Here is a 139,178-nt window from a genome sequence, read left to right on the forward strand (position 1 = left end):
TACCAATCTCAAAGCATTGTGTGCAGGTGCGTACCATCCTAGGCTAAGGAAATGCGCATTGCAACTATAGACCGCAGGCCACGCGATGTGCTTTTTTTTCTCCCGAAACTGTGTCATATATATGCCACCTCGTCCCCTTGACCCCTTCTCTTCTTCTCGCCTCGGCCTTCGGGGCATTGTCAATACCTCCAGCTCTGCATCACCTCTCCGCCTGCCACCGGCCATCTCAGCAGTATGCATGTGACTGTCATTGTCTTCGTCTCGCGTAAACCCTCATCTTCTCCCTCGGCTCAGCATCTATCGACGTTGCGTCCAGCCCACCATCATGGATCAATACAAGAAAAAACAATGCAAAGCCAGGTCAGAATATTAATTTTTGGGAGTGTTTATTTCCCAATCGCTTAAGAAATAGTTATTTCTCAGTCAACAATCATAGCCATCCAATGAAGATTTTCTTATCCATTGGACCTACATAATCTTACATGAATCTCAATGAATGAATCAAAAAGTTGTTATCATCGACTTAGGAAATAGTTACTATTTCTTAGTCGCCTAAGAAATAGCAAAACCGTTAATTTTTTGCCATGAACTAATATTCCGCTGGCAGTGGCAGATATGGATCGATTAATTAAATGCAGAAAAGTCAAACTCCGATCGAGTGACCAAATTATATCCATTATACCCACTACTTAATTAACTAGCACTAGACAGTCAACGCAATGGCATATTACCATGCGTGCATGCATGTCTGAAAACAATTCCACACACGTAAGCTAGCCACTGATCCGATCTCGATTTCATGCTTGGCGCACAAGCGCACACATAGCAACACATGCATGCACTACTCGGATCATGTATCATCGATCCATGGCTAGCTAATGCTAGCTAGTGGGTCTAGCTAGATAGTGATTAAACCACTAAATGCAGAACTTGTGGACCGGATTAACGTTTGCTTCCAAATCCAAAACCCCTACTTGTTTGTCTTGCATATACAGTGGACATATATTGCTGGGTGACGAACGCGCATGCAGCTAGAGCAACTGGTGTTCGCTCGCTCCGGCGACGTACGCCATTAATTGGCCGGACGGCCGGCTAGAAGAAGAAGAGGAAGGCCACGTGGCCAGCGGTTGTTTGTCGAGATCGAGTTTTGGCGCGTGTACATGGCCCACGTACTCCCCTCTCTCTGCAGCCGCCGCCGGGAAATTAATGGATGATAGACTTTCATCATTCATGTGTATATGCATGAACCTATCATCTTTTCATGTATTATTTCATTGTTCAATAAATGTGTGTGGTTCGTTCATCGTGTTGAATTGCTTAGCCCGGCCTTTCTATCAGGTCCATTTTCTGGTTGCGTTGCCTGGAGCTTGACACGTCGATCGATTCCAGGTCTAAAGCTTAGTTGGATTGACATGATAGAAGAAATTAAAACCGCCTAGCTAGATATATCACCCACGCGTTTCTCTAGTAACGTGGGTTTGTGAGTGAAAACTGGTTAGGCGTAACGCGAAATTCAACATGAGTCAAGTTTATTTTATTAAGAGCATCTCCAACAGCATATCCATATTCGAAAAGAATACAAAACACTGTCAATATGTGTATTTTGGTCAAAAAACAGCTCCAGCAACATACCCATATTTGTTGGATACCTGAAAACATTGGGTAGCTACCCAAATCCACTAGCGGGAACCAACTGCCATGATTTTTCACGCTTCTCTCTCCTGTCCCTTCTGCTCCCGTCGCCCGCCGACGGAATCCCTCCTCCTCCGACAAGCTGTAGGTCGCCGGCCACCTCCCCACTGCGCCTGGACCGCCGCCGCCACCTCCCGACCACCCGCGCGCTCCCCAAACCCCGTCGGCGGCCGCCGAGCTCGAGCAAGACGCCGGCCGCGGCCGTGCCGTGCGGCGTCGCCGGCCCCGTCGCGGCCTCTTTCCGCCGTCCCGAGGCCTCCCGCACTGCCTCTTGTTCCTCCCCGCCCCTCCGTGCTCCCCTCCCCTCCCCGCGTCGGGCCCTGCAGCGGCGGCTAGGGCTCGCACCCCAGGCGGCCGGCGCCCCGCGCGCCCGTCCTCACCTGCCGCGCCTCCGGCCACTTCACCTCGCTGCCACGCACCTCCCCGCCGCCATCTTCCTCCCTGCACGCCCCCCAGGACGCCCCTCGGTCAGCCCGGCGAGGTGCGGCGGCTCCGGCCCGAGCTCTGCCCGTGGCGTCACTGCTTCCTCGCTGCGACGCGCCGCCACGGCCTCCTCCTCGCCACGATGCACCGCCACTGCCTCCTCCACCTAGCTCCTCCTCGCCGTTGCTCCACGATTGGGTGTCAATTTTGTGCTTGATGTGGGATCCATTTGGGACTGATTTGGGGAAGAAGAAGCTTGGCTCAATGACAGGTGGGACCGTTATGAATTGGTGGATTTGGGTATCTAGTTTTGGGTTTGCCGGAAAAGTTGGAGGAAATTTGAATACCCATATTTTCTCTCTCCTCTGTTCATAATGATTTTGGATATCTAAAATATGGGTATGCTGTTGGAGATGTTCTAACAAGTTGTCTATACATAAGTACAGAATGTGTGTCAACAACAACGTGCATCGTGGCGCCTTTTTGACTTAGGCAGACCATCATGTATTGTTCTTGGTAAATTAATTAAGATTGTAACCTCTCACACACTCTCTCTATCTCAGTTGAGCTGCTTCTTAGTGGCATGTTTTTGGATTCATCCATGCACTACACTACCAAATTATCGACATTAAACTACAGTAGGCAGGCCACACCCAAATTCCTTGGACCAGTCGAAGATGGTGCCTATGCATGCTTGCTTAGCTGGGAGCTTCGGCTATAAATACTGGCCCTTGTTGCATTGCACCACACAGCTAGCAAGTGCATGCTCAGTGCTCACTCACTCACTTCTCTTCTTCTTCTTCTACCTGTCATTAGCGAGCAGACGATCCATGGGCGCCGTCAAGGACCTTGTGAGGCTCTTGATCCTCGTGGAGGTGGCCATCGCCGTGGCAGGGCCGGCCACCACCGTGGCGGCGCTGAGCGTAGACTACTACGCCATGGGGTGCCCGTTCGCGGAGTACATGGTCCGGGACGTGGTGAACAAGGCCGTCATGGCTGACCCTACCCTCGCCGCCGGCCTCCTCCGCCTCCACTTCCATGACTGCTTCGTCCAGGTATGCATATATATGCATGCATGTTTTTTCCCTCGAAATTCAAAAAGGTCAGGATATCCTGTTTTTCTTATGGCTTCAATATAACATATAATCCATGGAATCGGTCGATTTCAGGGATGCGACGCGTCGGTGCTGCTGGACTCGACGCCGAAGAACACGGCGGAGAAGGACGCGCCGGCCAACAAGAGCCTGCGCGGGTTCGAGGTCATCGACAAGATCAAGCAGATCCTCGAGTCCCAATGCCCCGGCGTCGTCTCCTGCGCCGACATCCTCGCATTGGCGGCCCGTGACGCCGTGCTCGCCGCGGGTGGGCCATACTACATGGTGCCCGTGGGCCGGCGCGACGGTTCCCGCTCCGTCTTCACCGACACCTTCACGGCGCTCCCTTCCCCGTTCCTCAACGCCTCCGCCCTGACCGCCCTCTTCGCCACCCACGGCTTCGACGTCCAGGACATGGTGGCGCTCTCCGGCGGGCACACGCTCGGGGTGGCCCACTGCGCGTCGTTCAAGAACCGGATCGCCGCCGAGACGTCCACGCTGGAGAGCGGCCTGGCGGCGTCGCTGGCCGGCACCTGCGCCAAGGGGGACTCGGCGACGGCGGCGTTCGACCGGACCAGCACCGCCTTCGACGGGGTCTACTTCAAGGAGCTGCAGCAGAGGAGGGGCCTCCTGACCTCCGACCAGACGCTGTTCGAGTCGCCGGAGACGCAGATGCTCGTCAATACGTTCGCCATGAACCAGGCCTACTTCTTCTACGCGTTCCAGCAAGGGATGTACAAGATGGGGCAGATTGATCTCAAGGAGGGGACTCAGGGCGAGGTCAGGAAATCATGCAGGGTCGTCAACTCATACTAGCTAGCTAGCTGCTTATAAGCAGATCATAAGTCTTGTCGGAAATGCTCAGTGCATGTTTGTCTACTAGTCTGCTGTCATACGTGTGTGTAAGTTCTTCATGTAACACCATAATATATAGGTGTGTGGTGTTGGGAAACTAGATACAGTAATAAAAATGTGTGTGCAGGGCTTGTAAAACATGGCGCTAGTAACATGTAAAGTGATGGAATAAGTTGGTACTGGTACACACAATGATGCTTTGTTAATTAGTGTAAGTGGCAATAAGCATTTTTCTCCTGATCTGATGATCTCAACTCAGCCATCACTAATCATATTTGCCGTTATGCATGGTTTTTTTTTCTAGAGGAGAAGCGCGGTAGCAAAGCCTTCCAAATTGTGGGCTGTATAGGCCGCAGCCCGATTTGATATTTGCACGGGAGCAGGCCTACTTACGATAAATACCACCATACCAAGGCCCAAAGTACTTACCTTGTGTGTGTTTTTTCCTTTAGAGAGGGAGCGAAACAGTAACATGACAATATAAGCATAACCATCACCACCCAAATTCCTTCTATTTTTTCTCCTTTTCCTCGAATCTCAGCAACGACAATAACTACATCATAGCATACGATCGATCAATTAAGTAATCATGCATGCGCCACATTGTGCCTGCCGATCGATCCATGAAATGGACTTGCACTGATTTCTCCCAACGGCAAAGCTGTACGCTCCCCCGTGCACTGAAACTAATTTACATCTAATGCCGTCCATCAAAGGTCGCAGAACCTGATTCCATAATCCCCTTTCTTTTTTCTTCAGTCACGTGTGTAGAATCGAGAGAGAAATGTGATGCAATAAATAATATATTTGTTCCTTCTAAGACCCTGTTCAGTTGCACCAAACACTGCAGGGACTGAGAGAGATTTTAGGAAAATTGAACTAAAATTCCATGTTGATCCCCACGGATGGGTAGAACCGAACCAAGCCTAAAAGGATAATTGATAATCCCTCCGTTTCTAATTAATTGACGCAGGCTTTTTTGAAAAAAACCCCTGTAAATTTCCGAAATAAACCTGCAGTTCACGTTATATTTGAATTCTTGTGAAAACCCCCCTTAAATTTTCAAAATTAACGTGCAGTCCACGTTTAATTGAAGATGTGGACTGTAGGTTTATTTCAGAAATTTACAGAGGTCTTTGCAAAAAGACCAGCGTCAATTAATTAGGGAGAGAGGGAGCATGTGTTATTTCCATGTACCGATGGATTGTTTAGATAGCAATCAGCAGTGCGTATATCATGGCTAGGCTAATTAATATTGAATTGGTTGGGGAGGCTCGATCATTCATCTGATCTGAAGTTAGTAATGGTAACCCGCCCAACAGCAAAGGAGATATGTTGTTTCGATCAGTTTGGTGCAAACCACACCAAACCCTTTGAACCTTGAAACATCGACCAGAGAAACAAAGATTACAATGGCTAAAATTTGAATATATGAAGATCAATCAAGCCGTTAATTCAAAAATAGCATTATAAAACTACACAAGAATACACAGCAATTTTTGGATCGAGAAAAATAGAAAGTAAAATAACATGTTTTAAGTATAAGTTCATCATGAATTTCTTAAACACGTTAATTAATTATGAAATTAGACAAACCTGATGGTGACTGGCAAGCGGACGAAGCTTAAGTTAAATATTTTTTGTCGGCGATATATAGGAAAAGAAAGAAATAATTGAGCTCCTTACCAAGTATAGGAATATGTCAAATAAAGAGAAATAAGCAAGTTCTCATTAAGCAAATAAACAGTCAAACCAGTAGACTCTGGACCCAAAAAAAGTGTAGAATAGGCACATTGAATTAGAATAAAACAAAAATAAGCCACGCATTTCAAGCCTGATGCCAACTGCCAATCAGAATCAATACAACCTTGTGCATCAAAAAAATAAAACTCTAGATAAGAAAATTCTCTCTTTGTTCCTAAAATCTTCTTGTTATTTTAGTTCAAATTTGTACTAAAACAAAGAAACTTAGAAACTGAAGACAAAAGAGAAAATTTCATTCGGAACACACCATCCATATGATTTCAAAGTCCGATCGATCTTGGATAAATTTCCGGCCAAGGATCGACACAGAGAACCTCAATTGTTCTTACACACCAAAGAGACAAGCAACTAAACAACCACCATCAATCATATGCCTCTGCTTTTATTAAGCGCCCACGAGGTATCTCAGGTCTCAGCACACACACACAAACTAAAACTTTTAATAACAAAACGCATTGATAAAGTTTAAACTCCCTAAAAACGCAGCTAATTGCATTCCTCTCCTAAATTGAAGTTCCCCTCAATGGCGCGACGCGACGAAGACCGGCTCCAGTCAGCTTCTAGTTGCTGCCCTTGCTGATGAGCTCCAGGGCGGCGGCGGTGGTGGGCAGCGCCGGGATGGCTCCCTTCTGGGTGGTGCAGATGGCTCCGCAGGCGTTCGAGAACTGCAGCACCTCCCTCAGCTTCGCCTCATTCTGAAACATCAACCAAAAAAGATCAACATTTTAAGTAACACAAGATCAAACTTAACAACAACGGTGATCGATCACCGGAGAAGAGAAGGAATCGATGAGCCTTACGTGGAAGATGGAGTCATCCTTGGCGACATTGAGCAGGAGAGACCCAACAAAGGCATCACCAGCACCAGTAGTATCAACAGTCTTAACAGAGTAGCCAGGAACAGAGCCCTTAAAATCCTTGGTAAAATACCTGCAGCCCTTCTCCCCATCGGTAACAATGAGCAGCTTGAGGCCCTCAAACCACAGCGACAACACATTCTTCTCATCATTGGCATCGCCCTGGGTCAAGAAGGCCACCTCGTCATCACTCACCTTGATGAAGTCGGCCTCCTTCCAGATGCTCTTGATCCCCTCACGGGCGGCCTCGGGGGACGGCCAGAGCGGGAGGCGGACGTTGGGGTCGTAGGAGCAGAGGATGCCGGCGGCCTTGGCGGCGCGCATGGCGGCCACGTGCGCCGAGCGGCAGGGCTCCGTGATGAGCGAGATGGAGCCGTAGTGGAAGATGCGCGCGCGGCGGATCAGGTCCAGGTTGAGCTCGTCGGCGGTCAGCAGCATGTCGGCGGAAGGGTTGCGGTAGAACATGAACTCCCGCTCGCCGTTGGACTTGAGGGTGACGAAGGCGAGAGCCGTGCGCGCGTGCTGGTCGTAGAGGCAGCCCTCCGAGTTGACCCCGTTCTGCTTCAGGATGTCCACCAGCATGTGCCCGAACTCGTCGTCGCCGAACTGCGATGCATACCAGGGGGGAATAAAAATTCAGTCTTTTGGTTACAAAGAAACAATTACCAAATGGATGATGATATGTGGTGGTAAAGTAAATTATTGATGATCGATGATGATGCATTGCTGGTTGATTAACTTAGTTGTACTCCGAGGAGAGAAAAAATATCGATCTTTTTTTAAGTAGTGCAGAAGAAAGTTTCATTCTTGGTGTCAGGAAGAATCAGCAGTGTTAGATTTGGTGGTGATGGATCCAGAAGCTAATAAATCTCAAATGACGGCAGCTGCAGGTAATATTAAACTAATGATAGCCGTGGGATCCGAGTCAGCTGGGACCCACAGAAGAAAGCTGTGGGCGGGTGCAAGTATCTACATGTGATCCGAAAGGCCAACACACGATGATGTCTAGTACAGCTCCCTGACACCGACAGAGCCAGACCGTCAGACTATTATTTTAAAAAAATCAATGTTTAACTCCAGAATTATCGATCGGCACGGGCTAAGACCAATATAATAAGAGATAAAATAACAGCTATTGCAAGGGGAAAGAAACCAAAATTAGGCGATACAACCAAGTACTAGGGGTCAATTTCTTTTTTTTCTTCAGAAATAAAGGGGTGAATTAAACAAAGCGCTCGTTTGTCTGGCGCCACCCACTCTCACTACCCGCTACCGGCTGGCAATGATTATTACTCCTAGTCACCTTTTGCGACTCTGCTGAAGCAAGCAAGCTCTGCATCCGCGGCGAGATTTCCCTACCCAGAAATAGAACACATCCTAGACAGATTTTCATTTTCCGATATTCCTGTAGGTGCATTACATTTTGCATATAAATATAAAACCAGGAGGCCCCACATGTCATCGTGAAGTACAGTCTAGCATCTCTACTTAAAAAAAGAAAAGAAAATCATGGCATATGCATTCAGAAAAAGAAAAAACTAATGGCACCCATGTAAATTACATTTCCGGAAAGAGTCGAGTGATCGACACGATACCGATCGATAAGCTACAACGGTATAACAAGGTCAACGCCGGATCTCCGCCGTACGCCGACGATCGGACGGCCGAGAGAGCACCGTCCTCCCGTCCGTCCATGATGAGATCCGGCCACGAGCGCGCCAGATCCGAGCCTACCTACCGACGCCGCCGGCTCTAACGACGGCATCCATCGGCAAAGACAAACCAAACCAGATCTACCAAGAGCAAACAACCGAAGAAGAAGAACAGGTACTAGTTTGAATGATCCATGTTGCTACCTTGCCGACGAAGGCGGAGGAGCCGCCGAGCTTGGAGACGGCGCAGGCGACGTTGGCGGGGGCGCCGCCGGGTGCCTTGACGAAGCCGCCCGACTCCGCCAGCGACACGCCGGCCACGTCGGGGACGAAATCGATCAGCATCTCCCCGAACGACACCACCAGACCCCCCGCCGGAGCGACCGCCGCCGCCGCCGCAGGAGCGTCACCAAGAGGCGCCATGGAATCGATTCGAATCGAGCTAACCACGAACGAAACGAAGGAAGAATCGAATCGAATCGAGCACGAGAGGATTGGAAGAAAGTTGGATGCGGAGGAGAAGAGGGGGGGCGGGCTTTATAAAGGCCGCCCGTGGCGGTTTATGCCTTGCTCCAGGGGGTAATTATCTTCTAATCTAATCCGGTTATTATTATTCCTAATAATCTTATCCTACTCCAGTAATCCTCCTCCTTTTACGGTTCGGGTTTGGATAATACTCCAGTCGGCCTTTGCTTCTAATCAGCCACCGACATGTGGGCCATGGGACATCCGAGCCCACCTGTCAGTGAGCCGATTCGAGCAACAGGATTGTACTTTAGTCCTGAAAATTTCGGTTTGTCTTTGGATGACGCCCGGTAAATCCTGGGGTTGGATTGGATCAGGTTGGTGGTCAGAGGTTAGAGGGCCCACATGTCGGTGGGGGGCGTGCTTGTCGGGCAGTTTTACTTTTTAACCGGGTCGTGCGCGCGTGATCTGTCTCTCTCTACGTATCCAAATCCATCCGCTAAGATAGATAGATAGCTACAGTTAACGGTAATTGCAATTTGGCTCTTATCTGTCCAACACGTACTGCGATTTATCCTACCCTATATCTCGAATTCTACCGTTTTGTAGTCCGGATTATATGCATGATTCTCTGTAATTCGGTTTGACCCGGCGTGTGATGAAGACATGACTAAAGTTGGTTAACGGATCGACCGATGCTGAGTAGCTCCTTCAGTTTTGGAGCCACCTGAAACGTATTAATTTGGATTCCAGCTATGTTTTTGTTTTTCTCACTGTATGTATACGTAAGTGCGTGCTTAGCTGGTCTCAGAAGAAACTTGTAGTTATACACGACGAATGTGACGTGCCTGGCTATATATACGGACGGCTTGGGAGGCAGCAACGATTGTACACGCGTACGTACGTAACTCCAGGCGTACGTGATTTTTTGGCCGTCCACCGCCCGGGTCAAAGCTGCAATTCGGCGGCTTTAAATGTTGTTGACTTTATTTGGAACTGTATATACGCTCACTGCTCTACTTGGTAAGGACTCACAAAACTAGTGGGGAAGGGACGGTACATGGGTACTCCCTTCTGAATATATAGGGCCAAACAAGGAATTTTGTGTCAATTTTTTTTTTGAGAAACAATTTTCTTTTTGTCAATTTTTGACTGACTATTTAACAAGCAGTATAAGATTGTTGGATGCTACTGGTATAACTTGTATATTTGACGGGAAAGAGTATGCTACTCATGCTTGTGCATGCATGTAACACATGCATGGAGAGATCTGGGATGTAGTGGAGGGGGTTGGGGTGTGGGGATTGTGTCTTTTTGTTTGATTTTGCAAGCAAAGTGCCACGGTACTTTAATTAACTATAGTTTGATCGATGTTGTGGGGTTTCAAAGCTTTGGTGGTTTGCACCAAACTGATCGAAATCATAAGTAGTACAGTATCTCTTTTTCTGTTTTTTTTTCATGCACATGGTGCAATTATTAACTTGAAATCAGATCAGATCAGATGAATGATAGAGCCTCCCCAACTAATTCTACATTAACCTAGCCTCGAATTATATACGCACGGCTGGTGCATGGTTATCTAAACAATATTGGAGATGCCTTTTGAAGGAACTAATATAATATGGTGTCACAAATTTTCTTGACATTCTCCACACGGAACAGCAGAAGAAGAACAAAGTATTCTTGAATCAGGTTCTCTAAATTCTAATCTTCGATGGACGGATCTATGCAAATTAGTGCACGGGGAACACCTTTCCCTTGGAAAAATCGGTGCAGGTCGGTTTCACATCGATCGGCAGGCACAATGTGGCTCGTGCATGATTAGTTGATGACTATGTATTGCATCGATCCAATAATCTGGATGCTTAGATTCGCTGGAAAAGGAAAGGATTTAGGTTGTCATGGTTATTGCTTATGCAGTTTTCGCGTGTATGTCATGTCACCCCCGTTTACTTGGAAACCTGCGAACAATAGAGAAGAAAAGCGTTCCTTGATTGTTTTAGCGGAATTCACTACGAAAATCGTTCGATTTTTGTTCTATCTTTCTCCTTTTTTTTCCTGGAGTGGAAGCAAATATTTCTTTTGTTGGGGGCAGGAAAGTACTATGGGCCTAGCGAGGCCCAGCCTAATTGTATCACAGCTCGGCTGGCCTCCTCCCGCGCAAGAGCTGCTGCGGCCTCCACAGCCCACATCTGGAAAGCTGCTCATGAGATTGTCAATTTGTCATATAACGAACTCATCTTGCAAATGAGATTTCTGGCTTCTCTCAAAAGAAAAGGAAAAACAATATTAACGACTCCGTATATTCATGGTCATGGGAAACACGGGGAAGTTCGTCCCACAAGTACAACTGTCCTAGCATAGAGCAGAACATGAAGATTGGTAGAACTAACCTGCCTACGAAACGTCACTTCTTAAGCAGCAGATTTCTGAACTCATCATTTGATTTCAACTCTTCTGGAGCAACATCGGGTTTCTCATCGTCCTTCTTGTTCCATCCGCGTGGTTTCATCACAGCTCGTGGGGCGAACAGCATGTTCTTTGCTTTGGTTTTCGTGTCACCTTTGGGCATTTCCTTGTCTGAACTACCAGCAGCAACTGGCGGTTTTTCACCGTGTTCACCTTCAGAAGGCAACTTATCTGGAGAAAAGAATTCAGAAAATTCGCATTGATCAGAATCTGAAGCATAGTTACGAAAATAAAGGTGAATACAAAGGTCATTTCATTCTTATGCTCAGACAAGACAATCTCTTGTGAGTAAACAGGCATAGTTTGACGTCATATTTCCTCGAGGAAAAAGGGGAAATAGAATCGACAAAGGAATAATGATGTAAGATTATTAAATTAACCACCTACACATCGGTGTAAACATGCACAAGAGAATCCTAATACAGAAATTGTGAGGCGTACAGGTGTTTAAGTACATGCTCAATGCCAACAGGTATCAGAAGTTCAGAACTCTTTTAACTGTAAGAACTTGGTGTTCAGCCAAAAAATAACTGAGTGTTGCATTTACATGTGAGTTGACCACGTTTTTAAGTGTGACAGACATATAGGTAACTTGGTGTTCAGCCAAAAAATAACCGAGCATTGCATTTACATCTGAGTTGACCACGTTTGTAAGTGTGACAGACATATAGGTATTTACTGAACTGCAAGTACTGGCTTTGCTATCAAAATCAAAGTCACCACTATTTGTCTTGCTACGATTATGTTCAATGTCTGACAGTATCTCGTTAGCCCCCCTTGACTAAGGATTGAAAAATTGATGGTGGAATGACGTCTGCCAGTTCTGAAGTTCCTATTCCTTGTAGTATATGCATAGTCGTTATACGCTTTAGGTTTATATGAATGAAAACACAACGATTCTATATTAACCATAGAACAAAAGTGTGGTAACAGCCACAGAACATACCCTGGCCTTTGGAGGAAGTGCCTGCTTCACGGTTCTTCTTACTCTTGCTTGGATCTGAGTGGGCAATACTTACTTTCTTACTGAGCAACTTCTGCTTGTTCTTTTTAATGGCTGCCTCAAGATGCTCTTTGTCTAAAAAGTCTACATACGCCAAACCCTGCAAAAACATCCATGGAAAAACAAATCAACATAAGAGATTAAATGTCCTGAGAATGCTCTCCATAAACTTTAAGACCAAGAATTTACTCCATTTAAAAAATTACAAGAGATGAGCATAATGTGAAAAGCAGTGGGATAACAGAACCCAGCTTTTTATGCCAAGTACGACTGCACGAGAACCATTTGAGGGAAACATGCCTTAATAACAGATATCAGAATGGCGAAATATACAAACTTCCTATAGTCAGCTGAACATAGTGGGTTAACTGAAGACAACCTGGAAGGGCGATTGGACGATACAATACACCAATTTGATGAGTTTATTTGACACAAAAGAGCTTGAGAACAGTAACTTTCTGGAAAACATATGCACCTATTTAGCCAACTCGCATGTACCAAGGAACTACTGGAACATCTGGTCTGTTTCCAAGGGAGATATAGTTTAAATATGTACCGCCCAGAATACATGTGCATCTCCAACATAATATGTAAGAGTCTACCTCAGCCTCAGGGATAGAAACTACCAACATTTAGTAAATATGTCAGGAAGCCAGGAAAATCTACTTGTGCGTTGTTTCAGAGTGAAGAAATGCTTTGGAGCAAAGATTTTTGAAAGAAAAATGAAAGTCAAATGGGGAGAAGCTCCTTGGCATATTTAAAGAATAAGGTGAGGATTCAGACCCAGGTGGGCTAGCCCACTATCTATGGTGCCAGCTTGTTGCCCTGGGAGATGCCTCACTTTTGTGCAGAAATTGATCAATGAGTAGTAATGATTATTACATCAAGGGATGCTACAGGCAAAATAACTCAGGAAGCTGAGCATGTACCCTTGATTTTTTGGTGAATCTGTCCCTCAGTAACCGTATGTCTGCCACGCCACCAATGTCAGAAAAGAAACGGCGGATATGCATCTCAGTTGCCTATTGAGAAAGTAAGAAGTTAGTTAATTTATTGAAATTCAGAAGCTAAGTGTACATGAGTAAAAAAAAAGTGGCGTACTGTCAAGTCTATATTTGACATATAAGCAGTGCATTTGTCACTGTAGAGGTAAGGCTTCGGTTGATTTGAACTTTTATTTCCTCCTTGGCTGCTCTCCATTGATGCCTCAGCCTTCTCCCTGCTGGCTTTTCCAGCTTCTTGAACACTATTGTTTGTGCTTGGTTCCTTTAATCCATGGTCATCGGATGACACAGTGTTTTTAGGTGGATTATCTTTCCTTTTCTTAGCAGGAGGCTGCACTTTGCTGGTCATTTTACTTGGCTTTCTTTTCTGTGAGGAATCATTTGCATAAGAAGTTTCTTTGGGGACAGAATAAGGATCAGATTTAGCATCCTGCTGAGCCTTGAACATCATAAGCTCCTTTAAACGAGGGGTGACCTGGTCAAATAGCAATATAACTTTAGCAAGTATAGTTTACACAATAACCTAATGTACACCAAATTAAGTCACAGAGTTAAATTATAAAACACGTTTACATGTGGATATGGTAACCCCTTTCAAAATTAAATATTCAATGCCATGGATTTAGCGTATCTTGATGTACAGGGGATTAGCCTGTATGATATCAAAATTTGAAGCATGTAATCAAACTTTATGCAAATGGGACTAGGAACATTCAGAAACTTGTGGCATTATCATACTATGGAGAATAATCAAGCAGAATAATATACCTTATGAGTTGCGACAGAGTGCATTGAAACAAGTGTTTCATGCAATTATCACCAACCCAAGGAGCATTCGCTAACATCATAGTGTTGGATGTTCAAGAAAAAATATTGTAGTGTTGGAGGGATATGAAAGGTGCATCAAATCAATTGAACATTTACTCACCAGACACATCCAGTTTAATGGAACAAAAAAAAATGCTGCACTTGTCAAATGTTAAAACCACCATTATCCGTTTATCCTCCCACTGCCCCCAAATGCTAAAATTTGCAAACAAAACCAGATTCTTGACCAATAATAGATTGGCACGCAGAGCCCAACCTGATAACTCCACATTTGAAAGAAAAGCGTTAACCGGTTAAGGAAACTAGCATGACATATCCCCAGTCCCCACCACTATAACTGACCTGGCTTGAATCTAATCGAAGGAAATTGATAAGACTAAAAAGAAACAGAACATGTAAAACAAATGAGAATATATCCAAAAAGTTGAGCAGCGTACCTTTTTTACAGCAAGGTCATAATCATCTAAGGTGCCATACTCCCTTTCAAATCTAATCCACGAATAACATATGACCTAGTAAGTTGCAATCATCATTATTCATGCCTTTGTTAAGATTCGAGAAAAACATAAATGATGATGCAAAATAGAATTAACTATGGCCATTAAGGTATGCAATTCATTTGCAGTAAATACAAGTCAGGATTCCTATTGGCAATACAAATTTCACTAAATATAAAGAAAATTTAAAGGTGATATATTCAAATATTCAACTACTATTCAGTGAGCATGAGATTCAACAAGCAAAGGAAAACCATCAATTCAAGCACCATGCCATGGTGCTCATATTTGCTGCACAGTTTAAGTCCACCAGAATGGCTCCATTCGTAAGCTGGAAAAGAACCTTAACAACAACACAAGAGTTCTCATGTCATACCATGTCTCGATAGCTACTATACTTCCTAAATTTGACACAAATACTAGTCTTCCATGTTCTCTTTACAATATGACTGCTGCTGTTGCACTAATTAGGGTATGTTTGGTTCATGAATAGCCTTGCCACGACTAACCTTAGGTGACTGGCTGCCATGAAAAGTGTGGTGGACAAAATGGCCTCCACAAAGTCTGGCAAGAAAATGACCCCATGACATGTGGACCATATGGCTAAGAACGTGTGGCATGAACCAAACACATACCTAAGATGTGGCATGACTACTGTTAGGTGTGGCGACCTTAGCCTATGAACCAAACAAGCCCTTAGTTTATCTACTTGAAAATAGACCAAATTAAATAGGTGGGCTATTCATTCAGCTCTAATACTTATTTTTCCCGTTACTACAAATAGGCATGATATGCTTTTGGATAAATAACATATTCTTTCATAACATTCCATCATTGTAGAGCCCCACAGATCAAGCAGTGCAGTGCACATGAAATTTCACTGGCAGATAGGTTTACAGAACAAACAAGCAGTAAAGAAAAAGCTTACCTCTGATCCAGACCCTGCAAATTTTTTGCTGTAGCAACGCTTGTAAAGTGATCTTGCCTCTTGAGTATGTCCCATTTCTATCTCCATCGAAATATAGTGCTGCCAGACTTCCAAACATGACCCACTGGAGGAATAATAGATTCAACAGTGCTGCACATAAGGAAATTGCACAAAATTGAGCAAAATAATACTAATAACCTTTTCTTGAGAGCATTTTCCCAAACTCCACGGCCTGCAGCTAGATCTTTGCCAATATTACACTCTAATCTGGCCCAGTATGCATTGAAGGGTAGTAACTCCTCAATTCCTAGATGTGGTGAGAGAAACTCAGCAGCATCCTGATATTATATAACCATAGTTAATTCCAGAAAAAAAAAGTGTGTGTACACAGCGAGTTCACACAGATCGTACCACGAATGTCTGCCTAATCAGTTGGAAATCCAAGCCAGCTGGCATCCGTCTTCTTAAACTATCAACTCGGGTAAGATAAATATCGAGATACTGCAAAAATGAAAGGTAAATAAGGTCATGCTACATCAGTTAACAGGAAATTACGGGCAATTGGACAGGAATTCTCAAAAGGAATTACAGCTGTTGTTGGGCTCATCAAAACAAGCAGATCTACCAGAATTTACATTTCTTATGCTGATAAGAAAAGTGACTTCCAAGATACAATGAAATGTGGCGAGTGTATGCACGCGCAAGTGTGCGTGGTTGTGGGTGAGATAGAGAGGTCAGGGCTGCAGATATATCACCTCTTTCATTGGAAAAGAACAACGAATGGCCTGCTCAAAGACCTGGAAAAAAGATGCAAGGACATATACATCAGTGTTCCAAATATACATATAGAAGAAAATAATGCAAGAAAAAAATTGATCTTCCACAATTGAGGAAATGAAAGAACTATACTGAACACATTAGACATTTCATGACATGCAGTGTTCTCAGGAAGTACCTGTTGCTTTAGTTATTATTATCTAGTTAGTAGGTGGTAACAAAGTTGCACAAGCATGCTAACAAATACTACATTCAAACTGAACTTTCCTCCAACTTCATATGGAGTTCTCAGTATATAGTGGTAGCAGATAGGCACATCAGACCTCTAGTTCTCTACCTAAATACCCAATCATTTAATAGGTATTGCTTCATACTGGCAACGTATGCTTCCATGAAGGGGACTGAACTGCCAAGAGAGGTGAACAAAATTTGGCAAACGGTAGTTAAACTCAACAGCAATAAAATCTTACATGTAGCCCAGTTTGGGTCCTTTTTTTAAACCTGTGTGCTATTAACAACTAATTTTGTTTTTCCAATGAACAACAACAACAACAACAACAACAAAGCCTTTAGTCCCAAACAAGTTGGGGTAGGCTAGAGGTGCCAATGAACATGTAATAAAATAAACTGAACCACTGAAGATTATGCCACATTTCCTTTGCATATATATAAATACAATTTTGAGTTTGTAATGATAAAAACCCAAACAGCATACCAACAGAGAGACCCAAGGAACTCACATGTCGCAGTTCATCTTCAGAGGCATGAATACGCTCCAAAGACAGCAAGTAACGGATCCATAAATCACTAACCCACGTACAGTTTCTTGTGGCTCTGTGGTAAACACTTTTGAGTACAGCAGGTACCTGCAAAAGAAATCAGAAATTAAGAAAATTATTGACATTTAGAAGAAAACATAATCATCGTGAGATCAACAGATCTAGATGTACTGTAAGAGCGGTTTCGGAAATGACCTTCAGGGTTCTGTCCAGGTAACTCATGTATCCCATCCACAGATCATTTGAAACAGGAAACTCAGAAACAGCCCGCTCATACAGAACTTGAACACGAGCAGGGTCACCACAAGACTCCTCAAATTTGATGTATTTCTTTTCATCCCCAAAAAAATAACCAGCGGTGAGTTTACCCAGAATGCATGATTTGATAAAGAAAAGCTGTTGGAACCACATCACATGTAACCTGGGTGGGAAGTGGTTCGGTGGTTCCTATCATAATGGATGACCACTTGAACTGGAAGATTCACAGCAAATACTAGTTTGTTTATTATCGCTGCAACAATGGCCTAGCACACTCCTTCACATCCATGAGGTAATCCATGCAGTTATTGATATTTGATAGACAGAAAAATCATGGTATGCCTTTTTATGTACTCGCTACAGCATTGTCACACTAGTACAGTAGAAGGTAAGCTAGAAGGAAAACGCTAACTGACTTTTAGTTTTGTTGATTTTATGAAAATTAAAATGTACAGCATCTTTTTCACTCAGGACTTGTTATTATAGATGGGGAGTCTCATGCCGGTATATAGAAGAGATATTCATGTTTGGCTCTGATAGATGGGAAAGAACCAATGTAACAAGTCTAAAGTTATCCGTTAACAGGTAATAATAAAGTAAATTTGATGTACCAGAAAAGCCTGCAGTTTGTCAGCATCGGATGCAGATACATTGTTCAGTTGATCCTCATACTGCTTCCGTGCATTGTATATTTCATTAGCCTTTCTGTAAGCAGATACTACGTTAGGTGGCACACCATCAAATTCAGATTCTGGATCATTCGCATTGCCTTCCTCAGCTTCCCAGCTCTTATAAGCAGCAAGGATAGAATCTAAATGAGCCAGAGGCACGGATAACTGACGATGGAAGAGCACGCGTACGCGTTGACTTTGCTTTTGCTTCTCCTCGTCATTGCCATCAATTATGGTCAGAATTGCCATCTCGTATTCCCTGTAAGCTTCCCATAGTTTGCTTCCTTCAGTTACATGCAGCCCCCCTGCAGTGATGGCACGCTCGTGCAAATCCCTCATTTTTGAGAGGCCCGATGGCGAACATTGGGAAACCGACTGATCATTCTCCTCAACATAGTCCAGGTAATCACGCCATAACTTAATACTCTGAAATGCCATGTTCACCAAACTAAGTTAGCACTACATGCGTTCAACAATGTAAACTCAATACCACAATAACCGCTCGACATTACCAGATATTCTTGCACCCCATGTTCATACAACTTTTCGATATCACTGAAAGATTCGGGACTGTAACAACAGACAGTAGAGAGGTTTAAGTGCAGATAACATTAATACTTCAGGGAAGCATTTAAGAGAAAAGAATCACAAACCCAGAGCTCAATGAGATTTCATCCTTTGCCCAATCCTGCCACATCTTTGGTGTGAGAGGGAAGTACTTATTCATCTCCTCCCTTGCAGCACGAAGCTTCTCGATATTCCCAGATTTCCTCAAGCAGTGTATCAACTGCAAAAAGCAACATGAAGCAGCAAAAGACACATCAACATTAAGGTAGTCATACAAGATTTCTTATCAATCAACGATATTCGCTTCACCTAAGCACCCAAAGCATCCCAATTACTGAAATAAAAACAGCAACATAGTACTATCTTAAACAAGGACCTCAGCCGTGCCAAAATCATCAAACTAATGGCCAGACTAGTACTACCTCCGTTCCGGTATATGGGGCCCAAACGCATCCCTAGGTTAAAGATTTAACATGATTTTTATATTACAAAAACTATACCATTAGAAAATTAGAACATTTGAAGTTTCTAATGATATAATTTTTGTGATATAAAATTCATGTTAGATTAGTTAAATCTTCAACCTAGGTATGCGTGGGGGCCCCATAAACCGGAACGGAGGGAGTATAGCAAAGGTCCAAATGCATAAGAGAGCACCCTGAATTGAAAACCTAGTAAAAACATGGATGCCACCACAAAGCTCAACCAATCCGTGTATCAAAAAACCTACTCTTACACATATGCATGGTGCATCTAATCCACGAGCACCTGCTCAATATTTCAGCTCTTGATATTTCCTAATGATCTCAATCAGTATATGTACAGGAAAAACCCAGGCAAAACAGGAAAACATCCATCAACATCAATCTAATAGCCAAACTAATATATCTCTTAACCAAGAGCTCAGACATGTAAAAACCAGAAACCTAACAGCACTACTAGTGTAGCAGATGTCCAAATGCATAAGAGTGTGCCCTGACTTGAAAACCTAGCATGTAGATGTCACCGCAAAGATCTACCCAATCCGCGAGTCACGAAACCTATTCTTACTCTCTTACACACATGTACGAAATGCATTCTGCTAGCAATATTCCCTGATTGCTGGCCCTCAAGCATTATATATGTACAGCAAAAACCAAGGCAGAACAGCAAAATAATCCACCAACATCAAGACGATTTCATCAATATCCATCTTCGGCAGCGGCAGTTCAGCTACTGACATAAGCAAGCCTCTCGATTAACACTGCAGGACTGACGGATCGACATGGAAATGAAGAGCATGTTTCCAACTAAATGAGCTCCGCCGGACCAATACCACCACCCTAGTGACAAACTGACAGGATCGGCGTCAGTAAAGGTCCAAACGCGCAAGAGCACGCCCTGAATCGAAAACCTAGCGTGCGCGCAGCAGGCAGACAACATCGCGGGTCTCGCTTTCGCCTGGACCAGCGGGCGTCACAAAGCCCGCCGAAAGCCCTAGCTAATCAGCGAGGCGAAGGCGAAGGGCACAGCGAGAGAGAGAAAGGGATGGGGGGGTGATACCTGCACGTAGGACTCGTAGAGGGGATGCTCCTGGAGGGCGCGCTCCAGGGCCTGGATCCGGAGCTCCTCGCCGCCATCGCCGCCTGCGTCGTCGTCGTCGGAGTCCGACGAGTCCGAGTCAGAGTCCGCGGGCAAACCCTCTGCGGGCTTCTCCCCTTCACCAGCATCTTCGGCGACGCCCGCGGCCGCCGCCGCCTCCGGCAGGTCCTCTTCCATGGGCGCCGTCGCCATGTTGTGACTGTGGTCTGGTCTGGGAGCCTCGTCTCTTCCAAACTGGGCTTGGGCTCTCTGGCCCAATACGAGCGGGCCAAAGTGCTCTTTCTCTTCTCTCCGATTTTCCAGAAAGCACCCTGGAACCTGGGAAATTGTACTGGATGGCCCGTCACTTGCTTAAACCCCATTAGTACAAGTTTAGAACGGTGGGTGAGAGAAATTAATAATATTATCTCCTCTTTCATTCCAAAACAAAATCAATCGTATTGGCAACACGTAAAGCGACTTTTTGTGTGAGTGATTTACCTCCCATAGTTTCATGGAACATTTAATTGCCCAAGATAGTAACAATAAATTTCAGAATAACCAATAATCCTGCTGTTATCTTTTCCAAAAAATAAATAACCAATTAATGACCGCTCCGTCTTTCGTTTCACGTCGGAACGTGTGAAAAAGATCTTACTGCCTCATGTCATTCTGCATCCCTATAACATTTTTCAAGCGTATGATTCGCCGATTAGTGATTGTAAATTTGTGACCGTGTGTTCGGAGTAATCAGTAAATTTCCTTCCATTTATTCAAATACACGTCAGTTAATTTTGAACGGAAGAAGTATAAAAAAACAATCATCATTTCAATTTTTTTTTACAGCCAACAATCACTTCATCTTTCTTTCTGCTGAAATGAAACCTAGGACAGTTAAATGCTCTCTGCTGCGAATCGTGGACAATTCGATAATTAACACCAGCCCACTATTTGGCACACACATTTATTGCCCAGGAAATATATCCATTTAATTGACTTAATTTATTTTACTGTATTTGGGTTCGTTTTCGGTCGCCGGATGGTCAAAGCGTAAACGGAAAAACGCCCCCCAAATTTCCTCGGTTTCATTCTGGAATCGCCAGGAATTCGAAAGGGGAAGCAAAGCCTGAAGCCTCCAGGCGCACGCCACGATTTCCCCGGAGCAAATTTCGCCCTCCGAGTCCCGGCGCTGCCACCCCCATCCACCGACCTAGCCCCCGCCGGGAGCGAAGCGGGAGGATGTCTCCTGCGGCGGCGGCGGAGGCGTCGTCGAAGCGGCAGGCGGAGCTGCTCAAGCAGGAGGGCAACGGCTTCTTCAAGAGGGACCGCATCAGCGCCGCCATCGACGCATACACCGGGGTAAAGCAACTAAGCAGGGCCTGGGTTGGTTTACTCGCTGTCGCGGCTAGCTTTGTTCATCCCCCTTGCGGCTTCGCGTGCCGGAGATTTTTTTTGTTGGTCGTCGTTGGATTGGAGCCTGTATGCGGCCATTTGTTTCGGTCGGATTCGAAATGGTGATCTAGAACTAGAAGGCGCGCGTGTGTGATGGTTGGTTCTGGTTTGGGCCGTCGATGTGATGAATCTAACTGAATTTCTCTTGCGAAATTCTCCCAATGGCTTCCCGAGTACTGAGTACTGACCGTAGCTTGCTAGATTATGTAGCGTGGAAGGTTCTGGCATTCTCTTGCGAAATTACCTGTTGGTGTGTGCTTTACTCGTGGGCATCTGGTTGGTGTGAATGTGTGATTGCACATTCCTGGCTTTTAGCTTAGCTCAGAATGGTTACTTGGCACAATGCTGTTCTAGTATGTGTTAGCAAGGATGTAATGCAGGATGCAGAACATTTTATCATCCAGCATAGCCTTTTTTTTTCTTTCAGAAATGGATTAGAAATACCCCTCCAGTCCTCCTATAGCCTCTGCATCCGATGATAAAATTATCACAGCCATTATGTTGTTCACCCCAGTAGGCGAGAAGCTACATCATGAATATATATGTGATCTGTACCATGGATTCTTTTATTGCTTAGTTGCTGGTTCTGTTTAGATTTCCTGCCTTATTTATGTCTTACTTGCTAACTCAGTGCATTATGGTTGACAGGCCATAGCTCTCTGCCAAAATGTTGCAGTATATTGGACTAATCGGGCACTATGCTTCAAGAAGCGAAAGTGTGTACAATGGATACATATTTACATTCATTTGTTGTGTGTTATCTAATAATTTAATGCATGATCCATGTTTTTTACGTCGCTTTGTGTTGCTATGGAGTCTGGCAGTGAATGGGATAGGGTTGAGGAAGATTGTAGAAGGGCTATCCAGCTTGACAGCCACTCCGTTAAGGTGAGTCCGTGTCTTGAGCTGTATATAATGATGAACCTCTGTAAATTGCTTTGTTTATTTGTTGCAAGCTGAGGCTACACATCATACTAAATTGTGGATAAATCAGAAATGAAATCTGCTTTACTGCTTTTCAAGGACATCTTCTCCTGTAGCGAAAGTAATTCCATTTTCCATAACAATTTTGTCTTGAACAAAGATTTAATTGATGGAACTGTTTACCCTGTTTTGGGAAACACACTGTAGCATGTATCCACACCCTAGTGGAGTTGAACTTCATTTGGTATTTCAGTGACTTTTATCCTTATTCTGCAATAGGATGTCATATGGACAAATCTGAGCTTGCATGGTGTTGGCCTCTCAGTTGGGTGACGGGCTTGAGATCAGGATGCGCTATGTAGTTGCACTCATTATTAACCTTGCATTTGTTTGGTTTATTTGGTTGGAATTGAATTTTACAGAGACCTGCTTTGCCAAATCATTTATGAGTTCCTACATCATTTGACTATGATTGTATGCTGAAGTGCTTGTTCTTACTATAGCGAAATGACCTTGAATTCATTGTTGCATTCATCAGGTCTTGAAGTCAAAATACGAGTTGTCTTATTAATCTGTTAGCAAACCTATAATGACGTTGCGTTAAGTAATGTATACGGTTTTAGTACTCTGGAAAAAGGTGAATAAAAGTACATGTACCATTTCAAGATAATCGAGCGTCCTTCTCAAAGAGAGAAAGTAAGAGATGGTTGGCAATGCTAATATGTTTAGTGTCTTGTCTGTAGCGACAGTAATTTATTTGTTCTGTTGACAGGCACATTACATGCTTGGGCTTGCACTTCTGAACAAGCAAGAATTGGCTGAAGGAATAAAAGAACTAGAGAAGGTTTCTCTCTTTCACACACCCACACACAGACAGTCTCTGGGGACATTACTATATTATCTTGTTCTATTTTAGTCCAGATATCATTAGTGACTTTCTGAATAGTTCTTGAAAATATTAAGCTGGCCTCCCCCATTATCACAAGTACCCACTTTGAACCTAATACAATAATGATCTATTTGTTTGGTGATAGTTTGAAACTTTGAATGTGCCTTAAATGGGCATACATTGTTGCCTTTTCCTGTTAAATATGATCTAAGTTTTTTCACGTACTAACATCGATCTGCCCTGTCCCTGTCCTCTCATTTTGGTAAATTATACAATTGTGATCTTAATCTGAGTAGTTGAATAGTTCATAATACATATAGTACCAACATAAATAGGAAAGTACAGTACCAAATGCCACAACTGATGTAGCTTGTTCTTCTTCTGATGTTTTTTTAGTTCCAAATTAAATTATGTTTATGCTATTTTCACTGATGAACCGAACTACTCAAAATTAGGCTTTGGAGCTTGGAAGGGGTGCACATCCTACAGGCTACATGGTTGAAGATATCTGGCAAGAGCTTTCTAAAGCAAAATACATTGAATGGGAAAGCCGTTCAAAAGAGCGGTCCTCCCAATTGCATAGGCTGAAGTACGTAATTTTCTCTGTGTTACTTAATTTAGCGTCACTGGTGGGATATCATAGTTCGCGCCTAATATATAATTTATGATTTTTCAGGGCAGCATGTGAATCAGCTCTTAGGAACTATAACAGTGTTGACAATCCAACTGCAGATGTGTGTCAAGAGCATCTAGTAGAGCTAGACGAAGTTTTCAGGAAAGCTGCGAAGACTGATACTCCAACAGAAGTATGAAACTGCCTTACACAGTGTTTACTTAAATTGGCTCGACTGGTTTAACCAAACAATGTATTTATCCTATGCAGATTCCTGACCATCTCTGCTGCAAGATTACACTTGATGTCTTCAGAGATCCAGTGATCACTCCAAGTGGAATCACCTATGAGAGGTCTGTGCTTCTTGACCATCTAAACAAGGTAACTGACCCGACCATAAATTATCTCCTGTGACCTACTTAACTCCATGTGTTTTGAGCACCAAACTTAGTAGCTTCACGAAATCCGCAGGTGGGGAGATTCGACCCTGTGACCCGCGAAGCGCTTGAGCCACACCAGCTGATCCCAAACCTCGCCATGAAGGAGGCTGTAGATGTATTTTTGGGCGAGCATGGTTGGGCTTACAGGGCGAGGTGATTGATCTGAACAGTTTGGGTTTTGTTAGGGTACATCTGGGCTGGAACAGGTGAGATTGACAACACATAGAGTTTTGATTGATAGTTCGTCGATGGCGTCAAAGGAAAGATGTACATATATATTTTGTATGTACTGCTTTTAAATTGGATCTGGAACCATACATACATGGAACATCTGATGACTTCCTGTGTAAAACAAACTGTGGAGGAGCTGTGGAACTGTTATTAACTCTTTTTTTTTGTCTATCTGTCTTTTCTGAACGTTTAGGATCTGAGTCTTAATAAAAACAGGGGAGTAACTTGAGGTTTCTGAGAGTTCAGAAGTTGAGAACGATTACCACCAAAATCCTCTGCCGGTTTCATTTCTGATTTTCAAGCTGTATAAGTATTACCGTAGCAAACTGGCAGTCATTTTGTGGGGATTAATTAAGAAGGCCAACCAGAAAACTATCACTACACATTTTTTTAGCAAGGGCAGCACGTGATGTTCGTACTTGTGATGTTCATGTAGTATAGAGAAGAAGCTCGCGGGTCCTGGTAAAAAAAAGAGAGAGAGAAGAAGTTCCCGGGCCTTGCCAATCTTTTTCTTCTCGCGAGAACCGGGCCCTTGCCAAATAGAAGACCCGTTGAGGAAGAGGAGGCCCACTAGTTGTGATGGAGCAGTTATGACCCAGCGGCAGAGCACAGTTGAGGCTTTTGCTCAAAAGAAAAATGGAAAGAGAGAAGACAGTTGAAGCGAGCGGTGGAGTAGGAGCCCAATCATTTCTTGCCCGGCCGACCATGCCACTAAGATATAGACACGCAGAGAGCGAGATGAGCTCGCGCTAAGCATATGTGGGATGGGCTTCTTCTTCTTCGAGTACCTTTTGCCTCCAATTTTTTTTCTTCAAAATTTACAAAAAAAAATCCTCGATAAAACCATTCTATCTGGGTTATTATGCCCTTTCCAATCTACTTTCATAACAGCGTGTGCTACACAACAAAGCCGCATTCAGGAGAGGGTATTTTTTTTTTGGGTTGAGAGAATTTCGATGTCTAACTCTAATTTGACTTACATAAAAGCGGTACGTGGAAGGGGGTATTTTTTTGGGTGGGAGGAATTTCGTTATCCAGATCGAAGTTGACTTAAGGACTACTAAAAATGTTTCAACAAACGTCGTCAGTCCTCTAAGTAGCACCTACTAATTATATTTCTGCAAAGGGCAAAGGCTGGACAATTTTTTTTCTTCCCGATATATCTATAGCTACACCTGTTTCGTGTCCACCGTTTCTTCTCCTCTCGCCTTCGACTGGGAAACCCTCCTTGTTCGATATATAATTTAACCAAAAAGTTCAAACTCTCGAAATATATTGTTGATGATCATTATCTTTTTTTCCGATAAAGGAACCTTTTATTTAACTTAAAAGTCGCGTCAAGAAAATACATCAAGCAAGTTCGCACCTAGCCTCTGCATAGCAAGATGCACACAACCCAACAAACCGTAAGAAAACGAAAAGTAGTTCACCCGACAAGAAAGGCACTAAGGAGCTTGAAGCCGCAGTTTACACTGCCACCCATTGCGAATAAAAACCTCCTTGAGAGCTCGCTCCACTTGAGTACAGGCAGCCATAACCAAAGGCATGTCCAGTTCCCGCTGCAGTAACGCACAGGAATGGAGCCAATGGGTACACTGGAAGATAACCTGCATAAGAGATGTAGATTGTCAGTTATTGTTAAAAATAGTTGATCATTATCTAAATGAGATATAATTAAACGGGATCCTGTTTGCATCTCTATATCGATTACATTGACAATGTTTGTCTCTCGTTCTTGGGCTGTTGAATCTAGCTTGCACACAAGGTTAACCCTGGGTACCTAAATCAAGGTTGAATTAAGATGATCACGCGGGCCTGCGCGTGCAGCTAGCGGTCAAACCCGGCCGGAAAAAGTTTAATTTGTTTGTTTGTTCAATCTACGGCCGGGCTGGCACAAGGCACATGCATGCAAGTGCACACAGAGAGGTCGGTGCATACTCCAGAATCAAGAAGATCTGCAGAAAACAGAGAGAGGTTAATTAATACTCCAATGAAGACGCATGGCGGCGCGTGCACCAACTGGACCGCCAAAATGCATGCATGCCATATGTATTAGTACACACTTAGACGCCAATATTCCAAGCATGCATATGGCACTATGCGCTTTCTTATACTCCATCCGTCCAACAAAAAATGTCTTAAATTTGACTAAATTTGAATGCATTTATATACTAAATCATGTCTAGATACATCCAAACAAACTTGAGACATCTTTTGTTGAACGGAGAAAGTAGCATTGAAATTTCAAGATTTTGGTATACCAAAACTGAGGAAGAATACATAATGCCTTATATTTCTCATTCATGCACTTATGCACATGCATGTACGACGTACACTTATTACGGATGGAAGGATATTAAAACGCCCGCAAATGCAAATTAATTAATTACTGATCGAATTAGCCGGGCGATGGAGTGATCGGCCGAGTTAAGCACACCAGCTGCCAGCTGCCGGCGGTGAAGTCGATCAGTCGGCGAGCAGCCGCCCAAGCTAGATCTTAGTGCATGTATATAGCTAGAAGATGATCCAATGAATGGTCGACTAGCGTTCCGGGCCGGGGGACCAACAGGAGACGGTACGTCTACCTGATCGCTAGGGCACTCCTCACCTCCATCCATGCGGTGCCGCATTAACTAATTCGATTCTTCTTCCTTCTCCTTTCCATGGATCCTCTTTTGGCTGGACCATATGCAGGTCACCGAACTCACTAAATACACTCCCTCGCTCACTGACCTAGATAGCTAGCTGATGCAATGCATACATCATATATATGTGCATGCTTTCTTTCATTTCATGCTAGCTAGGCATGCAAAGCCAGTATATGTTTTGGTCTTGCATAATGCATTCCGATGCACTTTCTTACATATATAAGGCTATTTTATTTTTTTAGTTTCTAATCATGTCCTAAGAAATTACTAATATTCAATGTATAACTGCAGCAATGTTTTCCTTGCACAATGAATCTCTGTCCCCCGTGGTAGCTGGCTTAATTTCTCTTGCACGAGTATAATACAAATGCCGAACAACGGTAAATTTTAGAATATACATGTAGTTGCCTTTTCTCACTCGATCTCTGTTAGTGAGATTATTATATATCGTCCGTGGCTAATTGTCTACCTCTACACATCGACATGTATTTGAGATGCAGCGGAAAAGAATTAGATACATTATCTGTTCGGCACCGCCAAAAAATGATATATATACTAGTCATCCATATATGATTCACATACTTACTCCGTCCACAAATAAGTGACTTCTATGATTTGTCCTAATTCAAATATTCTTAGATTTAACCGATTTTGTTGAAAAGAGTAGCAACACATATGTCATAAAAATCGGCATATTTATGAATCCCATTTCAAAACGGATCGATCTAATGATACTAATTTTAATTTGTGTCGTAAATGTTGCTATGTTTTCCAATAAAGTCGGTCAAACTGTAATATTTCTGACTTAGGACAAAAGCTAGAACTACACTTATTTGTGGATAGAGGGACTGGGAGTATGCACTTGTGTTCTCAGCAAATTAAATTGCCTAGCTAGCTAGTTTGTCAGAATTACACTTAACACATGTTCAAAAGCGGTTTACTGTCGACTAGTCTCGATCATCGGTACACTAAGATCAGCCACGCATCTTATTCAAATCAATCAAAATATTAATGCCATTGTCGCTGAACTTTATTATGTTTGGCATCCACTTAATTATTGCAATTTCCATTGGATACACAAAAATTCATGGTGCTCGCTAATAAACCGCCGCCACTCGTATATTTTGTCGCATAGGTGTCCTGGCATTATCATAACCGAGTGGCGACTATTCTTGCCCTATGGTATACGCTTGAAGGATTCAATTTGAAAGGTGCATCATGTGGAAGAAGCAACCAGAATTTTATCCTCCATTAATGCCTTCGACCTAGCTAGCGACTCGTATGCAAGTTGCTCGATGACCAAACATATCTTGACGTTCTTTTATTTTGCACGGTGTACTAATATTTTTCTTATTATGCATTTTTACCCTTGCATATGAGTTGTGAAAATGTTATTAATTACCTCAAAACTTAAATTTCAGTTTGAAAAAAAAATTAAGTAGTGAAGTTTTTTGTACTTTCATACTCATTTTTGTATTCAATCAATGAGAATGGTGACTTACTGAAGTAAGTGTAGCTTTAATGTATGCACACAAAATTACTTCTGATATAGGTTGAATTGTGAACGAGAAATGCACACTAAACACGTGCGATATCAAAATGTAAGATTTGTAACATAGAGCATCCAAAAGATGCATGCACAACCCTATAGAGAGTTAGAGAGACAAGTGTGACAAAACCAATTTGGTATTGAGTACAACATGTAAATCCCCTATCAGAATACAGTCGTTGAGATCTAGTGAGGTTAGGCCAAATTCCTTTGACTTATCTTCTACCCAACGTCTAGAAGAGCTAGCCATAAAAGTCATGCCATATTTTGTTCCCAAATTTTTTTATCGCAAAAATAAAATTCTCTCAGTAATACTTTATTTTGCAAAATCAAGAATAACACTTTAATCCACAGAAATGATGAATCAAACTAAAATCACATCCTAAAAAAATCATTGTGTTTCACACGGGTTGAATTTAGTTTGTTCTCATTTGTATCGATTGAACTTCAGTAAATAGTGGAGCTTATGTGCTGTTATACATTAACATTGCTCTAGTTACCGGACATGGCAATGAGGCTTTGATTCAGCTGGTATGTGTGTGCTACCTCGATCTAGCTAGGTCAAACGCATGTCTAGATTGAGGCCCTGTTTGGTTGGGTTTAAAACTGCTTTCTGACTTTTGGCTTATAAGCCACAAAAACACCAAATTAGGTGCTTTCGGCTTTGGCTTTTGACATTTGACTTGATATTGTTAGATGATGGTATAAGCAAAAAGCCAAAGTCAAAAGCAACTATTTATGTGCTTTTGTGGCTTATAAACCAAAAGTCAAAAAGCAGTTTTAAGCCCAACCAAATAGGGCCTGAAGAAACTAGCTTCACCAAGATACAAAAGAACATGGTCTTGCTGAAAATACTACACAAGTTTTTCAGGAACTCTTATCAGTTAGTTTCAGTGATGCCCACAAAATGTTCTAGCTAGAAATATCTTGATCCGGTTACTCTCTAATTCCAATCAAACCACACGGTCACTAATTCAGTTTTCCACAGCATGCATGTTTTAGTTTTGCAATTGGGCCACTGTCAAGAGCGTCAAATCCATGTGTATATATATGTTGATAGCTCAACAGATCATGTACCGGACAGGATATACACTTCTTCTCTAGCTTATGTGTAGCCACAGCTTTAGTTCTAGATATCAGCATGATCAGCGCAGTACTCACATATATAGAGCTATTCTGTTTGATGATATATAACTTACATGGTATGTGCATGAGTTTGACAATGTCTTCTGCACTTTAGAGTTTGAGGTGTGTGCATATTGATATGACAAATGAGAAAAAGGAAAAGTGGCAGCAGAAAAGAAGGAAGATTCATCCATAGTGAGAGAGCACTGTTCATCAGGGGGTCATATACATATGCATGATAAGCTTTGGAAGATAGCTAGCAAGCTAGGTACCAATCTCTATGATTCCCTTATGCCACATCAGTGGGTGACACATGATACTTTAGCTAGCCATGGGATGGAACTTAGAGTAGCTAGTATAGTCTATATGTCTAGCTTACAAGTGTAAGGTCATGCATGCACGAATGCATGCATTGCACCAAACTTGTTAGACAGTACGTATGTGTCATGCATGATAATCTTGCTAGTTAGCCGATCAATCGATCAGACAAGACGCTGTACTTTTCTTTGTGTTTGGAGCAACACAAACCGTACGTATACTCCATAATGCATGTATGCTGACATGCAAATTATCTTACATGAGCTTTTTCCTTAATTTATACTCCCTCCGTTCCTAAATACATGCAAATTTGCACTAAAACCACGACAAGTATTTAAAAACGTTCTAAATACATGCAAATTTGCACTAAAATCATGACAAGTATTTAGAAACGAATCGAAGGAGAGAGTATATTCATGCATATCTGTATGTATAAAGTACGTGTACGTGACACCGTTTTCCTGGGTCCCGCACACTGATTGCAGTTAGTTAGAGAGATCCCATGAGAGAGAGAGAATCTGAAGTCATGGGCATCCCTGTCCTGGGTCATGAAATTAAGCTAGTTGTACGCATATCAAATGAAGAGCTACTATCTTTAATTTATTTCAAACTATAAGATGCATGTTTTCGTAGGTCAGTATATATAAAGAGGTCTTAACCTACAAAGCCACAAAGATCGAACATTTTGCGATCGACAACGTACGCACTGGTGAAATTAGATGTTTTAACCTACAAAACACGGTGGTGCTGGTGCCAATTATAATTAAACTATACATACAGGGGGAATGCTAGCAAACAACGGCACGTGCCGTAAATTTATACGTACCCGCTGCTTGGGAATGTCGATCGATCGATCGAATTCCCCCGGAGGACAGCCTGCACATATATACACACACGTACAGTATACATGTACCTGTGAACACACGTCTGGAGGGTACAAGTATTAAATGACCGATTGTTGATATCACCATGAAAAAATTGGGCCAAATAATTAAGTTGTCATGAAAAACTCTTTAAAAATTAACAAACTTTTTTCCGCAAAAAAATATTAACAAACTTTAATGCAATAGAATTAGGATCGAAAATCAGGTTCTCATTTTGACACAAAGAGGTAGGGACAATTAAGGTTTTGACTAACGAATGAAAAAAAATTACAGGGAGCATCGGTATTTGTAGCTGCCGAAATATACCGCTAGTTTTTTCAAGCGAAATTTTGAATTTAACTTTTATGTAAAAGATAGTTTTATTTTGAATTCGTTGTACGACATAAAAACATTACCATAAAGCAACTCATTCCTTTATGTTCCCTAGTGAAGCTAGGTAATTTATCTGTGTAGTAAACACTTACATTCAAGATTTTCAAACTTTAGTTGTTTTTGCTTGATAAGTTCATTAATCTTGGGGGACAGGTAATTAAACAGGGTCACCAGGCGGTAACCAAAATAATATATTAATGTAAGTATGTTAGATCTTTTTTTTTCGAGATTGATAAGTATGTTAGATCTAATCTAGTGTTTGCATTTCTCTTAAATTATGGAGTAGATCCGAAAAGGATCGTGTGAATACTGCCTCTCGTGCAATCGAGAAAAACGTTTTATCTTGAGCACTTGCATGGAGTTCAATCTCTTAGGCACGTAGTAAGAGAAATCTCTCTCACCCTTTCTTTATTCAGGGTCGGTAATTATCCTCCATAAAAAAAAACTACATTTTGGATATGTTACTCCAGTTATTAGTAAGACAGGAGCCTGCAGAGAAGGCCAGTACACAGTGCATTGATGTCTTTTTTTTTTACCAGGGGCACAGGCCCTTGCAGTGCAAAACAGATACATCAACTGAAGGTATCAAAAGCTGTGATCGATGGCTAGCTAGCTGATATCTCCCAATTCCCAACTTGTCTACAAGTATCTACACACCGCTACATATTAACACCGGGCGGCATGCATGTACACATCAACGAGTCCTCTTCTAGGCTTCTAGCTAGCCTGCTGCTGTCATGTTTTTAACTCCACTTTTTTGGAACCCAAAAGGTTTTTTTAACCTCTCTGCAGTCTCTATCTCTGGATCATGGATCAGTATACACACACCACTTGCCCCAGTATAATCAGTCCCACTCTCCGCAAATTAAATTTGGCGTGTACGTAGTGTTCCTAGAGCCAGTACTGGTCTACTCTGTTAGTGATCTGTACAGCCAGTAGCTAGTACTAGTAGCAACGACTAACAACATGGACTACTTCTTCGATTCGATCTCCTCCTCTCCTTCTAGGTAGCTGAAGGCTTCCTTCCTTGCTTGTGCTTATAAAGGCGTACGTCCGGCAGAGGCAAGACAAGGGAATTAAGGCGCGCGATACCATGACTCGATCAAGGGCGGCGCCGGCACCGGGGACGACGACGACCATGGCAGCTGCCGGAGCTGGAGGATCATCACCAGAAGGGCAGCAGCAGCACGGGGATCTGCAGGCAGGCGAGGATCATCAAGACCAGCCGCAGCAGGAGACGGTGATGCCGGGGTTCCGGTTCCATCCTACGGAGGAGGAGCTGATCGAGTTCTACCTCCGGCGCAAGGTCGACGGCAAGCGCTTCAACATCGACCTCATCTCCTTCCTCGACCTCTACCGCTACGACCCCTGGGATCTCCCCGGTATATTACACACCTAATTATAATCACATGATATTTCATGCATGTGACTCTCCACCTCCCCTTTTAACTAACTCTAACTATAGCCCCGTTCATTCATTTCATGTGATATCCATCCATCAACCTTTTTGCTTTCTCTTGCTTGTGATGGATCTGCATAAATAAATGGACTGACGATGGTCGACATATCTTTACATAGGTCTGGCGTCGATTGGGGACAAGGAGTGGTTCTTCTACGTGCCGAGGGACCGCAAGTACCGGAACGGCGACCGGCCGAACCGGGTGACGCCGTCGGGGTACTGGAAGGCGACGGGGGCGGACAGGATGGTGAGGGTGGTGGCCGGAGAAGCAGGGGTCAGCCGCTCCATCGGGCTCAAGAAGACGCTCGTGTTCTACGTGGGGAAGGCGCCCAAGGGCCTCCGCAGCAGCTGGATCATGAACGAGTACCGCCTCCCACACGCCGATGCACAACGATACCAAAAGGTACCTACTATATATGTGCTGCCTAATTCATTCGTTAATTCACTCATCCAATCCTTGCTTAATTTCTTGCAACCTGTTCCATTTTCGGTGGGTACGTGGATAATTTGTGGACTATACTGTTAATTAATTTGGTGCTAATTCTTCCTTGAGGTTTAATTTCTTGAGAGAGTGGATTTAATTTGACGTTTTAATTCTGCCTGATTTCCTGATTAATTGTTAATTTGGATGGTTGGTTGGACAAAAATAGAGTGGAATCTTGTGTAGTGTTCGAGTTGTGGGAGTTTGCGAGTGAGCTAGATCTTGTTACAAAGCATGCTAAAGTGCTAAGCTAGCTCGATCCGGCCGGCATAAGAGCTAGCTAGCTGATCTGAGCCTCTCTGATGCGTCTACGTCTCAGAAAATAATTGTTCCTTTCATTTTTGGAGATATTGCGCGCGTTGGTATGATAATTAGCTGGATCGATCTCCTATTCTAGCTACTCCACGGCTTCTGACGACATACACACACACTAACATTAGCTCTTAATTTAACTGATCGATGTACAAAAAAAGGATACGTACCCAAGCTAGAGTTAACTGCCTCTATTCCTTTAGTAATTCATGCACAAATTAAAAGTTTCCTAGACAAAATTAATAAAGGTAGTCTCTCTTCTTTTCGAGCGAAGAAATCTACGGTTTTTTATGGATAAAGGTTTTCTTGCCGTTGCGTCTGATCGAGTTTCATAGTGATTCATAAACAAACTTTCAATAAAGCAAGTTAATTATTTTTGGTGAAAACTTTTCCACCTTTTCAGAGACAACTTTTTCTCAACAACTCATTGCCTTCTCTTTTTGGAAGTATATAAAGCGCCCAACCCTGTGAGAGATAACTAACCCAAAAAAGTGTACTGATCGTTTCCTTTGTCTAACACTGATTCCGACTTGCATGCTTAGCTAACACATCTGCAATCCTGTTTTGAATACGACTATTACAAAATTGCTACTCTCTCCGATCCTAAATTGTTGTCGCTGTTTTAGTACAAATTTAAAATAAAACTTCGACAAGAATTTAGAATCGGTGAGAGTATTTTTTTTTCTGAGCCTACTATAAGATTAAGCATCCTAATTCCGTGTGTGCATGCCTTGTGTCAGGAAATTTCCCTCTGCCGAGTGTATAAGCGGCCAGGGATCGAAGACAACTTCCATCTCACCGGCACCACAACAAGATCGTCCGCCGGCTCAAAGGCAGCAGGAACGAAGCACCACACGGCCGGGGCAGCACACCGGACGACGGCGACAGCAAATCGCCAACAACATGCGCCAATGTTCGTCAGCGGCCACCACCCTTCTCCATCCTCCCTCAAGCCATACAACCAAGCTTCAGCAGCAGGGGTGCCGGCGATGTTCCGGTCAACAGCCTCCGTCGCCTCGCTGAGTTCCACCACGTCGACGGAGGAGGACGGCACATCGCTCTACCACCTCAAGGGACCCAACAGTAACCCAGCTGCAGCAGCAATGCAGCCTTCAATGCAGGCCTCCTTGCTCAACATGAGCTCCTCGGCAGCGGCGATGGCGGCGATCCCGATCGACGAGCTGAGTCGGGCGATCGGGTCTTACAGCACCCAAGCAGGTGCAAACCCTAATAATAACCAGCAGCATCCTACGCCGCCATCGCAGATTAGCCCATTGCTCAACTTCCCGAGCTTGGAGAAGATCTGGGATTGGAACCCCCTCCTGGAATCTCCCAAAGTTTGCACAAGCTTCAAGTAATTGATGATCACTTCTCATTAGTTGCAATGCATGCACTGATCGGTGCACACTTATCATACGTATGAGTCCTTAATGATATGTATAAGTATATGTAGACACTTATCCGGCGCGCGAGGACAAGGCTAGTATATATGTAATGGTGAATAGGTAATTGTTTAAGGTGGTTCTAAGTCCATGCAATTAATTAACTGTGTATGTCAATTCAAACTGGTGTAACATTGTCTATCGTTCCAATTTGATCTGGAATAAATATTAATCAAAATTATAGGTATGTGTTCCAATCATGTTTGTTTCATACGATAGGTCTATTGGAAGGCACGTCCATACCAAATATATAGCAATATATACAGAGTTACATGATATATACCAGGACACGTATTTGGATTGATTTTTTGCTTTGGGCGAAGTGATATATACCAGGACACGCATAACACCGACTGATCCCATATGTCCTGAAAAATAAATTTTAGAACATGTTTTCTAGATCAATAAGGAAGCTAGCCGCCAGATGCCAATAAGTTATTGTTACAGATTTGAGAGGTCAAATTAAATCCCATTGCACATGCATACATGTATATCAAAACCAAGTAACATATAGAGGCAAGAGACATTGTGACTTGCAAAATGACATTATTTGGACGATTTTGACCAATCGTGCGATTGATCATCCATATCGTCCATTCACCGCTTGTTCCGCAGTTATTTGAAAATGTAAAATGCAGATTGTTCCTGATAATCAGTCATCCGCGGAAAATGTCCTTAACTCAAAGGATGAGACAGATCGGAGAGTGCGCATGAATGGCTGTTTTTTTTCTTTCTTTTTTCTTTTTTGAGAATCGGGTGTGGGTGATGTTGGTGAAGTAGTTATAACCGGTGGGCTGGTGGGGCACAGCAACCGTCAAGCCTTTTTACACGGATGCATCCTGGGCCGGCTTCTATTAGGCCATTCGCTGCTGCACATGGGCCTAAGTAAGGATCTGATGGCCGATCCTCTTCAGTTAGTAAGGATCTAATGAGGCCAAACTCAGCCGGCCCACAAAATTTACATGGCCCGAAACTCGGGCCCGCGAAACCTCATGGAGTCAGTTTCCTCGTCGTCTCCGTCTCGCCGGAAGGAAACCACCGCCGTACTAGCTCCGATGGGGGTTGCTGGTCGAGCAGGAGGAGTGGCGGCGCCTAACAGCTTACCTGACCTCGGAAAGAAGATGATGGAAATACCTGAAACATATTCTGCCAAAAAAATAAATTCCAGTTGTTCTGGTTCGTTGCCCTGTGCATTCTCTAACTATCTGAATATGACACCAAGTTCAGTTTCCTAACTCTGGTTGTATAAACATTGTTGTTGTTCCACGAACCTTTTCACACAGTAATAGAGATTGCATACTTTCCTACTTATACAGTATTCCTTTGATTCTTCCACCTGATGGCATATTTACTTCCGTGCTACTGTATTCATTTAAGGTCATGTGCCATCTGTGCACAGAACAGGGCTCAGAACTGTGTGCTGGAATTTACTCCGTCTTTCTTATCGGCTGAATTGAAATGGTAGATTTTCTTTTGCATCTGGATGGATGACCCTGTTCTGCTTTGCCATTCCGGATCGATCTCAGGGTGCCGTCCATTGCTTAAAACGAATTCAAGAAATGGGGAGAGGAAGAAGGAAAAACTAAGAGACAGATAAAATCATCTACGGAGTATAAAATTAGTCCGGGCAAAATTAACCCTCTCCATGAATTTAGTCTTAGCATCTCAACAAGGAACAACCCCCGCATTCCTTGCTACGCTTACGCTAGCTCAGCTAATTAATTACAGGTACACTGCTACACGGCGGCAGCGGCGGCCGGCGACGAAGACGACGATGACATTTTAATTTACAAGTTGTAGGAGGAGGAGCGCGCGAGGGCGGCGAGGCCTCTGGAGTCGGAGGGCACGGTGTTGCAGAGGAGCAGGAGCAGCAGCAGCACGGCGAGGATGGCGACGGGGAGGAGCAGGAGCAGCGGCGGCGGCGGCGGGAGCGGGGGGAGAAGCAGCGGCAGCACCAGCAGCGTCGCCGCCGCCGCCGCCAGCACCGCGCCCAGGTACCCGGATCTATCCCCACCCCCGCCGCCGCTCTTCTTCTTCTTCCCCGCCGCCGGCGAAAGCGCGCGCCGCCGTTGCTGCTGCGGGAAGTGGCGCGCGCCGAAGCTGGAAGCGGAGGATCCCCCGGGGCCGGCGGCCATGGCGGCGTCGCACCGGAGCATGGCGGCGCCTCGCATCGATCTAAGTGGATCGAGATGAGATCCCTGACGGGGCGGGCTGGCTTGGAGATGGGGCGGCTGCTGGCGTTTATAAATAGCGGTGCTCCGTGGAGCTCCATTGGCGGCCACGGCCAGGGGGGGAGAACCGAAGAAAGCAGAAAGGACGCTGGGCCATGTGGCACACTTGGAATTTTTCTTTTTGCCCCTGGCCATGTGGAGCCAGCCATGGGGACTGCGAGGCCCACTTGTCGCTGCCAAGCGGATCCCACCGGCTCCAAAGCTGATCTCAATATCTTACCGACTTTTGTCTTCTTTCTCTGATTCTTTTGTCTGTGCCAATTTTCATTTGCCTTTGGAGTATTATTGAAAGTATAGGTGGCCAACATTTCTTCGAAAATGAGGTTGTTTTCCTGGCCTTGCATCGACCGATGAACACAGCCGCATAACATCAAATTGAAATGTAGCGCCATTTTAGCGTTTGGTGCGAACACGGGTCTACTTTCTTTCCTCCCCTATCGCCTCCCTAGCATGTATCACTGCCCACAACCCTCGACTTGCCTCGCATACCTTGTCCGCCATCCTCACAAGACCACCCCGTGCTCTTCCCACCATCTCTTCTCCTGCTTCGGCTCCGACACCCGCTTATGTATGCCACTGTCAACACCACACACCGATCATGTCATCCTACCCTAGTAGAAGGTGAGGCCTATTTTCGGTGGTTTGATCGTCCTTAGGCTTTTTTTTTTGCGGGGATCGTCCCATTGGGGTTGGCCGGTTAACTAACTAATACAAGGTATACAGTTAATGGTTATAATCAAACTTTCTAACGTTCACCAAGCTTACATCGAAAAATATTAGCCCATCCATTTATATGAGCTGTTTTATGGAAGACAGTAGAACGGGAGAAGTGTTTAACCGTGGCCGGCAGCTAGCATGCCCTGGGCTACCCTGAATTGAAGAACTGGGATCCTGAATTCGTGCCGTCCTTTGCCATTCCCGATCGATCTCAGGCAGATGCAGTGTGGCCGTCCATTGCTTAAAACGAATTCAAGAACTGGACCGTGCATGCACCCATGGCCCCGTGTAGAATGCATTCGTGTGGTGCACACATTGCCACGGCGACGACGAAGAAGCAAACCCTGTACTACGTTGTAACAAAAACCAGGGGCCGCATTCCGACCGTGGTTTGGCGAGGTGCATGCACCGGATCGACCGGCCGGAAAGAGAAAGACCCACTGCAACTGCTGCTCAATAAATGGGCTCATTCCACGCATCTGCATCTGCTACTAATATATCGGCCGATCGGTATCAGTAATTCAGAATAGCTTTGGGCGAGTACAACCGACCACTGTTCCAATTACGGCACAACTGCACTGCACGGCACACATGCATGCTCTACAGACCCATGAATTGCTACTTCCTCCGTCCACAAAAAAATGTCTCAAGTATGTCAAAATTTAGATGCATCTAAACATGACATAATATATAAATGCAGTCAAATTTGGTCAAAGATAGAGGGAATACTAGTATTTCTTCCTATTGACTTCACCAGAATCTTATGGCTAGGAAAGAATGCAAAATCCTCAAAAAATCACGAGCGACTGATCAACTTTGGGAGGAGGAACAAATATAAATATGGACACCACCGTCCAGATTCATCCATCTCGCTCCTGCATGCATGTCTACGCACGTGTTGACTTTGACCACGATCGTTCATCTCGATCCCTACGTCATCAAATTAATTTGTTGCGCTGTACCAGACAAGAAAACGATCGATTGCACCAAATTCTGGCACGTAGGCTGCCTTCGAGCCACATATATACGCAAAAGGCAAATTAAGCTGGAAGCCTGAAACGAACTACAGTATATCAACAGCACAGTGAAGTTGTTAGCGCGTCTCGAACTCTTTCAATGATCCGATCGCTACCTCCTTATTGCGTGTTGTCGAAGGAAAAAAAACAGAAATATTTGCTATTCTAGTAGAAATTCATGTGAAAATTATTCTGCTTAATTTCGCTGGAAATGAACCGATTTCTAGTGCGAACAGAACAGACCGAGGGAAAAAAAAAGAACACAAGTGGCAGCTTCTGGGAACACACGGCCGGAGATGGGCAAGATGACCCGGAAGATATTCTTCTTTGCTTGTTAACGGATCGAGAAGATGAATACATTCGGTGATCTGCGTATCTGATTTGCGAGCACTTAACAAATGCTGACAGTATCTACATGGGGGTTAGAGAACGTAACAGATAACGATTCTTCGTTCCCAAGTCGCAAGAGCTAGCCGACCAACACAATCCCAAATAGAAGAAAAAAAAACAAAGGTAAACAATGTACATGTGTCAGTTAATTACTGCTTACAAGTGATACTGTCCTATTACGATTCACTATCACAGAATCAGGGACAATATCCTGCAGGCTGCAGCATCAGGTGCCCAGGCAGGCAAAACTGAGCTGCAGTGGTCTTTACAGCTTACTTACAAGGGTTACATACATGTTTTGGAACAAAAACTCCGGCATCATGTAATTATCACAGCATAGTACAGTGAATTGAACAAGTATGTGGTATACAAGTTATAGTGAAGCGAACAAGGATTTTGCAAAATGAAGGATTTTATGTGTCCTGTGGTTTTTTCTTGAGATTGTGATTATGAATTTTAGGTGCAGAAAATGGAAGGATTAGAGAAGCTAGCACCGTCTTACAAAGCACTTTAGACATGTTTATAATTATATCTTAATTCTCCCTAACTAAAACAGCATGTAGGCAAGAAAATAGAGTGCAAAAAGAAAAGAAAAAAGGTAGGCTAACATCTCAAGACACCATGCAGACCAGTCAAGTTCACAGCGGTTTCAAAACGCGAAAATGGTGTCAAATTCTCTCCCTTTGTAATATTGGCTCGTAGTAACTATTCTTCTATTCTGACCAACAATTTAAAGGGAACCATTCACTTCAGGGAGTCTTCCCTGCTACTTCCTCTGATCTATACCGAAAAAATAACGAAAATGGAAGACAGTGAAACAGGAATTGCAGATGACTGATTCAGTATAAAGCAGAATTTACCAGTTGAATCCATAGTTGACATCGATGGTATAAATTCTACCGTAAATTTAACATTCCAGGCAAACATCAGAAAAAAGTCAAAAACCCAACACTGTTTGATAGCAATATGTATCTAACTGAGACCATACCAGGTGATATATACTTCAGTACTGAACATATCAACTACCAAATGATGCTCAGTATAGCAGAATAAGATATTCTGAAGGAACATAACTCGAAGCATGTTCATAATAAGAGCACATGCAAGAAGAAATCCAGCAGCAAAGTTTAAGCCCGTTAAGTGTTCAAAACTAGAAGGCTGCATATGCATACATCCTGAGTTACAAGCAACCTTTTGCGCAATCATATGTAGATTAATCAGCGGTTCGAAATCCAAGTTCGAGGCCAGAAATGTGCTAGAGAGAAATTGACTAACATTGACCTTGAACAAGAGTATGTAGACGATGACGACGACGGCATGCGTGCGGCCTCTCAATCATTTCCACAAACACCTAGCTTGCGCCGGCGGAGATGTGGGATCGCCGGCACTAAACTTACTTCTTCTCTCCCTCCTCCTCCTCCTCCTCCTCCTTGTCCCCGGCCCCGCCGAATAGGGCGCCGAAGTCCAGCTCGTACCCCTCCAACTCCTCGTCCGCCTCCTCTGCGGCGCCCTCCTCGGCGGGCGGCTCCATGTCCTCGTGGCCGTCTCCGTACCCGCCGTCCGCCTCGCCGTCGGAGGTCGAGTACCCGTCAGGCCTCGCGGGCGGGATCCGCCGCGCCATGCGCCGGACGACGTAGCCCCGGGCGCCGAGGACCGATGCTGCCGGCGAAGGGCAGAGGCGGCGGGGCTCCGGGTGGCGCCGGAACGCGGGAGTGGACGGCTGACGGAGGAGCCTGCAGGCACTTAGCAAGGAGCTCGCGCTGCGGCGGAGCATTTCTTCGTCTGTTCTTGGCTCAGTTGGCTGGCGGCGCGCTCGGCTACGGCGGCGGCGTCCCGGCGGCGTCTGGGTCTTTGGGATGCTTGGGGTTTCTCTCTTTTCTTTTGGGACAAGGGGAGCAAATTCAATCCTCACCACTCGTAAGCCTGAACGGTCCAGATTAGACGGCGTCAGGTGCTGGGAGAGGCAAAAGATGATCTCCAATGAGTGTCTTCTGGGTGTTGCTTCCAAAAAACAAATTAAAGATTTTATTGCACAGCAAATGGAGCCTTTATTAGATTGGAACAATGTTCCCACCATCCTGAACGAAGAGATCTGGTCTTTAGAATTTACAAAGGTATGCTCCAGAACAAGAACTATTGGAAAAAATTATGCAGCTTGCAAGTCTACAACAAGTAAACGTAGCTGCCGTCGACCGGCAATGTATGTCTAACTGATGATCAAAATTTAACCTTGAAATACGTTCACATCCCCTTCCAGAGTAGTAAAACTTTTTACAAAGGTATGTTCCAGGACAAGAACTATTGGAGTATCATTGAATCATCGCAGTTTGTATGTGGGGAAAAAGGGGAGCTTCTTTACAAGTCTGCAGTTACATTTTGTGTTAGCCGCCATCGACTGAAAAATGTTTGTGCAACAGAAAATACCATAGTTACTACTTTCTGTCTGTCGTGTGCTGCACCAGCAAACCAGATACTGCACAAAAGAGTCAATGTTGGTGCTCCGAAGCCAAGGTGAAAAATCGCTACAGAATTAACGGGACACCGCCTTGAAGCTGGTTGTGTGGAGCCAAGGATCCATCCTACAAGCTGCGTGCGTTGTGACGCCCGTGTTTTCGCCACCTCCTTAGCAGCACATGGATGCATCCCCCAGCTGCTAAAAGGCCACACACTGCAAGGCCTAGAATGGTCGAATTCGCAAAGTTCTGACGGTAGGCGCCCTGAAGAGAGCGAAAATTAAATAAGGAATGCTGTGTCGCTCAACCATTAATGTGTAAACACGCAGGGAAATTAACATTTTTACGGCCCGGAGAGCCTTCAGATAGCTAGTACCTGTAGTAGGAAAATGAAGATAGGAGCATTTGCCAGTGCCAAGGAAAAGCTCATCATGCCCCCACGTAGCTCATTTGGCAGGTACCTTCAGCAGTGTCAGACATGTAAAAAGAGAAAACTCTAACAGGAGACTTGTTCCACTTGAATTTCTGTTCATGCCATTCAACTTACATTGTTCTCAATCTTGCTAGTGAAGGCAAAATGAAGCCCACGCATGCATGGAAGATGCAGAACAGTATCACCAATGTTCCAATCTCCTGTTCAAAGAACAACAAGATTGATTAGGCTCGTGAAACAATTCTGCTGTATGACAGATACATACACATATGGTATACCTGGTAATCATAAGCCACAATTGACAAAGCAAGTCCAGCAGCAGCGTATGCTATTGTTAGGCTATCATCATTCTGGAAAGGAGCCGTAGCTCCATAAAACCATGGAAAACCAGCACTTCCAAGCATCCTCGACACCAGGAAACAGGGGTAGATTAGTGACAGCTGAGCATCCCTCCCATCAGCCTGTGACAATCAACATATCTATGAGTGTATAAGCGATTAAGTGTGACTTCAGACTTCAATTTAAACCCTAGGCAAACAAAACAACATAAAGAAAACTAGCAGAAAAAACTTCCGGACAAACTCATACCACTATTGTTGGTGCCCAGAGAAACCAAAAGGCTGATAGGGAGAACTGAACACTGGCTTGAGCTAAGACCAGAATCAGCACTCTTTTATCTGAAACAAGCACCAAATTCTTGTGAGAGATAAAAATGAAATGTGCAGGCACAAAGAGCTTGACCATATGGTAGAGATGTTAATGGAACGAACGGACAATTTAATAGTTCAGAATTGGCTATAGACTTAGAAGGAATACATCATAGGTTTCATTATTCACATCACACCAACTTTCTTATCTAAGTATCAAACTCCTAATTCCAGCATAATTTGAGAAACCCAAAAGGTATAAAATTGTTAAAAACAAGAATACAGAAATCCAAAAATCTCAAATGCAAAGCCAGAAACAGTGACATACCATTTTATATCTCCAACAGTTTCATCCTTAAGATAATCATGCACATTATTTTGTAAATGGTACGGAGTATTAAAGATTCATCAACTGAAATGATACAGAAAGCACGGCAAAATAGACAAGATGGTATACTCACCACTCACCTCTGAGGACATGAGCAAAAAATGATTTTTGGTAGCTCCCAATGACAGATGCATGCTGAGTAGTACTGCTACTTGGTGCTTTCCTGATATACAGTATTCCTATTATTGACACTAAGGCTGCAAAAGTATAGGGAAGCAAGATTCCTTTGTCATCATTATCAAGCAATAAGTTCGTGATTCCTTGACTTCCAACTAGGGATACGGATTCAAAGAACGTCATCAGCCAAAAGGTATCAAACAGCAAATCTTGCTTCTGCGCTTGCTAAAAGTTCAGGATAAAAGAGTTAAAACTTGGACAACGATGAGGAAGGCAGTAATAGCAACAGACAATGCTTAAGAAAACACAAACCTTCTCATGCTCCACCACAATCCATGTCTCAAAACAGAAGGAAAACATTGAAGATGCAAGAGCCAAAATGAAATTGTTAATCCATGTACAACGTAGCCCACGGAAACTCTTCAAGGCACCAACTCCAAACTGAAGCATCCAGTAAAATATGCAAGCCCGCTGTGGTCCTCTATAAACATTAGTAAATGAAATGTTATATTTCATTAGAATGATAATACCAACTGACAGCAAGAAGGATCAAGTGCAACTGATGGACCTGAAATCTATAGAGATGCACACAATAAAAAAAAACGTGACATTATCAAACGATACGGATCAACTGATGGAACACAGATGAAAATAGATACACACTATACAAACTGTTAAGTATACCAAGTTTATATATTGTCCTTGGTAGTATGATCCATGCTACTATATATTAACAAAGCTCATCCTGATTCTTTCCTATGATTTTTTCAAATTTGCATACCATTCTACAAACCATATTTGCTTGAAGGGGAATGGATGAGCAAAAACTTAGTGCTAAAAAGGTGCGCATCTATTTATATGTCATTTATAGAGTTAACAAATACCTCATTCCAAAGCTTGTGTAAGGTGGGCACAACATAAACGAAGAAATTTGAGTTCAGTATGGACCATAGACCAATTGATAATATGGAATTAGTCAGTCTAATCTACAAAACCGTGTAAAATTCTGTAGAAGTCTCACACTTTAACTAGCATTTCAGTCGGGCGTATGCAAACAGAGTTCCTTAAACACGCACGCACTGAACAAGATGAAACTGGCAGTCAGCATTTAGACATTGAAATATTATCGAGTTTGTTTTGAAGTGTAATGCTGCATCGCCCAAACATACAGAATGTGGACAATTCACACAAACTGTTCCAACATCCAATTTTAAACTCATGATCTAAACGAAGAACTCACAGAACTTTTCTTTGGAGAACTCACAGTTTGTCGGAGACAATGCCAGAAGCGCCGCCAAGGAAGAGCACGGCGGCCGTGGCCGCAGCGAGGCGCGCGGCCATCTGCTCCCTGCCGAACCCGCACCGCGCGAACTCATCCTCCCCGAACACTGACTGGATCCCCTCCGCCACTACACAATATTAAAACCACAACCATCACTAGGTTTTCCCCTAGCTTGACTCTCCAAAGATGGGCGCATTCTGGAAGATGCTTACCGGATGCGAGGGAGAAGAGGAGGAGGAAGGCGCGGCGGAAGCGGAGGAAGGGGGCGGTGCCGGCGTCGAAGGGTGAGGGAGACACGGCGGCGGATACGTGCGGACGGGAGAAGTATGGGAGGAGGACGACGGCGGCGAGCGCGGCGGCGGCGAGGAGCGGGTAGGCGACGGGGTGGAGCGCCCACTCCTCCCTCTCGATCACCACCCCCATAGGGATGCCAAAGGTCCGCGGATGGATGAGATCCGGATGGCGGTTGCGCGCCGGCACTGCTTGCCGGAGCGGCGCGGGTGGTCTTATTGCGAGGTGACTTCTCCGGCTAGACGGAGGAGGAAGAATGGTTCTTTTTTCTTGAAGCAGACTAGCAATTGGGCTATTTGGCCCGAGATCCCGTGGGCTTTTCTTGTGCTAATAATATTTCGTTGGGCAAAAAAAATTCTCTTTTGGATCCTGTTATTGCTCGTGAAATCATGGTACTCCGAAAATAAGTGACTCGAGAGAGAATCGGATAAATCTTATCTATAAATTTTATGAAGTTGAAGCCCACTGAATACAGTTAATTTAACAAGCTCAACATGCAGACTGTCCACATCAGCGTTCACGTCATCCAAACTCCGTTCCGTTCACGTTTGCCCCGAGTCGCACATCCGTCCGTTGCACTCCCCGCGCTATGGGTCGCTCTCGCAATATGGGCTGACTTCGCCAGCGTTATGAGCATCAGTTGTCTTTTCTTCTTCTCGAGCGCTTGCCTTTTCTTCTGCCTCTTCATCTGAACGATCTGCTCCGCCGCCTGGCCGATGCTCTCCTGACCACAGAGGCACAAATGCAAGGACACTGGGAGCAAATCTTTAGGGAGTCAACCGACCGCCGTCGCACAAATGCAAAGACATCGGGAGCAGATCTATAGGGAGCAAACCGACCGCCGTCGCACCGCCGGACTTCCTCCACGAGCTTTCGTCAATCTCCGACTGGCCACACGTGGTGGCTCTTTGTCCATGCCAGGAAACGCCTCCCCCGCGGCCGTCCCATGGATAGGTCGCCACCGCGGCGCCGCCGCCCGACGATCTTCTTCCACGAGATTCCGCCCGCCTCCACCTGGCCACAAGTGCTCTGCCAAGCCATGAAACGCCTCTTCCCGTGGCCCGTGGCTAGGTCGCAGACTCGACGTCTCCCACTAATTGCTGATCTCCCCGTCTTAGTGATTTCTCCGGCCTCTAGCCCCCTACGGTAATCCCAACCCCCAGCTTCAATCACGCCCTCAATTCGTTATACTGTTTGATGTTATCCTCCTCAATTCCCACTGGAATTTCAGTGCAAATAATACGAAGAGGCACGAATGTGTAATGAGTATATTCCCAGTTATCCGTCTCAATTCCCACTGAAATTTCAGTGCAAATAAAACGAATGTGTGATGAGTTGATTCCTAGTATATGCGCAAATTAGTTGGGCGAATCATTTCTGTAGTTTGGACCATTGAATATTGACGAGCTTGAGTTGTCGTGGTATGAAATTTGGAACATGCGAGTGCATATATGCAATTCGGATGCAGCAAGAAATTTACCACTAATAAATCTACTTTCAAACATGGGTAAGTTGGTGTGGTGATGTTATATTTTGTCAGGGTACTGCGGCTATTGGATGTTTATACCATCTCCATTCATGTTCATTATCCATTGTTTTTTCGTTTTCCCATTTGTCCCTGCAGATGCTTTCACGGTTTGATTCTTTGTACATGGCCGATGCAACTGGAAGTCTTTTTCCTTTGCAGATGTGTTCTACGGCAACAAACAAAAAATAGCACGGTAGTAGCATGAGGTAATTCTCTGGAATATGGGATAACTGCTACAAGTTTTAGAAATGGCAAGAAATCATAGCACTTCATTCCATGATCCATCCTACCTTTGATTTGTGCTTACGATTGCATATTTTCTGCCAACTGTAGCCTGTTATATTCAGATAATGTTATCGGCCACCGCCCTCACGTCGCCCTTCTCCTCTTGCTTCTGCCACCGATGAGCACGGTCCGTGCCACCCCTCTGTCGTCCTTGGTGGTGAGAACCCTCTGTTGTTTGTTTCTATATAGATGTGCTTCAACTTTATCTCCATTCCCTCACCGTCTATCTCTTTCAGTTCTTGACTAGCGTTTTGATTATTGTCAAGGGCTCCAAGATCATCAAAATGTTCCAACAATCTAGCCGTCGGCTTCATGGGTGATCTTTTGCATTCACGGTTTGTTTTATCCATAGTCACCCTAATTCACGCACCCTCCAGGTCTGATTTCTTTCCATGTAAATTTTCAGGTTCTAACTATGGTTTGAAGCAGCTTAGACGCAGGCGGCCAGTACCTTCTTACCGTGCAAATCAAACTGGTGCACTGCCCGATTGATGTTAGTGCCCCTCATTTTTCACGTTATCTCCACTTATTTGTTCGCGGCAAGCAAAGTATACAACACTATTCTGACCATTCAGACCCAAGCAACTGAAAACCATCATGTTTCAGAGATAGCCTACTGCTTTCCCATTATCTAATCTTTGCCATTGAGAATAGCCGATGCCGTGTTAATTTTCACATGTGAATTCATCGTCTCTATTTATTTGCTTATGTAAATGTTTTCTACTGTATCCAGTCTTCTCTAGGTGTCTCCAGTCATGGATGCTTAGACCACATATCAAAACAAGCATAGGAGAGATGATTTCCATCAGGTGATTGTACGCACAGTAATTGATACTTGAGTTTTCTTTGTTCATGTATAATCTGGTTTTCTATGTACTAAATATTCCACCATTTGGTATAAAGGTTGTTTTTATTTATGTAGGTTCAGTCGCTGGCATCTAGAGAAGTAGTATCACGGGTGAGAATTGGATGGTAGATACCATACAGGAAAAAAATGTGGTGGCTTATTACATATATAGATTTAATATCTTATTACCTTGCTATTTGTATGTGCTAACATGTGTCGGGGTTTGTTACTATTATCCTTAGCAAACAATTTGGATCATGTTAAAATTGAAAGGAAAGTATGAAGAGCTGAAAGTCTACATAATTCATGCTAAGGATAATAGTAACAAACTAATATTTGTATGTGCTAACCATGTTTGTTACTATTTATCCTTTCAGCTCACACTGAGCTGAAATGATAGTATGAAGAGAATTATTTACCAGGTCTACAACATGGTTTGTTAGCATAATTGAGTAGACATATTTTATTGACACTTTTATAAAATGTTGCCTAACTTCTTTTAAACCACTAATATTCCCAAAAATCATCGATCATATAAGGTACGTATTTTGTAAGCTTCCAGTGTTCTTTTTCCCTTGACTGCATGTTTCTTCAGAGCAACTCATATTAAACAATCATTCCGCGGCAACGCGCGGGGTATCATCTAGTAATTCTATAAAGTTGAAGCCGACTAAATGCAATAAATTTAGCAAGCTGCACATGCAACCTATCCACGTCATCGTCCACGCCAGCATTTTCCCCATCTCCTATTCATCCTTCTATTCACCGCTCCGTTCCCCGCGTTACGTTCCCGTGTTGTGCCGCCAGCGAACCGTGCGCCGGTCGTGTCGCGTTCTACCCACAGGCCACAACAGGCACCTAGGCCATGTTCCCAGCCCATTAGCAGTCTCCAGGGACCTGTGCAGCCGGAGAAAAAAAATCGATCGATGACTCCATGTGCCCCGTGCTTCCCTTTGCCTTGATCTGCCCCGAGCTTGGCCCTGATATGGAAGAACAAACTTTCTGTCCGCTCCCCTTCATCTTCCACTTCCACTACCCGCTACCATTCAATACAAATCGTCAGCCTCCTCCGCTTCCTCCTCTTCCTCCTCCTATATCTCCAGCAATTTTAGTAGTTGCTAGCCCAAGTGCCCATCTCGGCTCATCTTCTTCTTTCTTGGTCGTTGCCCAACTATTCGAGCTTTAGGGCATGGTTACCGATGCAGATCGGCATTCAGATTTTCTGGTTTCTGTCTAGAATTCGCCGTACGATTCGCGACCAGGCTACGAACCAATAGGCACCGCTGTCGTCGACCATGAAGAGAAGGAGCGCATGGAGGTCTTCGCCGCGGATGGGTGGAGTGCAGCCTGCGCGCCGCCATGCTAGGAGCGGCCGGTGTGCGGTGCCAGCAGAGGGCGAAGAAATGGAGCCCCCTGCCCAAGTATCCCATACTTTGCTTGAGAACCATAACTGTGCCGCCGGCTGGCATCCCAAATCCTCCATCACACATCAGGGAATGGAAGATTATTGATGAAGTACCTAATTTATTATCTTGATGATCAAAAGGAAGAGGAATGAATGAAGGTACGGGAATTCTTTCTTAATCTATGAAGCTGATGCCTACCAATTGTTCGTCGAAAAGACAAACAAGAAGTTTAATCAGTGTACCTTTATCACTTAGCCTGAATTTCGGGCGGTAGGCATAGTTTGTTTACTTTACCAATTAAGCTTTTCCACTATAATATCAGTCTGTTGGTATGATGCTTCTGCAATGTAATCATTGATACCCCATTACATTGATCTAATTTTTTTACTGCGCCCTTTCTACATCTATTAGTATGCAATTTGCTTCCAGATATATACAAGCTTTATCTTTCTCATAGATATATTAGAGCTGAAATTTCAAAGCCATTGACAGTCTTCCTTTGCCGAGCGTATGATATATACAAATGCAACTTTTTCTCTGTTGATAGTTTGATAGGTTATTGTTAATTGTCTGAATAACTGATCTTGATTTTGTATTTAAAACCAACTTTTGTTGCCTGCTGTATGTTGCCCATTTGGAGATGCCGAGAAGCTGGTATGATAATGAAGTTATCGTCATCACCATTTGCGATGCGATTTTTCATCTATATAATTTTTTTTATTTGTTTGCTTTAGGAATTGGAATAGTGCCATGTTCTTTCTTCTCTACCTTCTCTTACACACATTTGTGAGTTCAGCGCTTTGAAGGGAGGCCAATACTTTCGATAATAAGTTCTTGCTTGCAAGTATGTCGGTTTAATGTTCTCATCTTATAATTTCTCCACACACCATCAGTTTCCTATACAGTGAACACTTGGTAGTGAGTCCACACGCAATTAAAATTTATAGTCGCTGATTGTGATCATGTTTGTGGTGGCAAAGGTAACCTATCATCTTTTGTTTGGAGATGCTTCTCCAAAATATAGTTGTTCAGTGCAGTTTGATGTTGTAAGAGCTTTCATGCTTCATAGCCAAAACATGTTTCAGTTAGCTCCGTTATAATACATAGGTTACTATTATTATTAACGTTATTCCATTCTACTGTAATATGCAGTTCCAATGTTAACAAGGTTATTTATTGTTAGTGCAATTCCAAAATCTGGTGACTATTTGGTATTGATTGTGATTTTCACGGGAGCTGTCTTTTTAGAGATAATAACAAAGCCTACAAAGGACTTCCATGGCTGAACTAAGTCTAATTGTAACCTTGATGCATATTTAAGTTTCCTAATCCAGTTTTTTAATTTGATGTAGTATTACTTTAATTGTACTGAAACTCCTCATACCTAAGACTATTTTTTGTGTGCCTATATCAATCCATTAGACACTTAGCAGAATGTTCTCTTTTTAGCTAATCACAGTTTTACTTTGTTTGTTTTATTCTTAGTTTATAAAGATATGTCTTAACAATTCCGCAGCAACGCGCGGGGTATTACCTAGTTACAAAAGCAAATGAACCACTCATGTCATCACAGATCAACAAACCACCGGCCGAAACACTCAGTACGACTATGAATCTTACGACTACAACTAGTTTCCTCTAACATCGCGAACTGAACCTAAGCCCTCTCCCCACGGATGCGGCGGGCGAGCTGGATATGCTTGGGCACGATGGTGACGCGCTTGGCATGGATGGCACAGAGGTTGGTGTCCTCAAAGAAACCGACGAGGTACGCCTCAGCGGCCTCCTGTAGCCCGAAGATGGCAGAGCTCTGGAAGCGCATGTCGGTCTTGAAGTCCCGCGCGATCTCCCGCACCAGGCGCTGGAACGGCAGCTTGCGGATCAGCAACTCGGTGCTCTTCTGGTAATTGCGGATCTCCCGAAGGGCAGCTATGCCGGGGCGGAAGCGGTGGGCCTTCTTCACTTCACCGCAGATCGGGGCCGACTTGCGTGCCGCCTTCGTCACCAACCACTTCCTTGGGGCCTTGAAGCCAAACGACTTCCTTGTCGTCTGCTTTGTGCGCGCCATTAGAGAACGGGGTGGAGGGCTTCTTCGGAGATTTGGGAAATAGATGAGACAGGAAAGGGGAGACCGGGTGTTTACGTAGGGGAGAGCTGGGCGGAAAATTGGGAAATTTTTGCGGCAGCAGGGTTCGGTGGAGGGAAGATGAGTTTTGACGTCGGATTGGTGGCAGGTGGATGGTTAGATCGGGTTCTAGGGGGAGCACGCGGATGGGAGGGCGGGTTCTGGCTTCTAATTGGTTGCTCTTGCGAGGTTGGTCTCATGCATATCGTGGTTAGTTCTCTTGCCGACGAGAAGGTCCCAAACTCTCAAACACGGGAGTGGGCTGATAAAGACCAATGAGTGGGCTCTTTGGGCCAAAGGTTCCTCTGGGCTTTCCTTCGTGGCTCCTGACCTTTTTGGGTCTTATTATCTGCGGCACAAGCATTGTGGAGTAGTATTATAATGAGATCCAAAATTGAATTTACCTCCCATAATAAATAAATAAACTTGACTTATAGTCGAACCGCAGCAGTGAAAATAAATTCTAGACGAATAAACCTATCCGTGTATCTAAACAAGTTAGAACAACAACCGATACTACTGCGTACTACTCCATGTGTATTTGTTTATTTCCCTGGAAAAAAATATCACCAACTACAAAATACTACTACACCGTGTGTATTTGTTTATTTTCCTTCTTTTTGTTCCTGATGAAAAGGTTTTTTGTTTTGAGATTTGTTTTCAGGGGTTATTAAATTAAACAGATAGTGGGGATTTAATCTGTGATATGGATTGAATGTATCCATCCAACATTACAACTTGATTTTGCCCATGACTCAATCGTGAGCGTCTGCGGTTGTATTGTGTTTCTAAAAAACCGTACGGAGCAGTTAAAGATAGTATTCCAACGTGGAGGTACGGTCGATCCGCCCTCAACTCAGCTATCAGGAAAGAACGAAACGGAACGGAACGGAATCCACCCAAATTTAAATATTTCGGCCATAACATTTGACACGCATCTTGTTTTACCATATAAGACCGACTACTACCACCATATAAGATACGCAGCTGATGCACTACTCTGGCCGGTAGCCGGTTGGCCCCGATATATATTCAATGGCGCCGGCGAAGGCTGCAGCCACGGAGGAGGAGAAGGAGGAGCTAACGATGATGGCGGTGGCCCGGCGAGAGGCGGCGGCGTCGGTGGCCGTGGAGGCGTGCCTGGTGGCGGCGGCGGCGGGCGGCGCGATGCTTCTGGCGTGGTGGGCCCTGGCGTTCCACCCGTCCAACAGCCACCTGTGGATGGTGCCCGTCGGCCTCGTGCTCGCGTGTACCCCCACCGTCGTCTTCCTCGCGCTCACCTTCTCCGGCGCCGGCGCCCAGGCTGCGGCGGCCCCATTGTCAGCTGTGGTCGTCGTCGAGGAGTAGTATTGTTAGTTAGTGTTCATGCATGTAATATTCTTCTTGTTTAGTTTCCTCTGGCTGATCATTATTACAGTATTTGTTGGATCCTCTGGCCAGTGGGCATCTCATTTTGGCATTTATACGTGCGCAAGTTATAGATTTTATCCATAGAACTTTTGTATGTGCATGTATGTTTGCCAGATCATGCCGACTGGAATTGGTGTTTTTTTTTAGAGAAAAAAAGCACGTTCCCGATTCCATTAATGGAAGCAACATGGTTCAGGTTACGAGAGGTTCAGCAGGAAAATAAAAGCTGAGCAATACCACCGATTGCCAGCCAAACTTCTAAACATATATTACAGCAAGCACCAGGTTTGCAAGCAAAATAAACTGAACTAAAAGACCGTCAACACTTGGATCGCCGCCAGACGCTTCAGAACACCCCAACCATGCGATTTACCCAGCACATTTGTCATCATGGCGCGTAGAAGCACAACAGCCATCTGCATCCTCCTCCGCGCCACAGGTTTCTGCAAAGCCGCCCAATTATCCAACCAATAACAGACAGAAAATACCAACTTAGATGGGTCTCCAAGATTCTTATTCTGGAAGCAAAGTAAATTCCTAGCTTTCCAAATGGACCAACAAACCGCAGATAAACCAATAGCAATAATGTTATGAAAACCGAAAGAGAAACCAGTAACCCAGCTATACATATTATGCATATTGTCAGGCACCTTGCTGATACCCAGTGTACAGCAAACCACTCCACACAAACTTAGCTACGGGGCAAGTTAAGAAAAAGTGATCAATAGATTCATCAGAACCACAAAAAACACATTCTTTAGGCCCCTTCCAACCCCTATGAAGTAAGTTATCTCTAGTAAGAATGCTATTCTTCGAAATTAACCACATGAAGACTTTTATTTTGAGAGGAACCTTCAGCTTCCAGTAATGTTTGAAGGGAAAGTGAACTCGCTGAGTAATCAAAATGTTATAAAAAGACTTAACCGAGAATATACCATTTTCCTCTAACAACCATCTGCTACCATCAAAACCAGTAGTAAGTACAATATGAGAACAGCTAGCTTTAAGTTCCTGCCAAGAGTTGAAGGTTTCTCACTGAAATTCATTCTAAATGACATCGACTGAAAGTTATTATCAATTGCTTCAAAAACAGTAATATCCTGTTGTAAGGATATATTAAACAGCCTACTGTACCTATCTTTCAAGGCTATACCATTTAACCAAATATCATGCCAAAACCAAGTTTGTTAACCACTTTTAACAACTTTAACACAGAATTTACTGTACAAGTCCTTAACCTGCATTAATCCATTCCAAAAATGGGATTGACCAACTTTTCTCTTACATTGTCCTAATGTTTTCTTACCCAAATATTTAGCTCTCAACAACTTCTGCCATAAACCATCCTCATTCTCAAGTTTCCACAACCATTTACCAAGGAAACACAGATTCTTAATTACCAAATCAACCACCCCCCAGACCACCTTGTTCTTTGGGTTGGCAAATCACAAGCCAACTCACAAGATGGTATTTCTTAACATTTTGATCTTCATGCCAAAGCAACCTAGCTCTAAAAAAATCTATCCTTTTCTTAGCCTCTTTAGGTAAAACATACAAGGACATCATATAAGAAGGAACATGAGACAAGCAAGCATTGAGAAGGGTTAGTCTCCCTCCTAAAGAGAGAAATCTACCCTTCCAACAGCCTAGCTTCCTCTCTACTTTATCCTCAGTCTCTTTCCAATCGCATTACCAAGCTTCCTATAATGAACAGGAACCCCTAAATATTTCATAGGCAGAGTTCCTATCTTGCAAGGCTGTTGGTGTTAACTTGTCCGTTTGGAAGTAGTTTTTTTTAGAGAGAGAGAGAGGAGTTTGGAAGCAGTAATAATCTGTGGGTAGATATGTCTGCACAATTGCAGTTTTTTTTTTTGAGGGAATGCACAAATTGCAGTTAAACTTAAACCTGACAAATTGAGGCTGGGCCAGGCCGCTGATTCTGGACAGGAGGGACTCTCGAACTGTCGCCTAGTCCCCAATGGGCCATGGCCACCCTCCAGAATCTCTTGTCTCCAGGCCCATGTTATGGCCTGAATTTACGATGTATGTGGCCTCAATCTTTCGGCCCACAACCCCGTGGATGGCATTAGATTTCTTTCCTTCCTCAGCCACGTACAATATCCTGATCCAGAGCAAATTTATGTTTTTTTGTGGCCGCGGTGCTCCCCGCCCCCACAGCCGGCCGGTGAAGTGAACTACGACAACGTACTGGTGGTCCATGGCAACCGGTGATCGACCGCGTGTCATCCCGGCAGCCTCGCATCGATAGTACCGCGCGCGGCGCGTGCCCACAACAAGCTCCAAGGTCGAGCTCCAGCCCCTCCCTGCCACAAGACCACTGCCGCGGTCGGAGGACCGAAGCTACCAATGGCGTCGCCGACATTGATGCCCGTCGACCTCCGCTTCAGCTTCGCCTCTCCAGCATCTGCGGCGCCGAGGACAGCGAGACGGCCTAAGAAGCTCGGCAGCAGGGCGGCGGCGGTGCGTTGCGCGGCGACACCGGCATCGTCTTCGTCTTCCCCGGCGCCGATGGGGGAGAAAACGGTTTACAAAGACGGGCCCCTGGAGCGCGCATTCATGGGGCTCTTCGCCCGGAAGATGTCCAAGTTCGCCACCAAGACCCCAAACCCGAATCCAAACATCTCGCGGGCGGTGTGGGAGTGGGACTACGAGAGCTTCGTGGACGTGTCGCGGCGGGTGATGGTGTCCTGCGGGACGCGGGAGCGGCAGCAGGCCGCCGTCCGGGAGGTGCTGCTGTCGATGCTCCCCGCGGGCGCGCCGGCGCAGTTCCGGAAGCTGTTCCCGCCGACCCGGTGGGCGTGCGAGTTCAACGCGGCGCTCACCGTGCCCTTCTTCCACTGGCTCGTCGGCCCCTCCGAGGTCGTCGAGGTCGAGGTCGCCGGCGTCAAGCAGCGCAGCGGCGTCCTCATCAAGAAATGCAGGCATATATACATACATCATTCTTAATCCTTCCTTCCCAATTGATATTGAGATCTCATTGACATTTCAGATTTTCAGACAAAAATTCTTAGAAATCTAGTACTGTATGTCTGTTGATCATGAAGGTATTTGGAGAACAGCGGGTGCGTGGGGATGTGCGTCAACATGTGCAAGATCCCCACGCAGAGCTTCTTCACCGACGAGTTCGGCCTACCGCTCACCATGAACCCAAGTCAGTATCTATCTCTTCTGTAACTTGCATTTCATTCAGAGGCTCCCGTCAATTTACAAGCTTGCAATGACACACGGCCTTCAGATTTCGAGGACATGAGCTGCGAGATGATCTACGGCCAAGTGCCGCCGCCGCTGGAGGAAGACCCGGCGTCCAAGCAACCCTGCTACGCCAGCCTCTGTGAGTCACCGGTTTCAGCTACTAGATCATGTAATGTATAATGTATGTGCCAGTTACTCTGGCACTGACGAGATTCCATTAATTTAATCTGTTCCCAATTTCTTTTCTTCAGGTTCCATCGCTAAGCCTGCTGCCCCGATCTGTCCCAAACTTCAGAACTAGCAAATTCAGAAGAAAGCAACGGCGGTCAGAAAGATTTTGATGGTACTGGATGAATTGTGCATGGTTTCAGTCAGATAGGCAAGAAGGAATATATACCCACAGCAATTCTAGGTAGCGAGTCTGAAAGTTCAATACACACGCTGGATGCACGAATATGTCTGAGTGTACATATTAATTGTAGCTTGTATTTTTAAGGAGAAAGAAAAATGTAAAGATACATGATCTGATATAAGTTTTGTCACTGCTGCACATTCGTTTTTGTTGCATAACTGTGTATTTATTTTGCTTTTTATCAGGCCTGCTGTTGTGACTGTGTAAATGTTCACAGAACTTTCAAAATATAAGATGTTCTAGTTTTGTTGGAAGTTTTCAAAAAAATTAATAATCAAGATTGCCGAAAAATATACTAGTATCTACAATATTGAATAAGTAACAACGAAGATGCGATTTTATAAAACTAATTTAGAGTAACTGTAGACAGATTGTTAAATAAACTTGGACAAATTTTTAAAAGTTTTCTGAAAATGGAAGCTTTTATTGATCTCGACGGCATATCGATCGATACACATAGAGTATCACACCCCTGGCCTCTGTGCCGAAAACGCACACAGCCAACCAAGTACGAGACAAAAGTAAATTATTACATCGAAAGAAAAGTAACATCTCTATTCAGACTCAATCCGCAGGCTAAATCGCCACCCATCGTGGGTAAAAAAGTCTGTGGTTACTTGCTCCAATTTGTTGCATGCCATTAAAGCCAGCTAACGATCCTCTGGTTTGAGGAGGATAGACAAGTACGGAGCCAAAGAGTGCAAAAATACAAGACCTGCAAAGGAGAAGTTAAGTACTTTTTATTAAACACAATATCCTGAATAACTTTGGCATCAATATATTTAAAAGTTTAACTTATTACAAAACGGAAGCATCTTATATTTTGAAAACGAAGAGAGCATGTTCACCCAAGTTCTTCAAGCAGATAAAGATTCATGTGCAAAAAAAATATAAACACATTAGTTGATGACTTGATGCATCGAACCTCTCCTTTTATTAGTGCAAAGGCACACTTTTCAGTAGTGGCAGAGTACGGACTAAAATTTTGGTGTGGCGGAGTATACTGCTTAGTTCAAAGGATCATTATGCACAAAAAAAAATGCGACCAATAAACTTCATATATAATGCAGAGCAAAATTTATACTTAATAAAAGGTCATGTTTTGACAATTGTGACAGTTGTATCGAGTGAACAGCGAGTGGTTCTCTCTGCCTGAGTGGCGTGCTCATCTACGCGTAAAATGAATTACCCTAAAAGTACGAAGTCATAATAAAACAAATTATGTAATTTACATGTAGAGAATTAAGCTTTCAAGTAATCATCATTTCAGCTAGTTCAAATAGTATGCCTAACATTTAAGAAGCAATGGAAGTTTAACGAGTCCCTGCCGCATGTAGGCATCGGAGAAGGAAAACATATAAGGTATTAAATGATCAGGACTAGCAGAAGATTAGATTAAGGTATGGCATTAGCCCTAGCTTGCCATACTGGGTCCTCCGCCCCTGCTTTTCAGTATCATAAACGATCAAATTAACATGTTTTGTTTTTGGGCAAGGACATCGGCTGCCGCAACCTGCAAGAGGTATTTGTTCTTTGGGGCTGTAGATCGACTGGTGGGCAGGGCAAGATAAATGCTGAGATCCGAGACAAGGTGGAAAAGAATATCACAAGTGCGTGCAAGAACAGCATATTCTCTTGGGAGCAAGACGTGGAACAACACCGGCGGTCCAATTTAGACCCAAATCAACGGTCCATGCAACAGCCCGTCCTATACAGTACTACTCCGTACGAGCTAAAGGATATTTCCCCAACGATTAATTTGCAACAACTTCTGTCTAGCTAGCTTTTTTTTCTCCAAAAAATAAAATAAACTAAGCTAGCTGGACTTTGATTTCCATTTTTTTCCTTTTCGCTTTGCTCCAAGAAGAATTACCCGGCCGCAAAAAAAATACCCTGGCGGGTGAATTTCTCTTTTTTTCCTAATTGTTTCAAAGTGCTTATGCACTTTCTACTCTCGTCGCGCGCGCACCCTGCAAAACTGTCCGATGCGGCACGAGAGAAGCCGACCGAGCGATTGATCTCTTGCCGCAACACCACCCTTCGGACAGGATCAGACGCACCTCTCCCCCATCTTCTCTCCCACCCCGTTTTCCCCTCTGTCTCCTCCGCGCAGGCGGCTTTCTAGGAGCTCGACGATTTCGCTCGGCGGGGCGTGGGGCGCCGCTGCGTCTGTCTAGGAGCTGGACGCGAGAGGTGCGCGTCGCAGGATCCACCGAGCTGCGGCGGCAGCGGCTTCCTCTTTCTCCGTGGAGACGAAGGCGAGTGCACCGGTGAGTTCTACAGGGGTTGGGGGGCCGCGTGGGGAGGAAGGGGGGGGGGGGGGGGCGCTTATTGAGATTGGCGAAGGGGGAGTTGAGCATTGCATCGTACCTAACTAGACGCATCGAGTAGCTTGAGCTTCTTGTTCTTTCGAGCATGTTTTTACCGTTAATTAAGCAATTTTCTTAACGATTCCCCCGTCTAAATCCCCTCGCAGCGTCAATGGTGTGTGTGTGCAGCTTAGATTTTCGATCCCATCAGGATTGCCCCCATTTTGTTGCTCGAGGATGGCGCAGCGGGTTTTTTGGTGGGCAAATTCACATCCTATCTCGTCCCTATCTCATTGTGTAGAACATGGGGTGGTGGTGGGGGAGAGGCCCTCTATGTTTTCTCTGGGGTTTGTCCGGGTTTTGCAAGGTGCAAATCATGTGCCAATTTGTTGTCAATTTGTTTGGAATGTGTGTCGCCTAGTCCTGGGTGTTGGGTTTTCATGTGGCTTCTCTTCATATTTTCGCCTTCCCCCAACATGTGCAAGTTTCAGGCAAGTTTTTTTTAGTCCAACACGAGCTAACTCAGTTCATATTTTGTAGATTTGTTAGGGTTTACAGGGGGTTGTAGGTGGTACAGAGTCTACACATGGGTGTAGATGTTATAGAGCTTATGTCAGGCGTCTAGATTTGCTAGGGTCTGCATTTTTCAAATGTTGCCCAAACCTAGTTATTGTTTCCTAGTTCAGATTTTTTGCATCCTAAAAACAATTCAATGATGAGCTAACACAGTTCATATTGGAGATGATACAGTCAATCTAATGTGTGTGTTAGCAGGGTGTTTTGTTTCTGCATTTTTGTAAGTTTTGCTTTATGGGATATGGTCTATAAGGGCTCTTTTTTTTGTTGTTTGGTCATGTGTGTGTGTTCTCCGCAGCTGACATCGTGCCCTGCAGCTTATATCATGCATTCAAACGAGGACAAAGTAGACAAATCTGCAGTTTTAATTCCTCGATGAAGTAGACGAAAATCACTTGGGTGGCAAGGTCTGCCAGCTGAAAATGCAGGAGCAGCTATCCAAGGGGCTAAGAATGTGTTTTCTATGCCTTTTTTTACAAGTGCCCGGGAACACCACGGTGCAGTGTAGGCGCCCCAGGGGCACAGGGCAAGAGGTGACCAAGCACACACACCCCTCCTCCTTATTTTCAGTATACTTGATCATTCTACATCATTTATATGCCCCATAAAGGGGGCTTTATAGGTGGCTCGCTTTTAGAACTTTTTTTTCATTGGCGCGGTGGGCATCTATATGTCTAGATTAGGTTATTCTTTTACTTTTTTCTTCCACAGTACACATGCCGACCACTGCTTTTTTTCTGGTTTATAAACAACCTTATCATAATGCAGTTACTTTATTTCATAATTTGGAATTATAGCCAGCCACACACCACCTTATAATGGCCTTTGGCTCTTCCGTTAATGCAACCGCTGACACGTCCCCCTCCCCTATATAGTTGCTTTTTACTTACTCGCTCGCCCTCCACCCTATAAGTTGCCTTTTCTTTTACAATCATTTAGTTGCCTTTGCAAATTCATCTAAGTGTGTGTAACTTTAGGTTTTTCAGAAACTGGACATATTGTAGTTGCTTTTTATCCAGGCTTTTTATTTACTTAGTCGCGCACACACTACCTTATATAGTCACTCCTGCTATTCTTTTGCCTAAGATTTGGCGCCTACACCTAACCAGTCGCTTTTTAATGATCAATTAGTTGCTTCCCTCAGTTGGTTCCCACACGCGTGTGTGCAACTTTATGGGTTTCAGATACCCCCCCCCCCCCCCACACACACACACAAGGTAGTTGCTTTTTATTTACTCAAGTCGCTCACACAACGCCTTATAAGTTCCTTCTGCCTTTTCTTTTTTGCCTGAGCATGGGGTGCCTATACGCAATCCGTTGCTTTTTATTGATCACATAGTTGCTTCACAATGGGGTTTTTCATATATTTATCTGTGCAACTTTTCTCACCAATTAGTTGATGTCCTATATTGTTTGGATTTTTAGGTTATTGCTTTCCTGTGCAACTTTCCTCACCAATTAGTTGATGTCCTATATTGTTCGGATTTTTAGGTTATTGCTTTCCTCGCCAACATAATTGCTGACACACCACTTCCCTTGTATAGTTGCCTTTTCTTTTTCAAACCGAAGTAATGCAGTTGCTTTTTAAAAAAAACTGAAGTCGCTCACACAGCACCTTATAGGCTTATAAGTCGCTTCTGCCTTTTCTTTTTGCCTGAGCATGCGGGTGTCTATATAAGAACCAGTTTTTGCATGAACATTGGGGTGTCTTATAAGAATTCCCCTCCTGATTAGTTGCTTACCTAAATGTTCAGATATTTTCTAGGTTCTCGCTCTCTTTGCCAATATAACTGCTTAGACATGTATATCTTGGTTTCTTGCCTAAACATGCAAGATCTTTGATGTGTGGTTTTACTTTGTCGCCTTTTGTTTTTTATTATTTGCTTCTGAATTATTGCTGACAACTTGTCATGCAGTTTGCTTTGTAAGCTATTTCTCTATTCCCATGTGAGCAAGTTCTAGCCAATGTGCTAGCTCCACGTGAGCAAGTTCCAGCAAAGGCGTCCGCTCCATGCGAGCAAGTCCTGCCAAAGGCGGCAGGCCCATGCGAACAAGTTCAAGCCAAGGCACCAGCTCCTCTTCAGCACGTTCTAGCAAAGGCGCCAGCTGCGTGCGAGCAGTTAAAGCCAAGGCACCAGCTCCCTGTGAACAAGTTCGAGCAAAGGTGCAACCTGCGTGCGAGCAAGTTTTAGCCAAGGAGTAAGTTGCATGCGAGCAAGTTCGGGCAAAGATGCGAAGGTGCCAAATTCAGCAGGCAACAAAATCCTGTGTCAAATGTGTGCTGGCAACGGATGAAACTACTGCTTGTTTAGTTCATAGTTTGCTTTCAATGGGTTGCTGAAAACTAAAAAATCTAGCAGTAGTGCACAATTTTTTGGGGATTCAGCATGTGTATGCTCGCAGCTATTTTTTCTGGACGAAACTACATTACTTCTTGTATGCATCAGAACTACTGCTTGTTTAGTTTTCGTAGTTGACAGGTTCAGAGTTTGCTTTTCAATTTGTTGCGGGGGACCAAAAGCCTAAAAATGATCTGTACATGTGCTCTTACCTTTGTGAAGTTATATCTTACATAATAGGTTCGGAGTTGCTTTTTGGTACGAGTTGTTGCATACTTGTATGTGTTCTTTTGCTGAAAATAAAGGGTTTTGTATGCATGCCAAGTTTGTTGATTGAATGATAGGTTCAGAGTTTGATTTTGTTGATTACATTTGTGCGCTAGCTGGAAACAAATTGCCAAATACTGGATGCTGAGGCCAGCCAAACTTCACCTTTTTTCTTCGGCTGGATTAGAGCATGTTAATGGCGCATGTCCCATGGAGATAGAAGGATGGGAAAAGGTGGTGGAGAAAGAGTTGCGAGCTAGGGAAGGAGGGAGGCAGAATCTGTTTTCAGCAGAAGTTCGCGTGGATTGGTCCGGGGGATCGCAAACGTGGTGAGGACCGGAGGTTTTCAATTTTAGGAAAGGGAACAGGGAACTTTCCATATGTAGTGTGCACTATGGGGATCTAATAGTGCACGAGCACCCCCTAACTTCGGATGGCTATGGGTACCCGATACCCGCATACCCGACGGGTATTTACCCGTTTAAGATGCGGGTTTGGTAAGAAAAAATACCCGCGGGTATGTTGTAAAATTATATACCCGACGGGTTGGCGGATACGGGTATGGTATTGAAGTACCCGAACCCGTGTACCCGCGTACCCGCACCTAGTTGTAAGCCCAGTAGACAAGCCCATTAAATCTCCTTGCCTAAGGCCCAGCCCAATTCCCCACCCACCCACGAGCTAACCCTAAGTCCCATCCCTCGACCCTTCCCCACGCCGCCAAGCATCCAGCCTCCTCCTGTTCGTTGCCCCGCCTGAGCCGCCTCCTCCCCTCGACGACTCCGCCAGTCCGACACCGGCAGCCCACCACTCGCCCTCCGCCCCTGCCACGTGAGCCTCCGTCGAGCGCGAGCGCCGCAGCCCGTGTCGCGCGTGCGGGCCTCCTCCGAGCGCGCGGCCGCCGCCGATGCAGCCCCAAGCTCCGCCGCCGCCTCGTACACATGCGTCGCCGAGGCTTTTCCGTTCCAACGGGTCGGGTAAAAATACCAGCGGGTTACCCGTACCCATGGCGGGTGGCGGGTATGGTAAAATTCCATACCCGACCACGGGTACGGGTACGGGTAGCGGTTGAGAGTTGGGTCGTCGGGTACGGATATGGTTGAGCCGTACCCGTACCCGAACCCGTCGGGTGCCGTCCGTACCCCTAACACCGTCCATTTTCTTTTGCCACGACTTCTTTCTTGAAGAATCATGACAACTCACTTAGTCACTTCGGGAAAAAAAAAGACGAAATTTTAAGTTCAGAGAGCCACTGACCGGCGGGGCCAGCGGACAGGAGCAGCAAGCAAGAAGAAGAAAAAGAAGAAAAAAAGACAGGCCAAAGTGCCAAACGGCAAGCGAACGGACTCCTCCTATAAGAGAGGAGGAAGAACTGAAGGGCGGCCAAGCGCCACCACAGATTCCTTCATCCGGTCGATCGAAGCAGCCAGTCCCTGATCTGCTCGATTCCAAGAAGGAGGAACCCCGATCGATCCCTAGTCTTCTTCGATCGATCTCCATCCCACTGTCATGGCTGCGGCTCCCAACGGCGGCGCCGTCAGGTACTACTGCCGCCCGCCGCCCATCTCTTGGTCCTGCCCTGCTCTCCGCCGTAGCAGATATAGTCGTTGTTGGTCGGATGGATCGCGGGTCGATGCTGCTTCTTGCTTTAGTTAACCGAAAAGGGCGCCGATTTTTAGCTTCCTCCCTGAATTAATTCCTCCGCCGCGGTCGCGGTTGGTGGGGGATCTTGGGGTCGTCGGGTCATTCGGCGAGTCGCTTGCGTGTTGCGAGTGAATCATCTGTCTTACGTTTTAGCTGTACTGTAAGTAGGATTTATGCATGGTTCTAACTGCAAGTTAGGCATGGGGGAAAGAATTCCAGACTTTGTTTCATTGTTCGTTACAAAATCAGAATTTTGTTACCTACGAGACTGAAACCTGCAGCCTAAAAAAGAATGTGCTTTCAGTTCAGGCTGTGCAGTGTCTAGCTGTAGGTGCTCGTGCAAATATTACTGAACACCACTCCGTATTATGCTAGTAATTTGCATTTGAAGATTTGGTTATTCAGAGCTTTGCAAGCTTGTGAGTGCTGAATTAACTGTGACTTGTTCACAGTTCTCTACCGGCGACGGTTCCAGTGGAGGCGGTGCTGTTTGACATCGACGGGACCCTGTGTGATTCGGACCCTCTTCATCATGTGGCTTTCCAAGAATTGCTTCTCGCGGTATATATGGATTTTTCTGAACTGTAGCGTAGCAGCCCCTTCCTTCCTTCTCCACTGCTTTTATTGAAAAAGCTGACTAGTCAGCTAATATGAGCATTGACAGATCGGGTACAACAATGGTGTGCCGATCGACGATGAGTTCTTCATAAAGAACATTGCTGGAAGGAGCGATGTTGAAGCTGCTCAAAACCTGTTCCCGGACTGGCCGCTTGAAAAGGGGCTCAAATTCCTCGAGGACAAGGAAGTCAAATACAGAAGGTACTTATAAGCTGAGCCCTATAAGCTGGAGGAAGCTAGTTGGTTATGTTATCTCTTATGAGCATTGCCTGGTACTTATTGTGGGAGATTGTCGAGGTTTCAGTTATCTCTTATGCTAATGATTTCTTCCCATTCTCAAATTTCTTCTGAGAACCGCTAGTTGGTGTTAGTATGACCTCTGAAGCTGAATAATTATTAATAGATGCTTGTTTGTTGCAGTTTGGCGATGGAACGCTTGGAGCCTGTAAAAGGCCTTGGCAAAGTGGTTCAGTGGGTGAAAGATCATGGCTACAAGCGTGCTGCGGTAACCAATGCCCCCAGGATCAATGCAGAGCTGATGATCAAACTTCTTGGCCTATCAGACTTCTTCCAGGCCGTGATCGTCGGAGGCGAATGCGAGAAGCCGAAACCTGCCCCCTTCCCTTACCTGAAAGCCCTCAAGGAGCTAGATGTATCTGCAGCACACACATTTATCTTTGAGGTATGCCTATATGTACCTTTTAAACTCGCCATATAAATCTGATTGGATTCTCTTGCAGACACATTGTGCTAATATGTGGTTACAATGCAGGATTCGGCTTCAGGGACAAGTGCAGGCGTCGCCGCAGGAATGCCTGTCGTCGCCGTGCTGACAAGGAACCCAGAGAAGTCGCTGTTGGATGCCGGAGCTTCATTGATTATCAAGGACTACGAAGACCCCAAGCTCTGGACTGTGCTTGAAGAGATCGATAGAGAGGAAGCCAAGCTGAAGAATAGTGGAGCGTGAAATGATCCTAATGGTGATAAACAAGTCGATTAGATTCATTGCCAAGTTACCACTCTTACGATTAGTAGAGCTCATCTTGAGCTTTTATATTGATATGTTTTCTCTTTTCTCGATTAATACGCAATGAAATAAACAAAAACTCCAGTCTCCCATGACTTAGGTTGTGTGCGGATGGGACTTGCGAAAATTCTGATTCTGTTGGGCTCTGGATTATGACCCTTGTACACTTCAGATCACTCCAAACTGATTGGATTTCTTTTTATTTATCTGGAAGAAATATACCAGATGAGAGATGATACGATGGATGTTGCAATGAGAACTGCGATGAATAAAACGGTTCACTTCAGAAATAAGAGGATCAGAACGCGCAGGAGTAAAGAGAAAGAACAAATCAAGTTTTGATTAATTCTTTCAGAAACCAGTTTTTGCTTTCACTAAAGAGGGAAAAGAACAGCATTGTATCTTATTTATGAGCAAAATTAGCTATCGTTTTACCTTTCTCTTTCTGTTGTCTGCTGGTCACAGGTGCTTAGCTTTTTTCCAGAGAAAAGCAAAAGCAGCAGCCTGCCATCAGTCCATCACCATTCATTGTACCAAAAGTAGGTATTAGCGCCGGAGCTTTACTTCAACTTTGTCTTTATTTTTGTGGGTTGTACAGAAAAATGAAGTTTGCATCTCTAATGATAGCTACTGCACCTTGTTCTACCAAAGCTGTTTCTTTGACCCTACGAGATCTGGCTACCGAACAAAACACCCGGTTTCGTTTAGTTTTTAAAGGTATTGTCCAGGCAAAAAAATGGATCAATTCTTTGAACTATTAGTCGCTGTATTGGCGTTGAGAAATCATGTTCTCCAGAAAGGCCCTTCAGTTATCTGATAGGCTCCAATTGACACACAAGTTACTCAAATTTAGTGCACAGATGATATCACTACTCGCGCAAAGGTTTTCAAGTCACAAGCACCGCATCTGCTGGATGATACATAGGTTACTCAATTGGATGGTGCATCGGTACTAGTCCCAGGCTACTGCAAGTCTTAGGCTGCAACAAGACCACAACCTCATAAACTCATCCCATCAATTCAACAAATCCATCATTTTGCACATGGAACGATAACACAAGGCAAGAAAATAAACTAGTAGGGGCGATAACGGCGGCCATGGCTCCCTTCACCACTTCGGCCACCACCATCCCGTCGGTCACCACGCCGAGGAGGTGGTGGAGGGGGCATTCCACCAGGTTGTTGCCTATAAACATATCAGGAACACACTGTTAGGAACTAGAGATCTGGGGGATGAGGCATATATTGACACTAGTAAGCAGGATAAGGGTCTTACAGGACATAGCCAAGGCGACCATCGGGGAGCACCATCGGTACCATTCTCATCCCAGCTGGTGCTGGTCCTCTACCGTAGATCATAGGCTGCAGAAAACAATATCCATAAAGCCAAAGCAAACATAGTACATATGGGAGTCTACGAGTAGTTAGTTTACCTGGTTGAATCCAGGACCACCACCACCATAGGCACCATACGGATCTCCCATGTAGCCACCATATGGAGGAAGAGGATAATTAGGAGGTCCTCCAGGCCTCACTGAATGGTCAGGTTTCTTATCACTCAAAGGTTTGGCCATGGAAACTTCCAGCACTTGCCCTGTATTTCAGTCAGCCAAAGATTAACCCTAGCACGGCTGAAAGAATTTTTTTCGGATGTAGCAGTTCATTTACTAGTTGGCTATTCCAGTGACTAATAATCTACCTTCACTACAGAAGGTATTCAGTGCATTTGAAACCAGCAAGTAATAATTTCTCAGGACATGTAATTTGACAAAAACCTAGCGGTGCTGACAGAAAGCTCTGACATAATCATTACTACATAATATTATATAAACCAATCCTGTCGAAAGACAATCACGACACTACAAAATTAAATTTTAATCGATACATATAACAACATGGAGGAAAGTATTACCATCAATTTCATACTTTTCACTTCCTTTAACAGCCTTCAGTGCACTTGATCTTTCAGCAAAGTGAACAAACCCAAAATCCCTCTTATGCCCAGCCTTAGCAGGCGGTAGAACAATTTTCGTGACCTCTCCATGTACTTCAAAGAGATCCTTAACCTTCTCTTTAGAAACATTCTCTGGTAGGTTTTTCACATATATAGTCTTCACCTGTGAATAGAACAGAAGCGTCACAAATGCTCACCGGACTGAAAAATACGGTATAAAGATTTGGATGTAAACAAAGAGTACAAAAACAAATAGGATAATAGAACCTTCAATAGATAAAATGATGAGTCAACGACAAAATGGAGTTCATGTAGCTGGCTCATGCAGATGAGTAAGTAAATTTACTTCAAAGACAGACCAACAGATCGTGATTGTTTTAGTACACAAGAAGAAGTTCTTGCTGAAGATAAGCAAGTATGAAGTTTGCGACTACAACCATTTTGTAGAGCATATTACATTGACAAAAAGTGCAATCAAATTCAATCAACAATCCTTGAATGGCTATTTTAATTCAGCCATGGTGCCTAATCATATAATGTTATAAGTTGGAAGATGCATGGAGTCTATGCCATGTTTAGTTACTATCTGTTGGGGGCAAAAGGATCAACAAATTTTAACACCAATGAGAAATGACAAATAAGCAAGTCTAAACTATGCAGCAGAAGCCATACTTCTTTATTTCAGTTGGGAGTGGCTGTTGCTTGTTTCTAGCTGATTCTCGCATACAAAAGCAAGCACGTTGCTAATTCTACCTAACCTAGCCAATGTAACTTTCAACATAAACATATATGGGTTCCTTAAAAAAAGCAAGTCTGGATAAGACTCAGCTGCAAATCATAGTGGTACACTATATTAAAGTACAATGATCTTCCATGCAGTGTCTACCTGAGCAGCAGAAGAAGAAGAATCTGATGATGATGATGATGATCCCTTAGGTTCAGCCCAGCTGACAGTCAATTGGCTTCCATCAACCTTAAAGTCTGGTGATGACAATTTCTGCCTGGAATAGTCAGCGCAAGCATGGTTATAGTACTCAACAAAGAGGAACCCACGGTTACGGCTTGGGTCATGCAAATCCTGCAGGGCAAAATCTCTGTTAGCAAATTTGGAACCTCCCTGGCACAAAAACAAGGGCGAATTACAACCACACCTTAAACATCTCAATGTTCACAACTCCTGGCCCCTTCCCTTTGATTATGCTAGTCAGCTCGTCCTCACTCAGCCCCTTGGGCACATTCCCAACGAATAGCCTGTGCTTTGCCTGGGACAATGAGCAACGCAGTGTCCTCCCCTGCATCAAACAAGTCAATGTAATTCATCATGTAAGATACGCCTGTGGTGTCAATCAAATTACATAGCCCACGAAAACTCGCACTACCTTGTGGTCTTTATCATGCAATTCCTCAATGGCACGCTGTGCCACGTCCTTAGCAGTGAATGTGACAAAGGCGAAACCTTTGTTCTCCTTTGTATCCTTATCCTTCATCAACCTCACCTATTATCATATCCATCACACAGCATCACATCACATTCCATTCTACAAAGCAGACATAACCAATACAAGCAAGGCCATGAGCTCTACGCACCTCATGGATTTCGCCGAGAGGCTCACATAGCTCCCGGAGGTCCTCCTCGGTAGTGTCACGAGGGAGGCCACCGATGAACACCTCACAGCCCTGCTGGGGCAGTGCCAGCAGCTCATCCCACTTCCTCTTCTCATCGTCGTCCTTGGGCCCATCAGTGCCATCCTTGTCCATCTCGTCGCCCGCGGCAGCCTCCTCTTTCGCAACCTCCATCCCGGCGTCATCTCCTGGTCCGTCCTCTCCCGGGCCGTCCCCATCGCCATCGGCCTCAACGGGCTCCTCCTCCTCCGGCTCATCCGAATCCTCGCCCCCACCGCGGTGGCGGCGCCGGCGGTACCCTTCCTCGTCATCCATAACGTCATCGTCTCCCTCCAGGTCCACCTGCTCCTCCGGCTCCTCCGACGGCTGCCGGTCCGACATCCCAAAACCCTAACCCTAGAAAAAAACAAAACATCCACAAACGGCGAAGGAAGCCACCATCAAAAATCCCCTCCGGAGATCCCAGCAAAAAAAACCGCACGAATTCACGGCACAAACAACACGGATCGCGCACGCGTGCAACGGATCTGACGGCGGGGGATCGGAAATCGGCAGTACCTTTGACCCCGGAAAAAAATCGAAAATCGCGGCATGATGCGAGATTTGAGAGAGAAACAGTATAAGATTAGCAGTAGTATAGTGGGGGGGTTGAGAGGATTCGATGTGCGAGTATGTAGTAGTATCGAGCAGCAGATTACTGGATGGAGGAGGAAGAAGCTTACTGGAGAGTGGAGGAGTGTTGTTGGGTTGGGGAATTTGGCTTTGCTTTGCTGCTGCTGCTGCTGCCTCGCGCGGGGGACACAGGGAGAAGAATTGGGGGATTTTGCGGGGGGCCTATTTATAGCTAGGGCTTCGAGAGAGATCGTGGGCCGAAAGGCTAATATCTTCCAAGGAAATTCTAAAGTAGGCCCGTATGCGAATTTGGCCCAGGTTTAATAAGAAATGGCAGCTGGCCTGTAGCATAATAGATTTCACGCTCAAATCTGGCCCGAGAAAACCAAGGATGCCATCTGATTGTCATAAGCCCAATAACCATGCATACTTAGTGTTATTCAATTTCTTCTTCCTTTCAAAAAAAAAAATCTTCTTGCTTTCATGATTTAAGCGTGAAGAAATTTGAGCAAACGGAACTGAGTCTAAACGTGAAGCATAGTCCCGGTTAAGAATATTAGGACATATTAGGACATGGGTTTTGTTGAACATACATACTTGGTTGACAATTGGCAACGGTGATGCCAGGTAGTTCCAGAAATTAATTGACAATTGGCGCGTGAATACTGTTGTCATGAACCAAGTCATCACTTCTTAGCTTCCATGTTAAAAGCCATGAAGGCATCCTCCGGCGCTCTGCAGCGAAGTTCATATCTTCAGTTCTTCACGATCTCCTCTGCTGCTGTTAACATTCTTGTGTGGATTAAAGTAAGGCTGAGCCTGAGTGCATGAAGTATTTTCAGAACGAAAAATGATTTTCCAATAAGAAATTGTCAATGATTGACACCAGCCTTTTATATCTCTCTCCAGAATCTATTTAAATCCTCGACCAAATCACGGTTAATATTAGATTTCCAACACTAGATCATGATATACGTGAGCACGACAGACGGCACGTCGCTCTCGATCGAGTCATGACCACCATTAGAATTGTAAAACCTTTTGACTAGACCATAAATACATGCATGCATCGCCCCTATATCTGTCCTAAAGTCTAACCTTTAGCGCTTAGCATGCAACACATGCCGTTCAATCGCTTCCAACCCAGATAAAAATATTGAAACGAATTGAATAGGCTGACAGCAATTCCAACCAGGAAAGTAGCAAAAATGCTCCGATCCGTTTCATAATTCTTGTCTCAAATTTGTCTAAAATTGGATGTATCTATTCCTAAAATGCGTCTAGATACATGTAATATTTCGACAAGAATTACAAAACGGAGGAAGTATATATATTCTGAAACACAGATAAAGATCCATAGATAAATTCTGTCTGCAGAAATAGGTAAATAGAACAAATCAATGATCAAAAAACCACAATCACTCAAACATTTTTTTCATAAACTTAATTTGCAATCTAAACACAGGCAGGAACATATGAAATGCAGTGTTGCTTCGTCTTCAAACACACCCGGTCAATAAGTTATGTACTTGCTTAATAATTTACAGCTCGTCCCTGAGGTCGGTGGTGGCGGCAGGGCGGGTCGAGCATACCCTCGACTTTTGGTACACCAAGCCTGGCCTGCAGAAGTATCCCTTCTCCGGCGCACAGTGCGAGTCATCGGAGCAAACACATAGCCCTTCGATAGCACAACCCTTCCCAACGACGTTGGGGCTCCCTTTGATGCCGAGAACCTGGTCACTCCATTCGCTAGAGAAGATCCCATCAGGGTCATACCGATCCTTCACCTTCAAGAACTCGCCGGCCTTGGGGTACTTGGTGATGGCACCGGTGAACGCGAAGTTGCGGTTCTTGCCCCAGTGCGGGACGGCGCCGTACTTTCCGAATGCTAGCTGCTCAAGCTCGTCGATCACGTCGGAGTGTGCCCGCGTCTCACCCTCGGTGTAGCTTCGATAGTAGGTGACGTCGAAATCAAGAGAGTCCTCCGATTTGCCGAGGTATGCCGATGACGCCTTGACGTAGCGTAGGAGGATTCCTAGCTTCGCGTCAAGTCCACAGAAGGCACGTGGGTTCAGGTCACGGAGCTTCTGCATGTCAGCGATGAACGCCGGTGTCTTGGAGAGCGCGACACTAAATCCAGATTGATAGAAGAAGGGGCTCCGGATGCGCGGGTCCCACGTGCAGGAGGATAGCAGTCCATCCTCTCGGCTCCCAATGCAGGTCCCGGATGCCTGGATCCGGTTCTGGAACCCAACCACGGGGTACCCTGTGAAAAAGGATCCATCGTTGGTGAAACCGTATGCTTGGAGCTCGAACAACGCCCCCGGCACCCGTGCCGACAGGCATCGGGCGATGTCATCACCATCTTTCTCTAGGTGCTCCTCCGTGGCCCTGGCGGTGATGAGCGCGAGAGTCGGGTTGGCGCGAAAGCCGATATAGTCGTTGAGACCGTTCCCCGGTGTCGAGACGGGGATGCGGTCGTCCTTGCGGTAGATCACCTTGCCCTGCCGCGGCAGCCACGCCATGTCGCCGAACTCGTGCAGACCGCCCCACACGGCCGATTGTGCCGCGAAATCCGTGTCATCACGCTTCTCGAACGTCACTGACCGCTTGAACATCGGCTGCAACGCTAGAGTGACCTACATGCACACATTTATAAACCGGAAGTTAGACACAAAATTATTTGTAAATACATACTAACTGAATTCGCACCAAGAGGATATGTTAAGTATGTATACCTGGGAGACGACGCCGAGGACGCCGAGGGAGACCTTAACGGCGTCGAGGTCAGGATGATCAACCCCAAGCTCCCTAACCACGGCCCACCCCTCGCTCGCCGGCGCGGGGGTCACGATCCTCATCCCAACAACATACTCATGCACAGCACTCCCCTTCCCCCAAAGCCCACTCCCATGAGCCCCCGTCGCCAACAACCCCCCAATGGTGATCCCATACCAGTACGGCGAGTGCGGCAACGCGAGCCCCGCTGCCGCGGCAGCCTTGATCAAGTCCCGGAGCACCATGCCGGACTCCACCGTCATGAGCCCCTTGGCAGCGTCCACGCTCACCGTCCGGTTGAGCCGCTCCGTGCTAATGATCGTGCCGGAACGGCCCCCCGGGCAGGCCAGCTTGGGGAAGCTGTGGGAGTGCTTGGTGGCCACTTTGACTTTGCGTTTGGAGGCCGCGGCTGAGGCCACGGCGGCGACGAGCTCGGCTTCGGTGGTTGGGAACGTGGCGTTGGCGGCGCGGCAGATCGTGCGGTCCGGGAAGGAGCCGTAGGTGTTGGTCACCGTGCAATCGGTGTTGCCGCGGCCCGTGCAAGCCACCGGCTCCGGCGGTGGGCTGCCGCTGGCGAGCCCCGCCATGATGATGAGGAGGAGAAGCGGTTTATGCATGCCGATGAGTTCCATTGGCCTTGCTTGCTGGTCTAAGCAAGAGATGAATGCGAGAGCGAATGGGTACGGGAGATTGTGGTGATGGCAAGGCATTAAGTAGGCAATTAAGCTAGCTAGCTACTTGGTGGTGTGGTGTGGTGTGGTGCAACAACTGGTCAGCATTATGCCAGTGCAAAGTCAAATAATGGACTGAATGCATGCATGTGTTCATCGCGACGGGTAGTTTATGGGATTAGATCGATGGAACCAGTCCACGTTTTCTTGCTCCCGGGTTTTATAATCAACAAATGGATTTGTTATTCAATTGGCCAACCGTCGTTTTGTCTCTTTCTCGGTTGTTCCTTCTTCTTCTTGTGATCAACGGAGCCAGAAATGAGAGAAGGGAGGCGCCTAAAAATAATACAATCTGGATAAACTCTCCGAAGAATGTCTTGCACCTTCGTTCTCGTTGACTGATCCTCTGCTAGGTTCGTTTGGGGTAAATTAAGTGTCCTCGTGGGCTAGCTGATTAATCTTCCTCACATTTTAATTGCCCGAGGAATTGGTGCTGCAGACGATGATGTCAAGCAAATAGTGGCTTGATAGAGCAGTTGCTTCCAAGGACTATACTATTTTTTTGCGACAAAAAAGAGTTGTTTCCAGCCACAATTTACACACACTTTTTTTCCACCAGGGAATTGCACCAAACCAACCAGCAGTATGTTGTCTCGACCAAGTATAACCTGATAAATCATGACTAACACCATTCTGCGATCTATGAATCTGGAAAAAGAGAAATGATTTACACCATTGATCTGCGATCCCATTCCAATTTTGGAGTATGTGTCACAAGTTTGATTGAGTGGGATAAATTTGTAGAAATTCCGTTAAATGAGGTAGATTTTGTCACGAAAGTGAAAGCACGAGGTAGAAAATGGGATTCACTCCAAATTTTTCTTTACCGAACAAATTAAATCAAATACATAATGCCAGCTTGTTGTTATTTAAATTTGTCGTTTGTGATTAAGGTCCACTGTTGGTGACGCCACATGCATGATCAGTTAATTTATCCGTTAATTGATTCAATCTATATACATTGCGTCTTCAAGCAAGTTAAAAGCAGAAATGGCAGCTAGCTGCTTGAGGAGTAGATATGAAAAACTAAGATTTAGGTACGTGCATGTGAGCCTACGTACATTTAAAAGGAAAACAAGGCTTGTTCGTTGTTTGACTTCCCTCAACAACAACAAAAGAAAACACCGCTTGTTGGCCGCATTGGTTAACCTAATTATGAAACAATAGGAGAATTAAGCTGGCATTTGGTAGGAAGCCTAGCTAGATAGGTACCTATAGTTCTGCCGGGCTCTTAATGTGAGCAAGTTACCCTAGCAAGCATATATACATGTAACAAGTTAATTAACAAGGCTCCCGCTGACATGACTAAGGCACTGTTTGTTTGGATTTCTGCTTTAGCTTTTGGTACTTCTAACAATCTCAAAAGCAATTCTTCCGTTTACACATGAAGCTGAAAACACCTCCGAACATGCTTCTCAGTTAGAAGCACCAAAAGCACGTCCGGAGTTGCTTTTCAGTTTCATGTGTAAACAGAAAAAATGTTTTTGAAATTGTTAAAAGCAACAAAAACTGAATCTGAATTCCAAACAAACAGTGCCTAACCTTGCTAGCGTTCTGGTCGAGGCAAGATGAATAGTAGTATATGCGAGAGCGAATGGGTATGGCTTGTGGCCATGTCAGGCATTAAGTAGGCAATTAAGCTAGCTTAGCTGCTTGGTGGTTTGGTGCAACAGGCCATACATGCAAAGTCATTGAACTAGCGCATGTGTTCGTGGATGACGAGCGTGTTTGGGATTAGATCGATGGAACCAGTCCACTTTTTTCTCCTTCCGGATGGCGGTGGTACCAATTGCCCAAGAAATGAGGCATGACGTGACATACCATTAATAAGAGGAGTCGAATTATACGACTTGCATGTATACGTAGGCAAAATGTACATTTTCTGTAAAATGGCGATGACTACTATATAATCATATCAATACCGTTAACGATTTTGCTATATCAAGATTGACTGATTCTTAGTTATAGCTAGCGATATGTGGATTGCTCAGCCGTTTGATTTGATTTGTCCTTTGAGATTCCAACGAACGATTGACAGATTTAGTTTGGATCGCGTCTAAATCGGCCTAATACAATAACTCTAGTAAGTCGACTGAAATTTAAGTTTTTTTATTACTTACTCGGTCCAATAAAGGATGTCTTAACTTTGATCAAATTTGAATACATGTATACACTAAGTTATGTCCAGATACATCTAAATTTTGATAAATTTAAACATCTTTTGTTGGACGAAGGAAGTAAAAAACAAGCGCAGATAAGCCACGCCCTGCATTTTTTTTATGGTTTCACGGCACATCGAAATAACTAAAAATAGGGATCGCGGAGAGGCGATACATACAACAACGATCGACAACTAGCTAGGAGCATAACCAGTACATGCAGCGAGGCGGTGCCTGGACGCCAGATTTTTTTTAAAAAAAATTGTAACACAAGCGTTTTACACGAGTGAAAGCTAATCATAATCCAAAATCACCGGCCAGTTTAGTGTCGTTCTAGGTCCGCCCCTACGCCGTCGGTCGAGAGGGCTATGACGATGATACAGATATATACAGTAGAAGAGTGTTGATGAACAGACAAAATTAAAGGCGCCGACAAGTCGTGTCGACCAAGTGAAAAACGAGAGCAACGTGTGTGACGCATCAGAAGTTAATTCGATCTGGCATAACACGGGACAAGAAAAGTTTCCTTTATCGACCAAAATCGAATATTAGACGATGACGGCCGGCGTCTTCTTATTTTGTCGTTGTGGATTTAAGGTCCACGTACGGTAGGTGAACCCGGCCACGTGTGTATGCATGATCAATGCCTTGGTTCACTCGTTTTCAAAAAGAACCGACAGCTAATTGAGGAGTAGATATGAAAGACTATAGGCTTTAATTAGCTGGGATTTGGGAGCTAGTACGTGAGGAATTACCGAAAACAGACGCATGCCTGTTCGTTAAATCAATACCAATCTAAAAAATACGGATCCTTCTCTTCACCGTCGTCTATCAAACTTTCCAAAAAATTTATGGACCCCTCAAGATTGCATGTATATTAGACCTACTAAGCAGGCTGGCCCGTTACCTGCACCGAATTGGACTGGAACCCACTCATCGGCATCCACGGAAGAATACATAAAGTTCACGGCATCCACGGAAGAATACATAAGCTTCGCGGCATCCACGGAAGAATACATAAGTTTCAGATAACAATATGAACTGCCAAATATAAATATCCACCCATCTATCGATCTATAAAAAAATTTAGAGCTTGCGATCGAGTACCTGCTGCCGAGTACATACTGCTGGCCAGCCCCCGTATCGTCAACAGCCGGAAACTTCGTCCGCCCGAGCCGCATATCACTGCGTCAGGTCGTGGACGCCGTCGCCAGCTGCCGGTCTGAGGCTAGGGCAGAGGCCGCCGCTGAGGAGTCCGTCCTCATGCGGATGCCGCAGGCACGCGCACGTCTGCACCGATGATGGAGGTGATCAGTTATGCACGAGTTTACAAATGCCAATTTCATCTCTCTTGAAAATAGCTTTTTTTTAGAGCTCCTGAAAATAGCTTTTGAACTTTGTGTTTTTTTATGTATCCAAGAATTGAGTTAATTGTGTTGAAATTAATAAACCTCAATTGAACATGTTGTACCGGTCCAGATCAAGTGATACTCATGCGGGTAGGACCGAGAGGCTGAGAGACAGTGCAGGTTGATTACTTTTCGTATTGCTTGAATTAGGAATATATAATGTACACAAATCTGAATGCAATTGATGTTTGAACCTTCGCAGAAATTTGTTTGCAACATTGTATTTGTACCGCACGAGACAAGTCGAGGGAGGTGGTGTGACGAGAGGAAGAAAAGGAAAAAAAATGTGTCATTGACATGTGGGATCTATCAGAAAATACAGGGAAATCCTAAATCTGTTGGTGTTTGATGCTCGTCAAAAAAGACCAAAGAGAAAAAGTTTTAATGCATATTTTCAAGTGTACAATTTATTTTGTTGTGCCATTGCAACGCACGGACATTTTGGCTAGTTAACTAAAAAAAGATCGGAGAAGTGCGCTGGGATATATTGGTTAAGCTAAACAAGAGGAAAAGCTGGTATGATTGGTGGGAATCCTGGCAAGACAAAGGTATGTAAGGGATTTAATTTATGCAAACTAACCCACATGTATAACACACGGATAGGATCAGAAGCTGGCATCCATTGGCATCCACCGGCAGGAATTGAAGATTAAGCAAGTACCCCCTCTCATATTAATATAAATATTATATGTATTTAACATATTTTGAATATAGATATATACATCCATATTTATACAAATTTAAATCGGTTAATATGAGACGGAGGGAGTAGTAAATAATTTTACGCACTTTATTAACGCGCATGTAACATACATGACGACACGTATATATTTCCGACCGATTACTACTAGCTAGCTAGATGGCTAGTTTCAACAAATTTTGGAACTATATATGTTACGGCCGGCGCTTGCCAATCGAAACTTCAGCGATCTTTCCTTTGCCTAACTAGAGAACGTGTGGTTAATTTTAATTCATTCATGTTTCGTTCTTATCTTCAGACCAATCACCCATTAATTAATCTTGAGAAAGCACTGCGAATATTACTGAACTAAATGAAGTCCTCGCGGATTGCAAGTTAACTTTCTATGCAAATTTCAACGTAACGTGGAGCAAGATCTATGCTCAATTAATCATACGTCCTTGTCACTACCTATACGTTGATTAATTGGAGGTCGATCCCACGTTACTACAAAACGGTTTATATCTCATGGCACATCAGTAACGGGTCCGGCGCGACCGTGACTGATGAACAACATCAGTGTCGGTCACGGCCGCGACCGTTACTGATGAACAGAGCGGGATTTGCCTGTCCCCGCCCAGCCATACATCAGTGACGGTTGCGCGAGGCGACCGCCACTGATGTACCATCACTCCTCGCGAGAGACATCAGTGACGGTCGATTAAGAGACGACCGTTACTGATGAGTAATACATCAGTAACGGTCACCCTAACGTGACCGCCACTGATGTGTGGTACATCAGTAACGGGCCGAATTAAAGCGACCGTTACTGATGTATCTTCTATTATCAGTAACGGTCGCCCATGTCCCGACCGCCACTGATGATTGTCGCGGTTTAAATACACTGGGCAAATTGCGGCCCCTTCTTCTCCGGCAACGGCGAAGCGCTGCCCAAATCGGCCGCCATGGTCGCCGGCGAGCCCAGGTAGCCCCTTCTCCTCCCTCTCCCTTCCTCCTCTCTGCCCCGGCCGGCGGCACCCATCTCCATGGCAGGCGGCGCCCCCCCATCTCCGGCGAGCTCCATTTTTGGAGCTCGCCGGCGGTGAGCTCCATTTTTTGAGCCCGAAGCTTCCCTCTCGCTTGCGAGCTCTCTCTCCCTCCTGATCTTTCTCGCGGGCCTCCAAGTTCTCTCCGAAGTTCCCCAATTTCAAATTTTTGAGCTCCGGCCGCCGGCCAAAATGCGGCCTCCTCCTCGTCGCCCGGAGCTTCCCTCTCCCTTGCGAGCTCTCTCTCCCTCCTGATCTTTCTCGCCGGCCTCCAATTTCTCTCCGAATGTTCCTAATTTCAAAATTTTAGTTAGCCCCTTAACCCCGGTTAATTAACACCTTAAACCCCTTGTTAATTATTAGGCTAACTATTTTGCTTTGTGTGTTCTTGTGTATTGTGTTGTAGATCGAAGGACCGTTCTTGGATGTACGCCACGGAAAGAATCAATGCTCGATGGATAACTGAATGGACGGTCTTTTTTGGAATCGCGAAAGGTGATATGGAACGAAAAGGATTTGTGATGATGTGTTGTCCATGTCGCAAATGTGGAAACACATGCATGATGAAGCCTGAATATGTTCAAATGCACATGCTGGCATCGGGTTTGGTGGAAGTTTATTCACGCTGGACTTGTCACGGGGAGGATGCGGTTGATGTCGGTACTGGTAGCGAAGATGATCATGTCATGCGGTATGATCTGGCGAATGATTCCGAGGAAGAAATAAGGGTCGATGAGGAGACTAATGTGAAAGGTGAAGGAGCTCCACGTGGCAGGATTGCCGAAATGCTAGATGACTCGTTCCTACGGGACCAGCTGGAGGACCCCGAAGATGAGGCACGGTCCGCTCAGTTCAAAAATTGTTGGAGGACGCAAACACATCCTTGTATGATGGAGCTGGCGAAGAAAACAACGTGCTCGAAGTAAAACTCGAACTTTTGAGACTGAAGGCAGCATCATGCTGGTCAGACAAGGGCTTCACGGACTTGTTGAGTTACCTTGCTTCGGTTTTTCCACAGCCAAACAAGTTGACCAAGAGCACATACGAGACGAAAAAGATTACATGCCCGCTTGGATTAGATTGCGTGAAACATCATTCATGTCCAAACGACTGCATGGTATACATTGGAGAGTATTAGAACCATGAGAGCTGCCACATATGCGGTGCATCGAGATACGAGAAGAAAAACGCCAGAGCTGGCGAAGACGATGGGGAAGAAGTGATGAAGGGCAGGCCGGCAAAGACTGTCTGGTATCTTACGGCAGGTGGCCGAGTTGAGCGTTGGATGCAGAACGTTAAGGACACGAGGTATCTCGTCTATCACGATCCGGAGCAGGCTGTATTCGATCCTGACGGGCACTACCGTGTGGAGGAAGCTGGGTTCCTAAGACACCCTGCCTATTGGACTCAGTGGAGGAATTTCGACACGGCATTTCCAGGTTTCGGGGCAGAGCCCAAAAACCTGAGGCTCGGTCACAGCACTGACGGGATAAATCCTTTCGGAAACATGAATAACAAGCACAGCACATGGCCAGTGATTTTGTTTGTATACAACCTTCCTCCATGGTTAATCATGAAGAGAAAATTCATCCACATGTGCATGCTCATACAGGGTCCAAAGCAGCCGGGAGCTGATCTAAATGTGTATCTGAAGCTAGTGAAGGATGAGCTGAAGCAGCTTTGGAACCCTGGCAGAGTGGTTTGGGATGCAAACAGCAGGTAGTACTTCACGATGAGAGCGGCGCTTCTGACCTGCGTGCATGACTACCCCACGAATGGAAATACTTTATGCCAGGTGACACCGGAGAAGTTGCACGCTTCATCCAAAATTGTTTACATAGGCCACCGAAAGTGGTTAGATGCTAAAGACCCTTGGAGAGATGACAAGGAAAGGTTCAATGGGAAGACGGAGCACGGGACAGCGCCGAAGGAGAAGTCTGGTATTCAAATCCTCAAAATTGTGAACGATCTTGAAGTTGTTCCCGGAAAGATTGCTGCGAAGAAATATAAGGAACCTGAAGGCGTCGTGTGGAAAAGGAGGTCCGTATTCTAGGATCTGGAGTACTAGCACATTTGGAATGCCGCCATAGCATAGATGTCATGCACGTGGAGAAAAATGTATGCGACATCATGCTGGGGTTGCTGATGAACATTCTAGAGAAGACGAAAGATGGACCCAATGCACGAGAGGACCTGGAACTCATGTCTATCAGAAAAGAGTTGTGGGGCAAAGATCAAGTGTCAGCAGCCGACAAGAATGGTTTCGTGACGGTGACCACGCGGTGTCGTCTTGCAGGTTACAACCTGTACAAAGACGAGTTGCATAGCATGTGCCAGTGCCTGCAGGGCATTAAAGTCCCATCGAACTACTCGTCGAGCATCAAGCATCTAGTTGACATGAAGAGTCACAAGCTATCTGGCATGAAGTTTCACGACAACCATGTCATACTCACTCAGTTACTTCCAGTCGCAATCAGAGGTATCATGGAGCTGCACGTAAGGGAGACAATCTCGCAGAAGTCAATCACCGTTAGACGATGCCAGATACTGTAGGATAGTATGATACAGATTCGGTGCGAACTCAAAATGTTCTTCCCTCCATCATTCTTCGATATCATGGTCCATCTAATGATCCACATATGCGATGAGATCTTGTCCCTAGGGCCCTCGTTCCTGCTTAACATGTATGGCTCTGAACGATACAACGGGGTTCTGAAGCGCTACGTTCGTAACAGATCGCGTCCGGAAGGTAGCATTGTGGAAGGCTTTAGGGCAGAAGAAGTTGGCCGATCAGAAATCAATAGGTGTTCCCGAATCATGGCACAAGGGCAAGCTCGAAGGTGAAAGTGGCCTTGGACATACATTCCTTAATGTCTATGGAAGAGGAAGGGAAGCTGACTTTGAAAGAGCACATTTGGTTGTGTTGCAAACTGCCGATTGCTGCCGGCCTTATCAGGAAATGCACATGGAACAACTGCGAAATGAAACCCTAAAAGAGGAGAAGTCTGGATCCACTGGGAGCACAATAAAACATTCGCAACGTGGCTGAAGAATTATTGGTACGGCAGGGAGACGACCAATGAATCTGAAGAGACGGTTGCATATTTGTCACGAGAACCTGCTTACCACGTCTCTACTTGGCAATCATATGCGATCAATGGCTATAACTTCTACACTGCGTCTCAGGACCGTAAAAGCACGTATCAAAATAGTGGTGTAGTCTTGACTTCTGAGACCGCGACCGACGACAACAGCAAAACCAAAGCGTTCTTCGGCGTTATCGAGAAAATCTGGGAATTGGAGTACTCGATCACAAAGATCCCAATGTTCCGTGTAAGATGGACCAAAGGTGACAAAGAAGAAAGTCACAGGTTCACGACGATGGTGGTACCTCCTGAGATCCCTCGTGAACAAGTTGACGTGAGAAAAATCCCGGCAAGAGAGGAACCATGGGTCTTTGCTAAACAATGCAGGCAGATATTCTACATAGACGACCCGGCAAATAAAGGCTCCGTCGTAGTAAGAAGAGGGAAAAGAAGCATTGTTGGAGTGGACGGAGTTACTTCACAAAAACACTACGAAGGTTTCCATGATCCGACGACCGCCGCAGATGACGAAGAAGCGGAACGCACGATATTAACGAGGAAAAGGAGAGGGAAAAGAAAAACTGATGGGAGCAAGAGCGAGAAAATACCACAAAAATCCTACCTCAGAAGCACTACTGCGAGAAGTCAAGTTATGACTTACCGAAGGAAGGAGAAGGCCTAGTAGTCACATTGTAATGTACTTGGGCTGAATTTGAATGCAAACTTTGTACTAAGTGAAATTATGTGTGATCGATGTACTTTTGTGTATGCATGTGATGAATGTTTTGAATATAATTTAGCACAAATACTAGACAAACGCATGAATTTATTCCTCAAACATAATTTAAAAGGGACAGGTTTTCTAAATTTAAATTGGTTCAAATGACTAACAAGCATAGTAGCACATCAGTAACGATCAACTACTCTGTGACTGTTACTGATCTATAAGGGCTCATCAGTAGCGGTCGGTCGCTCTGTCGCCCGTTAATGATGTGCGCACATCAGCAACGGTCACTTAGTGGCTCGCCCGTTACTGATGTATAGGGACTCATCAGTGGCGATCGATCCACTAGCCGCCCGTTACTGATGTGCTTCGACATATAAAAAGACACCCCAAACCTAATCAGTTATTCTTCTCGCCTCTTCTCGCCCGCGCGTCGCTTCACAGCCGACTAGCAGTGGGCGCTCTGACCCTCGCGCGGGTGAAGCCTTGCCGGATTTTCGCGCCGCCGTCGCTGTCGTCCCCGAGCCCGCGCGGTCATCTCCCTCCTCCCGCCGCCGTCCCCGAGCCCGCTCCATCATCTCCCTCCTCCCGCCCCCGTCCCCGAGCCCGCGCCGTCTTCCTCCGACGAGCCCGCGCCGTCGCCTCCCTCCTCCAGCCGCCGTCCCCGAGCCCGCGCCGTCATCCCCGAGCCCGACCCCGAGCCCGACGCCGCCCGAGCCTGACGCCGCCGCCCGACCCCGCGTCGTCTTCCTCCGCGACGACCCAACCCCGCGCCGTCTTCCTCCGACCCCAGGTGCACACGCTCCCCTCTGCCTCCGCTGTTAGGGTTAGGGTTACTTGCTGTCAAAAATAGGCATTCTAGACCCCGTGGTGTTCAACTACGGTGACATCAGTCTGGAGCCAGAAAAGGATCACTCAAGAACCCTGATGTCTAAATACTTGGTGGCATGTCTGGAGAAATACGCGGACCACGACTTTATCCTCTTCTTCATTAATTTGGAGTAAGTTGAATTTTATATATGGAACCGTTTGTTTTTTCTAATTCAGTATTTCTTATACATCCATAGTTACTAAAGTTTGTTTCTTTTGAAAACAGAGACCATTGGGTGACACTACTCATTTGTTTGCCTTGGTCCGTGGTGTACTATTTCGATTCACTACTTTCGAAGAAAGGTGTTCGAGGTCGCTACTGAAAACCCATCAGATCACTCATTAACACTGCCTGGAAAGTTGCGAGTAAGGGAAAACTAGCTGGTAAATGGCTATAAAGACGAGCCTCACCACAACCACAGGTTCCTTTGCCAGCAACAGCCGGCCGGCAGTGTGTACTGTGACTACTACTGCTGTCACATTCTTATGGAGAAGGCCATCATGTTCAAACCTGAGTGGAAGGGGTCAATCGCAGCTGTGGAAGAGTACTGACAGCCCCGAATGACAATGGCACACCGATCTAAATGGATCGTGTATAACATTCAAAGGGAGTTCGCCCATCTCATCAACAATGAGGTCATCAAGGCTAGTGAGAACTTCTACGAACACGTGGAACAAGTGGTTACTAGGGTTCACCCACAACAATAGCCTTAAACTTGATTTTGCTACGAAATTTTGACACTTTGTAATCAATGTCGTGAAGTGTGATACATTTGTATTCTTTATATGCTTTAAATGATGTGGCTTTATATACATTTGTATGCTTTAAATGATGTGGATGTGATTTTAATTCGAAATACATGTGATGTGATGTGTATTCCAAATATATATGTGTTGTGTATTTTCTGTGGTTTTAATTAATTTTTTAATTACTGAAAATGTGTCAGTGTCGTTCGCTCGCCCAACACTGATGTGGCAAAGTAACCGTTATTGATGTGCCAGTCATCAGTTGCGTGCGCGGAAACGTGACCGTCACTGACGACTGTTACTGATGATACCCATCGTTACTGGCAAGAAATTAGTAACGACGGCTCCGACCGTTACTGATGCACTTTTTTTACCGTTATTGATAAACCTTTCTGTGGTAGTGCCACTGTCTCACTCTAGCTTTCCTAAAACATCGATCTTAACTTCTTAAGTGTATGTATTGACAATGGATTTGTAATTAATTTCTACACAGTCGTGTACGTAGATTTGATGGCGCCAAGACACATGCATGCATGCATTGTCAAAGTCGATTAGTTTGGCACGTCTGTTCAGTACGTATATACACACTTTCAAAAAAGAAGTCCACATGTATGCAGTGCAGGGGTACATTATAGTAGTGATCTGGATGGCGTTGGGCATCCATTGCCGAATACCCAGTGGATAACCGTGCAACCCCAAATGGAAGGGAGCGGGTATGGGGAATTACCCGCTGAACGCCTCTGGTAAACGGGTAAAGCCAATTTCCCCACGGCCACGGGAGCTCTTCGACAGGCTCTCCCAGCGTCGCTAGGGCTTCGGGCTTCGGGCTTCTTCTTCGCTCGGGCTGGGGCCCATCTAGCCGCCGCCGTGCTCCTCCGCATTCGGCCGCAACAAGCCTACCTCCACACGCTCTTCCTGCCCCGGAGCACGCCCGTGCTCGAGTCCGCAGCGAGCATCGACCTTGTCTTGTTCCTCAAGCTCGATCTCCGCTCCGATCCGCCACAGGCTCGCTCCTGAAGTAGTGCTCCTAATCTCCTCCATATATATTCTAAAAAAAAATCTCCTCCATATATACTGATCAACGATAATCTCCAGCAAATTAAACTACCGGCCGTGCACGGCAAGTGCATGCACGCAGACTTGTATAGCTAGTCCACGCACGTAACTAATCAATGCAAACGTGTGCATGCACGCTGCACAGACGTACAGAAAATCGATTGCACTTACATGCATGCATGCGTGGCGTGGTGGGTCCCGCATGGAAGTGAGAAATTAGAGGTCTACGTGGACGTCCTTGTCAATTAGTAACACGAGGATTAATTGCAGCAGCAGCAGCAGCTCGAGGATCACGAAAGAGAGATCTGGCTCGAAGAAAGAAAACATTTGTGATTTGGCGCCGGTCGCTATGCCAAATGGATTTTATTAAAGTGACACTAGATCGATACTGGATCGCACGTCCCTGTCAGAGGTTAACCACAAGTTAATTCGAGGTAGGTAGCTACTACTGCTAGTCTTTGGATCGATCAACCAAAGCCGATTAACTTGCTGTCGAGTTATATAAGCTGGCTGGTGGCATATTTCTGTCGGTCACGTTTAACTTTTTTTTTTACCAGAGTCGGTCACGTTTAACTTGCTGCATTGTTTGCTTTGCACAAGTTAGGAGGCTGAACCGCTCAAGGACGCAAAGTTAAAAGCAATCTCAACAATGCAGCCTGGTAAGGGTTGGGCTGGGCTGGGCTGCGACGACACGACTCTTCAAGTCGGGCCTGGTATTTGATTCGCAGATACAACCCATCGAAGAAAATCCAGGCTCATGAGATTTGTTTAAAGCTTTCGCTCAAAAAAAAAATGAGATTTGTTCAAAGCTAATCAATCTCCTTCACCTCTCAAAAAAAAATCAATCTCCTTCATAACAGTTTTCTCCCCTCTGAGCTTGTTAGTTAAAACAGTAAACTAAATTTCCCCAGAAAAAATTTAAGAGAAAATATCACATCCATCATTTTACAACAGAAAATCAGATTGTCACTAAAATATGTATCATAAAAAATTAAAGAAATTTCAGCATTCACATCTCAGCAGAAGCTGAGCTAATTAAAGATAGCAAGAAGCACAATGGAGCGAGTATACATATCACTATCAGGACTAGGATTAAAAAACGGGGGTTTCAAATTTTTATCAACAGCAAGTACACAACTACACATGCATGTTCATGGTACTCCCAGGTCCTACCTAGCTATACTGTACTACAGTGCTGCTTCCTCTCATAATTCTTATCGAATATTTTAAAATAGATACATCTATTTTTAAACAAATTTGATGCACGCAAGAATGGTCTCCTCGGTGATCCCTCGCCGCTAGAACGGGACCACCGCTAGAATGATTGATCCACTGCTGTCTACTCAGCCTGTGCTGCATCCAACCCTAAGCATGTTACTCACATCACATGACACTAGTACTTGTAGCCCACCCGATGAGGTACTGCCTACTACGCGTCCGGCCACTAAGCTAGCAACGACGGCGCGCGAATTTAAACAGCTAGCGCAACGGTACCGCCGAACCAAATCAAACGGAATGCTCCAGCTCTCGTATTCCGAGCTGCTTTCTCACCTGGAATTTTCCTTAATTACGCCGTTTTGCTCTTACGAGACAAATTAACCTGTTGGTCTCCATCGAGGTTGTACGTACCAGCCATCCGATTCGGTACGAACGGTCGAGATTTAGCTCACCCTTCACAGCTCGCTTTTCTCCGAGAAGAAATGATTTATCATGTTGAATGAACATTGGCCATACTGGTTCGCAAAGTCATGGCTTCGTCATCGTCTCGGTTCAGTGATTTGACAGCCGTCCGATGTGCATGCCTGGTGACTTGTTCCATGTTCTGGAGTGGAGATAGACACCGGCACGTACACATCGGCGCCCCACTCGTTGCTGTCGGTTGCTACGTCGATCAGTCGATGAGCCAGATCTCCATACTGAAGGAATCGTTGTTACAGCAATGGAGCTAGCATTCGAATAGCTACTCTCTCCGATGGTAAATTGTTATTGAAATATTATATGTATTTAGACGTTTTTTAAAATTAGATACATCTATATTTGGACAAATTTGAGTTAAGAATTTAGAATCCTTAGAGAGACTACGTGTTAGGAATTACTACCTCCATTTTGGTATATGCGGCCCCAACACATTTCTAGGTTAAAAACTTAACTAATTTAACATGATTTTTATATCACAAAACGTATACCTAAAAAATAGAACATTTTAGTTTCTAATGATATAATTCTTGCGATATAAAACTTATGATAGATTAGTTAAACATGCCTGGGGGCCCATAATAAACCGGAACGGAGGGAGGAGGAGTTAAGAGCAGTTCGTTTTTGTTTTGGTCCCTTCTGATTGACATCGATCCAGTGGCCGATTAAGCAAAGCAAGGACAGTGGTCAGAACTCAGGACGGCATGTGGAATCTGGATAGCGTCGAGACAAGCCAATCATATCCAAGCTCCCGAGCTAGCAACAAAGGACAAGCGCCACAGAAATGCACATGCATGCACGCGCGCACAGCCCCAGTCCTTGTCCCTGCATCGCCTGCACCGCAACAAATATATTGCCCGTACGTCCTAAGTAGACCGGTCGTGCAACCACTAGCAAAACAGAGCACCCAACCGTTGGATAGTGCCCGCACCTGAAAACGTCTTCCGTTTGTTTCTCTGATTTTACGTATAAAGGAACGAGCAAGTTAAGAAACTGTTGAATACAGGAGGAAAAAAAAAGAAGAAGACTAGTTGAACAAAACAAGACTTGAACATCCAATCTTGTTTAGAAAAAACTTCGGCAAAACTCGATCTGCTCACTAACCTTCTTGTCAGCAGATTAAGAAACAGTTAAATACAACAGTACAAACAAGAATAGTACTCACTTTCAACTTTGACTAAATTTGAATGCATTTATACACTAAGTCATGTCGATACATTCAAATTTTGACAACAAAATTTAAGATATCTTTTGTTGAACGGAAGAAGTAGTTGAACAAAACAAGGAACAAGGCTTCAGGATGCAATTTTTCTCAAAACTTCAGCCAAGCTCGACGATCTGCTCGTTGATTCAAATTTCAGCACAAATTTCCTAACCTTCTTGTCAGCACTAGCACTAGGCGCCATTGCCCTCCACTAGTATCTCTGCTCGAAACACGAAGCTGAAAGGCGGGAAAAGCGAAAGGCGCCTCCTACGCTGCCCGACGCACCTAAAAGCTGCTTTGCCGACCTTTTCCGCTTTTCCACACTCCAACGCGACCCGACTAACGAACTACTCTTTCCAGCTTGCAACCCGCACTGAATGCCTGACGCCTCGGCCCCATACGCACACGCGAAAAAGGAATCGTCAACGAATAGATTTTTTTGGCCTACGGGAGGGGGGGGGGGGGGGGGGGGGGGGAACAAGCTGAGCAGAGTACAAGACGTGGTGGAAGGCATTGCGACGAACACCTTGCCGGCGGCTGCGGCGAGGGCAGGTCAGCGGAGCCAGCGGCGGAGGTCGGTGGTGGAGGACGGCGAGACCGGCTCCCCGCCGAGGCTCTCCGCGCACGAGAGGGAAGACACGGTGGACCGCTGCTCGGAGCTGAACCGCCCCGCCGCGCTCTTGAAGCTCGGGCTCCGCAGGCTCTGCGCGTACCCTCCTCCTCCGCCGCTGTACGTGTCCGCCGCCGCCGGGAACGACAGCCGCTTCTTCGCGCTCGATGCGGCGGCGGAGGAGACGCTGAACGCGCCGCCGCCGGCGTGCTGCACCTGCTGCAGGTACCGGTCGGCGCCGCCGCGCTCCGGGGTGGCCGGCCGCTGCCTTGGCGCGCTGTGGGAGCGGACGCGCGCCTTGGCCGACTCCGTCGCCGCCATGTAGTTGGGCACCGCCGCCGACGACGCGTGCTGCAGCCGCTGGGAGTGGAGGCTCGGCGTGTAGCTTCCTCCGTTGGCGCGCGGGCTGGCGGAGCGCACCTGGACCGGCGGCCGCGCTTTCCCCGGCGACGGCGTGGCCCGGTGGTGCATCGGCGAGCCGCTCCCGTGGGCCGGAGCCTGCTGCTGCTGCTGCTGCTGCCGCCTCGGCGTGGAGTAGGAGAAGGGCCGCGACGTGTCCATCTCCAGCGTCTTCACATGCTGCTGGTGGGCACGGTGGTCCGTCGACGCGCGGCCTGGCGCCGCCGCCGCCGCCGCCGTCCTGCTGCTTCGGTTGGTGTCGAACGAGGCCCGAGACGCCATCCACCGGTCCGCCCAGCGCGGCTGCTCCCCGTCCATCTCCTCCTCCACCGACGGCGCCGGGTTCCTCCAGATCTTCGAAAACACCACACAGGAATAAGATCGAACACTTGGAATGCAACCAATCAATGTCCCGAACAGAACAAAACAGAGTGTGATCAATGTCTTACTTGGTGGGAGAAGGCGTAGGAGAGCGCCCTCTCACGCTTGAGAGCAGCGTCCTTCCTCGTCTGCAGCATCGCCTGGATCTCCTCGATGGTCCGCGGCCGGTCGTCCCAGTCCTCGGCGGCCGCGAAGCTGCTCCCGTCCCTCGACCGCTCCTGCAATACCCAAATCCATCAACCCCAATCCAAGCAAAGCAACCTCAGGTGGATCAATTAGCCAGAGAACAATGCCGGCGAGGGATAACTACCATGGAGCGGCGGTCGGCGTAGTCGTGGGTGTACTTGGAGTCCCAGAAGGCGGAGGTGTCGACGCTGTAGGAGGACTTGCTGCTGCCATTGCCGTTGGCCCCATGGCCGGCGCCGGAGAAGGAGAGGGAGTCCTGGGAGAGGCGCATCCGCTGGTCCCGGACGCGCGCCTGGACGCGCACCAGCGCCTGCATGCAGCGGAGCGTCATGTTGGCCTGCTTCCGCACGTTGTGGCCACGCACCAGCGCCTGCAGCTTCACCAGCCCCTTCAGCGCCCGCAGCGCGCGCCGCGCCTGCACACATTTCGTCGAACACCTTTAGAGCCCGCCCCCTGTTTTTGGAAGAAGAACGAGATCGGGCGGCGGAAATGGCGAGGTCTAGAACGTACCAGGTAGCCGCGGAAGGCGGTCTGGATGAGGATGGCGGCGTAGTGCTCGCGGACGTAGCAGCTGTTGTTGCCGTTCGAGGTGGCTGCCGGGCGGGTGAGGCGGACAACCTCGGCGGCCGCATGCGCCGTGGCTACGGCGGCCTCGGCGGTGGCTGCGGTGGCGACGGCGAGCGCGATGGCGTGGCGCTGCTCGTCCGACACGGCCGGGGCAGGCGCCGCCGACCTCGGCTGTCGCTGCTGGTGAGACTGCTCCGGCGGCGGCGCGGGAGGTGCCGGAGATGGGGAAGGGGACGAGGACCGGCGGAACAACCATCTCCGCCTCTCGCTCCGCTTGCTCTGCTCCCCACCCAAAAACGCCATTAAACCAAGCAGCAAAGGAATCGAGCACCGAGCAAGGAGAACGGAGGAAGGGGAGGAAGTGAACCTTGTCGTCTTCGGAGTTGGGGCCGCGGTCGTCGTCGCGGAGGCGCGCGGACTTGCTGGCGGGGCTGTCCTCCTTGGACGACGGCGACCGGAAGGCTCGCTTCACGGCGGTCAGCCACGACGTCGAGGACGACGAAGACCCGCTGCCCTTCTTGTTATTCCCCATCGCCGCCGCCTACAGCACCACCGGCAGCCTCGCGCGGCGATGGCCGGGCATCGACGGCCGCCGTGTCGTGCAGCTCACTCACTCACTCACTCACTCACTCACTCACTCAGACTGGGTTCCTATCTCTCGTAGCTTGAAGAAAGGCAGCTATGGCTGGTCCTACAAGTAGTGCCGCTTCTGCGGCATGGCAGGAGGCGGCGGGACGAGCCAGTATTATTATTGGCACGGCTGGGCAAAGGGCAGTTGTTGTCGAGTCACGCGCTGCCCCTGCACCCGAGCCTTTTATGTGGAGCCATTTTTTTAGCAGCAGAGGCTCAGTGCTCACTGCTCAGGAGCGTCTGCAGCTGAGTGGAGTGGAGTGGAGTGGACTGTACTGTAATTGGTTTATCACTGGCGAGGTGGGCTCCACGGTTGGTTCACTGCAGGTGGGCCCGGATGGTCGCTTTGGTTTTTCTGCCGTTTGGGTTAATCTAAGCCGAATCTTAGATCCTATTTGTTTGTGCTTGGACTTCAACTCTTGGTGTTTCTAACAATTTCAAAAACATTTCTTCGGTTCACGCATGAAACTGAGAAACACCTTCAGACGTACTTTGGTGCTTCTAGCTAAGATTTCTAGAAACACCGAAAACTGAAGCAGAAGTCCAAACAAACAAGTCATAATCCGTTCGGGTCCGTGCGATGGAGGACGAGTAATGATGAGTGTACGTGTGCGTGGCGTGCAGTGCAGGTACGAAATGATTTCGCCGAGCTCGATCGATCGCTAACGACATTTTATTGGTAGAGTACAACTTTTAACTTTTTGAGCATCGTAGCAATTCCATGGTGGTTACGACTTGAGGCAGAAGAGAGTTTTTAATGGGAGCAACGTGGATGGCAGAAGATTGATCGAGTTCTGCATGCTCGTTCATGCATGCATACGGCCATGTATCGATCAATCGCCTGCATGCATTCCAAGCATGGCATGCAACGATTGACGGGTGGTTGCTAGGCAGGGGCGAATGAGGCTAAGGTTTCGGTCAAGTCATCTCATGTCATGTCATGTTCCGCGACGTACGTACGTACAAAACAAGACCTGTCTCCCTTAATTGGTACAGACTGAATCATCAAAAATGACACGAACTCGAAAGTAATTTAATTGCGCTAGTCGGTTCCTACCTTCTGATCTAATACCACAAAGAGTTTCGTGCATGCAGCGACAACGCAACTAAAAAGAACGACATGATAGAAATGGGCTAGTCAAGCCACTCGGATGGAGCATGCGAGACTACGTATACGTACTACAGGCCGGCGCCGGGGCGACATAGGCGCGTGTTGTGCGTGCATTCATGCATTGTCCGAGGAACTGTCTCGAACAAACTTGGCGCCAGAAACACGCAACAGCATACAATACTCTGTACAAAGCAAACTGAGCCGGAAAACTATATGGTCCGCGCGCCCTATGCGGCAACATATGCACGCAACACGCTGTAAACAGTCTGCTTGGGGGTCAGCGATTTGTTGGGTTTTACACTACTAGCTCGTCGACACCACCGTTTGCTGCATGCATATATGGGATTCCCGATCGATTCCGTTTCTGGGGGACGCCAAAACAAACCATTCTTTTCCCCTGCCCGTTTCCCGCTCCCCCATGCATGCATGCATCCACGCAGCACGGGCAGTCAGGCATTCTGCCTGTTTTATAAGTAATCCCTGCTGCTGGCCGGTCAAATCCCCGGTCAAACCAAACCTACACCGTAAGCTACCCAACCTTTTGCTTCCCTCGGTCTCCACAACAGCTCACCTGCTCTCTGCACCTAGCACCATACTATAGAAAACACAAAAGAAAAGGGACCCCACTCCGTTTCATCTGAATTCTAGCGAGTGTGGTTTCTTCTAGACGGGAGTGAGCTGATTGGCGGGCAACCTGTGTCGTCGACTCGCTTTGGCAGTTCTGTCGAAGCTAGGCCCTGGTCTGGATCAACAGGTTCGTTGCGCTGTGTGACGTGACGGTGCCACTGCTTGCTAGCTGCACTGGAAATATTCACGGGAAATTGTTGTGTTGGGCATCTGCATGCATGTCAGCGTGTGCATGCATGCACTCTCGCCACCCGGGCAATTAGCGTACTCTCCATAAGCACGGATTTGAATGGAACGGAGGGAGCACACGACCTAATTTTATTTCTTCGGGTTCCCATGTACAGACAGTACAGTACACTGAGATTTCTGTTCTCTGCTCTTCACTTGAAGCCACTGGCTACACCTCTTTTTTTTTTTGAGTAATCTAGAGTTTGTAATTTCAGTGGCGAGATGTTACATTCTGTTTGCGATTCCTTGGGAGGATTGCCGAAAGCCCACGAAAGTTCGTCTGTAGGCTAGTTTTTTTTTTTGTTGAGCGAACGTAGTACTAGTATCAGTAGCGAGACCTTCCAGGACACTTCCAAGATGGGCTTTACAGGCCCAGTCTTTGATGGCCTGGCAGGCCCTGCTGGCCCGCCCCTCTGTAATCAATCGTAATCAGAAATTTGAGTATACATGCAAGATCGTGACGCGATCTGATATGGAAATCAATCGCCTGCTAATCATCTTTTGGCGAATATGGGACTCTAGAAATGCAAATTCCGAAATCAGTTGTTATAGCCCTACATGTATATAGTCGTTTTTTAGGTATAGATACATTTCTATTTGGACAAATTTGAGTCACTTGATATTGGACTATTGGACAGAAGAAGCAGTAATCATCTTTTGGCGAATATGGGACTCTAGATATGGCAATTAATAGTAACCCATTTCAATGAATGCATCTCTAGCTAGTAATCACACAGTAGACGGCCAGCTGCGATCAGCAAGGACGAGGTGAAAGATAGGGCATGTGTGGCCAGTTGCAGCACCCAGTCACCCAGCAAGCACAGCTCAATCGCCTACTTAGTGCCTCGCTACAAGCAGCTCCCAAACCCATTTCGCTCGCTCTCGCATCCATGCCGGCAAGCAAGCAATAAGGCCGCCCAATGGAGCTCATCGCCATGCTTACCACGCTTCATCTCCTCATGGCGGGGCTCGCCGGTGGCCTGCGCCGGCCGCGGCAACACCCACTGCACCGTGACCAACGTCTACGGCTCCTTCCCTGACCGCACGATCTGCCGCGCCGCCAACGCCACGTTCCCATCCACCGAAGCCGAGCTCGTCGCTGCCGTGGCCTCTGCCGCGGCATCCAAACGCAAAGTAAAAGTGGCCACCAAGTACTCCCACAGCTTCCCGAAACTCGCCTGCCCGGGTGGCCGCTCCGGCTCGATCATCAGCACGGAGCGGCTCAACGGGACGGTGAGCGTGGATGCAGCCAAGGGGCTCATGACGGTGGAGTCCGGCATGGTGCTCCGGGACCTGATCAATGCGGCCGCGGTGGCGGGGCTTGCGCTGCCGCACTCACCGTACTGGTATGGGGTCACCATTGGGGGGTTGTTGGCGACCGGGGCACATGGGAGTGGGCTTTGGGGGAAGGGAGTGCTGTGCATGACTATGTTGTTGGAATGAGGATCGTGACCCCGGCGTCAATGTTCAAGCGGTCAATGACATTCGAGAAGCACGATGACACAGATTTTGCGGCGCAGGCGGCCCTGTGGGGTGGCATGCATGAGTTCGGCAACATGGCGTGGCTTCGATGGCAGGGTAAAGTGATCTACCGTAAGGATGACCGCGTCGCGGTCACGACGCTGGGGAACGGCCTCAATGACTACCTCGGCTTCCGTGCTTACCCGACGCTTGCACTCATCACCGCCAGAGCCGTCGAGGAGCACCTAGAGAAAGACGGCGACGGCATCACTCGATGCTTGTTGGCACGGTTACCGGTGGCGTTGTTTGAGCTCCAAGCCTACGGTTTCACCAATGATGACAGGTCCTTCTTCACAGGGTACCCGTGGTTGGGTTCCAGAACAGGATCCAGGCATCCGGGACCTGCATCGAGAACGAAGAGGACAATCTCCTCTCCTCTTGCATGTGGGCCCCACGCATGCGGAGCCCCTTCTTCTACAACTCCGGCTTCAGCGTTGAGCTCTCCAAGGCACCGGTTTTTATCACCGATATGCAAAAGCTCCGTGACCTTAACCCACGTGCCTTCTGCGGGCTGGACGCCAAGCTCGGCGTGCTCCTTCGCTACATCAAGGGATCATCAGCTTACCTCGGCAAGTCAGAGGACGCTGTTGATTTTGATGTCACCTACTACCAGAGCTACACCGAGGGCGAGACGCGTTTGCACTCTGACGTGATGTACGAGCTCGAGCAACTGGCGCTGGGGAAGCACGGCGCCATCCCACATTGGGGCAAGAACCGAAACTTCGCCTTCGCCGACGCCATCGCCAAGTACCCCAAGGCCGCCGAGTTCTTGAAGGTGAATGATAGGTGTGACCCAGATGGGATATATTCTCTAGCGAGTGGAGCGCCCAGGTGCTCGGCATCAACGGAAGCCCCAACGTCGTTGAGAAGGGTTGTGCTATCGAAGGCCTCTGTGTTTGCTCGGACGACTCACACTGCGCGCCAGAGAAGGGATACTTCTGCAGGTCGGGCCTGATGTACGTGGAGTCGAGGGTATGCTCGACCCGCCCGGCCACTGCCAGCGGCCACAGGGATGAATTGTAACACTAGACCTTTTGACGGATCAGAAGAAGCATCGGACGCAGAGCAATTTCGAATCACGAAACATGTACTCCCTCCGACCGGTATTACTTGTCTCAAAATTTCTCAAATACGGATGTATCCATTTGGAAATGGTCTGTGGACCTACCCTCGATCTCCACCGCAGCCCACCTGCTTTCTGCAGCTAGCACTCCACTCCAATTCATCTCAATTTGCGAGCGAGCTGATTGGCGGGCAAACCTGTAACGTCGACTGTGCTACGTAGTTGTGGCTTTGTCTGAAGGTCTGCACCATTAACAGTAACAGGTTTTGTTGCGCTGCGTGATGTGACGGTGCCACTGCTTGCTGCACTGAAAATATTCACGGGAAATTGTTGGGCTTGCCTGCATCTGCATGTCAGCCCGTACACGCCTAATTTTCTTTGTCGGTGTACTATATACGTACAGCGTACCCCGTAGTACAGTACACTGAGATTCTGTTCTGCTCTTCACTCGAAGCCGCTAGGTACAATTCTTTTATTTTTGAGTAACCTAGAGTTGTTTTTTTCTTTTTGAAAACCTAGAGTTGGTATTTTAATGGCAATGTTACATTCTTCTTTTTTTTTGAGGGAGAGGAGGCAATGTTACATTCTGCTGCAGTCCACTATAGTTCGACTGTTGGAGTAGCGAGACACCTTGTAGGACTCTTCCGCGATGGGCTTCACAAAGGCCCAGTCTTGCCTAGCCCCGCGTCCCCTCCTTATCACAAGCTATCGCGGCCCATCGGGGCCTTGAATGATCTTCATTAGTTACCGCCTTAAATTATTGCCTCGATTAGTACACATGCAAGATCGTGCCAAATATACTGGTAGTAGTGGCCAACAAATGACAACCCAATGCCAACACATTACGGCTAGCTACTCCCAACTGAATCTTTTGTTGTTTCTCAGAAGAAACAAAACTGAAATTTAATCTGTTCGTCACAACTTTGTATCCTACTCCTATCTCACACGGTGGTTTCCAATCTAAATTATATAAATCCTTGGATAGTTGGATCGATCATAAATGACCAGCCATCAACAAAGAAGAAAATCCCCAAATCTTACATGATGAGTCTGCGATTACTGAAGATTTATTACCACAAATCAGCCCATCCAACAAAATGCTGCAACGTTACATTAATTTGATCACAAAAAACTAACTACCAATGGATTCTAGCTAGGCTAGGCTAGAACTAGCTGATCGATCGACATGCAGAAACTTCAGAACTGTCCCTTGCCTTCGAAGCTCTGTCCAACAGCCCAGTTCCCCGGCGCCACACCTTCAAGCTCAAGCATCCTCCCATCCCCAGCAACAACCCTAAACGACAGCCCTTGCCCAACAAGCCGATGAACGTCGCCACCATCCCAAACAGCGCCCCAATTCCTCTTCATCTCCCTCCAAACCCCATCTCTCCCCCCTTTCACGGCCAACCCTTTCACTTCTCCGGCACCGGCGACGTTGAAGACGACGACGCCGACCCAATACCGGCTGTCCCCGGTCATCTGGAACCGGACCCCGCCGCGCTTGTTGCCGCACTTCACGCGGCGGTACTTGACGGGGATGATGCCGACGTGGAAGTCGGTGACGAGGCGGAGGAAGGCCGGTTTCGAGAGGTCGAAGTGGTGCAATGGCGGGTTGCACCAGTTCTCGTTGGGCTTGGAGTAGTTGGCCGGGCAGAGGTTCGTGGCCGTGATTGTTATTGGGCCGCCCTTGGGCCTGCAGTATGTGCTTGACGCGCAGTGGAGCTCGTAGCAGCCGCCGCAGGATGCGCCGGCGTTGAAGAGGGCCACGCTTAGCGCCGCCGTGTCCAGCCCGTATCCTTGCTGGAACAGGTCACCGTATCCGCACGCGCCCTCTGCGTAAGAAATGTTAGAGATAGTATATATAAATATTGATTGACACGTGCCGATTATGTTATAAAGGTGAGTAAATTAATTTAGGGGATGCTAGCTATCTCGGTTGATTTGAACTAGAACCACGACAATGTGCAATCGATCGAGCTTACGCATGGTTTCGGCCCCGGTCTCGTCGCCGTAGAACGTGGCGTGCGCGTCGATCCATCCGCTGCGGCGGCGGCCGGCTGCTACCGGCGCCGGAGAAGACAAGGCCGCCAGCACGAGGAGCGCCGCCGCGGCCGCCATGGCTAGTCCTCGGCTCTTCTCCGTTACTTTTACTAGTATACGAATTTATCTGTTGTGTCGTCTGTCAGACGAGAATGGGATCGATATGACTGCTGCTCTTTGCCATTACACCTATATATATACAACTAAGCAGCCGCTGGTTTTGGGGGCATTCTTACGTATTAATTCTTCGTGCGTATACGCGTAAGTGGTTTCGGCAGTATTCGACGCCAAATGGCTTCGCTGAAATTTCGCCACGAATACGGCTGGAAATTGATCGTACCCACGCGGCTGCATTAAATGGAAATTCTCTTTCCCTAGCTTTTCTTTGGAAACAAATTATACGGGATTGTTTTTTTCTGTATTAAAAATTGAATGCTGGAGAGGTTTCCAGCACAGCAGCTGCGCAGATCGAGTGACGTGAGACCTGACGGTCGTGTCACGAAGAATAAAAATATAGTGATACATATATTTATTCATTTTGAGGGAAATATAGTGATACATATTTTATTTTATTTTCAGGGAAATATAGTGATACATATATGGGCTGCCACTGCGAGACATCGATCTCAAGGCCCACGCTGCGGATGATGACATCTTTCCCGTAGTCGGGTCCCATTTGTTTTTAGAGGAAGTTGGGTCCATTTCTTGAAGTCAAAGAATTGATGGGCCTAGTTTTGAAACAATCCCATGTTCATCTGGCCCTGGACCTTGGGTTCTCTCTGGGCTTGTACTGGACTATTCTCCTCAAAACATAAATCCTATGTGCATGAGCCTGGGCCAACAACTGACTGAGAGTCGCTGGAGATTCTCAAAAAAAAAAAAAAAAAAGACTGAGAGTCACTGGAGTATTCGCCTAAAAAAAGAGTCACTGGTATTAAAAAAACAAACAGAGTCACTGCAGCTTGCTGTTCCCATTTTTTAGGGAGAGCCTTGTTGTTCCTTCAAAAAGAAGAAGTAAATAGTCTTTATCCGAAAGAAAAGGAAAGGAAAAGATAGGATACCTATTTCTTTTGAAACCCCTATATATACAAGTTAACCAATATTCAGATTGACGTACTCGACTAGCTCTTCAGACACAATTGTTATTTTTTTTGCGGGTAATCTTCCGACACATTTGAATTTGGCAATTGCATGAATGGTGTTTGCCTCCCTCTTAGTCTTGACAATTTGAGATCTTGGAGACACTCATAACTCCCAGAGCCTTCCTCAAATAACAATGGGTGGGCCTGTCCATCCAAGGCATGCATGGAAAGAAGAAGATGCAGAAAAATACAACCCAATGTTAATTAATCGGATGATATATACAAATTCAAATCCATCGAAGGCCCCGCAAGCATGCACAGAAATTCAGCCTCTCCTCCACAGTCACGATGACAAAACCTCCCAAACTTACAAAACAATGCTTCTCCATGAGTGTCACGAGCCACACCACCCACACTTCTAGAGTATATGTCAGCGTCAAAACCCGCATCAACATTAACCTTTAATTTCCCATCCCAAAGGAAAGGGGCATCCACTCTTACCATTGCCACCGAATTGAACCACCTCCCATATGAACAGTAGATGTAGATTTGTTGGAAAGCACTCCTAAACTTTACCATTACCAATGCCCTCGCTTAGACATACCGAAGATCCCTAGAAATCATATCATTTATGAGATCTGTACCTATAATTACAAAGTAGTCGTGGGCTTGCGACTGCATGAATCAACTGGTGCAGAGACCGGAGTTTCTCCCTTTTTGATTTTTTGTACAATGCAGTTTCTTAGTTATACTCCTCGGTTGAGTTTGTGAAACGTGCACGGCCTCGTGGATTACGTCACGGTTCGAGTGAATCATGCAAGCAGCTACATCATGCTTGCATGGGTTATCTAGAAAGGGTGCGTGTGTATATGCTACACATTGTCTTAATTTGCACAGAAAATAGATCATCTTGTACTGTACATTGTACAGTAGTTTAAAGTTTCCACACCAGCACATATTCGTCTTGGGGAAGCCAAATTAACCCCACTATTATATTCAACCATTCCACACATGTTAATATACATAGGTTCCAGCTCACACCATATACAATGTGCCACATTAATTCCACACTGTTTGGGGGTGCTAATCATCAACAGTGACGATATATAGCTGCCGGTGGTACTACCTATAGGTACTAATTAAGCTGAGACTTGACCCCTTCTAAAACGGAGTTACAGGTTCTGAACCCAACCCAAAGAGATGCCAATTTGCAGTCTCTGATTTGACCCTCATCAATTATAGCTGTGACTAGCTAGCTTGCTGCTGAATTGAGTTACTGTTGGAACTAATCACCAAAATCATGCATGCGGTTAGTGTACCTAGCTACCATTTGCAAAGGGGAGATCTAGAGAGACTGATACCTAGAGATTAGCAATATAATATAGCAAGCACGGCAGAGGGGACCCTTGGTTCGATAGTGTTTTTAGCTCCCAAGTCAATGCAGAAAAGGGATTGTGATGGGAGAGGTCAGGTGCATGGACAAATAGAAGCACGGCCGGCGGTTAGGGCCGACACGAGCCCTAGTGGCCGGGGGTGTTTGTTTATCTGGCTTTTCCACTAGCCACGCCTCTAGCTAGCCTTTGTGTTAGCTCCCGTGGGGCCGCCACGCTCTTCGGTTTGCTGTTGTCAGATCTGGTGTGCCATGATCCTGTCACCAAGCTAGGTTTTCAGTTTTTGACAATCAAAGACTAGTTAGAACGACCGTGATTTTAGAGCAATTAGCATATGGTATATCATTTTATTTTCACAGGTCGATCTGTATATTCAGATCACATTGTGGTTTCGTGGAAAACATAGTACGAAATGAACTTGTGAAACCGTTTAAAAAGAATGAACTTGTGAAAATCAGCTTGTCTTGTTGATGGACTGTTTATCTGCTAAAAGGAATCAAAATTGTTTTTATGAGTTGTGTGGTCCTTGTACTAGGGGTTAAGAAAACATCACATGCATGCAGATCGACGACTGTGTCAATTATTGGTGCTGTTAGCTCAGTGGTTATTGATTAGATCACAAAATATAGCTAGGCAATTCATTAGTGTCCTCTCATACCTGAGGAGATGCCCCTTCTATAGCGCACTGATTGGGTTTAATTAGTCAGATCAACCCAGCTAACTAGCCTAGTACAATGATCCCGTTAAATAACCAACATATGTACTGTTCACTATATACCTGCAAATTCCTATTCGATTTCAATAACGTTACTTTGTACAATCGATATGTCGATTCCACATATAGATGCTCATTATATTAGTGGTCAAAATTTTAAAATTTTTTATACTGCGGTGTAATTTAGGAAAAGCTTTTGTCCGATCGAGAACAATTATATGATGGATCCATCTATATATCTCTTCACGGAAATGATCGACGGGCAACCGATCTTGTGCTGAGCGTTGGGCTGACAACAAAGGACGCACAACTCTTGAGCTGTACTGCATGCTCTAGCTCTAGCTATGTAGTAGCATGTGCGTTGCTATTTTCCCATGAAGTTCTTCATGTGTTTTAGGTGGAATGATAAAGTGAGAACGAAATGAACTGCATTCCTTGTCATTCCAGGCCATTTTACCCGACCGGGATGGGTAGAACTGAACATGGCCGTATACATTTGTAAAGCGAAAATTTCAAACGAAATGGCCGGCAATATTTTCTGAAGGAACGTCTGAATTGAAGTTTGTATATGTATGTATTTTGGAATATCATTGAGTGATAAGCATCATTTGGCAACTTTTTTTTAACAAAACCTTGTAAATGGAGTAAATCTCAGTGACCATTATTCACCTGCCGTGGCGACAAACCATCAGACAAAAACATACATACATGATAGCCAGCTTCACATCGATCGATGATGCATACATCGGAGCTTGTTTGATCGATGCTTAATCTATCATTAAATCAAATCCATCATTAGCAACAACCGAGCTATCTTAGTGTCATGGGTTTTGGACGTATCCTCTCGATGCATATAATCAGTGAGATCAGCATCGTTTTGTCTATCTTGTGTAGAGAGATGGGCGAAAGGGGAAAGGAACAAAAAGGTTGGCGCCTGCTTTTGGGAGGGAAAGGGAAACAAAGTGAAAAGAAAGAACAAACCGGTCAAGGTGATTCATGATGCCTAAGTTTACTAAATAATGAACCTTCTCTGATCTCTGAATTCTCATAAGCTGTTCAATCAGCGTTTGATTGTTTACTCAGTAAAGTTGTAAAGCAAAGTGAAAATTTACAAGTAAGTAAGAGTAATTAATAAGCAAAGGGAAAAGAGAGACAAGAGTTAAACGAAAAGAAGCACCCGTACAACATAAAACATCACAAAGTTCAAATTAGTCAGAAATATCGCTCATGAGCATCGTCTTAGTCAATAGCAGAGGCAGCGTAGCTACTGTTTCAAAATAAAATAAAATAAGGGAATGACTACGGCTAAGTTGACGGAGATTCACAATTTCTCAGTCGATCCTATCTCTACTAACCACATTGCCCTCTATTCTTGTTCTAGTACTACACATGTACGTTCGGTAATGATTTTTTTAACAAATGATTTTTTATAGCTGCAACGAGGTGGCCTGGGCTTGTTCCGGCCATGGCTACATCACGATGCTGGCCGTGCCAGAACAAAAAAACAGGCGCTATTTACAAAAGAACAAAAAAATTACGTGCTAACGCTTGTTGATGCATTGAGAAAGAAAATGTCGGAAAACATATATGTACATAAAGAAATAAATCCCAAAAGAATTGAAGAAACATGCAAGGGGATAACGAATTTGTTACGGAATAACCACTTGAGAAATTCACGTGCAATTTTAATTGCACATAAAACTTCACTTGCAATTTTTAAAATGCACCTAAACTTTCACTTGCAATTCTAAATATTGCACATAAATTTGACGTGCAATTTTTATATCGCACCTAAACTTTTGCTTGCAATTTTTAAAATTGCACTTTCAATAAAAACAAAAAGGATGAAGTGAAAAAAGAAAAAGGAAAAAAACTTACGTAAAATCGCCCTGTTGAAGAATCGAACACCTGATCTCCCTTTCAAAAAGGCTATACATGACCACTAGACCAGCATGATGATACGTACTATTTGTGGATGCTAATTTATTTATTTTTTTAAATTATCCATTGTCTTCTTACTGCACAAATCTTGATGTCTGATCCAACGTCCTACATGCGTCGACTGAGAACAACTTGTTCTCAGGGCGACTGCTCCCTACCAGATCCGATAAAATAAAAACTATCAAAGATACGTATAATCGCCCTTTAATTTGTCGCAATTAGCTCATGTTGGTCACATTTAATTATACCCTATATTAGAAGCAAATTAACACGACCGGAAACGCCATATTTGTTGAGTTTATTTTGTCGGACATTCAGCAAAATTCACAGAACAGAAGCGACAGAATGCATGCATGCATTTGATCGAAGTGCTTTTGACTGCAGCGTGGGCCATGCATACGTAGTGCCCTCGAGGAAAACATGCATGCGTGTCGGCCACTTTATTTATCATCGTCGCTAGTATACAGTATATAGCTACATCAGGTAATTTAATTTAAATTAACCCCGCTCGAAAGCTTATGTAGATATCGAAATGCAATGTTCTTCTCTGCCAGAAAAGTATGCAACTTCTTATGTCTCATCCTTCTGATTGGAAGCCATAAAGTGTTAGTTAGAGACAGAGCTAGCTAGAGAGATAAATGAATTGTGGTAATTAGTTTCTTGTGGTAGATATCAGGTTAGCAGCCGGTCGTCATCATGCAGGGTTTAGTTTTAGATATCCGGTGAAAAGACGTGGGAGTACGTACGTTTGCATATATAAATGCTGCTACACATGGAGGACTAAACACCTGACCTAACGCCCACTGTACACGCATCTAGCTACCTGTAGCTAAGTCAGTGGCTCTTTCTTACATGTGTGTAAAACCACAAAAATATCTCACTTTGTAACACCAATTTTACAAGTTTGTTTATCGTTTTTAATAATTAAGCTCAACTGTGTGCATTGATGGATGTAAAGGCCGGAAGATCAAGAGAGGTAAGTTCTCCTTTTCGAAATAAAAATGTATTTGCATGCTAGGTTGCTATTTTGAAAGTTCTTTGACCAAATGTGCTAAATGAATTTGAATGTATTTGAGCCAGTTTTGGACTCGGACACATCAAGAAAGAAACTTACATTGAATATGCCCTATGATAGTGTGCAAACTAATTAAAATTCAAAGTGTTCCCAAAGTTTTTAATATAAAATGGCGAAAAAAGCTTAAGGTAGCAGTGCTCAGGAGCCTTCAGTTATTAGGGCATCTTCAACAATGGGTAATACACGGATACCAAGAAAGTAATGACCAATGTAGAAGAGAGATGTGCATCACAAATAAGTAGTGGTTACTTGCACAAGTAAGGGCATCTTCAACAATGGGTACTACACGGGTATTATGAAGGAGGGATGAGTATCACAAGTAAATAGTGATTACTGGTACAAGTAACCACTACTACATGGGTAACAAAAAAATAAAGAATATGACACGTGGATCCATCAAAGAAGAGAAAGATATAAGACAATAAAAATGTATTAAAAAAAGAAGAGAACAAAATTAGAACCAACCACCATTGGAGATGCCCTAACCACTACTACACGGGTACCAAGAAAGAAGAGAAGATGACATGTGGGTCCATTAAGAAAGAGAAATGAATAAGAAAATAAAAAACATATAAAAGAAAGAAGAAAAGAAAATTAGAATCAACCATCATTGGAGATACCCTTATATATCTTGTCTAGACAACCGTACACCCATCGTACAAAGGCCACGTAGGATCTGTTACCATGCGTTGATCACCCTTTGGGACCACGCGCAGCTATCAATACGTGTAAGTATTAATTTAATTTTCTCCATGTCAAATATACATCTGAGATATAAATTCCACTTGGAAAAAGAAAGCATGAGAGAGGAGTTTGGTGAGGTAGCGAGAGAGAAGCTACCGTGACAAGATATCTCTACGCCCTCTTCCTCTCTTTAATTATTTTTACTAGCTCCATCATCATCTGATGGAGAGTGATTTTTTTCTTTAACTTTTACCCTTTTCCTGCATATGATTCTCGTGACGAGATGTTCCAACGGCCTTGATTCGATCGCCGCCACCTACCGAAGGTTCTGATTCGGTCGATCTTTGATCGTGCGGTAAAAAGTTAAAATGGTTAAGTAATAATAATAATAAAGGACAGGAGAAGAGGTAGGGGATGCAGTGGTCTAATCCACCACAATTGGGCCTTGGAGTCCTATGGGCCGACAAGATGGATGGGCTATTGGGCTTTTTCCTAAGCCGACTCATGTATGGTTGTTGGATTCTTCCTAGCAGTTGACTTATTTTGTACTCATTTTGTCTAATGCTTAAATTTGTGCATCCTAAACCAAGGTCAAAGCTAGGAATAAAGGAAAATAAAGCATGCATCTAGCCAAATTAACCCATCAAAATTCCTCAAAAAAAAATACCCATCAGAATGTGGCCTGGTTGGAAATTTGTGGGCACGTACTAATAATTCATGGATTTCCTGGCGAGAGAAAGAGATGTAGAGAGACAAAACTGCTTCAGTAGTACACTAATTCCTGAGCATGCAACTCATGTTCCCAGAGACAGCCAATTATATGCTTTAGAATTAATATATAAATGTGTCAATAGTGTCCTACCTAGGTTTTTGTCACAGCGATGATTCCATGCATGCATAAATATATACTATATCCTTTTGTATTCTGTCTAGACCCGATGACATTCTCCTTGTTTGGTCCTTAGCTAAACTAGCTACTGCTACGCCTCTTGCATTTTTCTCCGGGACTCCGGGAGCAGATTTCGCCCGAGTGCATGATCGGACGGTCGCGAACACCGGGAGCCTGAGAGAGGGCTGAAAGGAGGCTTAGTTGTACCGTCAGAAATAAGATAGGTTAATTTTACTCACTCCGTTTCAAAATAAGTGACTTGGATTTCGTATAAGAATCTATAAAAATCCAAATCACTTATTTTAGGACGGAAGTAGTACTTCCTAATACATGCTACAAAATTACTTAGACGATGATGCTCGATCACTTTGATCTTGTCGATCGTCCATGTTGCGCAGATTAATTGGTCTTGTACCATATATATGCATGCCTTGGTGCATCAACAATCCATTTTGATCGATGTCGAGTCATCAGGAAAATCGAGGCGCACTTATATATGCATGGCCATTACCTATTACCTTTTTGCAAAGCAAAATAGGACAAGGATCCAAGTTTAAAACCAACCAGGCTACTATGACTAGGACAAGGATATTTTCCTTTTTGACATTTAACCAAACGATAAGATTTTGATTGCCAACGTGACTAGTTGTGAAACGTTTCACTAGGCATAGACATGCAAACCTATGTAGCTCGTAGAAAGCTAAAATTATATATAGCGATGTCATACCATATATCGAGCCAGCTACAAACGATAAAAGTATATAGCTAGCTATTTATGGATAATAATTATAATCGCGGGAAGTCGATATTTTCTCATCGTAATGATGAGAAGGTGAAGTTGGAAATTTAATATGTCGAGACATATATGGCATGCATATAGCTAGCACAAGGCATCGCATATACGTATTTAGTACTCCACTCTGTGCACGTGTCAGTATACATGTCGTTTTGCTTTTGTCATCCGCGTACGTATCATCAGACATTTTTAGAGTTTAGAAGAGAAAACAAAATGACGGAGAAATCACAAGTTCATAAATCCACTTAATATGAGTATTTTAATATACTGTATTATTTTACCATCTGTGTACATTCATAAATAATCACCAAAATACAAGTGTCTGACTCAAAACCTTCGGTCCAATGAAACGAAAAAAAATCTCTGAATTAACCCTCACAACAATTGGACTGATTATAAGCATCCTGAGCATTTTAATTCTTTGTTTGCCCAGTTTGAATTTGAAAAGTTCTAGGTTCCGCCACTAGTTGCTTATACAACACTTCATTTAATAAAGAGACATATAATTCCTTTCTTGTAATATCTCCCGTTGAAATTTCAAGATTACCATTCTCTCTCTTGCGAATTTTCAAGTAGCACGATCACTTATATAAGTTGAAATCTAGAGAGTACGTACTTGCGATCCTTTCGATGTATATACCTAGTTGGTACCTTGCATGACAGAAGCCAATGAGATCATCCCTGATGCTGATGGCTCCCCAACCCATGGGATCTTGAGACCCTCAATTTCCTTGACAAAAGCTCCACTAATTAAATCAATGTGTACTGTTGTGACCTCTAAAAAAATGTGAATTGTTGTTGCACACCAAACATTTTGGGTTCACATCCATCATGCATGTTGTGCACAGATGCATGTTCACAACATTGTGTTCCTCTCTAGATCTTGAAACCGAGCGTTTATGAAATCTTGACGATTGAGAGTATTTTAAATATGAATCCAAATGTGTGAATTTGTATCACATAATTCATATATTATTGGACTAACTGTTAATCAAAGCTCAACTTGATTGTGTTAGATAATTCCACACAAAGAGTACCTTTGTATTCCCTCCGATCCATACAAAGTGTCGCCCACTTAGTACAAAATTTGTACTAACTTAGTACAAAATGGGTGACACTTTTTATAGATCGGAGTGAGTATTTTGTAATTTATGATCTGAATAATGGTTACCAAGCATTATCGTGAACCAAAACCAACCCGATCAGGTTTAATTCAAACCACAGTTTCAAACCATTAATGATTATAAGTTCAGTAATTAAGAACCACATTTTATTATTTAAGTGAGTCCTGTACGCAAGTTACTAGAGTATGTACATTTTTATTTTTATTTTTTTGAGGAAAACGGCAGGAGCTCTGCCGTTCAATTAAGAAGAGAAAGAGTACAACTAGCTTTGGGAAAAGGGGTCAAAGCTAGAAAGAAACAACCCCCCCCCCCCCAGTACAACGGACTACACACTCAAATCCGGTGCGCCTACAACTGATGGCCTAGAGGCCATCTTGAACACCCGATACTCCTCATAACAAGAAAAAGCGACCGCATCCTCATCCTTGTCTTGGTGCTGAAAAATCTGGCGATTCCTCTCCTTCCAGACACTCCAAAAAATATAGATGATAAGACCGTCGAAGTCCCGCTTTCTGTCACCAATGAGCCTAGCTCTGTCCAATTCCCACCAATCATCAACGGAGGCGGCGGTACAGATCATAGAGTGGGGTGCGCCAAACCAGAGCCTCACCAAATCTCACACCTTCCTCGTGAAAGGACAAGCTCTGCAAAGATGGTCAATGGTTTCGGGGACCTGGTTGCAGAGCACACATAACTCCTCATGGTCCCATCCTCTCGCCGCAAAGATTATCAGCCGTGAGAATTTTTCCATGAAGCATAGACCATGTGAAGAATTTGGACTTTGGCTCCGCACGGGCCTTCCAGATTTTGGAGGCATCGAAACCAGGATAAGAACCCGCGAACTGTGCCTGGTATGCCGAAGCCGCCGTGTATGTACAATTTTATCGGAAGAGAAAACAAACCCAGCATGTAGACAAACAGGCGTATCCATTCCTCTTCCATTGAATAGCCCATGCATGCTCCATGAGCTACATTTTCTGTCACGACACAATATAATACATGTAGGTAGCATGTAGTATTATATTCTTGATAGATCTTGTTTAGTTAGTTAATCATGGTAGGAGACGTCCAAGGAGAATGGCACATATACATGAGACGGCATATATCACACATCAAAAGAAAGTTACAAGCTTCAAATAAAATAAAACAGTCAATTAATTAGTGCATGCGTTGCATTGCCCCACAACCTGTAGCATCACAATTAATTAGAGAGGGACACTGCACACAAAGTAATCAAAAAAGTAATTAGCTTTTGGCTTAATTATTTATGTGAGGCTGGGCTGGCCAGCGATGTGGCTCCTCTTTTTCTTTTCGAGTTAGTTATTGCAGCTGCAGGTGGCCCCGATGAACATACGTTTTATGTTACGTTTCTATGTCGGGTTCAGTGTTCATGGGGCCACTGAAAGCTATGCGCCTCCGACCCCATCAATCATATTTCGCCTCTCTTAATTATTTTCCATGAATTAATTTAGTTTTCTTAGAAATTCCTATTATCAATATATATGTTGGGGATCCTAACAACGTATTTTACCTCCTTGATCGATGTACTATACATGTGTTTGCGCGCGCGCGCCCAGAAAGAAACTCCAAAGTAAAGCTATCTCTAGAGCTAGCTAGCAGTACTCTCTCTGGTGACATCTAACTGAATGAAGCTAGCTAGCTAGATGGAGTAGCTAGATTGATCATATAGAGTTTGGAGTATATATGTCCTTTCTTCCATTTTGATCTCAAGTAGTCCGGAGGCTAAAGTTTGTCCTTTTTTCACAAACTTCCTTGCCATTACACCTTCACAAATTTAGGGTCAAGATCTCACTGTAACAGCAACAACATATCAATTTTAGCTTCTTCAGCTAGCATACTAGCTAAGCCAAGTCTCGCTTGCCCTCATACATATGGTTAGTTGTCATCTCTTGCATTCATGGTCATATCAATCTTTCTTTCTCTCCATCACATCGATCTCGACTATATTTATCTACATTGCTGAAAATATTATCATCAGCATCGACCCTTGGCCAGTACATTTTGTACTGTGCTTCATTTTGAGCAATCTGTAAGTTACTTAATTATTCTTGGATGCCTGCATATGCATGCAGGGGTGCGGCCGGTCACATGATCCACGCTTGATCTAAGGCTAGATGCAGCATGTTTCCATGTATGAATTCCATCACTTCATGAAACGTACATACGTATGTACAATACATGTATACCTACGGATAGTCCTAGGCCATGTGGATGCATGTATGCGACAAAAATCAACAACCCTGACAAATATAAGATACTCAATGTTCAGACAAGATAGGTGTATATGTAGCTGAAATTAATCGATCGATCTTGTTGCTGCCAAATCGATCAGTTTTAACCGGGCTGTATCGATAAGGATAAAGGATGTCACATGCATGCAAGCAAGCAAGGGGCGACACGGCCACTTTAGAACGTTCCATTCATGGTAGGCGCAGAGGAAGATCAAGGCAGATATATCAGATGGGATATGTAAAGTAGTGACAATTTTTCTCCATGTTTCTTGATTCCGTTTGGCATATGACTTCTGTGCGTTTCCTTCTGGATGTGCAGTGCAATGTAGGTCAGGATTGAGTCACCAAAGTTGTACTCCCTCCGTTTCGTATTAAATGACTTAAATTCGTCAAAATATGAATGTATCTATGTTTAAAAAACGTTTAGATACATGTAATAAAAAGTCACTTAATACGGAAATACGGGACGGGGTGAGTATATATGTTTCCCTTAAATTCTCAGTCTTTTTGTTTTTTGGCCGTGTCCCATCAGAGTAGAGAAATAATATATTTTTCCGCCTCCTATATTCCCTTAAATTCTCAGTCTTTTTGATACGCGAGATATTCCCATTGTGTACCGCACGTTTTTTCTTAATTCCAGTGTTGGCCTACTTTGTCACGCTCACGTGGTCGATGACGTGTCATGGCCTTTTTATGACATTGCATTAGTGGTGTGCGAGAGGCTTACCCCGGCCCGGTGCGTCGAGTCAGTCGGTCCAGTCCCCATTTCACTTAGGGCCATCAAGGTTTTAGGGACTACGGCAATGGCATAATCCATGGATGATTTTATAGATCCGTAGAATTTCAAAAACAATATGTTTGGACAGGAATAGAAATTGCTTGCTCACACCAAGCAAGAAACACCAAATAAAGTAGTTAGCTAGCTAGTAGTACTCTCAATATGACATCTAACTGAAAGAAGCCAGTTATATGGAGTACTAGATCAGTAGTAGCTAGGTTGGAGTACATATGCCTTTCCCCCACTTTTGATCTCAAGCAGTCCGGAGCCAAAATTATGTCCCCTTTTCACAGACTTCCTTGCAATACTACACCCTCACAAATTTAGGGTCAAGATCTCACTGTAGCAGCAACAACATATTCCAGATTCTTCAGGACTTCTACTATACAACTCTCTCATTTGTCATCTTTTGCATTCCTGATCGATCTTGCTCTCAAATCACATCGACTGGACACATGCCTTGCAGAAATCAATATACATATATATTATCCTTGGTCACGGTACATTTTACACTGTACCCCATTAATTTGAGCAATCAAAACAAATTAAGTTACTTGCGCCCTGCATGCATGCAGGTTGGTCACCTGATCCACGCATGACCTAAGCTACACGGCAGGAGCCGGCAGATCAAACATGTGCATGCATGCGACAGAAATCAACAAACCCTGAACAATGCATGTGTGCTACAAAAATCAAGACGAAACTAGAAGGGAATATGCTAGAGCTGTCAACATAATTAACAGATATATAGCCGGATCAATGGATCGATCTTGTTGCTGTCAAATCAGTTAAACCGGGCATGCATGAAATGGATAAGAATGTTGTCACATGCCTGTTTTCAAGGGGCGACACGTTCGTACGGCCACTAATTTAGAAACGTCCAAATGCATACATGGTAGGCGCGGAGGAAGATCAAAGGCTAATGCATCGATCGATCAGATGGTCTAAACACGATTGTGTCCAGAGTTAACGATACCGGCCGGTTGATAGACGGGGAAGATGTAGGAACACATGCATCTGATCGATGTATGTGTTTCTAAATTATGAAGAGAAAAAAAAAATCAGGCGCATTGCACATGTTTTCCACCTTTCTTTCAAGAATTAATTGGCATTTGCTATAACATGTAGGAAAATTAGACAACAAAACCAGAGGGTTATAGCCCACGATGATCAAAACAGTAATTTTTTCTGCATCGGTCTGAACTGTCGGAAATCATTTACCGGGGTAAGGATATTAGAAAATCGGCAGAAAGGCAAAAACATGGACTATAGTCCACCAAAACGGCAAAAAATTGTGATTTTTCTGCACTAGAAATTGGTTGGAAACCAAACAAAACATGCACCCAAAATGGTGATTTTTCGGGATAGACTGAAAACGCCCAAAGGCTGTGTACCAGATGTCAGTGGGACGAAAACACCAAAATATGTTGGCTATATAGCCCACAAAAACATTCAAAACGATGATTGTTTAACATTTTTTGGTGTTTTCGGCTGATTTTCTACACCGGCCCAAAGCTGTGTAATGGGGGTCAAGATAATGGAAAATCAGCCGACAAGCCAAAAAAAAAGGGCCATAGCCCACAAAGCCGGTCAAAACGGTGATTTTTCAGCACTGACCCAAAATGGCTTGAAGCTGTGTACCTGGGTTCACATTATAAAAATCGGCCAAAAACTCGAAAATTTAGACTATAGCCCCCAAAACAACGGTGATTTTTCTACACCGGCCCAAAGCCGTGTAATGGGGGTCAAGATAATGGAAAATCAGCCGACAAGCCAAAAAAAAAGGGCCATAGCCCACAAAGCCGGTCAAAACGGTGATTTTTCAGCACTGACCCAAAATGGCTTGAAGCTGTGTACCTGGGTTCACATTATAAAAATCGGCCAAAAACTCGAAAATTTAGACTATAGCCCCCAAAACAACGGTGATTTTTTCTGCACTGGCCAAAAACTGCTCGAAATCGTGTAATCGGAAAGTCGTCCGAAAACCCAAAAGATGTGTTCTATATATTTGAATTGTCCGAAAATGTCCAAATCAATGTTTCTTTTGACATGCCCAAAACTACCCGAAGCTATGTACCGGGGGTCACAATATCAGGAAATCAGACGAAACCAAATTGTTGTAATATAATAAAATCCTTACTTGGGCCGGGCCGTAATTCTACGTGACGGTGACCAAGTCAACAAACCCCAAAGACCGGTCAATTTGCCAACAAGGCGTAGCCATGCCAACTAGGCGCCGGTCAAAAGAGTTAACGAGTCAAGCCTCTCATGCCATGGTCAAAGGAGAATGGAGCTTGAGTAGGGGCCAAGAAAGGTGTAGCGATGAGTTTACCACTTTACCCTCACTTTCTCTCTCCCTCAAGGATAACCATGGTCTTTTGTCATGAACCCCTAGGTTATAAATACCCCCATGGGGGCATGTATCATACACACTTCATTAGAATAAGATCAAAGGGGAGAGGGCTAGAGCAATCTAAGGAGCCCGCTCTCGAGTGCTGGGGTCGAGTCTAGTCTCGACTCGACCTCGGGGACGCGACTTAAGAAGCCTAGTTTTGAGGTTCCGGGCCGTCTAGTACGACCTCGACTCGAAGTAGAGGGATCGGGTTAGAGTTTCGAGGGTATCCCAACCTCGCTACTTGGAAAGACAAGTACGGACCAAGACCAAGGCGGTCCCTAGAGATCTCTCGTCATAGGTGATTTGGGAAGACGAGTTCGGCCCAAACACCCGGCTAACGATCCCCTCAAAACCTCTCCTAACATAGGACTAAGTCGTACCCGCAGGGTCGACCGAACCTATTCAAAAAATATCGACATGTCAACTTGTCCAAGTGTACGGCGACCTTCGCTATAAGACCAGCGTACACCCCCTACATATTATTCTCGCACTTGTGTCATCGAGCATTGGCACCGCTTAATCCTGTTGTTTTGTAGAACAACAACACAAATAAACATGGGCTATAATTCACGGAAAGGGCCGAAGCCGTGACTTTGCTCCACCAGTCCAAAACAGAACGAAACCGTGGACAAATGATCGGGATATTGGTAAACCGACCAAGAACCTAAAGCGCTGTAGCCCAAGAACACGAACAAAACGATGAATACGAGAAGAGAAAAACACATTTCTATGTCGGAAAGTCGCTGGTGGAGAGGACTGGGCAACCTGCACAGGCAAGTTGCTCTATTACACTGTGCAGCACCAAACGTTCTAGACCAAAGAACAGTGTGTGCAGCCTACTGGCTTCTTACACACACCAGAAAAGAATGAGTAAATCTCCCCGATGCAAGTAACCAAATCAGTCCATAAAATTCGATGGTCGTCGTCGATCTGTAGCAGACAGCCATCACATAAAAAGAAGAAGATTGGAGATCGGGCCAAGTCATCCGTGGTGATATTATCGATCGATCTCCTGTTGTTGCTGCATATGTATGGTAGTAGTGACTAGCAGGTGTGGTGGCTTGATCGATCAATCAGTCCGTGGAAAGAATATGAAAAGAAGAATGAAATAAATAGTTAAGTTAGTACGACGTACACAAAGAAATTAATTTCTAGTAGTTGTGTGATATGCATCGGTGATGAGTGACAGACAGATAGATAGATTTTCAGTGCGGAAGAGTCAAAGATATCGTTCTTTTCTTTACTATCTACCGTCCTTCTATTGTTTTATAGTTATTCACTGGAGCAATTATATATTGAAGTCAATCCTAGGCAAGTGTTCGGATCTATTATGACATAAGGATTAGGTGCCTAACGGACATTATTTCCCGATGTAAGAAAAAAATCTTTTTAAAATTTAATAAACTGGTGTATTTTTTTTTTGAGAGTATAAGCTCCTATCTACATCTACTTTCCTTGAGCGTAATATAGAGAGATTGTGGCCCTCTTTTGGTCGAAAAGATTCATAAATAAATAAATACTACCTCCGTCCAAAAATAAGGGGCGTATTAGTTTTTTTTTGACTAATGCTTTGACCACAAATTACTCCATTAATATATTATTATATGACATAGATTCATATCCATTATATTTCTACTCAAGGATATTTGCTTATGGTTATGATTTGATCACATTAGTCACATATTCATTAAGTAATTTGTGGTCAAACACTTGGTCAACCGAACCCTAATATGACTCCTATTGTTAGACGGAGGGAGTATGAAAATTTGTCGGAGACCGGGATTTGAGGTAACCACCGAACCACGGTAAAATGGAATATAAAATGGCAGTAGCTAGTGACTAGTGACTAGATTGATTGATTCTCTGTAAATTGCTTTGGCACGGCATTCGAATTTAATCACTTCCTCCCCTTCTAAATATAATTTGCTCTAGCTTTGTTCTAATGTAACTTCAGATTAGTTTCATCAAATCCGTCATGATATTGTAAATATCAATATATTTTTCTATAAATTTGCTCAAACTTTATTTACATTTGATTTGTCGTATGACAAAGCTAGAAATTTTTAAATTTTATATTTAAGAGCAAAGGTAATAGTAGATTTTTTTTATGAGAGGCTGAGATTTATGATACCGCCTAAAATGGAAAGGAATATAAAACGAGTTTGGTATTCTGATTTGGGCACATGATTGATCTTCTTTTCCTACGAGGCACTTGGGTTCAGTTACCGCAGAAAACCGAAAATCCCAGTCATTTATCAAATAAGATTCTATTAAAAATTAAATTTTAAATTTTCCTTTTGGATATAATTATTAATTTCACAAATGCGACAAAAGTGCACCAGACATTTTTTTTTCTGAAAAATGGAAGCACCCAGGCCTCTGCGTCGATGGATGCACATAGGCATGTTATCGCTCCTGTTGTTTGACACTGTTCATTGATCGGTGGCTTGAGTAAAAAAATTCGGAAGATTGATTTTTAAAATATACTCCTGCATGCCCATAATCAGCATTGCATTCAAAATAGACCCCAAGAAGGATTCTGAGAGAAGAGTGTGATCTGGTCGAGATTTCTAATTAACAGTTGCAAGGCCAAATATCTGTATCATCTTTGGTTGCATGCCAAAATTTTGTCATGCATGCTTATGCGTTAAAAGTGTGTGGCCTTCCCATTGCATGTACTGTGTACCTTGTACGTACAAGTACGTGGTGGTATATATATTATGGCAAGAGGCGCATTACATCGGATCGATCGTACACATATAAGGATAATAATTGGCAGAATTAACTTCATATCTATAATGCGGAGTATAGGATCACATGCATCGTTCTTCATCGAGACCAAAATAGATCAGGACCAAATTAGTTGATTAATTAATTATAGGACATCAGAGAGATGTACGTACGACACGATACGGTTAGATACGGGCAAATGCGTTGCTGTATATGCACCAATTTGTACTACCAACAACAACTAGGAGTACGTACGTACGCAACGAAGTACTTGCATCGTCTTATTCGCTGCCGTATCAACTTGCAACGCTGTACGTACGGATTAGGATTACTATTGCAACCTGCAAATCTCGTCGGTCCATCTGAGACGTACTGCAGCCTAGCTTACTGCTAGTTACGTAGTACGCTATTCGTTTCCAAATATAAAAAGTCAAAACTTTTGTTTTAAGTCAAACTTAATTTGATCAATTTACAGAAAGATGTACTAATTAAGACCGTACAATAAAAAAATAAATGTACTATAATAATATATAGAATGATGAATTTAATAAAACTAATTTGGAGTTGTAGATGTCGGGAGATTTTTTTATAAACTTTGGTCAAATTTGACTTAGGACAAATATAGTAATATTTAGGAATGTAGGTAGTATATTTCTTGAGGCCAATAATTTTTTTGCTGGATTTTTTAATGTTTTGGGTTCATGTTTCGATTTACTTATTGCATACTGGTTATATATAACGTCAATGAAGCAATTACTTTGCCTCACTAGTACAGCCGTACAGGAGTATAATAAAGCATTTTCTGATAAATTCCACTCAAAACAAAAAGATTTTGTGATTATTAATTTCATCGTGAAGATAAGATCAGCAGAAATTCAACACGTACGTACGAAATCTACTCTTTAAGATGTCAGCGTGATCACGATAACCACCGTTCCGATTTAATTTGGTTTTATTCGATTGTAATTTAAAACTGTTTCTTTACATGCACGAGCACAGTTTGCACTGCACTAATTGATTGATTAGAGAGGCGCTTAATTACCTGCAGAACAATGCATGCAAAATGCATGCATGAGAGGTCACTTAATTTGTAGTGGTACGTACAAGCTAGATATAGTACATAATGCCGGCAATAAAATAAAAATCGTACCGTGTTGATCCATGAAAGTCAGCAGAATCATCAAACTGCAAATGGGTTCGCAACTAAATTTTGGAACGTACATGCATCACCAAGTTACACTTAATTTGTACAAAGAGTGTACAGCGAACATATACTTAACATGTAATTAATTCCGGCACGTACCGTACCTCGGTACCTGTCCGAAAAAAATGAGTACATACGGTGGAGAAAGTTGCATGGCTAACTCGTATAGCTGTACGCACGTACGTACGAAGTCCCGTATATCCGTACACCTTCATGGGCGTACGTATACCTGCTCCTGCCTGCTCGATCGAGTAGTACACATCCCATTGGACGCGATGTGAGATATATACCTCTGGATCGCGACTGTACGATAATTAATTAATCTTCGTTTAATTTCTTCTAACCGGATGCATGCATGTTCTCTTTCAAGGCTTCACTAGGTCCTGATCGATTAAACATAGATGTAAAAAAAGATTAACATAGGCCGGACGTGATAATTTTCTTCAAAAAATAATCCCAATTCATGTATAAGAAACAGATTTTTTTTTTAAGAAAGAGGGCATTCCTTCCAGTTTCATTAAAGGAAACCACGTGTCTCATACATAAACATTCTGACTTAAAACAGCACCGCAAGGCCTGGCTCAGCAACAACAAGCACTGAATACCACCTTCACACGACAATCCAACTAGTCATAGATTGCCAACTACTATTACAGATCAAATAAACGAAACACCCAGATTCCCGGCCAGAAGAAGTAAAACTGTGGTTTGATCCCTGATCACGGGCAGGCCGGCCGGTATCAAGCATACAGTCATTTTTTGGCAAGTAACCCTTTGGTAATTAAATAAGCAGGAGTTGACGTGACATAATTGTAGTCCTTAATTAAGCTAATATTTTCGTGAGAAGCTAGAGATGACATGGTGTAAAGCTTTTCGACAAAAAGAGATCAAGTAAAAATCTTTGATGAGTTTGAGAATAATCTGGAGCAGTTCGCTACAAATAGCACGGCATTAATTTTACTTAGGGATAAAAAAAACTTGAGACATGAGAAGCTCTAATTTAGGACAGTAAAACCGGACAGTCCAAGAGGCGTCAAGGTTCTCGAGTTGTGTAATCTCGTGTTTTGGGTTGTTCTTAGCCTTTGGATCTCATACACACACCCGCTAATTAATTGGAACTACCGGAGAGAGGTGGGCAATATATTTCAACAACTTCTACAATTTGACACACCATGAAAAGGAAGGTGATCGAACTAGCCCAATGAAAGAAATATTACAAACGTATCACTAAAGAAGTGGCAAAATATCTTCAAAATAATTAATATCCCTATTTTCTAGTATTAACTAACATTCACCTCTTTGATTTCTTCGTTAATGTATTTTTAACTTTCACGCCCTGTGTATACCGCCATATATCTAATTATGTCAAATTCCATCATTCTCTCGAACAAATTAGCAGGCGTAACAACATAATTAAGTGGTTATATTAATTTCTTAGTAAATATTTATACATTTACTTAAAGTAATATTTTGTGCTGCTGCCATGATTTTGTAGGATTTTCAAAATGTACAATATACAAGCACATATGGATCTACGTTTATAGGATCTGTACGTGTTGTCTCGGTCAAGTATGATCAGGTTAAGCGTACGTACTAGCGTATGCTATGTGACTGCGGAGATAAACTACAATGAGATATAAATTAGCCATCGGGGAGTAATAAGAGCTTTTTTTGGGGGGGTCTAGAAAGAGGAATTAATTGTGACTAGCTAGCAACATCTGCATTCTAAGAGTTGCTCTTATTATTTGTCCTTTGTACAGAGAACCGATGACCCCACATCAAAAAAAGTTTAAATTAACCCAACAAACATGCCACAAAACAATAATTTCCCCCGTAGTGGCACATGCTGACATGACATGCTGTTCATAATTGTCAGAACCCTATAGCACCCAGACGAGAATGAGACACACCATGAGCAATACTTAAGGTATACCTGCCCTGCGCTATGGAAAGTGGATTTAGTGCGCATGCACCGAACTAATTTAAAATAATCAACATTCTTAATTGTCCTTAGAACTTTATTGAGAAAATGTATATTGTCAGATGTGGTGCGATTAACTAAACAATTTGAGCCAAACTTATATATAGATCTGCGTTCTGGAAGAAGGGAATAGCATTTTTTTTTAGGGAAAAGGGGAATAGCATATATATAAAATGACTATGTAAATTTACTTGCTTCTTTTCTGGGAGCACACCATGAACAGATAGTGGATGAAAATTTTCATGTTCACACTCGTTACATAAACTACATCCGTAAATTATACTACTCCGGTAGGAGAATTTTTTGAGACTGGAAGATAGGAAATCTCGCTCAAATCAAGCAGACGAGAATTTGGAGAGAGAAAAAAATAATCTTCTCACAGAGTATAATTTTCTTAATGCAATATTTCTATGGTTTAAAGCGCATGTATAAGAATTTTTCTTAGCCAGTATTAGAATTCTTCGATCTAAAGGGGGCATTAAAATCCCCCTGTCTCGGCACTAAAGACAGAGGAGCATCCTCAGCACACATACAACATCAAGAAAATAAGGCAAATTCTTAAATAAGGCTATGATAATACAGGGTGACATGCCAAATAGCAAACAGTGTATTGTTGGCTCTCCGGTTGTGAAACTAATAAATGGGGATCGAAATGAAATGAATAGCTGGAGACAGAAGCCAACAACTCCCCGCAAGCTGCAGCTAACAAATGACACTGGCCAATTGTCAGCAATTAAGCCGGTTACTGTAGTACGTGTATGGACCGCCTACGTACCGTGTTTCCCTCTTCGATCCCTAGCCTTGTGCCAGATGCAGGAGTATATATGTCCTTGTTTTCTCGGACACCATTTGCTAACTAATTAATCCAACGCCACCTAATTTGGTTTTAGTTTGGCTAATTAAATCTAATTATAAGCCATATCTCGACATGAAAACCATATAAATTATGTTTATATGAATGAGATCATCATGCATAGTTAAATTTGAGATATATTGCTGATGCTGACTAGCTGATGATGCTAGCATGATTCAGGAGGAGTAAAAGGGTAAAGCTAAAGCTGCTAAATAAGTGCTAAGTCGCAATGCATGCAACGCGGTCCACCTCTTGCTCTGACAATATATTTACCGGTGCCGGCCGCCCTCTGAATCCTGTCGAGTCGCTGTACATATCCAGTTATCCATCCATCGTCATCGTTTAATCACCGCTCACTTTGACTTTCGTCGATCCCTAGATCTCGACCGATCCTAAGTTCCTAACACAATTAATTATTAACCTGTTGTTAAAAAAATTTACTAAGAGCAAAAATAATAAGGAGGCAAGCTCACTATAAGACTTTAAATATCATAGTTTTGCTTGGAGGGGATAGAGAAGTAGAAAAGAGGTGGGCCATTAGCTAATAACCAGCTGTAACACGTGTTCTTAGAAACAGACTACAATGTGGGCCAAGTACTAATAAAGTAATTCATGTTTATAATCAACTATTATACATATTGGCTATTGCACTAACTAAATGACATGGCAAGAGCTTATAGCCAGCACCAAGCTCTTATATTAATATTGCTCTAACCCGTTGATAAACCTCGAGAAGTAATTAAATTAATCAACGGAAGAAAAGAAAAAGCTCTTAATTGCACGTACGGCAGGTAATTAATTAACATGTCGTGATCCTAACGATAGATTATTATTTTTCTTTACCGCAGGAAACACAACCGCTTCTGTTTTTACACCATGGGATTACTCTAAGAAATTCGTTTACACATGTCACTCTCCAGAAATGAATTAGTAACAAGAAGATAAAGGGAGCAAGCGCAGTACTGTAGTAGCAGGTTGAAAAAATCGTGCAGCTCATCAACTGTTCACGTGGCCTGTTGGCCGCCATGCATGCATGTGCGTCTTTGCATGCATGCGCGCGCGTTTATTATTTATTTAATTACTTATTACTATCATGGTAGTAGTAAATTTAGCTTTAAAGCTAGCTCTTTTATAAATATCACTTAATTTGCTGCAGGGAGGACTCATGAAACATATTCTATCAAAAAAATTGCTGCTGAGTACGTACATATGTATACATTTGGTTAATTTCTCTTTTGGTTGTATGTGTATAATGTATATTTCTAGGGGTTGTATTAATTAGCGACTGAGGAATCGATTAGTTCTTAATTAACCAAAAAAACGAGGTGACATTGCAGAGTTCTTCGTGGATTCAGTGTACTACACTTGTATAATCACAAAGCTTCTCCAGCATGTGTCCCCGTCTGACACCAAACTTTCACTAGTTGATATTACAGGACAGCCCATATGCACTAATTAAGCTTGCGTTTAATCTTAGATAATATATCTTTTCATCGCTCTGGCTAGTTTAGTCTATGCGTCGAGCAATCAAATGTTTTGATTCATCAGCTAGGATGATCATTAAAAATTAGTTGAATTTTGATCCAAAGCTAGCTAATTGGTTGCACATATGTACATATGTCAGGTTAATTTATACCCAAAAGAAGAAAAATGTTGACAATGTAGCAGTGGCCATTGAATTTTTTGGAGATTCGGAGAATTCTTCGATCGTTTTATGGTTCTCCCAACTCAAACTCTGATTTTTCATAGATCGATGCTTGATGTATTAATTAAAATGGCCCGGCCTGCTCAACTTTTCAAGTTGACTTGCTTGTAGAACCAGGGAAATAAGCAAAGCAACAATTTTAGAAGAAGAATCAGCGACATTTTCACCTCAAAGCACCAATATTAATTAGAAGCCTGAAATCTATACATCACAATTTATAATTTAAATTTGGTGGTCTTCGATGTTGCTAATTAACCAAATGAAATTTTATTAATTAATAAGCATCTGGTCCTACTCCTTGTCTTCGGTTTACTGTGACATATCAAGGGGAGGATTAGTTTTGAGTTTTGTGGCCATTCACACTCAGAGAGTACTGTGTGACAGTGCTAGCGCTAGCTAGCTCTGATATGACAAAAGTTATTGAGCTAAAGAGACTTTGCATCCATTTAAGTAACTACCAGAGATATCTTTGACATGGCCCAAGCTGCAGGTTAAGAGAACACTATTGAGGGAAAATTACAAAACAATATTTTGTCATCATTTATATACACACCAGCAATATATAGGCAATGGCACTGTCGTCTGTCCAAAGCTAATTCCTAGTACAACAACTTTCCTGGCATATATGTACATACGACAGATCATTGAGCCCTGGAAACCCCTACGTGCATGATATGCATGATGTTTATATATACACTAAGTTATTCTCGAAAGAGGAAAATGATTGCATCTGCATATATACGCACACGTGTACAACTCTACTACTACTAACATCTTTTGACGAGTCTTTGACCAGCACAAAGTTTATATGTGTGGAAAATAATAATATGAAGAACAAATATCAGTTCATTCTACGTACGTATTCTCCTCAATATATACACATATTATCAGATCAACCTTAATTCCACATATCCTAAAAAGAAAAACCGTGTCTGTGTCTGGCCATCCCTTTCAGGGGTGGGTGGCAAAACTAACCCCACTGGGGTGACCAGAGCAGAGAGCAAAGATCCATGGAGGTGCACACACCCAACAGCATGGAATGATGGCAATATCAACCTCTGATCATATAAATTTCTTTCTCTTGCAAGCTTTTGCAACCACTATATAAACCCAAGCTACACCTTTCCCTCCCACAACCCCCCGCCACCGCCTCCCCTCGCCTCATCATCCAACAAATCTCTTCCTCCTCTTCTTCTTCTTCTTCTTCTTCTTCTTCTTCTTCTTCCTCCTCCTTCCTTCTTCAAAGTCGATCAGCACCCACACACACATACATATAATCTCTTTGCAGCCTCGAGCTTAATTAAGCTCTAGCTCGTCTCCTTTTGGTAAATATATAGAGGAGGGAGAGCAATGAGCATCTCGGTGAACGGGCAGTCGTGCGTCCCGCCGGGGTTCCGTTTCCACCCGACGGAGGAGGAGCTCCTCAACTACTACCTCCGCAAGAAGGTCGCCTCCCAGCAGATCGACCTCGACGTCATCCGCGACGTCGATCTCAACAAGCTCGAGCCATGGGACATCCAAGGTTAGTACACACCTTAATTTCTTCTTCTGCAGGTTCCTCAATTAATCCAAGCCAGAGAAAGAAATGCATGTTAATTAACAATTTGTTTTGGTTTATTTGCCTACTAGCTGATCATCTTATTCTTGATGAACAGAGAGGTGTAAGATCGGGTCAGGGCCTCAGAACGACTGGTACTTCTTCAGCCACAAGGACAAGAAGTACCCGACGGGGACGCGGACCAACCGGGCCACGGCGGCCGGCTTCTGGAAGGCCACCGGCCGCGACAAGGCCATCTACAACGCCGTGTCCCGGATCGGCATGCGGAAGACCCTCGTCTTCTACAAAGGCCGAGCCCCGCACGGGCTCAAGTCCGACTGGATCATGCACGAGTACCGCCTTCTCGACGCCGATGACTCCTCCTCTGCCGCTACCGCCGCCATGGTACGTGTGTCCGTCACGTACCTTGCCGTCCAGCTAGCTTTGATACATAATGCACCGTCCATCGTTCCATCTAGTACTGGCAGCCGGCCATTGATTGGTTAATTATATGCATGGTTAATTTTGGTTCTTGGTGGTGCAATGATAAGGGAGTAGTGTTGTACCTAGTACGAGCAAGCTCTCCTTCCTTACAACTTTCAGCCAGCTAGCTAGCCTTTTATATTACTTCTTCTCCTTTCTTCTCAACCCCTCTCTCTCTAGAGTAATGATTAAGCTTTTTTTTCCATCCATGTGGTTCATGTGGCCCTGCAAAAAGTGAGTGATAATGATGATTAATTCTAACACCTGCCTTTGTCTCCTTGGCCTACGTCATGCACAGGTCACTGCCTCGTCGGTGGCGGCGTCGGAGGCCGCCGGGCAGCAGGGGCCGGAGGACGGGTGGGTGGTTTGCAGGGTGTTCAAGAAGAAGCACCACCACAAGGACACAAACTCCGGCTCCGGCTCCGGTTCCGGCAACAAGAAGGCGGCGGCGTTGCGGCGGTCTTCCTCGTCGCCGCTCTACTCCTCCGGCGACGACGCGGCGTTGGACCAGATCCTGCACTACATGGGCCGCTCCTCCGCCGCGTGCAAGCAGGAGCACGACTCGCCCCGGCCTGCCCCGGCCCAAACCCAGGCCCAGGCCCGGCCCACATCCAGGTACCTCCGGCCCATCGAGACGGCCCTCGCCGGCGGCCATGGCTTCATGAAGCTGCCCCCCCTCGAGAGCCCATCCTCGGCTGCCGCAGCGGCGCCGCCCAACACGACGCCGGTGCCGGAGACGACGATGGACTGGGCCATGATGGACCGGCTCGTGGCCTCGCACCTCAACGGCCAGCTCCACGATGATCACGCCTCCACCGCGGTAGTCGACGACGACCACCGCCTCTGCAGCGCCTTCGACGACGGCGCCGGAGAAGACAACGACGACGGCGGGCTCGCGTTCTACTCCGCCGCCGCCACGCGGCTGCTCGGCGCGGCGGCCGGCGCCGTGGACGACGACCTCTGGAGCTTCGCTCGCTCCGCCGAGCGGCTCAGCCACCACGGCTCACAGTAACAGACGAAACTACAGAGCTACAGAGTACAGAGACGTATTATACCAATCGAGCCGCCGCCATTGCCGAGCTGATCGACCAGAGAAAGAAATTAGAAGACGACGACGACATCGATCGAGCTGTGTGCCCTAGCTAGCTAGTACAGTACAGTAGTACAGTAATTGAACATCAGCTGCCAGTCTACTACGACACCAACGACAACACGAAGGAGAAGAAGAACAATAATAGAGTGAGAGAGAGGTTTAATTAATTTGATGCATGGAAAGGTGATTAGATTGATGTGTGTGGTGGCGGGATCGATCGGATCGTAGGAGGAGAGGGGGGAAATTAAGTGAGGATTAAAGCGAGCAGTAAGTTGGAGTGGCACTGTCACCACGATCGCATATCGATCGAGCGTCGGCGGTCGATCTCTGTTGTTTAATTAACCCCGGTCGACGTACAGATTATAATAATTAAGCAGTACACCATATATGTTTACAGTTAGCATGTATAGTACCATGTGGTTACTAATAATAATCAGTACTTGATTGATTGGTATATACTCCACTATGGAGTGAGCATATAGCTTGTGATCACTAGCTAGCAGTGAAGTACTACCTCCATTTCTAAGTAGTTATCGTTGTTTTAGTGCAAACGGAGGGAGTAGTTATCTATCTTAATTGGTTTACTGTGTGTTTGGTCATTCTGTGTCCGTCCATGTGTGGGAATTAATTGTTTGTCCATGTGAAAATTTCATTCATTTCACTCTTATGTGCCTATGTTGATTAATACTCCATCAGCACGGTAGTTTAATTATCCGTAATGACGTCGATTAGTTAAGAAGTTAAAGTAATTGAGCATGAAATATTTACTCATATTGTGTGACACGGCCATACATATATATGGATCGATGCTGGACGTACGCAGATCAATCGTTATCTGGTTTGTCGTCACAGCCTCACTGCACAGAGCCGGGGAAGGAAAGAAATAAAAGGGAAGAAAAGAGAAAAGGCAAAAAGGAGATCGAAAAACAAAAAGTCTGAAGGAGATGGATAGATAGTAAAAAAGGAGCTAGGATGGATCGGGGGGACTATAGTAGCTGCCTGTCCCCAGCGCACGTACCGTGGTGCAATGTCCATCGTGGTGCACTTTTGGTCCCCCAATAATTCCAGCACCTCTCACTCACTCACTGATCATGGCTAGCTCACTGATTTCTATAGAGAGAGAGGGGCAAAAGGTGGACATAGAAACCAACATACCAGCTGCTGCTGCTATATAGCTACATAACCATCGATCGATGGATGGATCTATCAGTGATGGACATTGGAAAGAAATTAATAAAAAAGGTGATTTGTGTGTAAAGATCTCTAAGGCAAGTGGGTGTTTGTCGGACATGCATTTAGACAGAGGGAGAGAGAGTAGTGCCCAGGGCCGGGGTGTGTATTATTAAGACGCACTCACAGGCCCAGACGAGTCAAATAAATCAAAAGGGTAGCTATAGCTTAATTGGCTTCGCTACCTAGCCCACCACTACATGCATGCATGGATGTACGTGGACGTAAAATACGTCGTTGTGGACTGCTACGCATGCGTGCGTGCAAGTGCAGCCTTTTTTTTCCTCATGCATGCCACGTATTGTACGTACTTTCCGTACACACACGATCCTTGTATGTACTAGTATTATTTGTCTTAAATTTTTCTAAATACGGATGTATCTACGTGTCAAAAATGTCTAGATACATCTAATATTTCGACAAGTAATTTTGACAGAAGGAGTACATTTTTTCATGCCCGGTTGTCTGAATTCGTCAAGTGCGTACGTCATCGGTCGACGCAATTAGCTGTTAGCTATAGGTCGGCAGATCGAGTCGGGAGGGGGAATTGAATAGAGCAAGGAGTGCAAAGCAAAGCAGTAGTACAAAAGAAAGGTGTGGAAAGGGACGTGTCAGCCCGGCCCGATGACCCGACCTTTGCTCGTGCTGGCTAGCAACAGTAGTACGTGCTCCATTACCACCCTGCAGTGTCCGAAGCCGCGTGCTTCTTCTATCGTGTCCAAAGTTCCGTCCACCGCCAACCGAGCTCTTTTCCACACTTCTTGCCTTGTACTCTCTGATCTCTGGCCACTATGTTGTACATCCTTCGATTCTAAATCGTTGTCGAAATATTACATGTATCTAGACATTTTTAAGAATAGATACATACATATTTAGGCAAATTTGAGTCAAGAATTTAGGATCAGAGGGAGTATGTGTTTCCCTCTGCTACTAAACTCCGATCTCCTGCCACTATCTTGTATTTGTCCCTCTCTACATACTAATACCTCTGTTTCACAAAGGTTGATGCGGCTTTGTTTAAAACCGTGCCAAACTTTATGGAACGGAGGGAGTACATACTTCCGTCCACCATCGTCTCAGCCCTTTTCTTCATCTCCAATCCCCAACTGCAATCTTTGTATGCCTCCCCTCTGTTAATTTCATTAACCCCAGCCCGAGCCATTTTCTTCCTCTCCGATCCCTTGCCGTTGGTTGTCTTGTATGTGTCCCCTTTGCTAATTTCACCCACCGCTGCCCCGAAAATATGTTTAAAATTTTATGTTTATCTTGAAAATGATTATTTTAATAGAAAAAGGCATTATTTTTAGCTTTTTGCCAACCCCGAACTTGGGGTTTTCCTGCCGGGCGTCGTAAATTAGCTCAGTCCGAGAATATGCCTAGGTCTACGTCCCACTCTCCATTTCCTCTTATTTTGGCTCCTCCATCTTCTCCCTCTATCTCCTGTCGTTTATCTCCTCCTGCTAGCGGCAGCGGTGAACGAGCTAGGGCACTAGCTCTTGATCAAGCCAAATCCCTCTAAAAATCCGAGTGAGCCTTGGCTTGTTGCCATCACCGGTCAACCCTAAATCCTACTACTCCATCACCGGTCAACAGTCAGGACAGAAACATCCGATCGCTAAACCAAAAGTCGAATGCCTAGACGTTTTATATATGCTTTTGATATCCTCCCTCCTTTCTGTATGAAAAGACATATGGTATCCTCCTTTATAAAGATATAAACATCTATAATGCAAAATAAATACATTATGAAAATATATGTCATGTGCCTTATGATATGGAAAGAATGGATGTCTTTCACACTCTCGGGAGCCATTGCGTCTCTATTTTCTTAGGCCCTAGTTTGATTTGCACGAAGAAAGTGACACGAACAAAACATATTAGACTAAGTATAGCTAGCTAGTTTGAGGGAAAAAAGCAGGTGCTCTGCTATTGCATTAAGGAGTGAGAAATTGTTGTTACAGCGTGACAACACAAGTCATGAAAGAACCAAACACAAACAAATTTGAAAACAAACTAAAATCCCGAATTTTCCCGGCAGTTCGGCTGTACAGGAATAGGGTCTAAGTTGTAACCGCCTCCCTTAGGAGGCTAAGCTCTTCTCTAATAAGTGTGGTGACACCTTGCAGAGTCAAACTTTGTTGTTCAAAAACTCTTCTATTTCTTTATTTCCATATGTTCCACACGATATAAGACACAGGGAGATGATCTTCACCTTTTCATTGCATTTGGGGCCAGCATTAATTTTCTTCCACCATCCTTTAATTGAGTTTGAGCTAGCAGCATGTTGAATTGACGGATGATTACATAGAAACGGTGTCAAATCTCCTTTGAGAAAGAACATCTCAGCCCAAGATGAACAGCCGTTTCTAACTCTTGGTCACACAACTTGCAAGTCCCATCATGTTGCCAATTCCTAGTAATTAACTAATCTGTCTGCAGTCCATAGCCTGTTTTGAATGAGCAACCAAATGAAAAACCGAACCTTCCCTTCAGCTTTAATCTTCCAAACTCTTGAAAGGTGTCGTTGCTGTAGAGTGCCTAGAAACTGCGCCTAATATGCAGATTTTGCGGAGTAGGATTTACTTGTGGTTCAGTGGTTCTATTCCAGATTATCTCATCCTGAGTATTAGAGCTAGCTAGTTTGGCTACTGTATATACTTGATTGCAGCAGGTCGTCTCTGATTATATTATAAGAGAGGAATTAGCTAATTAGTGGCCACCCTCCTTTCCACGCATCTCTTCCTCTTCCCCTGTAGATCAGTGGACTATGCATGTATGTATGGCAGGCAGCTGGGAAGTCGGGGACCAAGAGCCGGGGGGCAAAGCGTGCAGTATTCTGCATATATCAGTCGCTTTTTGGCCGTGGGGATGCTGCTCTGCTGCATGCCATCACCTTGTGCCGCCCGCTGCTAGCTCAGGAATATGACTTATCTTAATTTGGTCCATGCTCCATATATACATGCATGGATCCAACAAACCTATAAGCTATATGTGCCAAATGGCAATGAGTGTGCATGCACATGTGTATATATACTTTGTGTGCCGCTGGCTGTCACGTAGTGGTACTTAATTTGTTTTATTGGCTGCATATTCCAGGGGTGACCCCACTTTGCATGCCACTCTCTGTATCTACATACGTATATGCTCTAATTAAGCACTGCTTGGGTTGTTGTATTTTTACAACAGTGTATACGATGGATATCTAAACAAAACCGGTTTTTGTCCGGTTATCCGTAAATTAACTAGACAATTCTTTTTTTCTTAATTAATGGATTGAGACCCTCAGGACTCCGGTTTCGAAAAAAAAAGGAATAAAATAAATTGATAACCTTTTTTGGAATTAAAAACCTGCGTTTTACATGTGTGATGCTCTAAATAATGTTGATGTACACGTGTATCTGTCTCGCTGTATATGAGCAGTGGCCACCAAATCGGACAGAGAAGTATTTGTAGGTAGTTTCTGTTCACGTGCGTATCCGTAGGCACATAAGCAGCATGGCTTTATGGCCTATATACGTACACTAATCAGAAGGGACACGTAGCCACGTAGGTGGACGTCAGGTCAGTGATGCGTCTTGATCGATCGTGATTAATTAATGATCCCGTTTATATAATCGTGTGATCGTTATATTACCACATGAGACTTATAACTGCTAGTAAGTACATTATATATATTGCATTGATGGGCCTGCATTATTTGTCCTTGAGGAAGTTAACATGGCATACGTACAACTCCATGCATGCATGAACGGAAACTTGCTAGTAATTGCACTTAATCACTTAATCTAGTTTATAAGTATTAATCTGATAGTGGGAATTGATGTGCGTGTGTGGACATTGTTCATGCACGACACCACGCTTTGCACCCCAAAAGCATGAGAGTACAAAAACATATAAGTATGTAGTATTATACACACATCACACATGAGACATGCAAGCATAGACTTAATTTTTTTTGTTAGCTTTAATTTCCAACAAGAATAGTGGGAATTTTCGGAGTATTAATGATTGATATGCAGCTCATATATATTGGCATGTGTGCACCTGGCCAGCATCCATGGTGTTCTACCAAAGGAGGCCGGCACCCATCAAGCTTAATTACGCTGAATTAATCGGTGCATGCATGCGTGCAGATACACTGCTACTATATATGCATCGGATAATTGATCAACATAAACTTTAAGCTAGCATAAATTAGATTTAATTTTGCACATCAAGAAAAATATGGGGAAAGATCACAGTCGATCGGTTTCCTGTAATTATTGTTGACCAGATCCACTGCACGGTGAAAACCTGTAGGTCCATGCATATGCATGCATGGCCGCTGACCATATACGCATGGAGGGTAGTATTACCGTAATGGGAGTGGCTGAATAAAGGTGTGGTTAAATAAGAACATTGTGACTGATATACTCTCTCCGTCCAACAAAAAATGTCTCAAGTTTGTCAAAATTTGAATATATCTAGACATAACTTAGTGTATAGATGCATTTAAATTTAGTCAAAGTTGAGCCGGTTGGACAGAGAGAGTAGTTAATTAAATAACGGCCGGGCCAGCAGTGCCTATCGTGCTCTCACCTTGCATATATATACTATAGCTAGACCAGCAATGCTGTCAACTTTATAAGGTGAAGATCTCTCCACATATAACTAACTGCTCTGGGAAGAATCTCTAGTGCTTCCAAATTGGATTCTGGCAGCGACTTACCAACAATAATGAAACGTACGACGTCTCCTGCCATGCTGGCCTGCCCGGTCATCCATCCTATGTATCTAGCCCCCCTTTGACTACAAATTTTAATACAGGGGTTTTGATACTTCTATGAGGTTGTCAGGCTCAAGAGAGATCTTGAGTCGTCGATCTGGCTCAAACCGTAAATTGTTCCAAGAATGGTTAATTACTCCTTCCGATCTATATTAATTGTCTCAACTTTGCATAAATATGGATGTATCTATGTCTAAAAAACGTCTAAATACATGTAATATTTCGACAATTAATATGGATCAAAGGAGTAGCATTTGCGAGCATTAGTTAACTCTGACAGATGGATGGTTAATTTGGCGCCAAATACGTACGTATACGTGCATGGATGTATATACATGCACGCATGCAAAGGAAAAAAGGGCTCGTACGTACGAGTACGTACATGTGCCGACAATTAAAAAGCGTGCATGCATGATTTGTCAAAAGGGAGATCGATCGATCGTATCATATCATATCGATCTTTATCAATTCGTCATATATATATTTCGCGCGCCCGCGGCAACGCACATATAATTGCATGCAGGAAAGAAATCAGGGTTTAATTAATTATAATTAAGGCAGAAGGCAGCACTTGTGGGTTTGACTGAGCTGATCACTCGACACCTCGAGTTAATTAGTGAAGAAATTCATCATGACTCGGTCGATCAGCTGTGTAGTGAAAATTAGTGGAGTTCCATCGATCTTTCGTCCGTGCATGTCCCTTTCCATATATTGGCCCATCGATTTTTAGTTGTTTTTTTACCGTATCATGGATCGATCTCGATCGATCAAGCATGGCCACTTGTTTTTTCACTCGTTTATTTAGTCAAGTGCATGGATGTTTTTTTTACTGCGTAGTTAATAGTATTAATAACGTTCATGCATGGATTTTTTTTATTATAAGGCACACATGTAGTTAGAGATTAACTTTCACAATCAATTTGATCAAAAAAGTGTGCCATAAAAATTAGATAACTGAATTTTTATTCTGAAGAATTTTTTATAGTGGATTACTCATATATCCGTTAATCTTCTAACTGATGGCCAAAGTTGAAGCTAGAATTTATAGTAGGTCTTATAATTTGAAAAGATGGGAGTGCTCAAAATATATATCATAATCTGCAAGAAGCTGACTATTGATGTCAGGATCCGAATCATCGAAACATATATCAGTGGCCAAATTAGGACATAGTACTCTGAAGAGCCGATTGGACTAGAGTAACAATTAAGTTGCAAAAGAATTACTAATTGAATACTACCCCGATACAAATTTATATTTCCACTGCGTAACTAAATGACCTCAACAAAAACAAGTGAATTAATGAGTTAAGACAAGGGAACGTACGGGTAGGTCAATTAGCTTGCGCCTACACATGTATACGAGGAATGCATGGGTCGGGGTCGATGGTCCGACATACATATACCATTAATTAAACCATAAGCTAGGAACTTCATCAATGTTTATGTGTGTGTTAATTAATTAATGTAGCCCACATATATTCATCCTTAGAACTCAAGGAAGCATGTGATAGGGGGGCATCCATCACGTGGGAGCTTTCCAGCACTGTGCAACAAAACAAACCCGGCCGGACCCTGCCCTCTCTCTCTATCTAGATCATGGCATCTTTCTCTCTAGATCATGGCTTCTCTGTCTCCCCTCTAATACATGGGGACGCCAAGGACAAAGCCCTGCCTGCCTCCATTACATCCTAGTACTCTCTCTCTAACTGATCTGAATAATATTTCTGGGCTTTTTTGAGAGAAAAATGGTCCATGCATGTACTAGCTGCATATGCATGGGTCGATCTATAATTCATCCGTCGAGGTTCAATCTAATCAATTTTGTTGGGGCCGTTTACGACATGAAAGCAAGCTAAATCTCGTGCTCGATCGATCGAACTGTTCATCCACTTAATGCCTGCGTGTAACCTAAAATTATGGGCAGAGGTGTTAATTATATATAACCAGCAGCTCTCTGTGGCTGCAGAATTGATTGCGGCAGCAGTTAAGTTTACTTCGGTGGAAATTTTTTAAGTTCCGTTATAAGTATGCATGTGTCAGTCTTGATTTAACTCTCACTAAAGCTGGATTAATTGAATCTAACTCCCCATATGCCTCTCAGGACGGGGGATATATTTTCCTATATTTGCCTTAGCAGTTGATAAATATTGAATCGTTTAAAACCATACCCCCTCCGAGCCACAGTATATATAGATCGATTAAATGAAATGATCATGTTAAAGAGTGTCAATACCCTATAATTGACCCACACCGTGACTTGGAGTATGTTTAGACTAAGAGAATCTCTAGCGGATCCCTTTTATGCCTCCCCCTTAAAACATGTGTATGGTTTACCTGAAAATAGTGTTATGGTATCGATTTGCCTCAGCGAGAACAGATACCATAAACTCGGCCCATAAATATTTAAAAACCAGATGGTGGTTGAATTTGAACAGACATAATTTGAACATGCCAAGAAATTTTTCGTACATTCAATCGATCTTAAACATTCAACACTTTCAAACCTAAACCAAAAGAAATTAAACTACGACGTGGCGTCACCAGCGAGCTCTACGGCTCAATCCTCCTTGTCAGAGGAGATGACGACCGGCGCGTGTTCCTCCTCATCGGACCTCCGACGGCGGGAGATGATACGATCCTCCTCCTCCAATATATCCTCGTCGGTGCTGCGTGGTCAGGGTCAGCGGAGAGCGGCCGTCAAGGAGCTCTTCGGCTCTGGCTCCCCGCGGCGGGCGGCCGTCTAGGAGCTCTCCGGTTCCGGCGCCCCATCGCGAGCGGCGCGGGCGACGACCTTCTTCCTGTGGTTGATATATATATCGTGCCGGGAGACGAGGGTGTGACCCGTAAAAATTTTACGAGCCCGGGAGTTTTAAGAGATTTATTCGGTGCAGTTTTTTTTCCCAAACCCGTAAAGTGATCGCCGTGGCATTGTGCTACACTTTCAAGAGATGCATGCATGACTGAATAGGTACACGTTGTTATATTCTACCACTCCGGAATGATATAATGGTGGCACAACCTTTGGTCGGTACGCCTATATATGATTATAGCTCAGGCTTAGTACATTAGCAATATCACCACGAGCGTTATTAACCTGTACCGCATCATAGTAATGCACCCTGCATGCGGTACACTAAAATCATGTATGCATGCATGTACTTACGAAATAATTAATTTGCTTAATCACCATAGTGCAAATTAGTCTCAAGCGTTAGTGATCGTTGTACCGCGCGGCCTAACCTTTTCGATCAAAATAAATATGAAACGAAAATGGATATCTCGCTTGTACGAATGAACCACTTCACGTTGTGTACTTAAAAACACACATTAAATATCTATTCCTGCAGGCGTCCATAATTCCTTTCAGTATATCTGTGTTCGTTTAGATGATCTAGAGTCTGATTATTGCAACATTTTTCACTTTGCATATCTATTTAATTGCCTAATTGGGAACTTCTGATTGGTGGTTGTGAGTGCCTTATTTAAAGTTATTTTTATTTTACTTTCTTAGATTTAGTGTTTTACTAAATTATTGGTACTGCTCAATAGACTATATATATCTGCACACACACTGCACGTGCATGTATAATCTGTAAAAGTGTTGTTGGCTGTGAGGCTAACGCCTTAACTAACTATAATAGGACCCAGAGGTTAAACCGTGTCACTGTCCTTTTCCAATCCGGCCGTAGTTTTCATCTAGAAGTATATAGAAATAATTGCTGCTGCACAATTGCATGACGATGGATTATATTATTTGCTCTAGCTGGGCTTTGATTCTCGAAGTAATTAGTAAGACGATGATGTTTCACCAAGATATCCTTTATGTCTGCCTCTCCTGTAGCTAGCTGGACCTTTTTGTTTGTGCGCGCTGTTAATTAGATTTGCAACTAATCTTTGCAAATAGTTACCGGCCCGGATACTCCTGCTTTTCTGTCCGAAAGTAAACACTGAAGAAAGAATGATATGAGAATCGAGCCATCAATTAGGAAAATAGACTATAGGACCAAAACTTGACAGCGCCTCTGAAGTCAGAAAGCATATATATAGCCTATAGCCACTAAACATGAAAATTCTAGATCCAAAACCAACACCACCATGAGCTATACTGAAGATAAATGGGGATAAAAGCGAGACAGTGCCACACTGCCACTTTATGATGTCAACTCAATATTCCCTTAATTTTGCATTGAACTAACAGCTAGCTAGCTCAATTGAATAATTAATCAGTATACACGAACGATGATGTATGTAACTAACTCTCAACTAAAAACTGATTTAGCATCTACACACGACATACGAATTCTTTCAGCAAATAAAATTATATGATTATATTATTTATTTGTTGAGTCGTGTTAGTGACGATATATACCAAACCATAATACATCAATGTGTGACATATGCGACTTGTAGCATCAGTTCCCCGCAGATATATGATTAGTTACTAGAAGAGATATATCGATGATGGAACAATAAAATTATAATTGACGAAATAAAATAGTTAGAGTTGCTTTCCCTTTTTAATCCATATATACTCCACATGTGATCGAATGGCTTTCATTAAGGTGGTTAATCATGACTTGTTATGTGGTAATTTTATTTGTTTTAATTTGTGTATGTTGCCACGTCACGATTTGCAGTATATACCTATATGAGAAATAATTGTCAAAGTTGCATTTTATAAACTTTTTCCATATCCAAATCCACATATATTTTGGAAGGGGGGGGGGGGTATTAGTATGATCATGTATGAAGTTTGTAATAATTCATATTCTATACATAACTATATAATGTTGATCTAGTGTTTGAATTATTGATTTAGCGGACCTTTTTGGGAGCGGCAAAATGGGGGGGTGCCACGGGATCGGAGGACTTGCTAGTGCGATGAACAATAAATTTTCAAAAAATATTGTACAAATTGAAGTTCTGAATTACACATGTACATGTTCGAACCTTCTATTTCTGGTGAATTTTTAAGGAAAAAAGTATATTATTTGTGACGTGCACATGATAATAATATTAGTACTATTTTTGAAGCACTAAACTGCTTTTTAACGCTGAGTGCATAACTATATAAGGTTTTGATGGCCCATGAGTTGGTCAAAATTGACATAAAAATAAATTAGAGTTGGCGAGAAGTCATTGGCTTGTCAAATTAATTATATATTGGCTCCAATCCAAATAAAGAACAAAGTTTTGGCCATGACCAAAAATTTGGTAAGGTGTGTTTTGGCTAGCATCCAAACACACCCGAAGTTTGATTTACCGGGAAGTTAAACATAACCTATCGGTCACATGTCACTCTAGAAAAATAAGCACACCACAACATGTACAGTTCTCACGGCAATATATTTTGCATATTTTAAATGGGGCCAGCCTGTGCTCATGTCCTTCAGCTCGATCCAATCTCTAGCTTGCTACAGCACAAAACTATAAACGTACTGACATATAGTGCACTTTACTATTCACTAATAGAGCTTTTCCAATCCTTTTTGACTTTCCAATTCTAGAAAATTCGACTTTGGGGGAATCTTGAGTCACACAACAATCATGTTCGTTTCATCTTTCGTGAGCTTACAGTGATTTCACTTCCAAGGGATTGAACTAGCTAGTACACTTTTATGAGTATGACTGAATCATCACCAAAGAGACTTCAACCAGGTGAACAATTTTCCATCCTCAATTGGAGCATTCAAATGAGCATGATGTCAACTTTTGAAAAGAGTTCTCTCTTTCCATTCCTTGTCGTACATTTCACCAAACAAACTTGCCAAGGAAAGTAAAATTAAGATTTTAACACAGTATCTGGTAGGTGCCACAATATTCAACATCCCTTGTCGTACATTCAGGTTCTACAAATTAAATTAGCACATGCCACAAAGTTGCATAGCGCACGTTCATAAAATAAATAAATTGATTGCCCTTGTAATTAATGTAAGTTAGAACTTGTCACTCAAATGATGATAACCTTGAACCCAAGAGAAGCAATAAAGAATCCTGCTAGCAGGTTAATTATTTGTGTTTTTGTCCCACTAGCCGCGGTGAGACGCTCTATTACATGATCTTAAATTATTTCAGAGTTAAATTTGGGGTAACATGTATCCCACTTTTCCTTACCAACAGTATATAGAGTGGTAATTAATAATTCTTAAAATACATGTTATTAAATCATCCTTGCAAAAATATAAATTATGTTGTTGTTCTCGACAACAATTAGAGCAAGGGGTGCCAATGCTCGATGGCACAAGTGCGGGTATAAAAGTAGGGCGTGTACGCCGGCCTTATAGTGAAGGTCGCCATATACTTTGACAAATTGACACGTCGATATTTTTTGAATAGATTCGGTCGACCCTGCGGGTGCGACTTAATCCTATGTTAGAAAAAGCTTCGAGGGGGTTGTTAGCCAAGGGTTTGGGCCGAGCGGATCTTCTCAAGACACCTTTTGGCGAGAGGTTCGTCAGGGCCGCCTCGTACTTCGACCTAACGCGTCTTTCCAAGTATCGAGGTTAGGATACCCTCGGAACTCTAACCTAACCCCTTCTCCTTCGAGCCCGTGCCAACCAAGGTTAGCTCGGAGCCTCGAAACTAGAGTCCCCTAGAAGGCTTCCTCGAGGCCGATCGACTTTCAGTCGAGAGCGGCGCGCGAGAGCGAACCTTAGAGGGAGCAGTCTAGCCCTCTCCCCTTGAGTTTATTCAAGTGAGAGTGAATGATACATGCCCCAAGGAGGGATATTTATAGCCTAGGGGTTCATGAAAAAAGTCCATGGCTACCCTTGAGGGAGAGAGAAAAGTGAGGGCAAAGTGGTAAAAGTAGCTCCTTGATCCATAACTTTTGTGTGCACCATGTGAGAAAAGTAGGACTTGATCCATGGTCCACCATGGACTAAGGGCCCCCTCTTCACACATTTCTTGCCCCCTATTCTAGCTCATTTGACCCTTTGACCATGTCATGAGAGGATTGACTTGTCGACTTGTCTTCCTTTGCCACGTAGGATTGACCGTGTCACGTGAGCGTCTTAACTCATGCTTGGAAATTGTTGACTTAGTCGTCGCCACGTAGGATTTACGGCCCGGCCCATATAAGGATTTTATTTTACTACAACAGTAGCCCCCTTGAGCTGGACGCATTGAGAATGCCTTCGGGTCAACCTCCGATGCGAGACTCTTGAGTCCTGTTCTTGTATTCGCGATGGTGTCTTTGATGAATTCCCTGGATGGCTCTCTTATGAGAAACAGAGGTACTTGGTGATTCTCCTGCAAAGAAATGGAGCCTTGGGGGCGTTGCGGGGAAATTTCATGCCCATGGCGATGTTCTCTGCGAGAAATCGAATTTCGGGGGGTATTTTAGCAAAAAAAACCGGGACCCTAGGGGCCTCTCTGTGAGAACTCCGGTGTCCCGGAGGACTTTTTTGCAAAAATCAGGGGCCCTGCGGGCTCCCTGAAATTTTCAGGGTCTTATTGACAATTTCCCCAAAATCCTGGGATTTTCCGCAAAACTCGCAAAACCGGCCGGCCGCGCGGGCCAGCCGGGCCGGCTTTGCGCGCGTGGGGTGGGGGGGCTCCCCTTTTCCTCCTCCCCTTCTTTTTTGGAAAGAGAGCTTGTCCATTTGCTATTTACGTCGGCCTTGGATTGGAGAGAGGACGGCGATGTGTCGCCGGAGGATTGGCTTGGGCCCGGACACCTAGGAGCTTGCTAGCCTATAAATGGAGCCCTTGGGCACTGTGAAGCTTCACACCATACTCGTTTGGTTTGCCCGGTGCCGAAGACGCGCTCGGCGGCATCCGGCACTCCTTCGAGGGCTTGGTGTAGTAGGGAGCTCCGCAGGGGCGCTAGCTATTCCACAGCGACGACGAAGGTTGTGTTGGTTGTTGGGGGACCACCGCAGAAGCTCTCCATCGTCGAGCCTTCGTGGGGGCGCGGAGCACGTCCGAGGCCGCTCGAGGCGAGGTGTCGATCGTGCCTCCAAGTGCTTCCGGGTGACCCTCGTCATCGGCCGCGCCCCTCCTGCTCGTGCGAGGGTGGGTGGAGCTCCGTGGCATAGGCTTTGGTGCCCTTTGGTCGCCGGCAAGGCTTGCGGGCGTTTCGTCGAGCACCTTGGGAGCATTCCGGGGAACGTGGCATGGCGCGCGTCTGGCGTGGCTCGGCGCGAGCATGGCGCGGCGCGGGCGCGTCGAGCGCGTCGCGGCAAGTGCGGGAGCATCTTGGCGAAGGCGCGGGGGCGCGGCATGGCGTGGGCACGGCCCGGCGAGGGCGCGACGCACGCACGAGCGCGGCGCGCACACGGGCAGAGCACGGCCTGGCAAGGGCGCATGCACGGGCACGGCACGGTGGGGGCACGGTGTGCGTGCGGGATGGCAGGGCGCGGGCACGGCACGGCACGGACGCGGCCTGGATGCGGCTAGGCGTGCGCGGAGACACGGGCGTGAGAGCAGCTTGGCGAAGGCACGGTGGATGCGCGGCTTGGACGCAGCCGGGCGTGTGTGCGGGCGCGGGAGCGGCTCGGCAGGAGCGCGGCGCGCGCACGGGCGCGGCGCAGTCGCAGCGAGGGCGCGGCTAGGCGCGCGCGTAGGCACCGGCGCGGGAGCGGCATTGCGCCGAATACCATGTGCGCAGAGGAGGCGGCCTCCTCCCCTCCCTTCCTGCGTTGGGCTGGCCGGATGCTTGCGGGGCTTGCGGCCCGTGGGATGGCCCAACTGTCCCGAGCCTCCCTTCTCTTTCTTTTTTTTGACGATGTGGACCGGAGTCTCCGGCCCGAGGAGCTTGGCTCCCTCCCTTTTTTTGTCTTTTTCGGAATTTTTCCACACTTTGTTAATTTTTGGCGGGTCTTTTTGAAGGTGAGATGGCGGGACCCGATGTTGAGCGTCCGGTGGGTGAGCCATCGAGGGGGTCTTCTGCGGCGCAGCTCGCGGTGAACCGACCGTCGTGGAAGAAGAAGGTCTCCTTCCGCCCTCGTGGTGGCCCTCCCTTGGTTCCGACAGTGCCGGTGGACGGCGGAGGTTGAGCACACGACCACCTTCTCCCTTCATCGATGAGCCCCGAGGATCTTGCCCAGCTGAAGGAGGCGGGATACTTCCCCAAGGAGGATGGTATCCTGCCCGATGGCGAGAAGGTGAGGCTCGACCAGCGGCGGCGTCCGGGATGCATCGTGGCATTCTCGGCTTGGTTCTATGCTGGCCTGTATGTGCCTGTTCACCCCTTCTTGCTGAAGTTCCTGGAGACGTAAGGCATCGAGTTGGCCCAGCTTCACCCGTCGACGATCGTGAGGTTGAACGTTTTCAGGTGGCTGTGTGAGACGGCGCTTCACGAGGAGCCTTCGATGAAGCTTTTGCTCTTCTACTTTACCGTGGAGGTGAGGGAGCTGCTCACTCCAGACGGCTTCGCTCTGAGCGCCTTTGGTTCGGTGAACCTTAGGTTTGGTTCCGGCTTTGGGGACGACTTCCTGCTCATGCCGGGGAAGAGTGCGGAGAAGTTGTTCATCAAGTGGGAGT

The 139,178-nt window shown here is 44.7% G+C and overlaps 17 protein-coding genes, 1 long non-coding RNA gene and 1 pseudogene across 20 annotated transcripts; 9 read left to right on the plus strand and 10 right to left on the minus strand.

Annotated features, from left to right (window-relative positions):
• The first annotated feature begins 2,757 nt into the window (after window positions 1-2,757).
• Window positions 2,758-4,270, plus strand: LOC100845195 (peroxidase 47). The gene is made up of 2 exons (XM_003571264.4): window positions 2,758-3,170; window positions 3,285-4,270. The coding sequence occupies exons 1-2, from the start codon at window positions 2,793-2,795 to the stop codon at window positions 4,023-4,025; spliced, it is 1,119 nt and encodes a 372-aa protein (XP_003571312.3). The 5' UTR covers window positions 2,758-2,792; the 3' UTR covers window positions 4,026-4,270.
• Window positions 4,271-6,040: 1,770 nt separating this feature from the next.
• On the minus strand, window positions 6,041-8,860 carry LOC100836360 (fructokinase-2). Its single transcript, XM_003573247.4, has 3 exons — window positions 8,542-8,860; window positions 6,629-7,291; window positions 6,041-6,523 (listed from the first exon to the last, which is right to left on the minus strand). The coding sequence occupies exons 1-3, from the start codon at window positions 8,758-8,760 to the stop codon at window positions 6,389-6,391; spliced, it is 1,017 nt and encodes a 338-aa protein (XP_003573295.1). The 5' UTR covers window positions 8,761-8,860; the 3' UTR covers window positions 6,041-6,388.
• A 2,161-nt stretch (window positions 8,861-11,021) lies between these two features.
• On the minus strand, window positions 11,022-20,412 carry LOC100845498 (squamous cell carcinoma antigen recognized by T-cells 3). Its single transcript, XM_010235952.3, has 15 exons — window positions 20,126-20,412; window positions 18,670-18,803; window positions 18,529-18,586; window positions 17,957-18,442; window positions 17,283-17,417; window positions 17,049-17,174; window positions 16,287-16,328; window positions 15,943-16,032; window positions 15,730-15,869; window positions 15,532-15,655; window positions 14,544-14,618; window positions 13,376-13,753; window positions 13,204-13,296; window positions 12,218-12,374; window positions 11,022-11,442 (listed from the first exon to the last, which is right to left on the minus strand). Exons 1-15 carry the CDS (start codon window positions 20,354-20,356, stop codon window positions 11,210-11,212), a joined length of 2,502 nt encoding a protein of 833 aa, XP_010234254.1. The 5' UTR covers window positions 20,357-20,412; the 3' UTR covers window positions 11,022-11,209.
• Window positions 20,413-21,170: 758 nt separating this feature from the next.
• On the plus strand, window positions 21,171-24,884 carry LOC100836664 (E3 ubiquitin-protein ligase CHIP). The gene is made up of 8 exons (XM_003573248.4): window positions 21,171-21,502; window positions 22,244-22,311; window positions 22,420-22,483; window positions 23,292-23,363; window positions 23,864-23,997; window positions 24,085-24,214; window positions 24,292-24,402; window positions 24,493-24,884. Exons 1-8 carry the CDS (start codon window positions 21,383-21,385, stop codon window positions 24,616-24,618), a joined length of 825 nt encoding a protein of 274 aa, XP_003573296.1. The 5' UTR covers window positions 21,171-21,382; the 3' UTR covers window positions 24,619-24,884.
• Window positions 24,885-32,307: 7,423 nt separating this feature from the next.
• LOC100845805 (NAC domain-containing protein 35) lies at window positions 32,308-35,479 on the plus strand. Its single transcript, XM_003571266.4, has 3 exons — window positions 32,308-32,970; window positions 33,167-33,450; window positions 34,581-35,479. The coding sequence occupies exons 1-3, from the start codon at window positions 32,682-32,684 to the stop codon at window positions 35,196-35,198; spliced, it is 1,191 nt and encodes a 396-aa protein (XP_003571314.2). The 5' UTR covers window positions 32,308-32,681; the 3' UTR covers window positions 35,199-35,479.
• A 1,391-nt stretch (window positions 35,480-36,870) lies between these two features.
• On the minus strand, window positions 36,871-37,590 carry LOC106866549 (protein AUXIN-REGULATED GENE INVOLVED IN ORGAN SIZE). Its single transcript, XM_014901217.2, has one exon. The coding sequence runs from the start codon at window positions 37,451-37,453 to the stop codon at window positions 37,070-37,072; it is 384 nt and encodes a 127-aa protein (XP_014756703.1). The 5' UTR covers window positions 37,454-37,590; the 3' UTR covers window positions 36,871-37,069.
• A 3,015-nt stretch (window positions 37,591-40,605) lies between these two features.
• On the minus strand, window positions 40,606-41,572 carry LOC104583529. The gene has a single exon (XM_010235954.3). It carries the CDS (start codon window positions 41,408-41,410, stop codon window positions 41,030-41,032), a length of 381 nt encoding a protein of 126 aa, XP_010234256.2. The 5' UTR covers window positions 41,411-41,572; the 3' UTR covers window positions 40,606-41,029.
• Window positions 41,573-41,837: 265 nt separating this feature from the next.
• On the minus strand, window positions 41,838-45,527 carry LOC100836978 (molybdate-anion transporter). Of its 2 annotated transcripts, none has more exons than XM_014901216.2 (9): window positions 45,169-45,527; window positions 44,939-45,083; window positions 43,987-44,155; window positions 43,638-43,890; window positions 43,111-43,199; window positions 42,801-42,983; window positions 42,637-42,722; window positions 42,466-42,550; window positions 41,838-42,353 (listed from the first exon to the last, which is right to left on the minus strand). In XM_014901216.2, exons 1-9 carry the CDS (start codon window positions 45,377-45,379, stop codon window positions 42,216-42,218), a joined length of 1,359 nt encoding a protein of 452 aa, XP_014756702.1. In that variant the 5' UTR covers window positions 45,380-45,527; the 3' UTR covers window positions 41,838-42,215. The 2 variants fall into 2 exon arrangements, with proteins under 2 accessions (XP_014756702.1, XP_003573297.1); XM_003573249.4 differs by having other exon boundaries at window positions 43,638-43,899; window positions 45,169-45,526.
• Window positions 45,528-50,970: 5,443 nt separating this feature from the next.
• On the minus strand, window positions 50,971-51,381 carry LOC100837284 (histone H3.3). Its single transcript, XM_014900675.1, has one exon. The coding sequence runs from the start codon at window positions 51,379-51,381 to the stop codon at window positions 50,971-50,973; it is 411 nt and encodes a 136-aa protein (XP_014756161.1).
• Window positions 51,382-52,455: 1,074 nt separating this feature from the next.
• On the plus strand, window positions 52,456-52,866 carry LOC112271989. Its single transcript, XM_024462341.1, has one exon. It carries the CDS (start codon window positions 52,474-52,476, stop codon window positions 52,783-52,785), a length of 312 nt encoding a protein of 103 aa, XP_024318109.1. The 5' UTR covers window positions 52,456-52,473; the 3' UTR covers window positions 52,786-52,866.
• A 2,207-nt stretch (window positions 52,867-55,073) lies between these two features.
• LOC100837900 (beta-carotene isomerase D27, chloroplastic) lies at window positions 55,074-56,628 on the plus strand. The gene is made up of 4 exons (XM_003573252.4): window positions 55,074-55,790; window positions 55,914-56,020; window positions 56,105-56,200; window positions 56,313-56,628. The coding sequence occupies exons 1-4, from the start codon at window positions 55,216-55,218 to the stop codon at window positions 56,360-56,362; spliced, it is 828 nt and encodes a 275-aa protein (XP_003573300.1). The 5' UTR covers window positions 55,074-55,215; the 3' UTR covers window positions 56,363-56,628.
• A 2,150-nt stretch (window positions 56,629-58,778) lies between these two features.
• On the plus strand, window positions 58,779-61,958 carry LOC100838198. The gene is made up of 2 exons (XR_731344.3): window positions 58,779-59,891; window positions 61,275-61,958. It is a non-coding gene; the product is annotated as an uncharacterized LOC100838198 (long non-coding RNA).
• Window positions 61,959-63,276: 1,318 nt separating this feature from the next.
• On the plus strand, window positions 63,277-65,509 carry LOC100838401 (haloacid dehalogenase-like hydrolase domain-containing protein Sgpp). The gene is made up of 5 exons (XM_003573253.4): window positions 63,277-63,505; window positions 64,061-64,169; window positions 64,273-64,427; window positions 64,647-64,908; window positions 64,999-65,509. Exons 1-5 carry the CDS (start codon window positions 63,474-63,476, stop codon window positions 65,191-65,193), a joined length of 753 nt encoding a protein of 250 aa, XP_003573301.1. The 5' UTR covers window positions 63,277-63,473; the 3' UTR covers window positions 65,194-65,509.
• Window positions 65,510-66,092: 583 nt separating this feature from the next.
• Window positions 66,093-69,664, minus strand: LOC100838709 (heterogeneous nuclear ribonucleoprotein Q). 2 transcript variants are annotated; one of them, XM_010235955.2, is made up of 9 exons: window positions 69,553-69,664; window positions 68,795-69,226; window positions 68,587-68,703; window positions 68,359-68,499; window positions 68,094-68,285; window positions 67,166-67,370; window positions 66,687-66,847; window positions 66,530-66,615; window positions 66,093-66,439 (listed from the first exon to the last, which is right to left on the minus strand). In XM_010235955.2, the coding sequence occupies exons 2-9, from the start codon at window positions 69,209-69,211 to the stop codon at window positions 66,328-66,330; spliced, it is 1,431 nt and encodes a 476-aa protein (XP_010234257.1). In that variant the 5' UTR covers window positions 69,212-69,226; window positions 69,553-69,664; the 3' UTR covers window positions 66,093-66,327. The 2 variants fall into 2 exon arrangements, with proteins under 2 accessions (XP_010234257.1, XP_003573302.1); XM_003573254.4 differs by having other exon boundaries at window positions 69,389-69,635.
• A 1,117-nt stretch (window positions 69,665-70,781) lies between these two features.
• Window positions 70,782-72,994, minus strand: LOC100846108 (probable L-gulonolactone oxidase 4). The gene is made up of 2 exons (XM_003571267.4): window positions 72,181-72,994; window positions 70,782-72,081 (listed from the first exon to the last, which is right to left on the minus strand). The coding sequence occupies exons 1-2, from the start codon at window positions 72,928-72,930 to the stop codon at window positions 70,984-70,986; spliced, it is 1,848 nt and encodes a 615-aa protein (XP_003571315.2). The 5' UTR covers window positions 72,931-72,994; the 3' UTR covers window positions 70,782-70,983.
• A 14,471-nt stretch (window positions 72,995-87,465) lies between these two features.
• LOC100846416 (protein IQ-DOMAIN 14) lies at window positions 87,466-90,781 on the minus strand. Its single transcript, XM_003571268.4, has 5 exons — window positions 90,137-90,781; window positions 89,713-90,048; window positions 89,327-89,617; window positions 89,085-89,234; window positions 87,466-88,989 (listed from the first exon to the last, which is right to left on the minus strand). Exons 1-5 carry the CDS (start codon window positions 90,299-90,301, stop codon window positions 88,180-88,182), a joined length of 1,752 nt encoding a protein of 583 aa, XP_003571316.1. The 5' UTR covers window positions 90,302-90,781; the 3' UTR covers window positions 87,466-88,179.
• A 1,941-nt stretch (window positions 90,782-92,722) lies between these two features.
• On the plus strand, window positions 92,723-94,993 carry LOC100846722 (annotated as a pseudogene).
• A 1,001-nt stretch (window positions 94,994-95,994) lies between these two features.
• On the minus strand, window positions 95,995-97,137 carry LOC100820912 (expansin-A23). Its single transcript, XM_003571269.4, has 2 exons — window positions 96,932-97,137; window positions 95,995-96,781 (listed from the first exon to the last, which is right to left on the minus strand). Exons 1-2 carry the CDS (start codon window positions 97,065-97,067, stop codon window positions 96,147-96,149), a joined length of 771 nt encoding a protein of 256 aa, XP_003571317.1. The 5' UTR covers window positions 97,068-97,137; the 3' UTR covers window positions 95,995-96,146.
• A 24,797-nt stretch (window positions 97,138-121,934) lies between these two features.
• SWN8 (NAC domain-containing protein 43-like) lies at window positions 121,935-123,623 on the plus strand. Its single transcript, NM_001302880.1, is given in 4 exon segments — window positions 121,935-122,106; window positions 122,240-122,526; window positions 122,903-123,616; window positions 123,618-123,623. Coding segments are annotated over 3 exon segments (1,173 nt in total). The 3' UTR covers window positions 123,618-123,623.
• Window positions 123,624-139,178: the final 15,555 nt, after the last annotated feature.

Source organism: Brachypodium distachyon, chromosome 3, assembly GCF_000005505.3.
Source record: "Brachypodium distachyon strain Bd21 chromosome 3, Brachypodium_distachyon_v3.0, whole genome shotgun sequence".
NCBI lineage: Eukaryota > Viridiplantae > Streptophyta > Magnoliopsida > Poales > Poaceae > Brachypodium > Brachypodium distachyon.

Coding starts and splice junctions, on each gene's coding strand:
- LOC100837900 (XM_003573252.4), top strand. CDS start 55,216: ATGGCGTCGCCGACATTGATGCCCGTCGACCTCCGCTTCAGCTTCGCC. Junction 55,791..55,913: donor GTCCTCATCAAGAAATGCAG/GCATATATACAT, acceptor TTGATCATGAAG/GTATTTGGAGAACAGCGGGT. Junction 56,201..56,312: donor ACCCTGCTACGCCAGCCTCT/GTGAGTCACCGG, acceptor TCTTTTCTTCAG/GTTCCATCGCTAAGCCTGCT.
- LOC106866549 (XM_014901217.2), bottom strand. CDS start 37,453: ATGCGAGGCGCCGCCATGCTCCGGTGCGACGCCGCCATGGCCGCCGGC.
- LOC100838709 (XM_010235955.2), bottom strand. CDS start 69,211: ATGTCGGACCGGCAGCCGTCGGAGGAGCCGGAGGAGCAGGTGGACCTG. Junction 66,848..67,165: donor TGAAAAGTATGAAATTGATG/GTAATACTTTCC, acceptor ACTGAAATACAG/GGCAAGTGCTGGAAGTTTCC. Junction 66,616..66,686: donor GTGGTCCTGGATTCAACCAG/GTAAACTAACTA, acceptor TGTTTTCTGCAG/CCTATGATCTACGGTAGAGG.
- LOC100820912 (XM_003571269.4), bottom strand. CDS start 97,067: ATGGCGGCCGCGGCGGCGCTCCTCGTGCTGGCGGCCTTGTCTTCTCCG. Junction 96,782..96,931: donor GACCGGGGCCGAAACCATGC/GTAAGCTCGATC, acceptor TTTCTTACGCAG/AGGGCGCGTGCGGATACGGT.
- LOC100836978 (XM_003573249.4), bottom strand. CDS start 45,379: ATGGGGGTGGTGATCGAGAGGGAGGAGTGGGCGCTCCACCCCGTCGCC. Junction 45,084..45,168: donor CCTCTTCTCCCTCGCATCCG/GTAAGCATCTTC, acceptor AATATTGTGTAG/TGGCGGAGGGGATCCAGTCA. Junction 42,551..42,636: donor CTAGCAAGATTGAGAACAAT/GTAAGTTGAATG, acceptor ACACTGCTGAAG/GTACCTGCCAAATGAGCTAC.
- LOC100845195 (XM_003571264.4), top strand. CDS start 2,793: ATGGTGCCTATGCATGCTTGCTTAGCTGGGAGCTTCGGCTATAAATAC. Junction 3,171..3,284: donor TCCATGACTGCTTCGTCCAG/GTATGCATATAT, acceptor GGTCGATTTCAG/GGATGCGACGCGTCGGTGCT.
- LOC100838401 (XM_003573253.4), top strand. CDS start 63,474: ATGGCTGCGGCTCCCAACGGCGGCGCCGTCAG. Junction 64,170..64,272: donor TCCAAGAATTGCTTCTCGCG/GTATATATGGAT, acceptor GAGCATTGACAG/ATCGGGTACAACAATGGTGT. Junction 64,909..64,998: donor CACACACATTTATCTTTGAG/GTATGCCTATAT, acceptor GTTACAATGCAG/GATTCGGCTTCAGGGACAAG.
- LOC100845498 (XM_010235952.3), bottom strand. CDS start 20,356: ATGGCGACGGCGCCCATGGAAGAGGACCTGCCGGAGGCGGCGGCGGCC. Junction 15,656..15,729: donor GAAAATGCTCTCAAGAAAAG/GTTATTAGTATT, acceptor TTATTCCTCCAG/TGGGTCATGTTTGGAAGTCT. Junction 13,297..13,375: donor TGTCAAATATAGACTTGACA/GTACGCCACTTT, acceptor CTTTCTCAATAG/GCAACTGAGATGCATATCCG.
- LOC100845805 (XM_003571266.4), top strand. CDS start 32,682: ATGACTCGATCAAGGGCGGCGCCGGCACCGGGGACGACGACGACCATG. Junction 32,971..33,166: donor CGACCCCTGGGATCTCCCCG/GTATATTACACA, acceptor ATCTTTACATAG/GTCTGGCGTCGATTGGGGAC. Junction 33,451..34,580: donor ATGCACAACGATACCAAAAG/GTACCTACTATA, acceptor GCCTTGTGTCAG/GAAATTTCCCTCTGCCGAGT.
- LOC100836360 (XM_003573247.4), bottom strand. CDS start 8,760: ATGGCGCCTCTTGGTGACGCTCCTGCGGCGGCGGCGGCGGTCGCTCCG. Junction 7,292..8,541: donor CCTCCGCCTTCGTCGGCAAG/GTAGCAACATGG, acceptor TATGCATCGCAG/TTCGGCGACGACGAGTTCGG. Junction 6,524..6,628: donor AGGATGACTCCATCTTCCAC/GTAAGGCTCATC, acceptor TTGATGTTTCAG/AATGAGGCGAAGCTGAGGGA.
- LOC100846108 (XM_003571267.4), bottom strand. CDS start 72,930: ATGCCTTGCCATCACCACAATCTCCCGTACCCATTCGCTCTCGCATTC. Junction 72,082..72,180: donor TCCTCGGCGTCGTCTCCCAG/GTATACATACTT, acceptor GTGTGCATGTAG/GTCACTCTAGCGTTGCAGCC.
- LOC100846416 (XM_003571268.4), bottom strand. CDS start 90,301: ATGGGGAATAACAAGAAGGGCAGCGGGTCTTCGTCGTCCTCGACGTCG. Junction 90,049..90,136: donor CCAACTCCGAAGACGACAAG/GTTCACTTCCTC, acceptor GGTGGGGAGCAG/AGCAAGCGGAGCGAGAGGCG. Junction 89,618..89,712: donor CCGCCTTCCGCGGCTACCTG/GTACGTTCTAGA, acceptor AAATGTGTGCAG/GCGCGGCGCGCGCTGCGGGC.
- LOC100837284 (XM_014900675.1), bottom strand. CDS start 51,381: ATGGCGCGCACAAAGCAGACGACAAGGAAGTCGTTTGGCTTCAAGGCC.
- LOC100836664 (XM_003573248.4), top strand. CDS start 21,383: ATGTCTCCTGCGGCGGCGGCGGAGGCGTCGTCGAAGCGGCAGGCGGAG. Junction 22,312..22,419: donor CTATGCTTCAAGAAGCGAAA/GTGTGTACAATG, acceptor GGAGTCTGGCAG/TGAATGGGATAGGGTTGAGG. Junction 23,998..24,084: donor TCCCAATTGCATAGGCTGAA/GTACGTAATTTT, acceptor ATGATTTTTCAG/GGCAGCATGTGAATCAGCTC.
- LOC112271989 (XM_024462341.1), top strand. CDS start 52,474: ATGGCGCCGGCGAAGGCTGCAGCCACGGAGGAGGAGAAGGAGGAGCTA.
- LOC104583529 (XM_010235954.3), bottom strand. CDS start 41,410: ATGCTCCGCCGCAGCGCGAGCTCCTTGCTAAGTGCCTGCAGGCTCCTC.